Genomic DNA, 144179 nt, shown 5'->3' with positions numbered 1-144179 from the left:
ATGAATAAATGTTAGCGCTGTATCAGTGTAGCTGAATAATTGTTAGCGCTGTATCAGTGTAGCTGAATAAATGTAAGCGCTGTATCAGTGTAGCTGAATAATTGTTAGCGCTGTATCAGTGTAGCTGAATAATTGTTAGCGCTGTATCAGTGTAGCTGAATAAATGTTAGCGCTGTATCAGTGTAGCTGAATAATTGTTAGCGCTGTATCAGTGTAGCTGAATAAATGTTAGCGCTGTATCAGTGTAGCTGAATAATTGTTAGCACTGTATCAGTGTAGCTGAATAAATGTAAACGCTGTATCAGCGTAGCTGAATAATTGTTAGCGCTGTATCAGTGTAGCTGAATAAATGGAAGCGCTGTATCAGTGTAGCTGAATAAATGTTAGCGCTGTATCAGTGTAGCTGAATAATTGTTACATTTGATCACTGTAGTAATTTGATCATTGTAGCTGAACTACTATGACATATGCAAATATAATTGTACAACCCAATTACAAAAAAGTTGGGACAGGGACAGTATGAAAAATGCTAATAAAAACAAAAAGAAGTGATTTGTAAATTAAATTCACCCTTTGCTATATTGAAAGCACCACATCTACACATAATATGGAGTTTTACCTTGTGAATTTTATAGTTTTTTTGAAAATGTACAGTAATTTCAAATCAGATGATAGCAACACGCTCCAAAAAAGTTGAGACGGGCAATTTAAGACTTATAACAATTTGACGAGTTGAAATAACAAGGCAAGTTGAAAAGGAGATGTTAAACAGGTGAGGCAATTGTGTCATAGTAATCTATACTGTATATGGTGCCTCCAAAAACAGCCTAGTGCTTCAAGAGCAAGGATCATTCAAGACTTGTCAATTTGTCAACAGATGCTTCAGCAAATAATCCAGCACTTTGAGAACAATGTTCCTCAAATACAAATTGGAAAGATTTTGGGCATTTCACCCTCTACAGTGCACAATATATTTAAAAGATTCAAGGAATCTGGTCAAATCTCTGTGTGAAAAGGGCAAGCCGAAAACCATTTCTGAATGCACATGATCTCTGATCCCTGAAATGTCACTGTCTTAAAAAAACGGTATTCATCTGTAATGGATATCATGAACATGGACTTGGGATTACTTTTGTAAACCTTTGTTAGTCAACACATTTGCCGCTGCATCCACAGATGCAAGTTAAGACTTTACTGTGCAAAGCAGAAGCCATACATCAACACTGTCCAGAAGCGCTGCCGACTTCTCTGGTTTCAGTCTCATCTTAGATGGAAAGTAGAACAGTGGAACTGTGTTTTTTGGCCCGAAGTGTCCACATTTTAAAATTTCTTTTGAAAATAACAGCCGTCGTGTTATCCAGGCTAAAGAGGAAAAGGGCCATCCAAGCTGTTATTAGCATCAGGTCACAAACCTGTCTGTATGGGCCAGGGGTGTGTCTGTGCCCATGGCATGGGTAACTCGCACATCTGTGAGAACACCATGAAAGCAAACAGATATTAATAACAGATAAACAGATAAAAATGTTGGAGCAACATATACTGCCATCCAGCACCATCTTTTCCAGGGACATCCCTGCATTTTCCAGCAGGACAACTTCAAACCACATACTGCCCGAATTTCAAGTGCATGGCTGTGTAAGCAGAGCGTGTGGGTGCAAGATTGTCCGGCCTGCAGTCCTGACCTGTCTCCAATTGAGAATGTGTGGCGCATTTTTAAGCACACCATACGGCAACGTATGAAACCCCGTACAATTGTGCAGCTAAAGACCTCCATAATAGATACATGGGGCAAATTCCACTTTCTAAACTTGACAAACTTGTGTCTTCAGTGCACAAATGCTTAATAAATGTTATCAGAATAAATTTGTGGTTTCACAGGTGGTAAACACTCAATTGTCCCAACTTTTTTGGAGCATGTTGCAATCATCTGATTTTAAATGACTGTACATTTTCAAAAAACTATGTAATGCACAAGGTAAAACATCATATTATGTGTAATTGTAGTGCTTTCATTATAGCAAAGGGTGAATATAATTTACAAATCACCTTTTTGTTTTTATTAGCATTTTTCAAGCCGTCCCAACTTTTTCGGAATTGGGGTTGTAATATTATTAGCACTGTATCATTGTAGCAGAATAATTGTTACATTGCATCGCTGTAGCGGAAAAACGGTTGCATTGTATTTTTGCATATGATATATTGTTACACTGTATTATTGCGCAAATATAGTAGTGATATTGTTAGTTCTGCATCAGTGTAGCGGAAACTGTTACTGTGTGTAGTGTATACACTTTTTCAGTGTATTATGGCAGAAGAAATACTTTCACACTTTTTTTTTTTTTGTAGCGGAAACATTGTTATAATGCATTATTCTAACAGGAAGTCGAGTGAGGGTGACTTTACAGTTATTTTGCGTTGTGAATCTGCGCTGGTTAGAGTCATCCCGTCACGCGCCCCGATGTTTATTCTTTAAAAAAAAAAAAAACACTTTATGACTTCGAACTTGGTGAGCCCTACAGATCAGATACTATGCCTGTGCAGCAGTATAAAACAGAGCTCCACAATTTAGGACCTCACATTTGTGGGAATCACACATCCATAACCCTGTTGATGGTTTGCATCGAAGTGCTGTCGATCTGTCTGTAAAATGTGCATGATCTTAAGTTTGAAATTGACAGTAGCCTAATTAAATGCAATCCTTTGAAATACAAAAAAGTTCCGGCGCTGTCACCGGTGACGCGCGTTATCAAGCCCCATATGAAAGAAAAGGCTTCCATATACTTACGTTTTCAGTATCTCTTTCATTGACAGTAGGTAGTGGTGTTCTAGTTGACATTTTAATGTCTTTATCTCCAAAGTGGATCTTGCAGTCCGAGTCTGTCTGATTGCAAGTCTTTATTTCGCAGAGAGGACAGCTGCCGTGCTCGAGCTGATGAAGATCATGGATTCGATCAACATCAACTGCGACCCGATGCCAAATTCCAGCAGAAATGTAGACACCTCGAATCCAGATTAATGCAAAAATTCATCCAGACCCATAACACAACAGGTAATCTGTGACACAAAGAAGCAACTTTCCACAAAGATCTGGCAACCAACAAGACATAACCAATGCACTGATACGGACCGCTTTAAAAACTTTAAAAAAAGTGAGTACTGTAAAACAACAACAAAAAACTCAAGCAGAAACGGTTCCCAGGCCCCTCAGAAAATGCACACAGCGCTCAGACTAGGAAAGGGGAGGGGGAGTCCGCTTAAAACCGGTTTTGGGTCTTGGTGCGGCTTTTTCCTTTTTTTTTTTTTTTCTTTCTTTTTTTTCTTTTTTTTAATGGTCAGTGTTCAAAGTCGCACATGTCAAGCGTCCCTAAGCTCCAGACAATATGCACTCAAACAATCCAGGTTCATTAAATTCCTCCCATCCCGAACGTGTTGGCTTTGCCAGCCCAGATATAGCCAACTCCAAGATGGCTGCGGACTGGCTGATAGTGCCAAACCCAGCTCAGCCGGAGGAAGTGAGGACAGAGGCGGCTGCACAAGCTCATTGGCCGGCGCGGCGCTGTTTGTTTGTTGCTGGGGTGATTACTTAGGAGAAAAATGTACCTGTCGCACAAAACCCGGCAAAATAACTCAATTAAATTGGTACCTGAATGGTTCATGTTCGGATGGCCCACCCAAATGACGTCTATAACCATAGGCATGTGGAAAAAATATTTTCGATTTATTTGTTTGTAAATGTGGAGACTTTAATTTCTTGCATATTATTTTAAATACAATATTCATAATAAAGGTGAACTCAGTAATTCTTTCCTCATTAAAAAAAAATTAACTCCTAAAGACATGAATTTATGTGGGAAATCATGGCCACTGACCCTAAAATGAAGACTCCAATCATATCAGTTACCTTATAAAAGTTGTTTTATTCTAGATGGAAAGGGTCCGCACATGGGGGCTGCCATGTTAGAATCACATGTGCAGCCTACTACTTGCTTAATCTCAGTAACAGTCCTGTTATTTGACACTTTCACTCATTGATTAAAATAATTGTATCAAGATTGAAAACATATATGTATTTTTATTGAATATTGATGGAGCAATTATAGCTCCATCACTTGGGGTAAAAGTCCCCCTGGAAAGTCCTCCTTTGCTGTCATTGGTCAAGACGAGCTAAACAAACTGATCAAAACATCAAAATCAACAACATGTATGTTAGATTCAACACCGACCAAGCTATTAAAATACGTTTTTCCTGTAATCTCAGAACCTCTTCTCAATATTATTAAGACCTCATTATCCTTAGGGCATGTCCCACGAAAATTTAAGATAGCAGTTATTAAACTGCTTATCAAGAAACCACAGACTGATTCTGGAGAGTTGGCTAATTATAGACCGATCTCAAATCTCCCATTTATGTCGAAAATACTAGAAAAGTTAGTGTCCTCCCAACTATTTTCATAAAAAAAAAAAATAGTATATATTAAGAATTTCAGTCAGGATTTAAGCACCATCATAATACGGAGACTGCACTTATCATAGTTATAAATGACTTGCTCTTATCATCTGATCGCAGGTGCATTTCTCTTCTAGTGCGTTTAGGGTGCTTTCACACTTGGTTCGATTGCTTGGACCAAACTTGACTTTGTTTCGACTTTGTCACCTTTTCAAGTGGACCCGGGTGCAGTTCGCAGGTGCCCAACTGAGTTCGGAATACAGCGTTCACATTATCCAAATGAACCGGACTTTGACATTATTCGACCCCAGGTGCGCACCAAATGTGCTAGTGTGAAAACACCCTTAGATCTTAGTGCTGCTTTTGATACCATAGATCACAAAATTCTCTTGGATAGGCTTGAGAATTATGTTGGCATTTGTGGACAGGCGTTAACTTGGTTTAGGTCCTATTTATCTGACCGCTACCACTTTGTGTAAATGAGGAATTGTCAGATCAAACTAAAGTTAAGTATGGAGTGCCACAGGGATCAGTTTTATGGCCAATCTTTTAACATGCTTCCCTTAGGAGACATTATCAGGAACCGTGGAATTAGTTTTCACTCTTATACTGATGATACTTTATATTTCCTCGAAACCCGATGAAATTTCACAATTCTCCAATTTAGCAGATGGATCAATGATATCAAAGATTAGATGGCTAGAAATTTCCTTCTACTCAATTCCAAGAAACAGAAGTACTAATTATTGGTCCAAAAACCTCTAAAAATAAGACACAAATATCATTTGACTCTCGATCGATGTACTGTCATGTCATCTTCTACTGCAAAGAACTTATATGTATTATTTGATAGCAATCTGTCCTTTGAAAAACAAATTTCCAGCGTTTGTAGAACAACACTCTTCCGTCTCATAAATATTGCTAAGATACGACACATGCTTTCTGTTTCTATTAATTAGAAAATCTAATTAATGTGTTCATGACCTCAAGACTAGATTATTGTAATGCATTACTGGGAGGATGTCCTGCAGGTTCCATATATAAACTTCAGTTAGTTCAAAATTCAGCAGCTAACATGCTAACTAGAACCAAGAAATATGATCATATCAGCCCAATCTTAGCGTCGCTACATTAGCTACCTGTTAAATTTCATGTGCATTTTAAAAAGCATTGAATGGTCTAGCTCCACAGTACTTATGTGACCTTCTATCATGCTATATTCCATCACATTCACTCATTTAAGTCTAAGTATAGACTAAAGACTCATCTTTTCAGCCAGTCATAAACCTCTAATGTATCTATCAACTCATAGTTATGCTGCATTAGTTAGGTCTGCCGGAAACGGAAACACATATTCTATAATCCTGTTTTAAAGTGAATGTCATCTACGATAATTATTATTCTATTTGTTTCCCTGTCTTAATATCAGGATACATATCTTAAGGTTATCAGAGCCTGCCAGATCCAGCTCTGGTCCTGCATGATGTCCAAATCTGGTCCTGCCTGATTTCTGACTCCGGTCCTGTTTGATGTCCGACTCCCTCTACTACTTGTTGCTGAGTGATGACGACTAACTGCAGCTTGTGCCAGCCAGATATCACTTCAGTCTACTATGATGTTTTTCACAGATGATGAACTGATGCCAGCATCAACAGTCAGACATGGGATACTTCAATAGACAGTGCCTGAAACTTGGACTTAAAATGGACTCCACCAGAAATGAATCTGCCACAAGCTTATTGTCGAACTGCAGTGCACTTTACTGACCTCTGCCTACATCACCTTGGTCAAAGGATGGACTACACTCTTAAAATGGAATACGCATATAAATTAATTTCAGCCTTCATCAGCCAAATAACAATAGACAATGCAAATGTCTGTTCTTCCACAGTTAATTGAGAATGTAAATTCTAAGATTTTAGTCATTAATTTTACAGTTAATACAATATATTTTTGTTTAAACATTGGCCCCTAACACTTACTTAGTTTACTAATTTTAAATCTTGTCTTGTAACTACTCATAAATAACTAATATTGGCATTATTTTCATGCTGTTTAGTCAGAGGGGAACTGGCTCCCACAGTGAGCCTGGTTTCCCCCATGGTTATTTTTCTCCATTAACCATCATCTTATGGAGTTTTGTGTTCCTTGCCTCAAGCTTTAAGCTGGCTCACAGGGGGTCTAAATATAAATATAATTATTGTCTATTATTTATTTTAAGGAACAATTTACAATTCTATCTTTTTTTTTTTTTAAATGCACTTTAAAAAAACAAAACATAATTCAAGTGTTTTATGTTTATCTTATTTTGACTGAGGTGGTCCCTTTTGTACAGGGTTGACAAATAACTTATCAATTAAGCATTCATGTATGCATAGAAATAGAATTGCCAGTTTAGGTGGGAAAAACACTCTCCACATTCATACCGTGCTGCATGGCAGATGGTGCCTGCACAAAAACACAAACACATACTTACACCCACAAAGGCTATTTGACTGTATTATGTGTTTCTGAAATGTTACAGAGGATGAGCCACACTTTACGCTTCCTGTTTGGACAGCTCATAGACAGACAGACAGTGAGAGGAATGAAATGCATTAAATATAATAATTGAGAGTTGATTTGCTGAGACAGAAAAAGATGATACATTTTGTGTTCAGCTAATTTTCTTTTAGCAAATTTAAACAGTTTAGGAAAATTACCACATTTTCACCTCTCTTAATGGACTCACTCACATGATCATAGAAAGTACACGAGTTCACACATAAACATCTTCCGGTACCAAATGAATGTGCAAACCTTCTCCAGCACAATTAATTTCATGCTACTGTCACTACTTAACATGACGGATATGATGATTAACTGGCAGAAGGATTCCCCCAAAAAGGACATGGGACTAATAAACCATGAGTGCTCACAAGCTTTGGTCTGAAATTCCCTATGAAGTATAATTTGAGGTAATATACATTGTCCAGGCCCTCAAAATTAAAAAGATAATGCTACACTTTCAAAAAACGATTTAAAAAAAAAAAATTACAATAATGAACCTGCTTTCAGAAAATAATAATATAATAAAGACATTCAACAAAATATTATAAGGACTTTAAAAAGTATCTTGATTGTTTTCCCAACATATTTAAAATGCAATAAATGTAATCTATCAATGGTGCAACTGTTAAAGTCTTGGGTTATTTACTAACCTTCCATTATTAGCCAATGCCCTCTAGTGGTCATATTTGGGCATTGCTTTTTGAGACTGTATTTTATGCAGAGGAAGAGTGTTAACAAAAAGAAGGAATGATAATGTAAATGTGTTTATATAGCACAGTTTGAAACAACAACATTTGACCAGTACAATCATTACAACAAAAAATAAAATAGATAAAAATAAGTGAAATATACTATACTATATAATACATAAAAGAGCAGTTAATGAAAAAGATGCTCTACAAGTCAAGATGTATATCTAAGATAGATTAAAAGTTATTGAAAATAAATAACTTTTTAATTAGTTTTAAAAGAATGTACTCTAGGGGCTGTTAATGAAAGCAGGTAATCAGTTCCACAACTTAGGAGCCACTACAGCAAAGTCACAATCACCTCTCAGTTTCAGTTTGGACCTTGGGACACTCAAGAGCCTCTGGTCAGAGGACCTCAGCAATCTTCCAGGTTAGTGATCAGACAATATATTAGACAAACAGGAAGGGGCTAAACCATTTAAGGACTTAAAAACAAAGAGTAATCATTTGAATTCAATTTTGTAGTGAATTGGCAGCCAGTGTTGGTTAAATAAAATAGGGTTGTATGTTCATGTTTGCATACAACTGTCAAAAACCTGGCAGCAGCATTCTGAACCATTTGTAACCGTGCAAGAGAATATTGGCTATGTGGATGATCCCAAATCTATTTACCTTTGGGAAAAAACAAAACCAAAAAAAAAAAACAATGATAAATGTGACTTGGAACCATTGATGGCCTGTCTATCAGATTTAAAATTTTGGTTGTAGTCAAATTACTTACATCTTAATGAGAGTAAGACTGTATATATATATACAGAATCAACGTTTAACCCCTACAACCACCCCTCCCCCTTGCAATCCCCAGCCCCACCCCAACCCTCAACAAACACCCCGTGGTCACACATGAACACATACACACACAAAAAACAACAAAAAACAAACAAACAAAAAATAATTAATAATAATCATACAATAACTACACCTCTCTCTCCACTGCCCCACCCTAGAGCCCTCCAAGAATGCCAGATATTTGCCCCATTTCCCAGCAAACAAATCCAAATTCCCCAATCTTCTAGATTACCCTTCTTTGAAAGCCTGTCCCCAGATTCTAAATTAGCAGGGAGAAATACACTGATGCATCATGACCTTTTCCAAAAGCAGTAATCACCACTTCCAGAGTAGTTTGGGGGGTGTATGCTACTCCCAAAAATAGTATACGGCAGGTGGCGCAGCTGTAAATACCTAAAGAACTGAGATCTGGGAATCCCAAAATGTTGAACCGAAATTTCAAAGGATCTCAACACTCCACTCTCATATATGTCGCAGAGCACATTACCTCCCTCACAATCCACTATGACCAGCAGAAAGGGGACTTATTAATACATCATTTTGGGTTCAGCCATATGCTGGAGGCAACATTTAAATAAATGTCCAGATTAAACACTCTGGACACTTTTGTCCATATCGAGAGCAAATACGAGATAAATATGTGTAACTTAATTCTCCGATTAGTTTGATAGAAAGGCTTTGATTTGGCGAAATAGGGGCAAGAACTTCCTGTTCAATACAAAACCAGGGAGGGACTCTCTCAGGTGGAAGTGACCAAAGAGCCAAATGTCTGAGACCTAAAGCATAATAATAAAATGAAAATCTTGGGTAGGCCTAGCCCACATTTGTCAGTCGGCCTTTGCCATTTACTGAAATGTAATCTGGGACATTTACCATTCCAATTGAAGGACTTTGCTATGCTATCAAATTGCTTGAAATAAGAGAGGGGGACATCTATAGGGAGAGACTGCAACAGGTAGTTGAATTTTGGAATACAATTTATTTTAATAACATTAACCTTCTCAGTCATAGATAAATGTAATGAAGCCCACCTGCCCACATCGTTCGAAAACCTTTTTTTAAGGGGTCAAAATAACTCTAACTATACCACAAAAATTTGCTGGGAATAAAATGCCCAAATACTTAATGCCCTGTTTGGGTCACTGGAAGGCCCCTGGCTGAAAAGCTGTTACTGGGCAGTACGCTGTCAGAGCCAGATGACAGATGTCAGATTTAGACCAAATGATACTGTATCCTGAGAACATAGAAAAGGAATGAATAATTCTGTGGAGGCAAATCATAGATCTAGTGGGGTCGGAGACAAATAATAATAATTTGCGTAAAGCAAAAGCTTATGCACCATACCTCCCACCACCACCCCTGGCAAATTATCTTCCTTTCTTATCACGGCTGCTAATGGTTCCAGGGCAAGACAGAACAATAATGGGGAAAGAGGGCATCCCTGCCAGGTGCCCCTATCCAGAGTAAAATAATCTGAACATTCGCCACTGACTACATGATATTGATGAAATGCCTAATGTTATCCGAAGAACTGCGGCCCCACATGAACTCCACCTGATCTATATGTGTAAGAGATGCCATAGCTTTACTTAATCGGGTAGCCAACATTTTTTGACAATATTTTTTACGTTTAGCTGGATCAGGGAAATTGGAAGGCAACTTGCTTGGATATTTGTCTTTTTTAAGAATCAGACTGATCCGGCTTGTGTCATGGTTGGCGGAGAATGGTTCCATTCTTTAATGATTCCAGTTCCAAAGAATTCAGCTGCAAAGCCATCTGGCCAAGGAAACCTGCCTGTAGGAAAGGCCTTAATGCTCCACCAAGTTTATCTCAGAATCAAGAGAATTTATTTGCTCAGTCATCAGTTTAGGGAGTTCTAATGGTTCCACAAAGTTTTTAATATCTTCATCAGTAGACGAAGATGAAGAACAAGATAGAATTTTAGATGCTTAATTACAGTGTAATGACTCCCCTGCTCTTACTTGAGCCAGCACTAAAGAAACCATGTCCACCCCATATCTTCCCAAATTGTTCAGCTTCCTGCGGGGAAAGATACGTTTCTTTAAGAAACACTATATCATATTTCTTACATTTAAGTAGAGAATTAACCTTCCTTGTTTTTATGTGGAGGATTTTGTGATGAGAAATCTTTGAAGTAGTTTAAGAAGTTTTTTTTTTCAAATTGTAATAATAATTTTTCACATTATTAATGTCCTGACTGTACATTGTGATCAGTTGAATGCAACTTTGGTGAATAAAAGTACAAATTTCTTTTCATAAGAGCAAAATCTGAACATTATTCCAAACTTTTGGCCACCAGTGTAATTATAGTGAATAATAAGATAGGGTCTAAACGAATTATAATGTAATTAAAGATGATCAGAGATACTCTTGAATAAGAGAGAATGCAGTTTTAAGTTTTAAGTTGAAAGATAAAATAATTATAAAAAGACAGTGGAAACATTGAGGCACGTAAATTATGGTCTACAACCCCTTACCCTTTTGACTTCCCAATGTGGCTTCTAGAGTTTGTCAATTGGAAAAATTTGATTTTAATTTTTGAAAAGGTCTATGTCTTCATATATTGGAGTTAGTATATGGTACAGTAGTGCAAAATGCCTCACAATATTTTTTCCCATTAAAGTCCTGCAGATTAAAATTCAAGGCTGAAAAGATTTTTGTACTCAAATCAAAAATAGTTTATTGTCTTTTTTTGTCTTGTTTTGCAGATGAAATTAATCGGACTCCTGTGTGAAGTGAAATCGTAATATTTAGAAAGGTTTGGCAATTATATACTTATACATTTCCAAACATTAAAAAAAGCCTAAGGGCTCATTATTATGTAGTTGTTTAGCAAATAAATAAAAACAGGAAGAATCTTAAACCAGTAGGACTGGCTTTGTGATTTAATCAAAACAGGACACATAGAATAAACACAACTGTGTTTAAACATAAGCTTATTCCCTGAACTTCGCTCAGAAGTGACTCATAACACCAATTACTTTTTGTCTGGCATTATGCTGACATATGCCTGTCAATGTGTGCTGAAGGATTTAAAAAAAAAGCAAAATCTTGGTAAAAAAATAAGAAGAAAAAAAGAAAGACGTGTAACACCATGAAATATCCCCTTGAGAATCTCGTGCGCTATTAATTTTTTTCTTCTGAAGTGGCAATATAGTGTCTTAATATTTGATAGCTTACATACCACAGTTTAAAATGTGTATAATTTTACCTGTGATATTTTCCTTTGGGGGTATGACCAACCTGACAATATTAATTACATTAATTAATTGATTAGTTTTTACATTATTATTAGAATTCCATGACAGAAATTTATGATATAAGGTAATGGCGAATTTTATAATAATGATATGTAACAATAATAATAATAATAATAGAATCCTTTATTTTGGTCACACATTATACACATAGTTCTTTGCATATATACAGTGAAGTTTATTAGTTTTCACATATCCCAGCTAAGCTGGGGTCAGAGTGCAGGGTCAGTCATGGTACGGCCAGGGGCGTGTCTAGAGCATTTTCAGTGGGGGGGCCATGCTGGGGCACTGCCTCCAAACGGGGTGGCCGCCAGACAGTGACCAAAAAAAAAAAGCTAAATTCTACAGTATATTACATAAATCCTATTGATTTTATTTTTTTTAACTTGAATAAAGTTACTTGTAAACAAATGTAGTAATACATAAACAAAAGATTAATTTAGTTTTTTGTCATCCCTGTATATATCCATTAAGTTAAATTTGAGAGCCAGTGTTTATTATTTTTAGTGTTTTCATAAAACTAACAAGTTTATAAAATAAAAGCAATTTTAATAATGAGCAATTTTAAAAACCCAGAAGCAGAAACGATGTCAACTATTTTCTTTTAATTAGATTGGCCATTACAACAGTAGTTTTATTCACAATCTCTTTCAAATAATAATAATAAAATAAAAAAAAATCCCCCCACTGTAATAATTCAAATGGTTTGGCCAAAACATCATAGTGTTTCATTCAACATTTCTTTCAGATTCATTTACAAAAAAGCTGAGTAACACGGAGTTAAAGTTTTAGCACTGTAACAGTTCAAATGAAAACACCACAGTTTCAAAATAAAATATGGAACCATTACATTGTGCTCTGCTAATATATTAAAGAACACTCTTTAGTTTAGAAACAATAAAAACAGTAGCAGAAAGAGAGGAAAACAGTCGAAAAAGAAAGAAGGCAGACCTCAACTAAAACAGCTGGATTCTTCTGTTTCGGTGGTGACTGGCAAGCTCACATTATTATTTATAATGGTTGCAGAGTTATTATCTATATTGATTAAAAATAATGGTTTTGAAGGTCTTTCAGTGTTGGATAGACATATACTTATAAGCCAGTTTGCTGACGATACAACATTGTTTCTAAAGAACGAATATCAAATTCCATGAGCTTTACATTCTATTAACCAGTTTTCTAAAGCTTCAGGCTACATTTAAACCTAAACAAATGTGTAATGTTAACACTGCAGGAGTTTCCTTTGCAGTCATTATCTAATATACAAATTAAAAGGGAAGTTAAATATTTGGGGATTATTATTTCTAAAGATAAAGATGTTATGGAGAATAACAATGTGTTGAATAACATAGATAAATGTAAGTCCATATTGAATAGATGGCTGCAGAGGGATCTTACAATTTTTGGAAGGGTTCTTTTATCTCAAATGGATAGTTTGTCCAGACTCATCTATCCAGCCTTCTCCTTGCCCATATCGACACACGAATGATTAAATTAATAAATAAGGTGCATTTTTAATTTATTTGGAGAAATAAGTGTCAGTACATTAGAAAGGAGGACATGATTAAAAAAATATGAAGACGGTGGGGTGAATGCTATCGACATTATGAATGGTGTTTTGAAATTGAAATGGTTAAAATCCTTCATTCAAAATAGCCACTCCTTTTGGTTTATTGTCCCCAATGCTATATTTAACAAACTGGGGGAATACACTTTCTGTTATGTTGTGACTTTGAGTGCACCTCGTTACCAGATAAACTTTCATCCTTCCATCAGCAAGTGCTGCTCTATTGGAAACTATTGTTCAAACATAACTTCACTCCTCACAACACTCAGTTTGGAATAGTAGATATATATAAAATTTGGCAGAAAATCTGTATATCTTGAGGAATGGATATCTAAAGGGATTTGGGCTATTGCCCATTTCTTGGATGATAATGGAAATTTGTTACTGTATAGAGGGTTTTGTGAGAAATTCCAAGTACAGAGTACCATTAATATGTTTAATAGAATGATTAGAGCTATACCATTTCCGTTAAGATTAATGGTTAAAGAAGACATGTTGTACTCCAAAATCTCCCCAGTACTGAGACAGCTCTCCTTAGAAGGTTAGGATTTTTGTGATAAAAATGTACAGAGTCATTAGAATTTTTTTTTACAGGCTTATTAGCCAAACCCAATTAGACGGGAATACGTGCTTAAAGATTTTGATAAGGTTGAAATAAAAAAAAATTGGAAAAATTATTTGTCTTTTCCTCTTCCTCCTAAAGCTAAGGAGGTGAACTTCAAATTTTTAAATGAGATTTATCCTACTAAAGAATTTTTAAGATTGAAATGTAATTTTGATGTGAATAATTGTGTTTTTTGTGAAACAAATATTGAAAATCTAGAGCACGTCTTCTTTGATTGTGATCTGGTGCAACCCTTTTGGAGTGAGGTGCAGAATTGGTTAAGGTCTAGGAGGGTTGAACTCCCACCTCTCACGTGGAAGTTAATTAGGTTTGGTGTTTGTCTGGAAAACAAAGATTGTGATTTTGTTATTCATTTCTTGTTATGTTTTGGAAGGTTTTTCATTCATAAATGCAGATGGTTTAAATCTAAACCCAACTTTAATCACTGGATGAATGAGGTTAAACTCTTGTGCAAATCTTTAAAATTTGTTAAAAATCAGAAAGCCCTTAAACTGATTTCTCTTTTGGATACGTTTAAATTAATTTAAAGTCCCTTTTTTATTTATTTTTCCATTTTATTTATTTTTGGGTTTTTTTCTATTTAATTATTGGTTTGTTCATAGTGTGTTTTCTGTTCTTTGTACTAGCTATGCTCAACCTATGGCTGAACAATTGAGGTTATATTCAGAGATTTGTTGATGTACCTTGTTTGTTTGTGTTGTTGAAGGATAACAGTAGTTATCTGAGAAAATTGTTATGTATATTTTGATAAGTCACTTGTGATTTGTATCCTTTTTTTTTGGCAATAAAGATGACTTTATTAAGCTTTAAAAAAAAAAAAAAAAAAAAAAACCTTTGAATCACGAACTGCAGTAGAGTCTATAAACTGATTGGCCGTAAAATGAACCAATCACAAGACATATTATGGGGCTTGAACCCCCAACCTTCTGGTCAGTAACCCAGAGCCTTAACCACAGAGCCACCACTGCAATTATTATTATCAATTTATTATCAATATAATAATAATACTTGATAATACTTGATTTATTTTGCCCTGGGAGATTACATTTGCGTTACATTTTAAGTCTCGTTTATATACTCATTTATATAGATTACTTTGTATAGTTTTGCTTTTATCTTGCGTTTTAATGAGTATATTTAGATTTTATGTTTTGTGAAGCATTTTGTGGTAAATTGCTAAAAGATGCTAAAAAAAAAAAAGTTATTATTATCATTAAGTCTTCATTGTGTTTCCTTTGGGGTGTGGCCAATTTGACTATTTATTACATTTATTAACTGTATTATTATTATTAGAATTTTAATACATTTTTTTTTATTAATAATAATATTTATAATAAATATGCATATAATATGGAAAATATTATAACATTAATATGCCATAATTATCATCACATAGTTATAGTATAATATTGATCATATTATAATATTATTTAAATACATTTCTTATGACTTCACTAATAGCCTTGTTCAATATGTACAAATCTGAATGCCAAAAACCTTTTTTTCTTTATTGGTCTCTGGATGGGAGGCACTTGTTATTTAGCTGCTCACTTTTTATGACACAATCATGGAGCAAAGTTCATTTATAAGTGATCTGTCATCTTCCGCTGCAACAGGTGAGGGCCGAGACGCTCCCATCTCCGACTTCCCCAGACGTCTTCACACTTCTCCACGGTCCTAAAAGCGCTTTATCATGGCCACAAACGTCCATGAAAACATATATGAACAAATAGATGAGGGAAACGTATATGAGCAGCAACCGTATATGAAGGCAAACAGCACGACAGAGCCCAAATATGAGAATCAAAAAGGGCCTCAAGAGAGTCCAGCGGAACCAATCTACAGCGTGGTCCAGCGGCCGTCTAAAAACTACAAGGACACGAAACGAGACACTCAAGAGCAGGAACGGCAATCTTCACCCTCAAGTGAACTAGAAGAGAAGACTGAAAGCCAGATGGAGGTGGTGGCGTTGGCTCAGCAGAATAGAGATAGAAACGGGTCCAGACGGTCTTCATGCGCTTCAGAGGGCTCCGGAGACCCTTGCAATGACCCTCCCTTATCGATTCACGACGACCTGCTCATGGCCTTCAGTCTAGCAGAAGATTCATCTCCAGAACCTGAGGAGATTGTTGACTACAGCCTGAAAAACGTGGAGAACAGTGATGTGGAGGAGACCACGACGGTTATCGACACAGATCAGCCTGACATTGCGCTTTTTGTCAAGGTAAGGGGTTGTTAATGTATTTGGGGGTTTATTTAGTGATCCGGAAAAAATAATCTGCACTTTTGTTTATTAAAGAAAGAGTACACGGAGAAATAAACTGGAATTATATTTTGAGGTATGAAGGTCTGGGTGTGGCTTGCATTAGCCCTCATATGCTTACCTTTGGACTTTGGAGAGAATTTGAGGACAGTCTGAGATTTCTCAAATCTTCGTTGACAAGCTCAGGGGTTCTCACAATTTGTTTTTATTCTAAACGCTGTTTTCTATATATTATATTATATAATCTTTATAATAAACATACTATACAATATATTTATATTTTAATGCATAAAGTCAAGTATGATAGGCTGAAAAAGAACATTATTTTATTTATAATTATTCTTATGATAAATATAATACATGTTTTATGTTTTATATTTAAATATTTGTATATTAATATACATTAAACTTTTTAAAATACTTATAATTATATTTATTTGCTATACAATGTATCAGAATGCAAAACAAATATAACTTTTTCTTTTATAAAATACAATTTATGCAAATTTAAGATAATTATTTTTAATTATGTAACAATTTATTTATTTAGCATTTTAATCAATCTAACAAACGCCTTTTAAAAAGAATCTCAGAGACTTTTGTGACAAATAAAAAAATGGATAGCTATGTTTGAAAATTAAATCCAATATTTATATATTAATATACATTTAACTTTTGAATTATATACTTAAATAATTGTATTTGTTTTCCAAATACAATACGCATACAAAACATATATCATTTTTTTATTTACCTAGAATATCAATTATATAAATACATTTATGTAAAATTAAAATTATAATTGTTCAGTATACAACATCTGATTTATTCAGCATTTTAATCAATCTTAAAAATGATATCCAAAATAAATATAGTATTTGTATATTTATATAAATGTAATTTTTTATATGATATACTTAAAATAATTGTATTTATAAGAAAAAAATAAAGAAAAAAAATACAATTATATTGTCAACTTGATTTATTCAGCATTTTAAACATTCTAACAAACACGTTTTGGAAACAATATCAGAGATTTATGAAAACTAAAATAAAAATGTATAATTTTAAAGTTAAATCAAATATTTATATATTAAGATAAATTTAATTATAAATATATAGGCCTACTTATAATTATAGTATTTAATTTGCCATTCAAATATTAATACAAATGCTATACAACAAATACAATTCTCTCTCTCTATATATATATTATGAATTCATATAATCTTATGAAAAACAGTCTCTCCATTGACTGAGATGAAAGCAAAGCATGCTGACTGATAGGAAATGTTGTTAAAATAAGTTTTAGAATTAAGATGGCAGATGTAAATGTTTAAGACAGGTTAGTGTAGCAGGTAGTTAATAATTTGATGTGTTGACACACTAGATTTTAAATCATTGTGAAAGAAAATGGTCTACAAATTTGAACAACTCATTATTAGAATAGTTTTCTCTTGATCATTAACTTCTCAATGGCTTCCAAAAATGTCTGTGCTTGCTCACAGATTGTACTGTATATATCAATAGTTAGACATCCTGAAGTGATTGCATCAGTGACTGCGATTCTCCATTCACTTCATGTGGAAGGATGAAAGTGATTGTCGGTTTTCAATAGGAGCTCCTTAAACTGAATAATCATTAACCTGGGGGTCAGTACAGTCATGGAAACCAGGGGTAACTCCAGAACAGAGTAAATGAACACAAGGCTGCTCTTTGCTTTATGATAGAGAAACACTTTAGTCTGTGTACAGGATGGGGTCACTCAGCTGATTGAGCTACTGTGATTGTATTGACCGTGATCTTGCTGGAGGCCCAAGTTCATATCACATTTTATTAAATGTCTAAATTAAAAGTCTCCTACATGGCAAGATTATGAACTGACATTTAAAAAAAGAAAAAGAAAAAAGCTAACAAAAGGCATTCCAGATTTATGGAAATACATTATGCTCTCCTAAACTTTTTTACACATTAATTTATCTGGACCCCCCCCCCAACATTAGAGTTACCTGCCCAAATCATCTCTTGTATTTATCTGAACTTAACATAGATGTTGGACTACATGCATTAGTGAACAGAGCATAATAAAAATTTCTATCTTAAGAAATAAGCAGCAATTAATCGAGCATAGGCCTGTTGTTTTAGAGCAACACAACACCAGGCTGCATTCATCCTGAAGCCATGAGAGAACTCACATGATTGCAAACAAATATGACATTTTTCCATATTATATAACATTTGTAAAATAAAAACTAATCTTGGTTATGCATGCAATCTTATTGTCAATCCGCTGTTTATGAATAATCACTTGCTTATGAGGTTATGATTAAAGTTTACCTCGCCATTCCTTGATGCTGCGAATCACAGGTGGTGCTTTCATTACATTCAATATTTTCATAATCAATATGTCCTGTATATTTACTTCCTTAATAAACAGTATGCGTACATTAGTCATCGTTATTACACTCTTTCAAGTCACTTTATAAAGAACATAAAAAGTTAGCAAAATAGACGAATACAGTTGTATAAATATCATATTGTATTTATATTGTATTGCGTCCAGAAAGTCTTGTTCAGCAATAATTTATATCAAATAAAAAATCTATATGAACAGAGTCCAGAGGTAATTCAGGAATATTAGTTGTCATAATCAGATTATCAATCCCTCTGACATAATTACTGATTTGAATAATCTGAACATGCTGTAAAAGATTCCTTTGATGTGACCTTAAAATCAAAAGCTTATTAATAAATAAACAACACAAAAACATGTTTGAGAATGTATTGCACATTCAAAGTCAATCATGGAATACCTCTCATGAACTTAACATAAAGGTTTTAACATTGTGCACTAATAATACACGATAATGTGAATGATTGGGCAAGACTTTTGGACTCTACACTATAGTATAGTAAAAAATAGTAATTCCTACCTAAAGGCTGTAGGTTCAAACACGGCAAGGTTTCGTCAGGGAACTGCCACCATATCGTCCTTGATCAAGACACTTCACCTCATGCTATTCCAGGGGACTTATAACTGTAATTATGTAATAATAATAGTATAATAATAGCGATTAGTAATCAGTGATTAGAAACTAAAGGAATGGTAGTCCCGCCTTTCAGTTTTATAAGGGATAATTGCCTTTTTGGATGGTTTTGGAGATTTCTTTCTTTCTCCATTCAAATAAATAGGAGCTATACTTGCTTGGTTATTGCTAAGATACAAAATAACTGCCCGTGGGTGTTACCAAGATGGTCTCGAGTAAACTGACGTGCCCTAAAGGGACTTTGGCTCAATAACCGATAATGTAACAATAACCTTTTAATTTCCAAAGAACCATTTCGCCAATTTAGTGAAAATGGTGCTGCAAAGAACAATTGAAGAAACTTGTGTATTAAAATGAAGACATAAACATGGTGCATTTCATTTGACAAATGAGCAAGATCGGCATCGGTTTCAAGAAATGAGTGTTTGAATAATTTTTTCTCTCTCTCTGTCTCTCTCTCTCTCTCTCTCTCTCTCTCTCTCTCTCTCTCACTTTCTACATCTTTCGTAATGTCAATAAGCAATTAATTCCATAATTCAATCTGTTGTAAACATATCTCTATAAACTCCATTGAACGTATTATAAAAACACCACAGTGGCTCTGCCAAAACACACCAAGATATGTATACAATGTGGAAGTTATTTATTGACAGCAGTGATTACATTTATCCTGTTGGGAACTGAACCATGAAGAAAAACGATTTGTCACTACTTTGCTATGGGAGTTTGAGACTTCAGTTATTGCATGAGTTACTGTAAGTGAGACCGCTCTCACAGAAAACACTATGAACTTCGCCTTCTAAAATGATTTAATTCATATTCCAATTAACCTAAAGGGAAAATCTCCCCTAAATGGATTTTAACTATAGAAGCATTAAAACCTTTTAATTACCAGAAGCTCTGTAGTTTTGCTAGCCTCTCTGATCTTAAAGCCCCTATTAATTGGCTTGACGAGTGCATTTTTTTCCCATGTTGACTTGTTAGATTTTGAAACATGAAATATGGGTTGGACATACATATATATCGAAGGGCCCGTATCTTTTTTAAATAGCCAATAGGCTTTAGTTTATGTCACAGCCATGAATGTGATTTTCTACTTGATATCACAAATCAGAGGCAGGTGGAATTGGGGGAGGGACATTCTCATTATAGAGAGCATTTAATAGGACAAAATGAGTGAGTGCAGTGTGAGTCATCAAATTTTTTTGGTCCATATTCCCCAAGAAGATAGAGATGTTAACATTCAAATGTGTATATCTACTAAAAGTAAATTCTGTCAACTTTTTGGAGTAGGGGAGAGTGGGGTTATTTGTAACATAATTAATTTGTAAACATTTCCACACACACTGGTAAGACAAAACTTAATCTGTTTACTTGTTGCCATATCAACACTGTGCAGAGAAAAAACAGTGGTAAAATTCAAAAACATTTGGAAGATATCGCCGAAAGTTCATTTTACCTTAGCAAAAGTAAAAACTCACAAGAAAGTAAATTTTCATCTCTGTTTTTAGTGCTTATTTAAAATGAGGCAAACTTGGTATCATTTTAATCTCCAATCTTTTAGCTAGCATCTTGCATAGTCTTTTAATTCTTAGCTAGCCAGGAGAAGTGACAAGCCAGGTTTAAATCCCTGTTGCGCTGATGTGGCACATTGTAATGCAGTGTTACAAATTAGAACAAACTATATGAGATTCCATGCAGAGATATGTAATTTACATAATTCCCTTTCATGTGCATGCATGCATGTGTGTCATCAATACATTCATTATTTCGGCCAATGCTGTGGCTTTGTTGTATATTCATTGTCAATTGCCAAAATTATCTCTTGTCAAAATTATTGTTATATTAACCCATATATGGTTAATAAGTTAATAAATAGATTTTTTATTGACATGATATTTTAGTTTATCTTCTATTTATTTGATTAGATCAGATACAGTTGTTAGAGGGAGATATTAAGCTGTCATATCGTCATGTTATAATGTGTCCCATAATGTGTACCTATTATGTTACGTTGTAACATGTCACTTTCCTTTTTACAGGTAGATGGCAACAATAAAGTATATGCTGTCTTCATGAAACCATGTATTTTAACCAGACAAGTGTCAAATTAATGTGAAAAAGAAAAAATACTTTGAACCTCAAGTGCATTAACACAAATTTAAGAAAACCAAAAAGTGTTTGTTTGTGCCCCACTACACTAGCAGATGACATCAAAGCTAACACACATGGACTAAAATCCATGAAATTAAATATTTTAATTTTATGGTGTCTTGCAATAACCCTGTAGCTTTATTAGTAGCGATGACTAATAATTCAAGCAAAGATTAAGCAGGGTATGGTTTTAGACATTGTGCATTTCTGAAGAGCTTCTTAAACAATTGAGGCTTTTTCCAATTGATCCTACAATGTTGGATGAATATTGTCATTTCTGCCAATAGTGGGCGTAGTTCAGCCTACTTTGACAACTCATATCTAAATGTAGGTGTATCATTTCATATATACAGTTCAGTAATAGTACTACTGTAAAGGGTTCCTGTAGCTCAACTGGTAGAGCATGGTGCTGGCGGCTGTGGCTCAGTTGGTAGAGTGGATTGGCTAATCGCAGGATTGGTGGTTCGAATCCTGGCCCACATGATTACACATGCCAAAGTGTCCTTGGGTAAGACACTGAACCCTAAGTTGCTCCCAATGGCAGGCTAGCACCTTGCATGACAGCTCTGCTGCCATTGGTGTATGAATGGGTGAATGTGTCACAATGTAAAGCGCTTTGAATACCGTTAAGGTTTAATAGGCGCTATACAAGTGCAGACCATTTACCATATACCTTGAATGCATTGTAAGTCACTTTGGAAAAAAGTGTCTGCCAAATGCATAAATGTAAACATACTCACACCTGCATTATGATAATGTTCATTACCTAATTCCATTCATCAACATCTTTATTTCTTGAAATGAGCACTTAATAAGATGTAAAGGCATAATATGATGAGATAACCCATTTAGGAATGGACTTTGATATATATATGTATATATACACAGTGCATCCAGAAAGTATTCACAGTGCATCACTTTTATAGCAAAACTGATTAAATTCATTATTTTCCTCAAAATTCTACAAACATTACCCCATAATGACAACGTGAAAGAAGTTTGTTTGAAATCTTTGCAAATTTATTACAAATAAAAAAATGAAAAAATCACACATACATAAGTATTCACAGCCATGACACTCAAAATTGAGCTCAGGTGCATCCTGTTTCATCCTTGAGATGGATCAAGGATCCTGATCATCCTTGAGATGTTTCTACAACTCGATTGGAGTCCACCTGTGGTAAATTCAGTTGATTGGACATGATTTGGAAAGGCACACACCTGTCTATATAAGGTCCAACAGTTAACAGTGCATGTCAGAGCACAAACCAAGCCATGAAGTCCAAGAAATTGTCTGTAGACCTCCGAGACAGGATTGTATCGAGGAACAGATCTGGGGAAGGGTAGAGAAAAATTTCTGCAGCATTGAAGGTCCCAATGAGCAAAGTGGCCTCAATCATCCATAAATGGAAGAAGTTTGGAACCACCAGGACTCTTCCTAGAGCTGGCTGCCTGGACAAACTGAGTGATCGGGGGAGAAGGGCCTTAGTCAGGGAGGTGACCAAGAACCTGATGATCACTCTAACCGAGCTCCAGCGTTTCTCTGTGGAGAGAGGAGAACCTTCCAGAAGAACAACCATCTCTGCAGCACTCCACCAATCATGCTTGTATGGTAGAGTGGCCAGACGGAAGCCACTCCTCAGTAAAAGGCACATGACAGCCCATATGGTGTTTGCCAAAAGGAACCTGAAGGACTCTGGTCTGATGAAACAAAGATTGAACTCTTTGGCCTGAATGGCAAGTGTCATTTCTGGAGGAAATCAGGCACCGCTCATCACCTGGCCAATATCATCCCTACAGCGAAGCATGGTGGTGGCAGCATCATGCTGTGGGGATGTTTTTCAGCATCAGCAACTGGGAGAATAGTCAGGATTGAGGGAAAGATGAATACAGCAATGTACAGAGACATCCTGAATGAAAACCTGCTCCAGAGCGCTCTGGACCTCAGCCTGGGGCGAAAGTTCATCTTCCAACAGGACAATGACCCTAAGCAAACAGCCAAGATAACAAAGGAGTGGCTATGAGACAATTCTGTGAATGTCTTTGAGTGGCCCAGCCAAAGCCCAGACTTGAACCCGATTGAACATCTCTGGAGAAATCTGAAAATGACTGTGCAACGACGCTCCCCATCCAACCTGATGGAGCTTGAGAGGTCCTGCAAAGAAGAATGGGAGAAACTGCCCAAACATAGGTGTGCCAAGCTTGTAGCATCATACACAAAAAGACTGGAGGCTGTAATTGGTGCCAAAGGTGCTTCAACAAAGCATAGAGCAAAGGCTGCAAATATTTATGTACATGTGATTTTTTTATTTTTATAAATTTGCAAAGATTTTAAAAAAATCACGTTGTCATTATGGGGTAATGTTTGTAGAATTTTATTACAAAATGTGGTAAAAGTGAAGCGCTGTGAATATTTTCAAGATGCACTCTATATATATATATATATATATATATATATACAGTGAGGAAAATAAGTATTTGAACACCCTGCTATTTTGCAAGTTCTCCCACTTGGAAATCATGGAGGGGTCTGAAACTGTCATCGTAGATGCATGTCCACTGTGAGAGACATAATCTAAAAAAAAAATCCAGAAATCACAATGTATGATTTTTTAACTATTTATTTGTATGATACAGCTGCAAATAAGTATTTGAACACCTGAGAAAATCAATGTTAATATTTGGTACAGTAGCCTTTGTTTGCAATTACAGACGTCAAACGTTTCCTGTAGTTTTTCACCAGGTTTGCACACACTGCAGGAGGGATTTTGGCCCACTCCTCCACACAGATCTTCTCTAGATCAGTCAGGTTTCTGGGCTGTCGCTGAGAAACACGGAGTTTGAGCTCCCTCCAAAGATTCTCTATTGGGTTTAGGTCTGGAGACTGGCTAGGTCACGCCAGAACCTTGATTTGCCTCTTACAGAGCCACTCCTTGGTTATCCTGGCTGTGTGCTTCGGGTCATTGTCATGTTGGAAGACCCAGCCTCGACCCATCTTCAATGCTCTAACTGAGGGAAGGAGGTTGTTCCCCAAAATCTCGCAATACATGGCCCCGGTCATCCTCTCCTTAATACAGTGCAGTCGCCCTGTCCCATGTGCAGAAAAACACCCCCAAAGCATGATGCTACCACCCCCATGCTTCACAGTAGGGATGGTGTTCTTGGGATGGTACTCCTCCTTCTTCCTCCAAACACGGTTAGTGGAATTATGACCAAAAAGTTATATTTTGGTCTCATCTGACCACATGACTTTCTCCCATGACTCCTCTGGATCATCCAAATGGTCATTGGCAAACTTAAGACGGGCCTTGACATGTGCTGGTTTAAGCAGGGGAACCTTCCGTGCCATGCATGATTTCAAACCATGACGTCTTAGTGTATTACCAACAGTAACCTTGGAAACGGTGGTCCCAGCTCTTTTCAGGTCATTGACCAGCTCCTCCCGCGTAGTTCTGGGCTGATTTCTCACCTTTCTTAGGATCATTGAGACCCCACGAGGTGAGATCTTGCATGGAGCCCCAGTCCGAGGGAGATTGACAGTCATGTATAGCTTCCATTTTCTAATGATTGCTCCAACAGTGGACCTTTTTTCACCAAGCTGCTTGGCAATTTCCCCGTAGCCCTTTCCAGCCTTGTGGAGGTGTACAATTTTGTCTCTAGTGTCTTTGGACAGCTCTTTGGTCTTGGCCATGTTAGTAGTTGGATTCTTACTGATTGTATGGGGTGGACAGGTGTCTTTATGCAGCTAACGACCTCAAACAGGTGCATCTAATTTAGGATAATAAATGGAGTGGAGGTGGACATTTTAAAGGCAGACTAACAGGTCTTTGAGGGTCAGAATTCTAGCTGATAGACAGGTGTTCAAATACTTATTTGCAGCTGTATCATACAAATAAATAGTTAAAAAATCATATGTTGTGATTTCTGGATTTTTTTTAGATTATGTCTCTCACAGTGGACATGCACCTACGATGACAATTTCAGACCCCTCCATGATTTCCAAGTGGGAGAACTTGCAAAATAGCAGGGTGTTCAAATACTTATTTTCCTCACTGTGTATATATATATATAATGTTTCCATGTTATGATGACCATTACCTTAATGGCAAATGTAGTATGCTGTTCACTAATTATCACAAATTATTTTGTCATTAAGTTGACTTAGAGTAAGGTACAAAGGGGCTAATGTTTATGGTGATCCAAACATTATATTTATTTTTATTAATTATTGATGAAGCAGCTAAATGTTTTGTGAAAAAATTTAAAAGTGTATTAAAAATTCTATTAGGATAAATGTCCTGATTAAGTATCACAACACATGGTGGATCAACCCTTGAAGAGTTTGGTTCAAACCTTACAACCTTTTGGTTACCCTAAGTAGGCCTACTTTAATTACAGTGCTTTTAAAGGCCCTCTTTATATGCAATATTAACAGTTTCATACCTTGCTGTAAATTGCAGACAACTAATACTGTAAATGTATTCCTCAGTTAAAGGTTTAAACATATTCTTAGTTGGCAAAGTGCTAATGTTCTGTCTGGATCTGAAAAATTGGGCCATGGTTACTTGTTTAATATTCATGTATCCTTCTCTTAAATATCTAGGATAGTCAGCTATATTTTTGGAGACCAAATGAGAGATCTTCACTTCACAGGTCCATATCAGTCATGTCCAATAACTTTGAACGTAAATTCACACTATAAACCAATGCCAGCTCATTAAATATTGAAGAGGGAATCTTATTCTCTTGGGCTCCTGAAGCTGATCTAATATAACCTGCCGCTGACTGCCAGCGTGTTGCCCGTGACTTGAAGCACATGAAAAATGCATGCAACTCATTCCTCTACTCTGAGTATTTGGGACATGAAGATGTAAGAGTTACAAAGATTGTGGCCAAGACTGTAAACAAGGAGCACATCATATCAATATATTCATAGGTCAGTATCTTTGATTATAACCTCAACAATGGTTGCTCAGTCTACTGATGTGTATTCAATTAGCACGCCTGCTTACAAACAGTAAAGTGTATATGGTCCAAATTCACAGAGTCTGGTGCCAAAAACCATTCAAAAACCAGAGATGGTTTCAAGGTCATCTCTCAAAATAACAGTTCCAATTTATTCTCATCTGTCACTGCTGTCAGATGGCAGGGGTGTGGCAAAAGGAAGCCCCACCCCTTCAATGCACCTATTCTCTCTATTTACATCCTCCCCTGTTTGGGAGAGTGCTAGATTCATCTTTTATCTGGACTGGAGCTGCCATCACAACAACTGGTGCCATTGGCTGCCCATTAAGAACCGAACAGAACAGACAGAAATTAAGAGAGCTAAACTTTCGTCATTCCAACCCAAAATGATCAGCAAAATATTGCTGGTTCTCATTGGGAGGATGTAGGTGACAGATCAACCAAGAGAGTTACCTGATTTAGAGAAAGCGTCTACAATGGGGGACGGCCAAGAACCTGATATTGAGTTGTTTGTCAAGGTAAGAATAAAAATTTCACATTAGACAGTGTAGAACTTTATAAAACTCCCATGAAGCTCTTGTAATGTGCCAACAAAGTCAGTGTAACCTAATAGTTGTTCTAGAGTGACTAGGGTCATGACCAGGTTGTTAGAAGAATGATGTTTGAATGCCATTAGTTACTGCACAATGGATTACAGATGATAGTTCATTTATCAGGAAAGTGAAGAGAATATAATATGAGCTGAACTGAATCTGAGTATGTAATCAAATAAGGGGTGTCATGCACATTTTATTTTGAAGGGAATGGGCACCGGTGATGATCTTAGTTGCTCAATTAGTGCCTTAGGCGAGATAAGACATGATCAAAGATAAAATAAACACTTTTCTAGTGGTACAGTTTTCATTTAGTGTATAATCACACCCAAGTTCAAATCCCAACCTGTTTTTAATATTATAAACTTGATAGGCAGCGATCACTATGTATTTGTATGGAAAAGCACTTTTGACAATTCGCTAATAATTCCTTTCATGCTCTATGAGTGTAGTGACATGAGGCTAAGTAGATTATGACAGGTTCTTCAGTTTAAAGCAAATGATCTGCGGTTGGTGCGATTCAATTGGACAGACCAAATTTAGACATGTGAATGGGTGATTTCTGGATGTTAAAGGTATGTTCCGGGTTCTTTACAAGTTGAGGTCAATGACAGCAGTTGTGGCATAATGTTGATAGCCACAAAAAATAATTTCACCTAGTCCCTTGTTTATTAAAAAAAACAAATATCACGTTTACAGTAAGGCCCTTAAAATGAAACTGAATGGGGCCAATCCACAAGCCTTAAAATACACACCATTTCACAAAATGGCAACAAAGTGCAAGCATTATACATGATAACATGATTTGAGTTCTAATTAAAATGTAATTCCGGTAAACCCTGTAAGCAGTTCATCACACAAAAAACATGTAGTGCAGAGATTTTATACAAAGAGACACTAAAATCATGTTACAATATAATGTTTACCTCTTGTGGCTATATTTGTTTTAAAATCAGTGTGTATTTTGCACAACTGGTCCCATTTAAATGCATTGCAAGTGTTTTTCTGTAACCACAATTGTATTTTTTTTTTTAATGAACGAGGGACGAGTCTAAATAATTTTCTGTGGTTATTAACATTATGCTACAAATTCTGCTGCTTTATCTTAACTTGAATTGGATCTGAAAAAATCCTTTAATAGGTGATTTTACTTAGAAAAAGCAGTGGTGATGCTCAGGGTTACTGACCAGAAGGTTGGGGGTTCAAGCCCCAGCACCACCAAGATGCCACTGTTGGGCCCTTGAGAAAGGCACTTAACTCCCAGGTTGCTCTGGGGGGGATTGTCCCTGTAATAAGTGCACTGTAAGTCACTTTTGATAAAAGTGTCTGCCAAATGCATAAATGTAAATGTAGAAAAAATCTGAGGTGGCACGTGCCAGTTTGAATGAGCACCTTACTTCTGGCTCGAATTAGGTACTTTGCTCCTGACAAGCTTCTAAGATCTGAATATTATGAGAAAAGGCAGCAATATATTATTTTGGTATGCAGAAAGGATTAAATGGGTTATTTGAAAGCAGCTGCTAAAAGAAAGTTAAATGTTCTCCCCAACAGATGTTAATGTTAATGCTCTGTTAATGAGTTAATGAGTTTTAAATCAACAAAAACCTAGCTCCCTATCCTAAACCTTAAACCTAAACCTAACTGATAGTGTCATAAAAAGCAAATATGACACGCTGAACCTACCACGTCATTTTGCGGTGCTTCTGTGACACTTTTAGCTCACGTGTGGAAACACTGTGCTCTTCAGGATTCGCAAGTGCAACAATCTATCAATTGAGCATGCTTAAACTTGTAAATGTTTTTTGTTGTGTAATGCAAATGACAATTTATCACTGTGCACTATAGTAAACATATTTAGATGTCATAAGATAGCATTGTTTTAGGAACAGGGTGAAAGGCAAGTTTTTTTTTAACTGATAATCTGCCGTTTTTCCTCACGTTTTGTGTGAAAGTAAATAAAAGTAATTGTTGCTCTAGCGCCTCTAGTGTTCATTTCACAAAGAAACGTTACGTATGCATTATGGACAGTGAGCCATGTAAATATGATTTTGCAAAAATGTAGGTATAGTAAAATGATTCTATGAGACCAGGTTGTGATTGTCAGCAGGTGGATAATTGATGGATGAAACCACTTTTAACCTATTCATAAAGAAACATAAATGCACACTGAGAATGCATTTGACTATGTTATTAAATTAAAGTGAAGCATGCATTTCATGCACCATGGTAGCCATATTGCAACAGCTTATTAATAGTTTTGAAAGAAAGAAAAATGGCTTTGAATATAACAAGACGAACGCTGTAAACGACATATCCACTCTGTCACACCCCAGTCTATTTACAGCCATGAACTGCTGCACTACAGAGCAACCGGACCAGTGCAAACTGGCCCATTGTCCTGCACTTTCGAGATTGTAACTGGCCATTGTTTTCTCATCCAGTGCTCTTTCTGTTTTGAATTTGCCAGAACGGACAAGTCAGTGGTACTGGAAGTGGCCTGACCTTTCACATACCGTCTGCCTCATTCATCTAAATGTGTTATCCAATGCATTTTCCTACCATGATTCCATTCAAACCTCTGAGCTGATGTCAATGTATCCATTGTCAGTGTTGTAATTTATAGTAGAGCGGTATCATGTTCCATATAGCAATAATATTAGTAAGACTGATGACTTCGTAATGAATATATGATGGCATTACAGTAAAACAGTGTATATTGTACTCTCTGTATAGAGTATATTAGAAAGTACTAATTGCTTAGGAACATACCCTTATGGTGATAGAATATTTGACCTCTTCATGTTCTGACTACTTCTAGTATTGAAGTTAATGAATGCAGTGTGCATAATTCATATTGTGAGGGGTATTATTTCAGTGTAAGCTATAGCTGATCTCATGCTAGTGGTGCTGCTGTTTTGGATACCTGATCTTCTTTACTGCAGAGACAGTATAAAGTGTATAATGTGAATGTGATTCCTGTCACAGTCACTCAAGGATAACACAAGTCTTTTAAACTGTCAGTAATGAGGAACTTAATGGAATGGCTTGTTGTTTATCCTACAAGCCAGTTTGGGTATTTGTTCTCAGTTATGAGTGAATGAAAAAAAATATAAAGTAAAATTAAAAATGAGCTTGCTTCTTTCAGCTATTTGCTTCAGTTACTGATGTGTCTTGTCCTCTTAGTCCACATCCACAGTTAAGCACACTCAAACGAACGTTAGAGCACCCTCAACTGAATATGTAAGCCTAATAAAACTGTATATTGGCAAAGCAGGTTTCCTTGTATCATGGCGAACACACACACACACACACACACACACACACACACACACACACACACACACACACACACACACACACACACACACACACACACACACACACACAGTATTCTGCTTCCAATGTACACATAAGCATTTGATTGGTTAAGACCTCTGCTTTTGCATACAAAATTCATAGCAGAATTATCTCATTGAATGGACCAGCTATTGCTTCTGATTTCTGCTCGTGATAAAGTAGTCCTTCACTTCTTGTCTAGGATCAGTTTCCCAAAACCAAATCCAAACCTTTACTTTTGGTGAATCTAGATCAGAGGTTGTGGATAACATCTTACAGAAACAAAGGCAGTGCAATTTGTGGATTAAATATTTCATTGTTTTGGTAGCAATAAAGATGATTTAGTCTAAAAAAAAATGTTTTTGTTACATTATGTCTACAATTTATACAGACCACCCCTACTATTTTCAGAAGTAATCTCAACGATTTTGATCTTTAACCAGGCCAGATACACAAAGATCCGTTATTGTTTTAAAACACATGGATTTGAATATGCTGCATGCCTCACATCCATACTAGAACAGTGTTGTCCCCCCCTGAAAACAAAGAACACTCTGCATAACCAAATTATGAAATAACTGAAAATAGAGGTTTGAAACAAAAACGGATTAGTATGGATTTGCCTTTAGAATGAGAGGTGTAAATGTGCTTGATATCAATCCGTTTCCAAACGTTAAAAATGACGTATTAGTCTGGGCGCTGCCTTAGATATTTTCAGATATTTGTTGAAATGTAGGTAGTGATCTTATCAATACAGAAACAGAATTTTTTGAACACTTGAAGGGGGTTATTTCTACTTTTCAAATGAATTTTTCATTTAACTGGCTAAAATGCTCGTAATGCAATACTAGTGTTTTTTACCTCACAATGATTCAAGTTTAAAGGGAAAGTTCACCCAAAAAAAGAAAGATGACTTTCTTTCTTCTGCTGAAAAAAAAGAAGATTTTTAGAAGAATATCTCAGCTCTGTAGGTCCATACAATGCAAGTGAATGGTAGCCAGCATTCTGAAGGTCCAAATGGCACATAAAGCCGGCATAAAATAATCCATAAGACTCCAGTGTTTAAATACAAATCTTTAGGAGTAATTTGATAGCTGTGGGTTTGAAATAGATCAATGTGTAACTTATGTTTTTACTAGTAATTCTCCTCCCTGCCCAGTAGGTGGCAATATGCACAAAGAATGTGAATCCTCAAAAGCAAAAGAAGAAGAATCAGAAAGTGAAACTGGAGATTTATAGTAAAACATTTCTTAAATATTGATCTGTTTCTCAGCCAAACCTATAATATTGCTTCTGAGAATATAGATTTAACCACTGGAGTCTTATGGATTAATTTTATACTGCCTTTATGTGATTTATGTTGCATTGTATGGACCTACAGAGCTGAAATATTCTTCTAAAAATCTTTGTTTGTGTTCTACTGAGAAAGAATGTCATAAACATCTGTGATCGCATGAGGGTGAGTAAATGTTGAGATCATTTTCATTTTTGGGTGAACTATCCTTTTAATAGTAGTGAATGGCATCCAGTTATGATTTTGGAACTACAAATGGTTATTTTGCATTTTAATCCATGTTTGTGTAAAAAAAGTGTTTACAATGTAATGTAACACAGTTAACTTCTTGTGTTAAGAAAGAAATAGGGATTCAAATAGTTTATGAATCTGATATTCTGTATTCCATGCAGTGTGCACTGTTGTATACAGCACATTTGGACAAAAAGTGATAGATTATCTGGGTATTCTATGGATATAGAAATGTGCATACTATTCACTGGATGCATATACTGTATACTATAGAAATAGAAAGATTAGTATGGGATTATATTCCAAACATAACCAGCAGAGGGCATTATAACACCTTCTCTGTCTTTCTTCCACTCTCTCTCCACCATCTATATTAAATTTGATGGTTTTTCTCCAACACTTTTTTTCTATCACTTACTTAAGCTTGAAGATTGAAATAAATGAATACTTACATGAATCCCTGGATGTGATATGTATAAAGAAAAAGTGTTTTATGTTTGTAGGCTGGTACTGATGGTGAGAGTATTGGAAACTGTCCGTTCTCTCAGCGACTTTTTATGATCCTTTGGCTCAAAGGTGTGGTCTTCAACGTCACCACTGTCGACCTGAAGAGGTGAGAATAATGAAATCAATTAAAACAAAAAGACTTTGTGGATCTTATAGATGTCTGTAACAAATATTTGATAATTGTTATTTGATATAAATTTAAAAACTAGCAGTCAGTAAAACTGTAGATCATTGATCATTGATATTGTTTAAATAGAAGCTACCTCTAGTAACTTCAAACCATATCCTGTGCAATTAGGACAAATAATTGAAGGTAATATAATTTAGAAATTAATTTAATTTCTTCATTTCCTCTGTAATACAATGGCTGACTGAGTAATACAATTAAGAATTTCATAAATGGTTTAATATTTGTTCAGGAAACCAGCTGATTTGCACAATCTGGCTCCAGGCACTCACCCTCCTTTCCTTACCTTCAACGGCGAGGTCAAGACCGACATTAACAAGATCGAGGAGTTCCTGGAGGAGGTTTTGGCACCACCGAAGTAAGCTCAACAAATACACTTACTGTAGACTACACTTCAAACATCACATTAAACCATTGTGAACAAGAGCTAGAAAGAATATTGACACATTTTTTTATGTTCCTTTCCTTGTTTCTAAGGTACCCCAAACTTGCAGCGAGACACAGGGAGTCCAACACAGCTGGGAATGACATATTTGCAAAGTTCTCAGCTTTCATTAAAAACACAAAGCCAGATGCCAATGAAGGTATGCATGTCAAACTGGATCAAACTGATTGATTGAATGAATGAATGGATATACTGTATTTTGGTCAGTATATTATAGCAGGGCACAGTTATACATAGTAAACTGTACAGGGAATCCATAGCGCTAAAAATGTAGTATATTTGGTAGTTTTGACCAGCGTTTCCATGATCTTCAGCACTGGCCGCAACCCAAATATGGGGCAAAGGTTCATAGGGTTGAGGACTTAAGGAAAAAAACGATGCTAAATAAAAATAATAAAAAGTAACTAACCATTAAATCATACATGGATAGTATAGCTAAATAAATAGGCTTATAAACTGAGAAAACGCTTCCCATATCTTTAACTTTTGACGTCAATGGCTGTGCATCCAATTCTTCTTTTCACATTATGTAATGTTTAAAAGTTTGCATATTGTTAGGACTATGCAGTTTATGGTAATATTGAATGTTAATTCTTAATTTTAAGGACATTTTGTATGCTTTTGTACAAGAAAAGTTTTTTTATACAATATATAATTTTAAAACGGACAGACAGACAGACAGACAGACAGATAGATAGATAGATAGATAGACAGACCAACAGATATATTGACAGAGAGAGAGAGAAAGACAGACAGACAGAGATAGATATATAGATAGATAAACAGACAGACAAACAGTCAGACAGATAGACAGACACAGACAGAAAATAGAGAAAGAGTAACAGACAGACAGACAGCCAGATAGATAGATAGATAGATAGATAGACAGACCAACAGATATATTGACTGAGAGAGAGAGAAAGACAGACAGACAGAGATAGATATATAGATAGATAAACAGACAGACAAACACAGACAGAAAATAGAGAAAGAGTAACAGACAGACAGACAGAATGACAGATAGATTGACAGATAGACATACAGAGTTCGATATATAGACAGACAGACAGACAGACATTACAGACAGACAGACAGACAGATAGATAGATAGATAGATAGATAGATAGATAGACAGATAGATAAATAGATAGATGGATATATAACACAAAAAGAGTAATAGACAGACATTACGGACGGACGGATGGACGGACGGACAGACAGACAGACAGACAGACAGACAGACAGATAGATAGATAGATAGATAGATAGATAATACAAAAAGAGTGATAAACAGACAGATAGATAGAAAATACAGAAAGATTAACAGACACACAGATAGACAGACAGAGATCGATAGATAGATAGACAGATAGACAGACAGACAGACAGACAGAACAGACAGAAAGGGTGATAGACAGACAGAGATCAATAGATAGATAGACAGATAAACTGACAGACAGACTGATAGATGGTTAAAAAATACAGAAAGAGTGATAGACAAACAGAAAGACAGACACAGACAGATTGATTGGCAGACAGGCAGACAGGCAGACAGACAGACAGACAGACAGATTGAAAAGACAAGAGTGATAGATAAATAGATAGATAGTTTACTTTTTAAAACCTAGCACAGAAAAGAGTATATTGTTTGAATTAGATTTTAAAGCATTCATATAGGCCAATACCAACAAGCTCATGATATTCTATTATACATCCCTAGTTTTCAATTTGCAAGTTGGCAGCACTGCATATACCATTCACATTAATTTACTGTGTGGGAACACACAGGCTATTAAAAGTGTATAATGTTTTGTTAGCTCTGGAGAAGGGTTTGACGAAGGCCCTCAAGAAGCTGGACGACTACATGAACAGTCCCTTGCCTGATGAGATAGATGCAGACAGCACAGAGGACGAGAGGGCCTCCGAACGCAAGTTCCTGGATGGGAATGAACTAACTCTGGCAGACTGCAACCTGCTGCCAAAACTTCACATAGTGAAGGTGAGCTGAACTGCTGAGGGTGACGGGGGTCACTCTTACTCGGCCTGAAGATACTTATTTAAAAAGATATTTAGTTGGAGCCACAGCTGAGCTGTTAGTCACCCTCATGTTGTTTCAAGCTCTTATGATATTCTTTCTTCTGTGTAACGAATATTGAGGATTTTTAAAGAATGTTTACACTGCTCTCACACAACGTAAGCAAACAGTGACCAGGGGTTCTAAAATGGTCAAAAAAGTTCACCCAAAAATGAGAATTGTCAACATTTACTCACCCTCATGTTGTTCCAATCCCATATGACGTTCTTTTTTTTCCATGGAACACAAAAGAATATGTTAGGGAGAATGTTAGCCTCAGTCACAATTCACAATCAGATTCTAATCAAAACAATAAATCAATACCTAATGGCCTAAACAAAAATTTGAGTTGAGCAAAGTATTAATGCGAGGTTTAGTTTGAGAGATCTGTTTTTCATCTGTTTTTTTTTTATTTTGCAGGTTGTTGCCAAGAAATATCGGAACTATGACATGCCCACCGAATTGACAGGAGTGTGGCGCTACCTGAACAGTGCGTACGCACAGGAAGAGTTCACAAACACCTGTGCCGCAGACAACGAGATTGAATTGGCATATCAGGATATGGCTAAGAGGCTAGACAAGTAAACAGATGAACAAATGTGACCAAACCAGACAACATGTTGCCTATGATTCAAAACTGTATTAAGGTTTTTTTTTCTTTTTCCAGGGCCTTTATAACCATTTAGCCATTATGTTAACACAATGGAGTCTTAAAACGCCACATCTTACATAAACTTTGGTCTGTAGAGTCTTGCCTGAGTACATGACTCAAATGCAAATGTAAAATATCAGCCCATCTTCACCAGCTCTCGCTTATATGTTGCTCATGTAAACATTTTTCCAAGTGACTTTCCAGTTGTGTCTCAATTTAAAGAGACACACTTAACATTAGTGTCTCCTGTTGTTCTCTCTCACTTTCGGAATGAAAAGTTCATCCTGTTTTATTCCCTTTCTCATATCACTGCATAATCTCAGAGAATATTTTCTATCAGTCATAAATTGCATGAATGCTTGACTGCTGAAACCACATGTTCAAGCCTTCAAATCATGAAAAATTTCAAAATTGTTCATTTTTGTTTTTCAATGCCCAATCTGACCATTTTTTTGCAATTTTTATTATTATTTGTGTTTAATGGTGAAAAAGATGTGCAGCAGGATGTTTAAAATAGAAAAGTGCCTTAGCTATGTACAGCCTTGTAACAAATCATCATATACTTTCCAGGGTTTTGTCTTTTATTTCAAGGTATTTTCTGTAGAACCACTAAAAACAATAATTTTTAAAGTATTTAATTACTTAATGAAGAGTTTTCAAACTAATTTAATATGTGCCTTAATTAGGAGAACGCAATGTGGCAAATACAACATTTTATTACTGATACTTTTAATTTATATATAAATACACTCAAATATAATTTTAGATGATTTTTAAGATTTATGCATTTTAATTGCATGACACATTTCCATCAAACTGAATTGAGTAATCTTTAAATAATAGACATTATTATAAATAAAGTAGGGATGAACTGATCCGATACCTGGATCAGTATTGGCTCTGATACTGTCGTTTTTTGATGGATCGGGTATCACTCTGACGATACTGTGTTAGACATGTTTGTTACTCTTAGTCGATTTTTGGAGGGTTTAAAGACTGAAGTGTGAAGCTTATAATTTTAGAAAAGCACTTACAGTAATTCTTCTGTTAAAACTCATGTATTATTTGAGCTGTAAAGTTGTTTATATCATAATTTTAGGGTTTGTTGACATTACATTGTCATGGCAATGAAGTTGTAAAATTGGCTATAACTTTACACAGAAAAGGTTAGTAAGGGATTTTTATCACATTAAAATCATGTTAACATGCATATTGATTATCTTGTGGCTGTAATTTCGCAATAGTGATTATTTAACATTTACGAATAGGCCAATTCACTTCCATTATGCCTCACTGGAAACCAGATTTGTGCTTTTATTTTTCTTCTATTTTTAAGAAAAATAGGGGCAAGTCAAAATCATTTTGTGTGGTAATTAGTATTATGCCACAAATGCTGTTGATTGATCTTAACTTTTATTGATTCTGGAATATTCCTTTTAGTTTAATGAAATATTTCACATTACGCTTTATTCAGATTACTCAATTCAGTTTTTATGGAAATGTGTCATATAATTGAAATCTGTTACTCTTTCAGCTAACCTGAAATATTTTTTCCTGAAAAAAAAACGTAGTTTCTGCAAACGTTTTCGAAAATGCTCATTTTAATTGCCTTATGTAACTTTGTTGTAAATCTGGCGCTAAGAGTTCAAGTTCAAACTCAGCTGACATTGAATATGTTCTTCAGACCTTCCTATGTCATCTCTCACAACTAATATAATTTTCAGTTCTTTTACAATTTATTTTAGGCTTATCTCAGTGTTTAACATCAATCAAAGATGGACATATGGTACTTAAGTATTTATTCACAGCCCAGTTTACGGGTAATCAATGACTTGAGGGGTGAAAGGACACGACACACAGTGGTTCATTGAAATGGAGAATAAGAAAATCTGATTGGGCAAAAATCCAGGTCTCCTCCTTTCCACTTAGTACTGCTGGAACATCAGAGGCCTGTGATGGGTCCTTGAGGAGCTCCTGCTCTTTTGTGGTTTGGACAAGCATTTGATATGAAATGAGAGTGTGGCGCCAGAGAGGCCTATTCCGAGTGAAGCTCTATGAATAAAATAATATTTTCACAGTTTGACATGCATTATTTCTTTCTCCCTTTGCACACGTTTTTGCTAATTGATAGAGTTTTATAGGGCAGTTTAAAAAAAAAATGGTTATTGATTGTAATTGAATGATGAGTGCTATTTGTGTGGTTACATTTCTGGAACATTCTGATTGTGATGATGCATGTCCTCACTCTAAAATCAATCAATCAATCGATTGGTCGTCTGTCTGTCTGTCTGTCTGCATACCTTTTTGGAGATAAATGTGTGAATGTATAAAAGGGTATCCATATATTTTCTAAGAGTGTTGAAAGGGTGAAAGGGCTTTTATATCAGCTGATAGTAAGTCACATTGAAAATCACCATCTAAACTGAGTTTCATTGCCCATTAAACACATAGAAACAGACTTTGATCTGGTCAGTTCATCCTTGGCAAAGATGAGTGATGTCTGCTAACAGATTTAAACATGTGCTTTCAGGCCATGGATCACAGCTCAATCTTTGCTTCCACTCGCTCATTATGGCCAAAAGCCACCCAAGCTTGTCTCTATTTTTTCCTTAAAATAGGTAGCCTCAAAGGTCTCCAAAGACCAGTGCCCGTCAGATTTACAATAGGGAATGGGACTATTTACCCGAAGCAGGAGCCATCCAGAAATAACAGTCCTGAAAAATAAATGGAGCCTGCTATATTTTTCCACACAAGAAAGAAAATATGCTTCAGGTCTTGTGCCTCGCTGCTTTCTAATTAGTTCTTAAACATTCTCTGCCTTGATTCTTGGCGTTCCCATTCAGCATTTCTGATAATATACAATGCGGCTTTAATGTCAAATATGTCTCACTGTGATCCAGGGCTGTAACTCTAATCTGTTTACACAGACGCAAGTGATTCACAAGTCCTCCGTTCCTACTTGAGGAGGAGACACCACAGAGACTATCCCTGCATCCGCAATAGCGTACTGTCAGAGTATGTACTGTAAACACTTCTTGGCCGATAAAACAGTACATTGTTTGGGTATGTATGCAAGTAGTATGAATTGATTACAGACATACATCTTCTGGGGATGTGGGTATTGTTCCATAACCCGAATATATAACATAATAACAACAACGAAAATAATCTACTCTGTTAAAAAAATTGTAATATCACAATTTATGCACAAGGAACAACTTTCTTGGTATATGTATAAAACTTAAGAGTTGAAAAGATTCAACGGTTCACCACCGTTGTTGTAAATCCAGCATTTTGAATGTGATGTCTCCTCCACTCCCGAGGGATTATGTAAGGAATATTTGATGACCGATTGTTGAATTATTGAAAAATAATGCAAACCCCAAGGTGGTAATGCGGCCACAATGCCAACTGGGTATGGAACCTGGAACTACTTCATAGCCGTGTGTTTACTGAAAAATACCAGCACACCATAGAATGTCCATCAGCCAATCAGAATCAAGCATTCAACAGCCCTGTGGGATAAGGGATCATAAAGTGTCTAGCCGATCCGCATTTCAGAACGAATATTGATGATTTGGACATACTACCAGAGACTATTTAGCACGTTATAGAGCACTTGTGTTAAAATGAATAGGAGACATTGTAACACCCATTAAAAAAGCCAAATCACCTTTAAGATACAGACATCGCCTGTCAGTCAACACAGGAACGCACGGTGAATTAGTTGGACCAGCGGGGGACAACATGTTTTTGTAGCATGATCATGTATTAGGCAACATGAACTAACTATAAACAATAATTTTTATAGCATTTATTACTTTTTCAAGGTAATTTAATAAAATGCTTTATTGTTCATTAGTTAGTTGATAATGCATTAACTAATACATATTACTGTAACATTAATTAAGATTAATAAATGTAAGTTCATGTTAACTAATGTTAACAAATGGAACCTTATTGTTAAGTGTTACTGAAGTGGATAGGAGCCATACTTCATGCTGCTTGTATCCATAGAAAAGGTGGTGCATTACCATAGGTGCATAGGTGCATAACCAAGATGGCCACCAAGTGGACGTGCTTGCCTTGAAAGGGAGTTTGATTCTACCTCTCTGGCATATTGTTTATGGGAGTATAGATATTTGTATGCTAAATATCCATACTCGCTGACTGTTGTTATTTTTCCATAGCTTTTTATGAAAGACAGCTTGCAGGCATATGGCTGTATGCTTAGATTGATGCTCAGTTCTTGTTTTTTTCCCCCTACAATTTTTAAGTATATTAGCAGGCAAATTACTACTGTAATAGGTTCAGACACAGTACAGGAGACTTGTAACACAGGGTGAGATATAACCATTTCTGCTGGTAAAACCTTATGGAATACCAACCTGAGACACATTTTTCCTGACAATCTTTTAACAATCATGTTGTGTTACTATTGGTCAAATAATGAGATTTTCTTGTCCATTGTGAAAATTCATCCAAAATTTGTGAAAGCTGAATTCCCATTGAGATGACTGCAATAGTAATTGTGAGTGACCGAGCTTTAAGTTGTACGCCTACATATGCTAAAAGTGAATTTTGTCAATGTTTAGGATTACATTTGCATATACCAAATATTTTGGTGGCCAAATGTTTGGAACAATGTACAGATTTTGCTCTTATGGAAAGAAATTGGCTACTTTTACTCACCAAAGAGGCATTCAACTGATCACAATGTATAGTCAGGAGTCAGGACATTAATAACTTGAAAATGTACTATTGCAATGTGAAAAAAACAAAAAACGAGTTCTCATAAAAAAAATCCTCCACATGCAGCAATGACAGTTTGTGTCATGACACACACAGACACAGATGACAGGTTAAACCCAATCGCGGGAGCTTTATTGAAGATAATACTTTTCAGGTAAGTCAGAAGTGATATAGGGATTGGTAACTTAGCTTAGAATGCCAGATTTCGTGTTCCCAGGGAGAATGCTGAAGGATCGCTACTCCAGGATGATGAAGGAAGAAGATGAAACCTTCTTTGCAGTTCTTCCCATAAGGCCTGCACCCCTGAGTCTTCTCTTTACTGTTGAACATGAAACTGATGTTGAGTGGGTAGAATTTAATGAAGCTATCAGCTGAGGACATGTGAGGCATCTATTTCTCAAACTAGAGACTCTGATGTACTTATCCTCTTGTTTAGTTGTACATCTGGCCTTCCACATCTCTTTCTGTCCTTGCTAGAGCCAGTTGTCCTTTGTCATTAAAGACTGTAGTGTACAACTTTGTATGAAATCTTCAGTTTTTTTGGCAATTTCAAGCATTGTATAGCCTTCATTCCTCAAAACAAAGATCAACAGACGAGATTCTATAGAAAGCTGTTTCTTTTTTGCTATTCTTGATCTAATATTGACCTTAAGACATGCCAGTCTATTGCAAACTGTGGCAACTCAAAAACAAAAACAATGTTGAGTTTCATTTAATGAACCAAATAGCTTTCAGCTGTGTTTGATATAATGGCAAGTGATTTTCTAGTATAAAATTAGCAATTTAGCATGATAAGGTGTTGGAGTGATGGCTGCTGGAAATGGGGCCTGTCTAGATTTGATAAAAAAATAATATTTTGCAAATATTGATGTGCTGATTTTTTTACATCAGTAATGTCCTGACTATACTTTATGATCAGTAGAATGCCACTTTGGTGAATTAAAGTACCAATTTCCTTCCGAAACAGCAAAATCTGTACATTACAAACATTTGGCCACCAGTGTAGATGACCTCAAAGCTAACACACATAGACTAAAAGTCATAAAAGTTAATTTTTTTTGTAATTATTTCATGGGTTCCATAATGCTTAAAATTACACCAGGCACCAGGATGTTTTTGTATAGGAATGTAGTTACAACTGCATTCAAACAAATGTTTGACACTCAACCAGATGAAAGTATTTTATTACCACAGTCAGTGACAGTTGAGAATGAATCAATGGATGAATGAGTGTCCAATCACTAGTTAGACACGATTGTATAAACACTAGTCAGTACAAAAGCTTGCAGCAGTAAAAAATAGATCTTTTCACATTGGAGTATACAAAACCATTCATAGTTGCTGACTGATGCAAAGTCACCCTATTTTGACTAACTTTGGTTGTATGTTTGAAGTTCCTCTCTGGATTTCAGGATTGTTTAGTTTAGTTTTTAGATCACATGAAAGTTTACTATTGACTTGTGGTCAAACTGGCTGAACTGGTCTCCAGAATTCTGACACAAATGCTTTATATCATTTTTATTAGGACAAAGTGGAAGAAACATAAATCCTGGCTTTGCCTGGGGAAACATCAGAATATCAGGTTTTTCCTTAAAAATGGGACAGAAGCAGCCATGTGACTGACATGTGGTGGGATTTGATGGAGATTGTTGATCTGACGGGCACACGCCTGTGGCTTCGGCAGAAAGTTGATGACCTAACCAGAGGGATTTCTTGCACTGCATTGCTCCAGTCTGGCAGATGTTCTGCACATCAAAGCAAAACAGTAGTCCTTAAGGAGGTTTAGTATGCACCCTGTCACACAGAACCACTCCAGATCCACGATGCAGAAATCGGAGACTTTTGTCAAAAATGCAACATCAATACAGAGAATGCACAGCTTTTTAATCTTAATTTCCAGATCAGAAATGTATTACGCTGACATATTTGGGTCATTCCTACAATTCAGTGCCTTTTCTGCTTTCAAACATTTGAAAAATACTTGTATAAGTATCTCTATGTTTCATCATTTAAGGGACATGTTAAACATTTTATAAGCCAAAGAAGAAGTTTGAAACAGCTGCGCAAAGGTATACTGCTTGTGAATATTCAGACACCGGCCATGCTGCTGTTGTAGATGTTTAGAGAAGCATTTAAATATGAGGACGAACAATACTACATGTAAAACGTTAACTGATGTGACATTAACATTTCTTATCAATGACTTCATGCATCATTCTATGAGTAGAATTCACAGAAGATCTGTTAAAGAAGGTGTTTTGACCACTCAATGATGATTTATATATGCAGTAGATAATGTGTCACTTGTCATGTTTACATTTTACATTCATGGCACTAATACACGGCTATAATATGTGCCGATTATACTCTGTAATTGTCATTTATGATGACACTGATACTACTGCAAAGACTGGTGTATAAAAGAGTGTTAATGGGCAGAAAAAAGAGACAAAAATAATTATGGGTAAATGAGTGTATGGAGACTTCCGGTTATGGCGCGGTGCTGAGTGGACGTGGGTCGGAGCTCCGCAACAAATACTGACTAAAACTTAACTCTTTAACCCAATAATCGCTGACAAACTGACTCCATTCTGAATTCGGATATATCTTAGTATGCCAAGATGCCACCAAAACCAATTAAAACAACACAAAAACAAGTTAAATCGGCCGCCGAGACAGATGCTAAATCTACCGAAGCTAATAGTGATGAGGGAGTGTCGAGTGGTAGCCAAGAGCCACTTTCTGCAATTCTCGAGGCTATCCATTCACTGAAGTCGGAATTCACTGTGCGATTTGATGGATTGCTCCAGGCGATTAATGGAGTGCAGTGCGACCTTAAAGCCCTTACAACAATGGTAACAGAAGCCGAGGATCGAATAAGCACACAAGAAGATAACGTCTCAGACTTGCAAACGCAAAACACAACTCTGAAAACTGCCATTGAATCACTCTCATTAAAAGTCGATGATCTGGAAAATCGCAGCCGTCGGTCGAATCTACGGTTAGTGGGACTTCCAGAAAAAAATGAGGGGAAAGATATGTGTGCTTTCTTAGAGAAATTACTACCTGAGATCCTCGGACCGGAGAACTTTCCTGGTCCCCTGGTAATTGAGAGAGCTCACCGAATCGGCAGATTCCCCGAAGATCGTCCTGACTCTCCGCCAAGAGCTCTGATCATGAAATTCCTAAACTACGCTGACAAAGTTCGTACCCTGAAAGCAGCACGAGCAAAAGGCACAGTGATGTTGGACAAAAGTAAGCTTATGTTCTTTGCTGACGTCTCGGCTGAACTGCACAAGAAGCGGAAACGATTTGATACGGTGAAGAAAGATCTTCGCGATCTTAACATCCCTGAACTGCGCTATGGCATCTTGCATCCAGCCACTCTGTGCGTGACACACAAGGGGAAGCGCCATTTGTTTAACAGCCCTCCAGACGCTCAGAGGTTTCTGCAGGATCTAAAAGATAATGCCTAGCAGGACTTATGGAAAAAAAAAATATCTTCTTGGGATCAGTTTCATGAACGTAAGCAATCTACTGATTTTATTATTTAGAAGCAAAATGCGAAAATAATTTCTTCGTGACGCGATGTTGGGTTTACATTTCTGACTGTTGCGGGACCCGCCCAGCGATCAGGCAAGCTGTTCCTCACTGTCGAAAATTTGCGGGTGGACCGGCAAAGTGCCACAACCAGGCTCTCTGAAGAAGTCCTTTGGAAGTGTTTAACTGGGGAGGGGAGGAGGGTTGATGGTATTTCATTTGGAGAAATACCTGTACGTTTGGCCGATTGTTCTGTTCGGCTATATATTGTTCAGTGTGTGTTTTTTTTTTAATTTTTCTCTACATACATTTCCTTCTTCACATTAATGATCTATATACTTACTTTAGCATTTTTTTGGAAGAACGGGTAATTACTTTATGCAATAATGGTTTCCCTATCTGATATTCAATTTACTTCCTGGAATGTAAGAGGCCTAAACAAAATTGTAAAGTTAAAACAAGTGATGAATAGAATTAGACAAATGAAAGCTAAAATAGTGTTCCTTCAGGTAACTCACTTAGTTCCAGAAGATGTCGTAAGGGTGAGGAAGAGATGGCCAGGGCAAGTGTTTTCGGCCTCCTTCAATTCACATTCTAGGGGGGTTCTCACACTTATACATAAATCTATACCTTTACAAATAATTAACACAATTACGGACAAACTGGGGAGATATATAATTGTCCAAGCAGAGATCCTATCTGTTAGACTGAATTTAGTGAATGTTTATGGGCCTAATGTGGAAAATCCTGCTTTTTACAGGAATCTATTTTTAACATTGGCTGGACTGCAGGGAGATTTTGTAATAGGAGGAGATTTTAATTGCACTCTATATCCAGAACTAGATAGATCAACTAAATCAGACATCTCTCATTTACAAACTAGAATAGAGTTAAAACAGTGTATGCAAGATTTCAATTTAATTGATATTTGGAGAAACAGAAACCCGGATAGTTTGACTTATTCATGCTACTCTAGTACTTATAAAACATTTTCCCGTATTGATTATTTTCTTTTATCTACTGATCTAATATCTAAAGTTAGGAACTGTTGGTATGATAGCATATTAATCTCAGATCATGCTGCAGTTTCATTCACGTTAAACTTTCCTAACTTCTCATGTAGACCCCCAAGATGGCGTTTGCATATAACTTGGCTGAGAGATGCAGAATTTTTGAAGTTCATAGATAAACAGATAGACTATTATTTTGAAATTAACACGAATCAAACATCTGCCTCAGTCAGGTGGGAAGCATTTAAAGCTTTTATGAGAGGACTCAAGCTATAAATATAAGAGCTGCCAAGCAAAAATGGTAAACCTCGAAAACAAAATAAAGAGAATTGAATCTGAAATATACCAGAAAATTACACCTGATCTTCTTTTGGAATTGCACGAATTGAAAATGAAATATAATGACCTTTCATTAGATCATGCCAAGAAAAGTTTGATGAGCCTTAAACAGACCTATTATGAAGGTGGGGAGAGAGCGGTTAAGTTATTAGCCTGGCGTATTAAGCAGTTACAAACTGAAAGAGCCATAAATTCTATTCAGATAAAGGAGGGTGAGATAACATTTGATCAAACTGAGATAAATGTGGTCTTTAGGAACTACTATCAGGCTCTTTACAGCTCTGAATATTTTGAGAGTGCAGCAGAGAGACAAAAACTTTTCCTGGATGCTTTGGACTTTGGGTCAACAGATTTGGGCTTCATGGTATCCCTTGAAGATGACCTAAGGTCTGAGGAGCTGTCTGAGGCCATTATCAGTATGAAAGGAGGGAAAACCCCAGGGCCAGATGGCATACCCGTAGAGTTATATAAAATTTTTCATCATAAATTAATTCATCCTCTATTGGAAATGTACCAGGAGTCACTGGAGCATGGGGCTTTACCTCCCTCTTTGAACACTGCGGTGATCACTCTGTTGTTAAAACCTGGCAAGTCACCAACTGATTGTGGTTCATATAGACCAATTTCTCTCCTGAACAATGACTTAAAGATTCTTTGCAAAGTGCTAGCAAAGAGACTAGAAATACATTTGCCCAAACTTGTACATATTGATCAAAATGGCTTTGTTTGGGGGAGGCAGGGTTTTCATAACATTCGTAGAGTACTTAATATATTACATGAGAAATGTAATACTCGCGATAATGCACTCCTGTCATTAGACGCTGAAAAAGCGTTTGACAGAATTGAGTGGCAGTACCTGTTCAGAACTATGGAAAGGATGGGGTTTGGGAACAAGTTTATGAAATGGGTCCGGATCCTATATGCTAACCCTTTAGCTGAGGTATTAACAAATGGAATAATATCTGCCCCTTTCAGACTCTACAGGGGTACACGCCAGGGCTGCCCGCTCTCTCCTCTGCTTTTCACTATAGCAATTGAACCACTGGCTATGGCAATTCGAAATCATACACAAATTTCTGGTATCACAATTGGATCCTCAGAACATGGTATTTCATTGTACGCAGATGATATAATTATATTCTCTTCTAATCCAAAACAGTCTATCCCAGCATTGTTAAACTTGATTGAAACATTTGGAGAATTCTCTGGGTATAAAATTAATAATTCTAAGTCTGTGTTGCTGTTCCTCCACAAAGCAGAAAGACTTCTCCCCCCCCAATTCAGTCAAACTTTACAATCTCACAAGAAGGCTTTACCTATCTTGGGATCAAAATTACACCAACTGTTAATGAAATTGTATCAGCCAATTATAAGCCCCTATCAGATTCAACAATTGACCTGTTGAATAGATGGACAAAACTTCCTATTTCATTGATTGGCCGTGTTAATATATTAAAAATGTCAATTTTACCCAAATTGTTATATCTCTTCCAATCCATTCCCCTCCCTCCACATTCTTCTTTTTTTGTTCGAATGAAAAAATCGTTTACAAACTTCATTTGGAACAACATGCACCCTCGTCTTAGGCTCTCCTTGCTATACTTGCCTTATGATAGAGGGGGGTTAAACCTACCAAACCTAAAATGGTACTACTGGGCAGCTCAAATTAGAGCAGCAATGTTTTATTTTGAGAGGGATAGTTCTCCGACCTGGGTATCTATAGAGGCTCACTCTATCCCAATTCCTTTGAATTTATATTTGCATTCAGCAGACGCTAAAAAGTTAAGTAAATGTACTAAAAACCCGTATACTAGAAATACTATAGCAGTTTGGTTTGAGGCTCTTGCCCACCTAGGGGAATTACCACATCTCTCACCCTTTTCACCAGTTTTTGGTAATGAAAATTTTCGCCCTGGCAGAACTGATCCAGGTTTTAAAATCTGGTCAATTCAAGGTATTAGTAAGGTGTCTGATCTTTATAACAAGGGAAGTTTTATGTCCTTTGAAGAAATTAGGACACGGTTTGGAATTCCACGAAAACACTTTTTTAAATATTTGCAATTACGTAGCTTCATTTTTTCAAGACAAGGCCAAAGTCTGGTTGAGCCAACTCTTTCTACTTTGGAGAATATCACACTTAACTGCTTGAAAGGTAGAGGTCAGATTTCTGTGTTATATAAACTGTTTGTAGCCAAATCCTTAGAATAATTTAATGATAGACTTCAAGCTTGGCGGTCTGACCTGCAGACTGATATAACAGAGGAAGAGTGGCAAATGGCATGCTTGAAAGCCCAGACTCAGACAATGAACACCCATTTGAGACTACTTCAGTATAAATGGTTGAGTAGACAATATATCACTCCAGTTAAGTTACATCACTTCAACCCGAATATTCCTGATATGTGCTACAAATGTAAACAAGAAAAGGGAACTTTATTCCACTGTATGTGGGAATGCACTAAAGTTAATTGCTTTTGGGTTAAAATACTGAATATTATAAGCCAAATCATTAGTAAAGCAATTCCTCTTGATCCAAAGCTGTGTATATTGCATGTTTGTCCTCTGAATTTTAAAATCACCAAACATGAAAGATTATTGTTAATTCTCTGTTTGCTAGAGGCTAAGCGTGTAATAGCGTATACTTGGAAAAAAGAAGAAAGTCCCGGCGTGTCTCAATGGATAAAGGGGATGACCTCACACCTTGCCTTAGAAAAGATTACCTACTTTTTGAAAAACAAGCCAGATACCTTTTGGTCCATTTGGAAAGTGTTTTATAACTTTTTGGAGAGTCTAGATGGTGACTCCTTCGTGGAATTGATGGACATTGAGAGTATATAGACAAGTAACCTATGTTATTGCTGTATGTTTTTTATTTATTTATTTATTTTAATTATTATTATTATTATTATTTTTTTATTTATTTATTTTTTTTTTATTTGTACATTTTTATTTTATTTTTATTCAGTTGTAATGGAAAATGGAAATGTTGTTTAAACTTGTGTGACAATTTTTGACAAATAAAATTGTTGTTTAAAAAAAAAAATAAAATGAGTGAATGGCTTTTGGCTGCAGATGGCAGATGACTTGCAGCAGCTTATCAAATAACAGAGTGAATAATGAGCATTATGAGTATTTGAATACATTCGATTCCTCTATCGATGTCTCTACGTGAACGATTGTACAGATGCATGTAAGTTTGCTCCAGTTTGCTAATAACTTGCTAATGCTGCTGTTGTGTTCATGTTGACTGATCTTAAGTGAACGAACAATGTAACTGAAATATCTATCGGCCTCAAAGTATATTATAAAGTATAATATTGGTATCGGCCATTAAAAACCCCATATCGTTCCACCACTATTTTTTTGTGCGTCCCCTGACTCATTGTCTAACTCATAAAAGGAAACATCAAGCAGGTATTCTTCAAATAACAAATAGTCCCCAGATCTCAGGAAGTGTTATATATTCTAAACACGACAATAGCTAATTAATTTATTAAGATTTCATATTTGTTATTTTCGTTTACAAGAAATGGTCCTGGTCCACCAAAGAAGACACCAAAACATCACACTTCCAGGTTAGAGCAAAAATAATGTATTTTTCATTCAAACTCAATGGATCTGTTTTTAGGGAGTTAATCCATTTCCTCTCTGCCCATATTCTTTGGACTCTAGATCATGTGTTATTTGTTTCTAAACCCAACATTTGAACGTTATCTATAGTGTGAGATTTAAAATGATCTTAAAGGAGTGTATTCAAATTTCCCTCTCTAGATGATATATGGGTTGCTTCTAGGCCTAAATTTGCATCAGTGTTAAAGTGAATTTATATCTATGGAGAATAAAAAAAAGAGGTTTCCGGTAATATTTAAGCTTTGACATAAGACTTATGTTTTTGTGACAGTGGATTAAGGTAATAATCAATGTATTCTGGTACACAATAAGATTCGGAACCGCAATCGCTAACTATAGGGCGACCGGATGGAACTTTAGATGGGACCGTCCATTTCTCAGGAGGTTTATGAATTTTAGGGAGAAGATAGAAGTGACCAGTATTGTTCAGCATTGTCTTGGAGAATCCGGACAACAGAGATAAGTAAACAGTTATTTGTTAGTGTATTTAGACTCATACAAATTAACCAGAATATCTCGAATCATATTTTGTGTTTCCCCTTTTATAGGATGTGGTAGTGAACCATAATGCAAAGTATTATTAAATTGCCTATGTGCCTCATATAAATATTGAAATTTGTCTTGTATAACAATTTGTGATCCTTTTTCTGCTGGATTTATAATAATATCTTGATTTCTACTGAGAGAGTTCAAAGTTTGTGATTGTTGATTTGTAAGATTTGATTTAGTCGATTATTTTAATAATAAAACATTTGGTTTTATATGTAGAATCATTTTAGACGCCTGTGGTATGTAGGTCCCTGTGAAGGTCCATCCGGACATGATAGTGTGGTGTAGGAATAAAAGTGATACTAATCATTCTAATACTTATATTTCAACCTGGTTCAGCCTATACGTAGAGAAAAGATTGGTTATATTGGACTGATGGGAGATTGTATGTAAACCCTTCTTTCCCCTCACATGTTTAAGATGTTGGCACCAGTTTCTGCAGTACAATGGACTGGATCATGAGGTTCAGTGCAAAAGACCAATCTATTCAAGCCACGTAAGTATTGACATCTCTCTTGTATAGTTTGATTTAGTTTATTAATTAATGCTTGTCCATTTTTGTCCAATCTATCTGAAAAATTATTCAAAGGAACATGTATTCTGGCATTTGGAAATAGTTTTTCACATGTTCTTAATAATTGTTGAAGTTGTATCCATGAGGTATTTGGTTCCTGTTTCCCAAAACAATTGTTCAGGCCTACCGATAAAACTACAGTTTGAGTCGCCAACTGAGGTGCTAGTTAATCTAGAATATGTTTGATATGATAAAAAGAACCACTGGTAAGCTATCTACTTGTATTTTAGAATCTATAAAATGAGGGATATATGCTAGGTTGGGGTCCCCCACTTTTACTGTGGGTTTATCAATTGTGACATGCCACTCTGCATTCTTTCTATTTGTCCTACTGTGTCTTGTAGGCTCATGATGAAAGGTAGGGCCCAGCTCGTCACCCGGAGCCACCACCGGGGGGGTTATGAAGGGACTCAGATTTGAGATCACTCAAATACATTTGTTCTTTTGATGTATCACCCATAATCATGTTTTTGTCCCCGGGGGACCGCTCCACCATCACATCGGAAGCCTGTTGATCAACAGCATGACAAAAAGATATCGTATTACTACACGTATGGACAACATTGCTGTAAGTAGAAATATTGTTGTTAAAACTCTATCAGTTATATTCTGGTCTACCTTCTCTACTTAATGTGGACCAATAACAGGCAGTTGAAGACTCAATGGTTACACTTGTACTTCCCTCACTTTATGAGGCTCAAGTAGATTATGTGGTGTTGTGTTTGGATCTGGAATTTCTCTGTTATTTTTTTTTCCTGTAAAAGAACATCAGATTTTTGCACATTACTCTTCTCTACTGGCTTAGACTCTACTGCATTACTGTCTCCACTTCCTACTAAGCTTATTTGGTCTGGAAGCGGAGAATTCAGTGCATTGATTAAATCGAACTAAAGATGGAAAATCTTGATCTGTCAAAATACCAGGAGTAATTTCAGATGTTGATGTATTAAATCTTCTAAGCATAACTTTCAGTGTTTCTGCTGAACTCTCTGTAAATTTACATTCGTATCTTGCTTTCCTCCAACTGACAGCTTTATTAAAAGCTTGTATATCAAACCTCTGAATCTCCTCTGAACCTCCAGCAATCACTACATCATAATACTCACTCAAAATGGTTAGATTATTGTTCATCCATTGAGCTATGTTTGTTTGACTCTATCCAGAATCTCTGGGTTTGGTGAGGAGGGCTTGATAAAGTTTTTGGGTTTGTCTTAACATGCCAGGGAGGCAAGAATTTTGCACGTTGTTGTCATCTATCGCCCTCCAGGTCAAAAGACAAAGTTGGATGTCCTGCTGTCCTCCTTCCAGAAGGACCGGAGGACTTGTGGTTCTTGGTGATTTCAACTTACACAAGGACAAGCCCCGGGCTACTGAACTGAATGCTCTTCTGGCCTCATTTACTTGGAAAGACCACAGCAACTCATAGATCGGGCAACCAGTCGGACCTCATTTTTACACGTAACTGTACCAACTCAAATATTCTTGTTACTCCTTTACATGTCTCTGATCACTACTTTGTTCAATTCAAAATGATTCTCCCATCTACATTAAAACTCCACCTTTTGTTTCTTTTCGCCGTAACCTACGTTCTCTTTCCCCCTCTCACCTTTCCACTGATGTCTCTGCCTCTCTTCCCACAATAAATGTATTTTCCACCCTTGATGTAAACACTGCCACAGACACACTAAGCTATACTTTAACAACCTGTCTAGACAACATCTGTCCTCTCTCCTCTAGGCCAGCATGCACTACACCACCCAGCCCTTGGCTCTCTGACATCCTTCGTGAATATTGATGAGAAGATGGCGGAAATCTAAAGATCCAGCAGATCAAGGTCTCTGCAACTTTTTCAGATAACATTATTTCTGCAAAAACGTCCTACTACCACAACAAGATCACGCTCCACAGACACTTTCAACTTGACACTTGACACTTAGAACATTCAACACACTTCTCTGCCCTTCCCCTCCACCACCTGACACATCACTGACAGCAGATGTATTCGCCGCAGATACATTTTTTACTAATAAGGTTACAACCATCAGCAATACATTCTCAGTACCTCAACCTGTCAACACCCATCTCCTGTATGCAACTCCTCTGTCTCTAAGTTCTCCCCTCTGACTGACACTGAGGTCTCTAAACTCCTCCTCTCCAACCACCCCACCACCTGTTCCTTTGGCCCCATTCCATCACACCTTCTCCAGGCCATCTCTCTGTCCATCCTATCTGCACTCACACATATAATTAACACATCTCTACTTACAGGCACTTTTCCCACTACATTTAAGCAGACTCAAGTAACCCCGCTGCTGATGAAACCCTGGTTTAATTCCTATCTCTCAGGTAGATCCTTCAAGGTAGCCTGGAGAGGTGAGGTACCGGTGCTTGGGCCACGTCTCTTCTCTATATACACAACATCACTGGGACCAATCATTCAGGCACATGGTTTCTCTTATCACTGCTACGCTGATGACAACCAACTCTACTTGTCTTTCTAGCCCAACGACACCACAGTGACTGCAACTCAACTCAACCAAGACCGAACACCTTGTCTTTCCAGCCAACCCTGCTGTAGAACACAACATCACCATGCAGCTGGGTGCAACTAAAGTAACGTCTTCCAAAACGGTCAGAAACCTAGGGGTAACCATCAACAACAAACTAAATTTCACAGACCACATCTCAAAGACTGCAAGATCATGTAGATTTACACTCTAATATATCAGGAAGATAAGACCCTTCCTCTCTGAACATGCCACACAACTTCATGTTCAGTCACTTATCATAACTAGTCTGGAATACTATAATGCTCTCATTGCAGGCCTCCCTGCATGTGCAATTAGACCTCTGCAAATGATCCAGAATGCAGCATCATGTATGGTCTTTAACCAACAAAAGAGTGCACATGTTACACCACTCCTTGTCTCTCTTCACTAGCTGCTGGTTGATGAACGTATCAAGTTCAAGGCTCTGATGCTGGCATACATAACAGTCACTGGGTCTGCTCCAGCATACCTAAAATCATTTCTGCAGAGCTACGTGCCCACTAGAAGCCTGCGGTCGGCTAAGGAACATCGCCTTGTTGTACCAACACAAAGAGGCTCCAAAACACTTTCCCGGACTTTCGGCTTCATCATACCACGTTGGTGGAATGATCTTCCCAACTCAATCCGTTAAGATGACTATCTTTCTGTCTTCAAAAAACAGCTAAAAACACATCTTTTCCATGAGCACTTAACCAGTCACTAAAAAAAATTGTAGTGAAACTTTGAAATATGGCACTTTTCATACCACTGTCTCCTTAAGATGATACACTTATGTTTTCCTCTTTTGTAAGTTGCTTTGGATGAAAGCATCTGCCAAATGAATAAATGTAAATGTAAATCAAGATTTATATTGAACTATTTTAAGGTCCCAGCCTCTAACCAGGATCTTACATTGGTTATTTAATGTGTACTGAAATGTTGTTATGCAAAATTCTTATAAGATTATAATTTTCTGCTACTGAGGTTGGGATACTGGTAGGTTTAGTAGTAGGGGTAGCATTAGGTAAGTGTTGGATTGGATTGGGATTAGGGGTTAAGGTTAACAGTGTAACTGCATATGTAATTTAATGCAGGTATGTACATAATAAGTTCATTGTATCAAATGCTTAAGTACATAGTAGTTAAACTAAAGACACAGTGGGTCCACTTCTTTGATACATTATTTACTCAATTTCACTTAAACTACCATCCATTCACAAATCTATTGGTAAATTTTGGAACCTCATCAAGGGAAAGTTTAAACTTACATTAATCGGCCAAGTAAACAGTTATCGGCCGATGCCGACTATCAAAATTGGCCAAATACGAGCCATTTAATCGGCCTGGCTGATAAAAAATAAAACTCCACTATTTACCACAAATGACTACACGCTAGTGAGAGAATGTAATTCTAAACACTTATTTGGTTGGCAAAAAATGTTACACTTATTGTTGTCTGAAATATTTGACGTGCAACTCTTTATATGAGTAAAAGAATACAGTGCAATAAATTATTATAATATATATTTTTTAATAAACCTATTATAATTAATCACTTGAAATTAAACATTATACAACATAACTTGACTTAAAAGGCACCGAATATTAGGAATGATCCATTTCAGTTTGAGTGATGGAGTCTGCTGTATCTCCATTATTTCCCACTAAACTGATTGATCAAAGCCAGAGCTGTAAAAGAGATTTTCTTCATTAGCTTTTAACATGGAATCATCATATGGTGACCAGAAAGCGTGATTATAGTCTCAGTAAAAGCAGATTGTCATTTTAGTTTTTCATTTAGTATGAAAATGTTACTCTTCCTGTATAGTGGCAGGATGTGGCTAGGAGACAGTTGCGCCTGAGAGGATTTTAATTAATTTAAGACATGACTTGGTGCCGGTGTAAGGATCCAGGACAGCTGAATTTCCTTTTCGGTGCTCCATCATACAATATATCTCTCCACATAAGAGCACAATGTGCTGTTTCAGAGCCCGGCTTTGCCCACAGAAGCTCTAGCAAGTCCTCTGCTGTCAAGACATTTTTTTTTTTATCATTCGGCCATATAAATCATCGCAAGCTCCATAGGAAATTGAGAAAGTTTGACTTTCCAGTCATAAACCATAAAATCTGTCATTAATATAATAACATGCATTGGGATATTTGGAGACAGCACTAAATGAGTACCAGACCTGAGCATCGATATACTGTAAAACAGCTTGGCTTGCAACACTGGGCAAGACTGCTTTGTCGTTTTCCAAAGTAATAGGCATAATTTCACCACGACTGTATGTCACTCATCAATAAAGATCTCTGGAAACATGATTTGACTGTTTTGTATTACCAGTTCATTAGTTCTCAATTAACACTCAGTCACCTCAGACGGTTTATAGGGCTGTTCCTATGATGAGAAATATGTCTTTGCTCCCACTGGCTCTGACTCAAGATGAAGTTTCTCTTTCTAAATAGTTCACATTTGAGTATTTGGCTCAATCCTATGGAAAAAGACTGTTTTGCATAAATATTTGGCATGCTGAAGGACTCTGTCCATCAACTGCAAGTCGATCTGTATTGAGTGGCCTTTGACAGGTTTGATGGAAGATAACTTGAGCCTCCTGGAAGATTTAACAATGTGATCATTGTTCGCATTGTAGCTGTCCATGGTACTGATATCAATGCTCTTTTGTCCACAACAACCTTGATTATGGACTGGTGGGGTTGAAATTGGTTTTGCTAAACCTGCTTGGGAATTTGTTACATTTTTGCATCTATATTTCAAAACCATACTTTAACATTTAAAGCGTTTGTGGACAACTTTAAGTTTGCCAAACAATTTCCCAAATACAACGAGATTGATGCTCAGTCAGTAATTACCCCCTGAACCACTTTAGTTTCTGCAATAACAATGATTAATGTCATAATGTTTATATGACACTACATATTTGTAATTGCTGGAACATTGAAGGGTTTGTGTTGAGCAACAGGTCAATTTCTCCAAAAGCTTTAGACTAGAGAAATATAAAATACAGCAGTACAATAAAGCACCAGATGGCGTAGTTGAGCTAATGTGACTGTGTCAGCCACTTCCTTAGGATGTTGAATATGATTATTAAAAACAACGCACAGATGCTTCAGCTTGTGTCACTTATGAGATTGCGTTGTGGTCATGTGAACTCAGTGAAGAACTACACTTATAAAAAGTCAAAAAACCAAAACATGTGCTTCATGTGGTAACACTTAATTTAATTAGTTTTATTCAAGTCATATTATTTCATATGACTGTATCAACAAGACTATTGTTTATTGGGTTACCAATGAAAGTAATTTTAAAGTTCACATCATGTAGAAATATCTTATATTAATAATTAAACATATAATGTATTTATAACATAATATTTAAATAATAAAAAATAAAAATACATTTATTACATTTTTAAATGTATATATATATATATATATATATATATATATATATATATATATATATATATATATATATATGTATAAACAGTGTGCAAAATTCTTAGGCACATAAGATGTTTCAAAAAAGCATTTGTCTTAAGATGGTAATTTTTCATCTTCAGCTTTAGTGTGTCAATTGGAAATATAAATGTTAGACTCACAAACATTACTTTTGCAAATAGAAAAGATTAGAACAGAAGAACAGGGAGCCCTGCAACAGATGTTATAGCTCCCACAAAGCCCCCCCACTGAACCCAGATTACATAAAGAGACAGAAGCAATTGAGACAGCCTAAATAGATAGAAGAACTGTGGCGAATTCTCCAAGAAGCTTGGAACATCCTATCTGCCAACAACCAAGAAAAACTTTGTCCATGTGTACCTAGGAGAATTGGTGCTGTTTTAAAGGCAAAGGTGGTCACACCGAATATTGATTTAGCTTTTTTATGTTTACTGGACTTTGTATGGCAGTAAGTGATAAATGAAAACTATTCATGTCATTATTTTTTGAAGACACCCTCACTATGCAACACTTTTCACAAGTGCCTAAAACGTTTGCACATTATATATAATATATATATATATTAGTTGAAGTCAGAAGTTTACATACATTTAGGTTGAAGTCGTTAAAACTAATTTTTTAACCACTCAACAGATTTCATATTAGCAAACTAAAGTTTTTGCAAGTCGTTTAGAACATCTATTTTGTGTAATTTTTTTCAACAATTGTTTAAAGACAGACGGTTTCACTTTTATTTGATTATATCAAAATTCCAGTGGGTCAGAAGTTTACATACACTAAGTTAACTGTGCCTTTAAGCAGCTTGGAAAATTCCAGAACATGATGTCAATCCTTTTGGCAATTAGACAATTAGATTCTGATAGGCTAATTGGAGTCAATTGGAGGTGTACCTGTGGATGCGTTTTAAGGCCTACCTTCAAACGCAGTGCCTCTTTACTTGACATCATGGGAAAATCAAAAGAATTGGTTCATCTGTGGGAGCAATTTCCAAATGCCCGAAAGTACCACGTTCATCTGTACAAACAATAGTATACAAGTGTAAACACACTAGAGATTAATGTATTGTGGTACGAAAAGTGTAAATCAATCCCAGAACATCAGCAAAGGACCCTGTGATGATGCTGGAGGAAACAGGTAGACAAGTATCTATATCCACAGTAAAACATGTCCTAGATTGACATAACCTGAAAGGCTGCTCGGCAAGGAAGGCACCACTGCTCTAAAACTGCCATAAAAAGCCAGACTACAGTTTGCAAGTGCACATGGGGACAAAGATCTTACTTTTTGGAGAAATGTCCTCTGGTCTGATGAAACAAAAAATTAACTGTTTGGCCATAATAACCATCGTTATATCTGGAGTAAAAAGGGTGAGGCTTGCAAGCTGAAGAACACCATCCCAACTATGATGCATGAGGGTGTCAGCATCCTGTTTTGGGGGTGCTTTGTTGCAGGAGGGACTGGTGCACTTCACAAAATATATGGCATCATGAGGAAGGAAAATTATGTGGGTATATTGAAGCAACATCTGAAGACATCAGCCATGAAGTTAAAGCTCGGTCTCAAATGGGTCTTCCAAATGGTCAATGACCCCCAAACATACCTCCAAAGTTGTGGCAAAATGGATTAAGGACAACAAAGTCAATCTAAAAATTTAAAAATTGTGTGCGAGCAAGGAGGCTTACAAACCTGACTCAGTTACACCCATTCTGTTTGGAGGAAGGGGCCAAAATTCCAGCAACTTATTGCAAGAAGCTTGTGGAAGGCTGCCCAAAAGGTTTGATGCAAATTAAACATATACTGTCCAGATACTCAGGTGACATTCACCCCACACTTCTTTTAGCACTTGCCATAGATGTGGCTGTCTTGTTGGGCTCTTCTCATGCACCTTACAGTCTAGCTGATCCCACAAAATCTCAATGGGGTTAAGATCCGTAACACTCTTTTCCAATTATCTGTTGTCCAATGTCTGTGTTTCTTTGCCCACTCTAACCTTTTCTTTATTTTTTCTGTTTCAAAAGTGTCTTTTTCTTTGCAATTCTGCACCCCTGAGTCTTCTCTTTACTGTTGAACATGAAACTGGTGTTGAGTGGGTAGAATTTAATGAAGCTGTCAGCTGAGGACATGTGAGGCGTCTATTTCTCAAACTAGAGACTCTGATGTTCTTATCCTCTTGTTTAGTTGTACATCTGGCCTTCCACATCTCTTTCTGTCCTTGCTAGAGCCAGTTGTCCTTTGTCATCGAAGACTGTAATATATACCTATGAAAGCTTCAGTGTTTTGGCAATTTCAAGCATTGTATAAATTTCATTCTTCAAAACAATGATTGGCTGATGAGTTTCTAGAGAAAGCTGTTTCTTTTTTGCCATTGTTGACCTAATATTAACCTTAAGACATGCCAATCTATTGCAAACTGTGGCAGCTAAAAAACAAACACAAAGTTAAGCTTCATTTAATGAACCAAATAGCTTTCAGCTGTGTTTGATATAATGGCAAGTGATTTTCTAGTACCAAATTGGTAATTTATTGTGATTACTCAATGATGGAGTTGGAATGATGGCTGCTAGAAATGGGGCCTGTCTAGATTTGATAAAAAATAACTTTTTTCAAATATTTATGGTGCTGCTTTTTACATCAATAACGTCCTGACTATACTTGATGATCATTTGAATGCCACTTTGGTGAATTAAAATACCAATCCCTTCCGAAACAGCAAAATCTGTACATTGTTCCAAACATTTAGCTGCCAGTTTATATTGTATATATGCTTTGCTTTCAATAGATTGTAGGTAAATATTCTACTTCATCCATTTCTCTGTGTTCTCTACGTTATCCGCTCACATTTCATGTTAGCAGTGAAACTGCTCCAAATGATTCAGTGCATGGTGTGAACTATCCGAATGATTCATACTGAACCGATTCAGAGCATTTTGCACAGCCATTTGACTGATTCATTCAAAAGAACTGTCTCAAAAGATTGATTTGTTCAGAAATGGGACATCACTAGTTTGATTCCAGACAGCCGATGGAAAATGCCGGACACACAGCTTGATTGTTGAAAGACAGTCAGGGAAAATGAGAGATTGTAGTGCGAGAGAAAAACCTGCTAAGATTGATTTTCACCTGTATTTGGTGGGAGTTCATTTCCAACATGGCCACCCTGCATCACCTCTACTTATTCTTTATTCTCCTCTTTATTTCATTTTTCAAATTCATATTCATTCATTGGTTTGAGCTGCCACAGTTTGCAATAGACTGGCATGTCTTAAGGTCAATATTAGGTGAAAAAATGGCAAAAAAAAAAACAGCTTTCTATAGAAACTCGTCAGTCAATCATTGTTTTGAAGAATGAAACCTATTCAATGCTTGAAATTGCCAAAAAACTGAAGCTTTCATAGGTATACAATACAGTCTTCAAAGACAAGTTGTGCAAAGGAAAATTATGCAACTACATTATGTCTCAAGGCCAATTGGTAGAATGCAGTGCCTTTAGTGACTTTCAAACTAAAACAGATCGTCTGCAGCCAGAGTCAAGTTTGTCTTGGGCTGTGTGACACAGAGGTGCCGACTGGTTTGTGGGTTGACTGTCTCTCTCTCTCTCTCTCTGTGTTTCTCACTTGGTAATACAGTAATTGAGAGATTGATGTCAAAGGGAAAATCTTGTGGAGCTTTTTCTCAACCAAGAACAATATGCTATCAGGTATAGCACCTTCTCAAATACTCAGCACACCCAATATTACTTTAGAATTCTCTCCACTGTACATAATAATATATCTTTGGAGATGTTTTTTCTTTGTTAGCCACACAGATTAAGGAATATCACATCCCTCATTCCTTGTAGTCTCTGGCTCATTATTCTAATTGCTAACTACAGATCGGAACGTCTAAATTGTGAACTCGAAACCCGCCCTGCTTTTCCCGCTCAGTTCATATTCAGGGAAGTCCCAAAAAGGTTCCAAGTTTAATTGGAGACGAAGGACTCGCTGATTATGCCTGTTATGTCTTGAAATAATGTGTAACAGCCCTTGATTTCCATAGTCCTGATTTAAGAGCGATCCATAAGAAAGAGACAAACACGAGACCAAAGACAGCCGCGCACACCCAGAACTATCCAAATCAAATGTTGATCCAGTATTTGATCCAAGTCGGTGCGTTCTACAGAAGTGCACAAGCCCTGAGCAGCTTTCCAAATGTAATCTCTGGCCAGGTATCTTCAAGGTTCATTGATAAGGCAATGAAACTGCATGTAAATGGAACAACCCGATGCATGGACTTTAAGCCATTAGTCTTTCCTAAAGTCCCATTGTGACTTTAAATCAATGTCAAAGAAAGAAAAAAGAGACAGGAGAAAGTTTAAAGACAAAGATGATATATTTAAAGAGGAATACTGTAATGCCAGGAAACTATGATAGAATACTATAAAAACACAAATTTCTGAGACAGACAAGATCATTGCAAAATCTCTTTTTATTTCCCTTACAAAGAAAAATGTTAACAACATAGAACAATTAAAAAAGCCAATTTCTTTCACTGTTGTCATGATAATTTCCCCTTGAACCCTCAATTTATCCAGAATTAAAGACCCCATGAAATCACAATTGGACTTTTGTGGCTTTTATTGCATGTCTATAGGTGTTGAGGTGATCTATACGCTATTGTACTCATAAACGTTGACAAAATTATGTTTTTGTATTTAAAATGTACAGTTTTTTCTCATTTAGCGAAATGGATGAAATATTTTTATTACTTATCCTGCACTCAGTGGTGTATCCACATATATTTCCATTAAAATGTTTTCTAGGGTGTTAAACTGACCACTCCACCTACAACACCAAACTTTGAACAGCCCCAATTTTTTGTTTCAATAGGAAATGCTTCAAGACCAGTCTGAAGTTACAGTGTATTCGGCAACAGTAGGTTGAACGTTTTGCTGCTGAAATTTGTCAGTGCTTACCGATATTCAAATCACTGCCCCCAGTGGCCGAAGCTGGAAGTGCTGTTAAACCTTTAAGCATGTGTGAGCTTTAGTTTCAGGGTGTCGCCAAAACAAAGTGTATATTAGTTGTAAATAATGTAATACAGTCAACAGAAATGCCTCTAACCCTCGAACTCAAACCCAACCCTAATTCTAACACAAAATAAATCGTGCTGACCATTGTTTTATGTGAACGTGATTACATGCTGATTTCCATGGAACCAGAACCCATGACTCTGAGGTTGCTCACGCAACATGCTATCAATATCGCTAGAAGGAAATGTGTCTACGATAAAATCAATGCAAATATGTCTGATAGGGTATGGCGATTATCAGTAATTCAGCTAAATGGGGTTGATTTCAGTGTACATGAACTTTCGGAAGCTACATGTCGATTTCCAGTGTGATCATGTTGTCAACACAGGAAAATAAACTTGTCAAGTGAGTTTGTGGGGTCTTTAAAGATAAAAAGGACTTGGGGAAGAAAAACAAATTGTGCAAAGGAAAGCATGCAAGAACCAGAGACAAATTTGCTACAAATTGCTCTTAGTTTACCTGTCCGTTTCATCAGATGAGATAAATACTAATTTACAAAGGAAAAATAGATAATAATTCAACAAAACAGGGGTGGTGTATTTGATTCCTATATACAACACACACTCAGAATGTTGTAAACATTTTGTACACACTCACAGCTATTCAAATTTGTAGGTAAACGCCCTGATCATATGAAGCAGTCAAAAGAAACCTTGACTAGTTCTACCAGCAAAGCAACACTGGACCAATGTTCAGGTAAATAAGGCTGTAGAGAATAAATTTTCAACATAAAAAACATTTAAGAGCTTTGGTTTTCTCATTTGATTGCGTAAATATAGGCTTTTTAAGCAGTATTTTGTTTAAAGCAGACTAAAACTTTCCATAGTTCCATGAGGTTTTGATAGTTTCAACTGTAAGGCACTAAAGAAATTTAACCCAAGTTACAGAATTCCAGATTCAATTTGTGGAAAACTGTTTAAATTCCAGACAATCATTTTCAACATGATGTTCATAAGCAAAATTGACAATGCACCACTATATCCTAGATTTACAGTGGAATAAAACGGAGCTAAATGTTTGAAAAATTTCAAACAGCATAAATAAGTCACATCCCAAATAAACTATTATTGGAACTTACTCTATTTTCATTGTTACGATACGTAATGTAGTGCCTTAATTTAGTGCACCACACTGTGTAGTGTCCTTTGGTCCGATAATTGCTCCAGTTCTCAGGTGAGAAAATCTGTGTACAGTAAATGCTGTGTACAGTACATTTTCCCAGAAATTTCTAATAATTACACAATGTAAATGCTAAATAAATTATCCCAGCACATGCATGCTACTCAAAGAAAGCTTGATCATACACACTGGCAAACACTTTAGAGCATCCATGTCCATTTCATTGGTTTAAAGCTTTAAAAACCATTTGTTACCATTTTATTATGTTGACATTTGTGAAACGTTTAGTACTCCGACAAAAAAAAAAGAAAAAAAGAAGCTTATTACATATCATTTTGAATGTGCTAAACCGACTAAAAAATACAACTGTGTGTGATCAGTATGCTAAAATTTAAGGCACAGAAATTTTCATTACACTAAATTACTTGCATTAAAAAATAGATGACATACAAAAAATATTCCATCTATAACTCAAGATCCAAATACATTAATTAATCTATGGCTTTATAAGTTACTTTAAATCCTTATTTTATTTTATAAAATATGTATATCTTACATGCTTGAGTAAAAAAAAAGAAGCAAAAAAGTGTCTTCTCACACTAAATTGTCTTGGACAGATGTTCAGTGCTTTAAACTATATATTAAAGACATGCCAAGTAAATAAAAACATGATGCTAATGAAATACTCAAACCATCTCTGTTCCTTCAATTTCCAAATATTGCCACCTAGGACAATGTTTCCTAGAGGTCAAAAGGTCCAGAATAATTTATTACAGCCATAGATTTAACAGTCGCAAAGATATCAATGTACAAAAAATACTTCCCTTTCAATTAGTTCATAAATACTAAAAATGAAATGAAAACATAGCGAAGGAAAGTAGTCCAGCAAAACAGGATGAAAATCCCAAGGTTTGTGCTTTAAAACCATGCCGTTTCTTTGGAGATTCCGTCAGACCGGGACAGATCTTTGTTGTTTACGTGCATCATTGTTCAATCAATATGGCCGCCATACACCTTCGTCCATTCTACCAGCAGGATTGAGCAGAGTGGGGGAGTTACTATGACTACCGTCCCCCTCAACCCCTCCACTTCCATCAGCCTGGACAGGGAGATTTGGGTTGACCAAGCTGGTCCCTGTGGAGGCGCTAGTACAAGGTGGCATCATCCGTGTGGGTGTGTGATCCCCCCCTGGAACCATAGAGAATTGGTACGAGCCAGAGGAGGGGCCATAGTAGAGATAGGGCGTGCTGCTGCTCTGGAAGGGTCCACTTTGGTTCTGGGTGGAGCCGGGGTAAGGTGGGGGTAGGTAGGTGTGGTAGTGGGCGCTGCCGAGAGACATTCCTGTGGTGACAGGGGTTGGCGTGTACGTGAAGGTAGCTGGGTAATGCATTCTGGGACTGGAAAACCGGCTCTCGGTGATTGAGGAAAACCCGGCGAATTGACGCTCAAACTGGCCAGGAAAAGGACTCAAATCTGTTGAACCTGTAGGAACATATACAGGAATTTTAGCAATATTGAATGATTCAGAGTCTATTGTTGAATATCCACGATTTTCACTTGTGGCGAAATTAACCATTATGTGCTTTCTCCAATGCGGATGCTACAGACTTCCCGTTCACAACTTATTCACATTACCAAGCATTGAAATAATCACTAACGACACACGCACGCATTTACATGGTTAAGTTACTACACTGGGCTTTCACTCTTTCTGCACTCTTTCTGTGTGTGTGTGTGTGTGTGTGTGTGTGTGTGTGTGTGTAGAGAGAGAGAGACACATAGACATTCAGAGTGCAGAGAGAGAATTCACATTTATGATGCGCTAGATTTCACCGGGTTTCTTGTTGCACAGACAATGTATGATGATGATGATATAATCTGAATCCTAACGAATGCTTTTTAAGGTCCAAAACATGTATGTGAAAAGAGGAAGTATGGTCTCCCTAGGTTTCATTTAAAATCTGCAGATTTGAGGGATGTGTTTATAATTATTAGGGCTGTCAATTGATTAAATTTTTTAATCAAATTAATTACATGGTGTCCCGATTAATTAATCGCTATTAATCGCATATACAAATATTTGCTGAGAAAGCCCCTCATATAACAATAATTCAATATATACAGATTATACATATTTATATCAATATATAATTATACATAGTTATCTTTAAATATAAAAAAATTATATATATATATATATATATATATGTGGCAGCAGGGGCGTGGTCAAGTGCCCGTCCAGGGGATAAAGCAGTAAGGGCGCTTGCACCTGAGCTAAATTATGTCTAAAACCTGTCTCTAATTTCAGTAAGCATGGGGAGAGTGGCATAAGAAGCAGCCATATGTAAGCTGTCCTCCTTCCCTCCTTGGATAATAATTTTCCCTGGTTTCGGCACCAGTGTGATACAACTCTCCAAGGAGGGAAGGAGGACACAGGGAACATGGCTTCAAGATCACAGGTAACGTTTAATTTAGAACTCAGCACTTCTATAGACATGTAATCCCTTAATCTTTAGCATACAAAGAACACAGCAGGCTTCTTTGTGTTAGATTCTCTCTCTCCTCTGGAGGTTCTGTGGCTGCTTCTTATGCCGCTCTCCCCATGCTTACTGATATTAGAGACAGGTGTTAGACATAATTTAGCTCAAGTGCAAACGACCTTACCGCTTTCTCCCCTGGACGGGCGTTTGACCATGCCCCCGTTGCCACATAATATAATACAAAATATTCAGATAATTAAATTGTATTAGATTCTTGTGGCACAAGAGTTAATCATTGATAAGACAATACAAAAAGCTGCTTTAGAATACAATGTATTGTTTACTACCATATTACTGATCATAAGTCAATCATTGGCATACAGTTCACAGCAATCCATTTCACAAGTGAATTTGTCAATCAGTTGGAGATTTATTATGAGGGCTTGTTTAAGAGCCCGTCAATGTACACCTGCGTCAGACATGCTTGTGTAGCGTCTCGGGTGTGTTGCATCATAAATATAAAATGTTTAGTTCACTGTTTCAAGTTAAATATAGTTTAATACTCAATCTTTAAACACATCTTGAGATCCCTTAGTTCGCATTTGCGCTCCTTCAAGTGTTTTTAACGAAAGAACTGTGTTGTGGGTTGTTTTGTTCACTGTATAAACTGCATGTTGCTCAAACAGCTGAAATTTCACTTACTGCCCTCTGGAGTAAACAGGTGGTATTACAAGCTTGCATTTCTCAGGAATCTTCCTTATTATGGTGTGATTAATTGCGTTAATTTTTTTAATGCGTTATTTTTTGTCAAATTAATCGCACTGAATTAACGCGTTAAATCGACAGCCCTAATAATTATCCATCGGTGTTTTAAAAAAAATGGCAAATGACGGAGAATAATATTTCTGCAACATCTTATTGCATCTAGTACATCTCAATGTTAAAACAGCATAGCTTAGTTAAACTTATTTTAATTTGATAAAGCTTGGTATATTAATGATTAATGCAATTCTTGACATGAAGTTGACAAGACCTGTGATATGATAGGTTATACTACATACAAGTGCTTTTATATAATTATAAGCTTCATATTTCTGTCTTTAAAGCATGCAAATATTGGCCCCATTCACTTTCATTTGAAGTGCTTCACTGTAATCTCGATATTTGCTTTTTTTTTTAAAGAGTAGGAACAAGTCGCACCATTATGCAACAACTGCTGTCAATTGAGCTTAATTTATATTGAACCCAGAATATTAATTTAAATATTCATGCACATTTTATCCTAAAATATTAATGCTAATAAAAAAAAATCACATGGACATGTTATGCGTCAACTAACCCAGCTATTATAATACATTATACATTAACTTTAAATCATGCAGAGGAGCATAATTTATCGATTAGTTGGCTTAACTTTTTTGTGGTTTTTCATATTTGTCAGAGACAAGTTCATGTGTATGTGTATTCATGTGTGCGGTTATACGTCTTTGTTCATTTAGGTCAGTAGGGCTATTTGTATGCCTCTGTAAGCTTGTCTGAATTTTTCAATTGTTTCTGAGCATACAAAACATTGTGTGCATGTGTGCATGTGTGTATTTGCATTCACTTGGGTGCAGCACATAACATTTTTTGAATGCATAATCGGTCACACATTTGGAAGCATTTTGAGGGGTGCAAAGCAGCATTGATGTGGGCTCCTGGTATCTCCATGACTATAAACCCAAGCAAAACTATCCATCTGCCCTTCTGTCCTTCTTAATTCGGCTCCAAAATTCAGAAACCACTAATGGTCTGTAGCTAACACTAGTGCCAAGGGTTAAAGGAACAAAACGAAACAGCCTCCCCTCCCTGGGGCAGAGCTGTTTACATAAATCACACGGCGTCTTTCTTGTCACCATGTCTGCGTTTGTGGGCCGCGTGGGTGGCATGGTTAAATGTGTGCGATTTGTGGAGGCACGGGTTGTCGTTTGCGCCCCTGTGGCCATCTCTCCTTTCCCTCTATGCCTAATTCTGTTGCTTTTATATTCAAAATCTTTGGTTTGAGCAGCTGACGATAATTGTTTTCTTACCTTGGGCTACAGGGAGTCTGTGCTCTGAATAAAAGGCTGAATGATAAAAGCAAAAGTTTTTTAAACTACTCACTGCACAAATTAAGGTTATGCAAAACTATTTAAACATTCACTGGTGCTAAACACCACAAATCCAGAGACGAGACAGTATTAGTCTTGAAAACAGATGCTGTGTTTATGTAAAACTAATGATTTATGAAATAGAATGATTCATTTCAGGTGAACCAAACAATTATGGGTTATTTACAAGTTTAAGTGAAGTCTACATACAAGGTATGATGACATCAGGCAACATAGTGCAGAACTTTTACTGTCTTAACCAAAATCCATAGTAATCTGTTTTTGTTTGGAAAGTTCATTTTCAGTTTCCTATGCGGTAATGGAGAACGTTTTCGAAACGCTTCCTTTTCAGGGGAGGAAAACGTCTAGGTTACGTATGTAACCTCCGTTCCCCGATGGAGGGAACGAGACGTTGTGTCAGAGAAGCGACACTAGGGGTCTCTCTTGAGCACCGATATTCACCTCTGGACTATGAAAAAGGCCAATGAGAGTTGGCGACCAGTATTTGCATGTCCCGCCCCCGGACATACGGGTATTTAAGCGGCGCAAATACGGGAGTTCATTCAGGATTTTTCTGAGGAGCCGGAAATGGTCCGGCCACAACAGTGGCTTGGCTCAGCGACGTGGCAGGGGAGACACAACATCTCGTTCCCTCCATCAGGGAACGGAGGTTACATACGTAACCTAGACGTTCCCCTTCTGTCGCTCTCTCCACGTTGTGTCAGAGAAGCGACATTAGGGGTCCACTTATAAAAGCGCCACGCGCTGAGCCGTGTACGTGAACTGCTGATACAGGAGCGAGCAGGTATTCTTACGTGCAGGACGACCAACTGTATCAGGCTGCACGTACCCTTCCCCAATGCCCCATTTAAGCCATCAGGATTCCTTATCGTTACCCTGGAAGGGGGAACAAGGTGCTGGCTGCCAACCTGGGAACGGGCCAAGCCTGGCCGGGCCTCTTTTCTCTCTATGTTTCTCGCATAGAGCAACTTAGGCCGGGGCCCTTACACGCATTGAGGGAAGGGGGTCTTAGCCCTTATTCAGGGCGGAGAAGACCCTGCGGAGGCCACGCCTACCCGAGAGGGGAGGCAAGTTTAAGTGGCAAAACCATCAGAGGCCTGACTTAGGGCCTATGTGGAAAAGTCGGTGCGGTGGTGGATCCAGCCTATAGAGGGGGGAACATACAGCACGGCATCCGAGGCAGCCGTGACTGCCTAAGGGAAGCACGGGAGTCCGCTCGCCAGAGGGGACAGAACCGTGGCGTTACACACAGGGGGAGTCCGAAGGAGGCCTTACCTGTGGAGCACCTACACCAGTGCAGGGTAGCTTGCGGTACCCGCAGTGGCTTGGGTCGGCAAGGTTCCTCCGCTGAACTGCGACCCACGAGGGCTAGGGAGGAATCAACCAGTGTCCCAAACCTGAGATCTCCTGGGAATGAAGGCGCATTGTTTCCCCTGGTTAGGGGGAAGGGTGCTAGGTGCAAGCGATTCACCTGGTCAGAGCGTGGGCGTGCCACTGAGTTCTACGGGCTCGGTACCTGAGAGAACACGGGACGATACTGACCGAACTCGGAGATTGTAGAATCTCACGAAAGTGTTAGGTGTTGCCCAGCCCGCTGCTCTACAAATGTCTGCTAGGGCAGTGCCCCTAGCCAGTGCCCATGAGGATGCAACACTCCTGGTGGAGTGGGCTCGGACCCACAAAGGGGGGGGCACGGCCTGGGTGTGATAAGCCAGGGAAATGGCGTCGACAACCCAGTGGGCGAGTCTCTGCTTGGAGACAGCATTCCTTTTCTGCTGTCCCCCAAAGCAGATGAAGAGATGCTCAGAGTGTCTAGTGCTCTGTGTGCGGTCCAGGTAGACACGTTAGGCACGTACTGGACACAGCAGTGAAAGGGCTGTATCTGCCTCCTCCCGGGGCAGCGCTTGCAGGTTCACTACCTGATCCCTGAAGGATGTGGTAGGAACCTTGGGCACATAGCCCGGTCGCGGTCTTAGGATCACGAAAGTGTCTGCCGGACCGAACTCCAGGCAAGCGTCGCTAACAGAGAACGCATGCAGGTCCCCGACCCTCTTGATGGAAGCGAGCGCGATCAGCAGGGCGGTCTTGAGAGAGAGGGCCCTGAGTCCAACTGAGTCAATCGGCTCGAAGGGGGGTCTCTGGAGTCCCGTAAGGACGACCGAGAGATCCCAGGAGGGGAACAGTTTAGGCCGGGAGGGAGCTATCCTCCGGGCACCTTTTAGGAACCTCACGATTAAGTCGTGCTTACCAAGAGACTTTCCGTCTACCGTGTCATGGATGGCCGCGATAGCGGCGACATACACCTTGAGGGTGGAGGGGGACAGCCTCCTCTCCAGCCTCTCCTGAAGAAACACGAGCACTGACCTAACTGCGCACTTCTGCGGGTCTTCGGCTCGGGAAGAACACCAGTCCGCGAACAGACGCCACTTTAGGGCATAAAGATGCCTGGTAGAGGGGGCTCTGGTTTGGCTGATTGTATCTACGACGGTAGATGGTAGACCGGCTAGATCTTCCGCATCCCGTCCAGGGGCCAGACGTGGAGGTTCCAGAGGTCTGGGTGCGGGTGCCAGAGCGTGCCCCGTCCCTGAGAAAGAAGGTCCTTCCTCAGGGGAATTCGCCAGGGAGGGGCTGTCGTGAGGAGCGTGAGGTCCGAAAACAAGTCCGGGTAGGCCAATAGGGGGCTACCAGCATGAATTGCTCCTCGTCCTCCCTGACCTTGCATAGCACCTGTGCAAGAAGGCTCACTGGGGGAAATGCGTACTTGCGCAGCCCCGCGGGCCAGCTGTGTGCCAGCGCATCTGCCCCGAGGGGAACCTCTGTCCGGGCATACCAGAGCGGGCAGTGGGAGGTTTCTTGGGAGGCAAACAGGTCTACCTGAGCCTTGCCGAACCGGTCCCAAATCAGCTGGACCGACTGGGGGTGGAGCCTCCACTCCCCGCCAGGCAAGCTTTGTCTTGACAGCGCGTCCGCTATCACATTGAGGTTGCCGGGGATGTGAATGGCGCGCAGTGACTCCAGTCGCTGCTGACTCCAAAGGAGGAGACGACGTGCGAGCTGTGACATGTTGGGGGAGCGTACTCCGCCTTGGCGGTTTATGTAGGCTACGACCGTGGTGCTGTCTGTACTGACTAGGACGTGTTTGTTCCGAGTTAACGGGAGAAACTTCTGCAGGGCCAGAAAAACAGCCAGCAGCTCTAGGCAGTTGATGTGCCAGCGCAGCGGGCCTCGGTTCCACCGGCCTGCGGCTGCGCGCCCGTTGCACACGCCGCCCCAACCCAATTTGGAAGCGTTGGTTATGACCAGAACGCATCGGGACACCTGCTGCAAGGGTACACCTGCCCTTAGAAAGCAGAGGTCTGTCCAGGGTTTGAAGGTTTAGCGGCAGGCAGAAGTAACTTTTACGTTGTGCGTGCCAAGGCGCCATGCTCGTCTCGGGACTCGAGTCCGGAGCCAGTGCTGAAGTGGTCTCATATGCATCAACCCCAGCGGCATGGCCGCCGCGGAGGATGCCATATGCCCCAGGAGCTGTTGGAAACGTTTTAGCGGGACCACGGCGCCTGGCTTGAAGGAAGCGAGGCATTTCAGCACTGACTGAGCACGCTCGTTGGAGAGGCGTGCTGTCATTGAGACTGAGTCTAACTCCAGACCGAGAAAAGTGATGCTCTGGACCGGGGGGAGCTTGCTCTTTTCCCAGTTGACCTGAAGCCCCAAATGGCTGAGGTGCCTGAGCACCTGGTCTCTGTGTGCACATAGTAACTCTCGAGAGTGAGCCAGTATGAGCCAGTCGTCGAGGTAATTGAGTATGCGTATGCCGGCTACTCGGAGCGGGGCAAGAGCTGCCTCTGCGACTTTCGTGAAGACGCGAGGGGACAGAGACAGGCCGAAGGGGAGGACTTTGTACTGATACGCCTGGCCGTCGAACGCGAACCGTAGGAAGGGTCGATGTCAAGGGCAAATTGAGACGTGGAAGTACGCGTCCTTCAGGTCTACCGCTGCGAACCAATCTAGATGCCGGACGCCAGATAGAATTTGTTTCTGGGTGAGCATTTTGAACGGGAGTTTGGACAAGGTCCGATTGAAAACTCGCAGGTCCAAGATCAGTCGTAAGCCGCCGCCTTTCTTGGGTACAACAAAGTAAGGGCTGTAGACACCCTTCTTCATTTTGGTTGGAGGGACAGGCTCTATCGCGTCCTTTAATAGAAGGGAGGCGATTTCTTCGCACAGGGAATGGGCATGTTGGCCGTGTACTGTGGAAAAATGTACGCCCACGAAGGGGGGCGGAGACCTGGCAAACTGAATTGCGTAACCGAGTCGAATGGTCCGGTGCAGCCAGCATGACGGGTTGGGCAGTGAAAGCCACGCCTCTAAGCTCCGTGCTAGGGGCACCAAGGGGACGAGTTTTTTGGACGTACCTGGCGGGGCTTCGCAGCGGTGTGGAACAGGTAACGCGGCGTCGGGAGGCAACGTGGCATCCCGAGGCTCCGGTGCTGAGAATAAACTCAAAACACTTACCTTGCTCCGCGCACCCGGCAGGGGCGGGTTCATGACTGAGGAGGAGGTCTGATGCTGGTGTCCTCTGGACTCGTCTGAACCGGCCGGCCGGGGAACAGTCGTGAGGCTGAAGGCGGGGACACCGCGTCCATGGAGCCGGGACTGTTGAGGCCTGAAAGCAGAGTGCCGTGAGAACGGCATTTGCGGGCCAGGTGACCCCAGAGACAACAAGGGAATAGCTCTATAGAGTGTAACGAATTTAACAAAAAATTCTCCTCCCGGCCCTCCACCGGGGAACGGAGTGGTCTTACCAGCTCCGGAGCTAACGTCTCGGTCTATGGGTCTGTCATCTCAGGAGTGCCTGGGAGCCTTCTGGGTCCTCAAGGGGGTCCGTGAGACGATGGGCGTCCAACTTCTGCGGGGGGCTCAACGCTGGGGCTGAGAGCTGGGCCCACTCACTTGTTAGTTGAGGCGGAGCACCACTTTCTTTCTTGAAAGCCGCAGGAGGACGCCCTCGGCGAGCAGACAGGGCATGGCCCCTGGCGGCAGGTTTGCGGCAGGGCAGGATGCTTTTTTTGCTTGAAAATAGCCTTCGTCTGTTTCTTCACCACTGAGGACTGCTGGGCGAAGTCGTCAAGTGGTGTCGCCGAATGGACGGAGCTGGGAGACGGGGGCATTTGAGAAAGCGTGCTTTGTCTGCCTCCCGTACTGCCTGTCCATCGTTGCATTTCTGGACCACGGAGTGGCCATCGCCTGTTCGAATGCAGTTCCTGCAGCACGTCAAGAACAGGACTACCCAAGTGCAGATTTTGAAGTGCCCTGGCCCGGTGGACTTGCAGGAGGGGGCCATGGCGTGCAGGGGGGAGCGGTCTGGGACCATTCTACCACCGAGGGTAGCGAGAGCGGAGGAGCGAGGAAGCTGGGCTTGCTCAGCTCGTCATGCACGTCCAGGAAGGAATCCGGGGGGGCACGGCTGTGAGCGGCGCACATGCCCGCGGAACCAATTAAGCCCGGGGAAGCATAGCGGACCTTCTTGCGTCAGGCTCAGACTGGGCGGAGACCCGAAGGTGGCGACCCAGGCGAGTTATCCGCATCCGACGCCGCTGTTACGCTCTCCGATGCAGCGGTGATGTCATCATCCAATGCCGGGGAGCTCGAGGGACCGGACGGTAGGCCGTTAAGCGGACCGCACTAATCCCGAGCTCGAGGGAAACAGGCAAGCGTGCCGGGGAGGCGGGAGGTTTTCGGGGGGATTTACCCGGCGAAAGCGTCCCGTTATTCTCCCCAGATCGTTCTCCATCGCCCGCGGTGCCTGCCTCAATCCCGTAGGAAGGAGGCGAGGCGCGGGGGGTGGCTGAGATGGCTCTCTCTCACTACAAGAGAAAGCAGAGATCGCAACGCTGCCGCGGCTTTGTTCTCACACTGAAAACATAACCCATTGGAGAGAATGCTCATCCCAAGCTCGGACAGAACAAGCAAGCGTGCCGGGGAGGCGGGGGGTTTCGAGGGGGTTCACCCGGCGAAACGGAGCCCGTCATTGTCCCCAGATCGTTTTCATCGCCCGCGGCGCCTGCCTCAATCCCGTGGGAAGGAGGCGAGGCGCGGGGGGCGGCTGAAGCGGCTTTCTCTCACTACAAGAGAAAGCCTACGACCGCAATGCTGTCATGGCTATGTTCTCGCACTGAAAACATAGACCATTCATAAAAACGCTGCCTGCGTGTGATCGCAACCCAGGAATGCAAGGCAGTTTTTATGACCGTCAGAGGTGGGGAGACATCAACCACATCCAGAAACTACACAGGGGCGGAAATATCGTCTTTAAAAAGACGCGTCCTGAGAAGGATGTTCAACGCCGCTGTGTTTTGCTCTTTAGAGCGAAATTACTCTTTTAGAATAACTCTTTCGAGTTGTCTGCGCTGTCGAAGCGCCCAGGGGCAAGAATGCACAGCCGTGCAAGAAGGAGAAAGCCGCTGTTATGCGCCGTCAGATCCAACAGCATGCAGAGCGTCAGAGGATTAACCAGGAACTTGGTGTGTAACTCGCAGCAGAGTTCATGCACGACCATCGGCTCCGAAGAAATTTTCTGAATGAACTCCCGGATTTGCGCTGCTTAAATACCAGTATGTCCGAGGGCGGGACATGCAAATACTGGTTGCCAACTCTCATTGGCCTTTTTTCATAGTCCAGAGGTGAATATCGGCGCTCAAGAGAGACCCCTAGTGTCGCTTCTCTGACACAACGTGGAGAGAGCGACAGAAGGGGAACTCTAGAGTGGATGGGAGGTGAAAATGTAGCGATATTAATACGTTTTCAAACATTAGCGTATCCGTGTACATTTTTGTTTAAAAAAATGAAATATTCAGTTTCCTAACATCATAGTTTTCAAAAGTATGCATTAATGGAGAATGTGTTTTTTAACAAAAGTGAATGTATAGGTGTACGCTTTCATCGTTTTCCAAAAAACACAATAATGGACAGTGTTTTCGAAACTACCTGTTTAGGTGTAAACATAGCTTTATTTTTCAAATGAAAGCATATTATTGGACATGGCCTCAAAATGATAAAATGCTGAAGTTGAGCCTTTAAAACTACCTATATAAAAAATCTTGAATGCAAACACTTCAACATATGGAAACTCAATTTAATGCATCATTGCAAGACCCAGATGGAATCTGCTGAATTTTGATGTATTTTCAGCTCTGATTTTGGGGGGAAATTGAGTTAACTATGGTAAAATATGTTAAATAATACTGAGAGTACTACTCTTATTGGTCGCCGAGAGCATAATCAAATTATCCAACTTTTTGAACAATCAAACACGCATTGGAACACCAACCATTTGAAAAGAATCTTGCTGATAGTTAGTTGAAGTCAACATGTTCATAGCAAACTACCTGAATAATGACATATGTGGTCAAATGGCAAACATCTATCCAAATATCAGTAGTAGCACTGCATCTAACAAAAGAGAAGGCTTACATAGAAAACCAAGAAAAAAATCAATGTGAATGACCCCAATACTCTCGGAATATATGCATAGTTCATTAATCTATAATACACATCAACAATGCATATTTTCACTGTTACTCTTTGTGTGTCTTACCTTACAGCTAACCTGTTATTAAAACTCAATCCAAAAGCTCAAAGTGTGACAGCATCACACAAAAGGATGATATACCCAAATTAATTAAACATGACACGGTGAGTGGCAGGCATCCAAAACCTGCCAACCAGTGCTCAGATGAGGGAGATTCTTGTTTAATCACTTTAAGTCTCTCGAAGTTCTCAAGAATGGATGAGGGTGTAGTATCCCAGTGAGTGAGAGAAAACACTTACCTGGAACTGAATCAAACAGGTGCTTGCAAATGGAAACATGTCTGTCTACATTTATTCTTTACAGAGTATGTTTGTGGGTGTGTGCAGGGCACATAAGGACATATTAGCTTATGGGCTGCAACTCGGGCACCAAGAAGGTTCTTTTGGAACTGTATCACTATAAAGCGGCTTTATTTGCCTGCCACTGGCCTGTTATTATGTCTTGGTCTGTTATTAACAATATACTGCACAGGATCAAAGGCATGGAAAGAGGAGAAAAGGAAATTATCTTTTTTTCTTTCCCACCGAGTTTTAAAAATACGCTCTTGGCGTAGTCTACAGCACTATTAACCAATCAAAACCGAGCAAATGTGAGATTGTGTTTCTAATGAATTATGACATGACGGTTTAAGGCTATGATTTGTTTAATATAATTGACAAACCATTACAGAACCATGATCATTTCAGAAAATACTAGGTTAACCACTCCCAAAATGACTCCTTACTTGCATTTGTTTTAGGTTTATGTATGTTTCTGATTAATCCACTGATAAAAGTTGATAACTACACTAGTCAAAAGTTTGGACACACTTGACTGAATTTATGTGCAAAATCGTATCAATTTAGAATGAGTAGATATGTAAAAACTTTAAATCTACATGTACAAAATCTACAAAACATTTAGCATAAAATTCTAATTTCTAACAAAAAGTGCATTACAAACATATCATGCATTTGAGCTGCAAACCCCCACCCTAAAATATGTGCAAATCATAATCAAACATGTGCCCACACCCATGCCCACTGCAGTGTCGAACACGAGGGGTAGGGGGCGCACCTGCTGGAGTTCTGAGGTTGGAGGTTACCTGGGAGGCGTCTGGGGACATCGCTGATGGAGGGCAGGCCTGTGGCTCGGCTGGAGGAAAGGGGGGTGGTGGAGTGCACAGACGGGGATGCCATGGGACTCAGATATGATGGGTACGCCTGGTCATATGACCACTGTGGGGAAGACTGAGCCTGACGTGGATCTAAAGGTACAAACAGAGAGATGGTTATATTAGAGAAAGAAACCACAAGAGGCTGTACATCAAAGTATTTTTCCCAGGGCTAAAAGGTGTCAAAGTACAAAAGTAGATAATTGCTTTTGTAAAAAAAAATAGATTTTTAGTGGCGCATGCCTGTGCAAAGCCATCTAGATTCTAGGGTGTTGTTGGTGGCTGCCAGGGTGTTGCTAAGGTTTTTAAGGGGTTTTTAGTGTGCTGATTTGTTTTGTTTTAAGGGGTTTTTAGTGTGCTGCTTTGCTTTGTTTTCAATATAGTGATCTGGGTGGTTGCCATGGTTTTGCTAGGTGGATACTGGGGTGTTTCTTAGGTGTTCTTAGTGTTTTTAAATGCACTGCTATGTGGTCTGTAGAGTGTTCTGGCTGGTTGCTAGTGTGTTGCTAGGTGGTTGCTGGGGCTTTGCTAAGGTGCTCTGAGTGGTTTTTACTGCAATGTGTTTTCTCGAGTGTTCTGGGTGGTTGCTGTGACATTGCAACTGTAGGTAGTTGCTAGGGTGTTCTGGGTGGTTGCGGTGATATTGGTACTGTAGGTAGTTGGTCAATTGTTCTGGGTGGTTGCTATGGTGTTGCTAGGTGGATGCTGGAATGTTGTGTTCTGAGTGGTGTTTAGTTTACTGCTATCTATCTATCTATCTATCTATCTATCTATCTATCTATCTATCTATCTATCTATCTATCTATCTATCTATCTGTCTGTCTGTCTGTCTGTCTGTCTGTCTGTCTGTCTGTCTGTCTGTCTGTCTGTCTGTCTGTCTGTCTGTAATTCCATCCATCCATCCATTCATCCATCCATCCCTGTCTGTCTGTCTATTTATCTAATTTAATATAGAAGTAATGTGTGATTGGCAAATACAATAGGTGCACTTTTATAGGCAAAACATTAAAATTAATGCATTCAGAGATCAAATATTTGTCTAAGGTTACATATTTCATGGTTCATAATTCAAGCTATCTGTCAAGCCAAGAATCAGTTTAAAAAGCAGGCAAATAATTGCAAAAGTCAACAAGGTATAAAATAGGAATTCTCAGATTCAGTCTTTTGGCACACAGAGACACACAGAGTTTGGCGCAGTACAGAAACAATACCCTATGCGCCGGACATGCGCTCTCAGAGCAGTAATTAAGGACAGGTGATATCCTGTTCTCGCACTGTGACAGAGCACGCGGCCCTAGGCTGTCTGCACTCTGTTTCCACTTGTCCATCATGTTGCAGTGTGTGATTTCAGTGTAGATAAACCACTCTGTGCTGAGACGACTAGACACTAACTTTCAAAGTGCCGGCAAAATATATACTGAAATGCTTGGGTAGATGTGAAAATATAATCGCTTTAAATGATAACTTCACTTTCAAGTGGTTTTGCATGCAGATATACTGCAATGATTATTTGTATAACAAATCTTTTTGTATAACAAATCTTTAAAGCAAAAGTGAGCAAATTTATCGATGTTAAAATATGTTCTCCTATTCCAGCTTAATGCAGTATCATCTATAAGTAAGCCATTTGTAGGTTGATTCCCCTGAAAAATTTAAACAGTGTGTCTCTTTACACTAAGCTAAAATTTTACATGCACATTTACCAGACACGATCATATTTCTTTATCAAGAAAATTCACGTTGGATCATAATTTTTTTTTCTAGTAAGACCTTTGATATTAGGGCAAAAATCATATTCTTGATAATTATTTTGTTTTGTTTACCTGTAAAAATATCTAAAAATCCTTAAAACAAGATCAATTTGATTTATCTTGTTTTAGAAACAACACTGCATGAGATATTTATGTTTTTCAGAGAATTTATTTTTAACATGTGTATTTGTAACATGTGAGTTTTTATAGTCAAAACAAGTGAAAAAAATCTACCAGTGCTGAAGAAGTAATCCAAAGTATTTAGAATATGTTACTGACCTTGAGTAATTTAATGAAATACGTTACAAATAAAATTTTACAGCATGTATTCTGTAATCTATAGTGGAATACATTTCAAAAGTAACCCTCCCAACCCTGCATAGCAAGACAGGCTCAACCAATGGCGTGAGTCAGTCTGGTGCGGGACTATCTGGTTGTCCAGATAGGTTGATATATAACCTCAATTCTCGAATAAAAGCTTACAGAAAAACACACTCAATAGTTATTGTTAGATGCAGTGGTGCTCTACCTCATACCTGTTATCTGTGTTTGCCCCTGGTGCGTGAAGGAGTTTGGGCTGTTAAGGGAAGGCCGCGGTGTTTGCGTTGGCACGGTAACCCTCATAGTGGTCTGCCGGATACGCTCTAGTTCGCTCAGCCGGTCGGAGAAGAGTCCGGCTTTCGGTGAGTCGTCCAACTTCGGCCTGTGCCCTGTAATAAAGAGACTACCATAAATAAAGCTGACGACTAACCTGATGTCACTGAGAAACACCAACATCACTTTGACTTCTATCACATGGGCTGCATAATTACATAGTAATCTTTATCCAGATAAATTATATTGCATGAGAGCAATGATGAGTTATAATTTGAAACCTCTCAGTCCAATAAATCAATTGTCTAAATGTTTGTTTTTGGGTACTTTTTTTTTAAGTTCATCAAATGGTATACTGGTACAAAATAAATACTATCTATGGCATACAAACTGTTATTACAAAATAAATAATAAATAAATAGACAAATAAATAAAAAAATATTTTATTGTAAACAACATGGTTGATAGAAAAATATTTTCCAAATATTTTCTTAAAACTTACACAAAATATACCAAGGGGGCAAGAAAATATATTTCCAATATAAAAATAAATTTTATACTGTACATAAATGCAAATCTTTGTGGACTAGAATTTAATAAATACATTTTTACAGCAACAGCAACAACAAAATGGCAATAATTTATCTAAATATAAGATATATATATATATATATATATATATATATATATATATATATATATATATATATATATATATATATATATTTAAAACATATAAAAATTTTGTTTGGGTGTTTGTGCAATTATCTGATTTGCATGAGGCTTTTAGTAAGTGCATAAACAATGCAAACAGCATGCGCTAATAAACAACACTATCAGTGTGCACAAATTATTCTTAGCGAATTTCCCACCCTAAATGTCTTGCTTAAAAACACAAATCGTGGATCGCCCTTTGCATGCCTAGAACAGCCAACTTTTCACTTACCAACCAGGCTAAATCAAGTCTATGTATATGTATGGAATAGGTTTGACTATGAGACAGGTGTTCCATTTCCCTTCATAAAAGCTTTCATTATGCCCCGTGGCATTTAAATCTTTTAAGCCACAATCTACCGTGACTTTGGCATGTGGAATCAAACCACATCTAATTTCATTTCCACCAAAAAAGATTCATATATTACGTTTTCTTTGTCCCACAAATATGATCTATTAATCTATCCCATCAGGATGGGGGTTTGGTTTTGAAAATTACACAACCAGTCAAAAGTTTGGACATACCAACTGATTCTTTATTATTACTATTTTCCACATTTTAGAATAATAGTATAGTCATCAAAACTATAAAATAACACAAATTGAAGTATAGGAATTATGAAGTGACCAAAAATGTTAAACAAATCACAACTATCTTACGTTCATCATAGTAGCCTCCCTTTTCCTAGATTAGCATCAATTCAGTCAAATACAAGCTTTAAACTGGTTTAAACTTTAACCATGCTTAGCACAAGTTGGCATTCACATTGAACACTTAGCATTTCCATACAAAACAAAACTTATATACTTCAAGACCACATGCACTTCCCCTCCGTGGGATGTCTTGACAGTGGCCAGCACCTTTCTGGAAAGCTATAACAAGAGTGTTTAAGAGTCTATAGCCTCAAGTCTATTCTCGGCAAATTAGAAGAGGGATAAGACAGCGGAGTGGCCCGATACACAACTAGCCCCTTTTTCCACATTAAAATGGCCCTGTGTCTCCCTCAGCCTGCACCAGTTTTCCTGAGCAGGCAGTAAAGTAAATATCAAACAGGAGAAAGAGTAAAACTCCTGCTGGAATTGGCAGCGATCCAGTTGGCACTGAAAGAATGAGCTACCTCTGGATCTCAACTAACCGGACTGTGCTTAAAACAAAGAGAGGCAGCGTACACACGCCAAAAAAAGGGGAGAGATTTTTAATGATCATATTGTTTTAAAGAGGTTACATCCGTGCAATGCAGTCAAAGTTTGGACATGTAAACTCATTGCTTATTATGTATGTATATAATAGACTTATTACTATTTTCGAAAAATGCCAAAGTCAGGAAAACAAAGTAGCAGAATTATGTCTTATATTAAACGGTCTTATACTTTCTCATTCATTTTTCAATGTATGGGTGATTCTCATGAAACCTGTCAAGAAAATGTACCCTATTTTAAAATCAAAAGAAAGAACTAAGAAATCATATTTTGCATATAGAAAAATAAGCCTATTTTATGGCCTTTCAGTATATTTTAATTTTCAAATACATTTCTCATTTCCGCAATGCAAAAAAAGATGGCCATTATGATATTCTTATTACGACAACGTGTTTTATTATTTACATTTTAAGTATTTCTACATCATAGTAGTACTGCCTTTAATTTTTACTGATTTTAATAATAATAATAATAAAAATCATTGTAAAACAACAACTGTTTTTATTGAAATACCGTAAAAAAAAAAGATTGTGTTGTGATAATGAGAATCATCGTTAAAAACAATGGCAATAGTAAAAGCAAAAAGTCCAAAAAGACATGTTAAAGAAAAAAGAATAGTTTGAACTTAAGTGTCAATGATGATACAATTAAAAAAATCTTAATGGTCCTAAATGTGGGCCTCATTTTCTTTGTGCAAATATTTAAGACAGACAGATGGACAGACAGATAGATAAACAGATAGATAGATAGATATGCAGGCACAATTTATATTTGTCTACAACACTATTTTTAAGCATTTAAGCATAAGCCTTCAGATCAAAAGTATTGTAAATTCATTCAAGTGTGTCTTTTGATTGAAAGTGGATGTCGAGAATCCATGCATATCTTCTGTAGAAGCATGGAAAAATATATGTACATAAAATAATAAAGAATGTCATTACAATGAAAACATTGTAGCTAATGGAAAGATCATTAGCTTGACTGTGAGTCTAACCTCAAGACATGTTGTATTGCACTCTTTCTTTGAACACACAAGTAAAGGCAACAGGCAATGGGACACATGTATAAGCTAAAAGCTATCGTAACTCAACCTCTTGGAAGTGCAGCACTTAAGCAAACTATACATTTTCACACAACCCTCATTTTTCTGGCTATAACGTTTTGTGATAAACTGTATCCAGACAGTGATACTGACATAAATTCTGTTGAGGAAACAAAACAGACAAAGATGTGCTTTGTGTAGGATTATTTCATTGAGATTTATATTAAACATGATGTTTTGTGCTTGGAGAAACAGTGGATTCTGAGCACCAGAAAATTAAAAGCATAGTTCAAACAGAAATTAAAATTCTGTGGAACACAAAAGGAGATGTTAATCATTATGACAGTCTCAGTCACCATTAATTTTCATTGCAACTCCTATTCTGTTCCGTGGAATAAAGAAAGTCAAACGGGTTTACAATAACACGTGGGTGTGTCGTCTGAGTTTGAGACTCTAGAAAATACTAGAGGTGAATTTGCAAAATAAAGGGAATTTCAAAAAGAATTGTTATGTTAAGTGGCTCGTCTATGATTCTGAAAAGTTTAATGTCCGTGGTGAATAATCTTTGTTTGGAATACGTATCTGGTTACATTTGCTCTCCCAAGAAGAATATCTTGGGGCAGGTTGAAGCAGCCAAGTGGTTAACAATGTGGGCTGCTAAAACAAAGGTGTAAATTCAATCCCAAAGGTGTGGATCAAATACAAACTCAGGAACGAGTGTTACTGAGATTACAATTTTGCTGAAGCACCTTTGAACTGTTGAGCAAAGCACAAAAGCCAAGGTTGCTTCTGCGAGACTGTTCTTAGAAGTACTACTGTTTTCTTTGGATGAAGGACTTGCAATAAAATGGTGAATAATAAAACATGTAATGGGTCTCTCCCTTACAATTATTTGATGCTTCTGGAGTGGTGGTGGCGTAGCGGGCTAAAGCACATAATGGGTAATCAGAAGGTTGTTGGTTCAATCCCCACAGCCACCACCATTGTGTCCTTGAGCAAGGACTTAACTCCAGGGTGCTTCAGGGAGGATTGTCCCTGTAATAAGTGAACTGTAAATCGCTTTGGATCACAAGTTTAAAGGGATAGTTCACCCAAATATGAAAGTTCTCACATCAATTACTTACCCTCATGCCATCACAGATACATCACTAACTTTCTTCAGCAGAACACAAAAGATTTTTAGAAGAATATCTCAGCTGTGTAGGTCCATACAATGTAAGTGCATGGTGATCAGGCCTTTGAATCTCCAATAAGCAGATAGAGTCAGCATAAAAGTAATCCATTAGACTCCATTGGTTTAATCAAAGTCTTAAAACAAAGTTTAAACAGTGGTCTCCTTGCCGATTATGATTTCAAGCTCGATCACACCTATTATAGCCCCATCTAGCGCTCTGCGCATGTGTCAAACACTAGGATGTGCAATCGAGTTTGAAGTTATGATTGTGCCTAGAGACTGCAATGACAAGATAAAGAGTGAAAAATGATTTTCTCACCCAAAACCAACTGGATCTCTTCAGAAGACTTTGATTAAACTACTTGAGTCTTATGAATTACTTTTGTAACTACAGAGTTGAGGTATTCTTCTAAAAATCTTAATTTGTGTTCTGCAGAAGAAAGAAAGTATGCATCTGGGATGGCATGATGGTGAGTAAATGATGAGAGAAATTCCATCGCTTTAAGTCTGGCTTGTGACATATCTCAATTCTGTCCCCTACACTGTAAATACAAATGGAAAAAACCCAAAACTTTTTTGATGGACATATTAAATATCTTCAGCTTAACACCTTGGCTATATACACACAGCAGCTAAATAAAGTTGTTGTTCTATTTAGTCCATATTTAGAGTGCTAAATATGGTTATGTTCAATCACAGTTTGATTATAAATGAGACTGACAACAGCATTCTTACCAAAATAATTTCTGTAATGGAATAGTTCCTTACTTACATTATTACACAGAGCCCAAATCAAATATTAGTTTTTGATCATCTGTTGCGCAAAAACTGTAATTCCATTCAGTTACAAAAGTCATGGCAACCCCAGTCAGAACAGTATCTATGCTGAGCTGGGTAGATGCAGCTTGAAAGGTTTAGCCTGTCTGTCTATCTATCGTTTGTCTTCAGAAGAGTTGGAATATGTTGCACAAGTCACATAGACTACCATTGGGAGCTATCTTAATCTTTAAAGTTAGTCACTATCAACTGCTATTGTATGGAAATCAGAGATCGCAAAATTATTTTATCTGCTAAAGAAAGTCACACGGGCTGGTAATGACATGCGAGAGAGAGAGTAAATAATCACAGAATTTTTTTTTTTTTGTGAACTATAACTGTGAAGGCATGAGGGACATCATCTATGAGGAGAGGTATTTAAGAGGGCCAGGAAACCAGATGATATCACTGCTGGAGGGAAAGTCCCCAAAATTTCTATCATCCCAAAGCCAGCAGAGTGAGATTTTCGATAGCTAGCACTTCCCTGTCCAATCACAAAGCGGAAGTGCGAACACATTCTTTCCAGATGTTTTAAATGGCCTGGTGGGATGTGGCGCAGTCTTCAGCTGACGAGATCTTATCTCAGGTTGAGAAGATCAGACTATGTATAACTAGAATGGGGTAGTTCCTGCTTCCTTTGATGACAAAGGATTCTGTGTAGCCAGATTAATTGATCCTAGAACAATAATAAAATTAAATAAAACGAGTGTTAAAGAAATTATCTGGGATTTCTTGGAGTATTAATAGATCAGCGTGAGGGTCTGTTTGGATAGGCACGTCTAAACAAGCACTGATGATCCGATCCTAGGAATTAGGAAAGCAGCTGGATGCTTCAGATGGATGATTAATGGACACAGGATCTGATTAATAAAAAAATTAAAAAATTAAAATAATATTTTTTTTGAAAAAATTGTAATAAAATAATCACATTTTTAACACCCTGTTGTTAACCACCCACAACATCTTAGCAACTACATAGTACTGCTCTAAGAACAACTTTTAACATCTTAGGAAATGTATACAGCAGTAACACCCTGGCAACCACCTAAAACACCCTAGCACCCACATAGTAATGCCCGTAAAACCACTCAGAACATCTTAGCAATTGAAGTCACCTTATGCGCCAGAGAAACTAGCATGCAGACATTTTGAAAATGTTGTCTTTGAACTTCCGGTTTAGCAGTTGCTTTATAAAAATCTATGGTGCTTATGTCAAATGAAGTGGACTTACAAGTTATAGAGTTGCCAAAAGTCATCATGAGTATTTTAAAGAAGTCAGGGGATGTCATAGCAACTGAAAGCAGAGTGGGTGATTTTAAAACAAGAGTACTTCATTCATAAATACAAAAGATCCTACCTTTATGTTTTGAACATACTGATACGCTACTGTGCTCACGAAACTCCCAAGAGACAACAAACCCATTACAAATATCTCTGCATGACAGCTCAAACCATCTTCTCATGTCATACAACCATTGCGTTATAGTTAAGGTGAGCAGATTTTTTAAGTGTTAAACCATCATAGCTTTCCGAATGTGATCTGCCCGGTCCAATTTACCTTTGTGAGTGTCGGAAAAAAAATTACATTTACAGCGACAGAAAAATCACCTCATGAGCATTTTCACATAGTAAAGGGGTGGTGTAGACTCACACCATCAACTCTTGAAGAAAAATACTATCAACAGTATAACAATACCCAGGAAACCATCAACAACACCCCAGACACAGCATAGTGACATATTTAAAAACATTTAGAACACCTTAGCAACTGTATACAGTAGCGACACCCTGACAACCATCCACAACCCCTTAGCATCTCTAATAATGCACAGAAAACACCTTAGCAACTGTAAAAAGTATCAACACTCTGGCAACCACCTACAGCACCCTAACCCAGGCAAACACCAATCACATTTTCTCCAGCAAATGTACAAATCTAGTTATTGTGTACAAGCATCTAAAAAACATCTTGAAAAGAGCCAATTACTATACATTCTTAATCATACACAGTTCGGAAACATCTGCAGAATGCCAATGTAACATCTGACAGAGAGTATTTTAGAGACATAATACAGATCAAGTTTTCATCTATCAGATAAAACCGCACACATTGAAAAGACATCCGGGCGACACACGTGTGCTATCAGGGTCAAGTCGGAAATTATGGAAATTCATCACACCCGTCATCAACAGAGTTTTTGAGGAAGTCAGAGGAAGAAGGAATGTTGGAATAAACTGGCAAGAGAGAGAGAGAGAGAGAGAGAGAGAGAGAGAGAGAGAGAGAGAGAGAGAAAGAAAAGAGCAAAAAACAGCCAGGCTGTTGTGGAGTGCTGTCAGATGCCTGTGTGGTCTGTACATTTCAGCATTTAGGAGGCAAGCCAAGATTGGAAGGGGTACACACACATACACACACACAAACACACACACACGAAAACACAGACACACACAGACACACCAAAGGCCCTCAGCCCTTTTCAAACCGCAGGCACACGTCTTCATCACCTCCATGCGGATATAAAAGCAGTGTGACTCTGAACAGAACGGTATCAGTATTTCTCGGCTTCTAATGATGCGGCACTGATGTACGCACCAACTATACAAACCAGACACAAACACACACACACTATTCAAGCCCGCGACCTTGCGGTTGGCACCATCACACGCAGGCTTGTAGTGTTCTCTCTCTGCTCCAATTGGATCGAGAATACGGCTCTGTTTTTTTGGACTTCTTCTCTCTTGTTTGTCTTGGTTTTATGTGAGCAGTTCCCATTGTAAACTCAACTTGCCCCAAAGTGACGCCTTCCCTAGGCAAAACCGACTTTTGTTTCATTTATTGTTAGGTTACAAAACGTCTATCGATCTTGTGTGGTCTGCTATGAAAGGAATACCGCATAAATCTGGCATTTTTTACTGTAATATCAGCCACTGTTATTGTAGGGACTAAATTATTAGCCCCTTTCAACTTGTTGATGTGTGAGATTGTCAAAATAGTGGGACTTGTGCATTGGATTTGGGATTTTAGCTTCAAGCAAATCCGCTCGGAAGGGGATTTTCAGCAGATTTACTTGCGGTCTTGGTGCCGTTTGACTGGTGTGATTGAGCTACAGAGACAAAAATGCATAGAGCATTTCCTAAAGGTGTTACAAAGAGTGACAGTCTAGCATGGAATCTATAATTATACAGGGCCCCCAGTGCAGGTTTGTTAGTTTAACCATCCCCACCCAAACCATTAGATCAAATGATGGTTAATGAGAGCTATTAGGAGTTAGTGTGTACACAAAGACTCAGACATGCACACACAAAGACATACTTGATGGAAACAGCAAACCACTTGGCATTTTAAAGCAGTTGTCTCCTGTTAGCATAGTGGAAATTGGACAGGCATATGATAAAACTCAAATATGTATTTACACATTTTCCTGCAGCTCAAGCGTATTGGTGTTAGAGACAAAAAAGTTCAGGGGAATGATTTCCAGGGAACACACACATACTGACCTATTGTTTACCTGGAATGAACTGTAAGTTTGGTTAAAAAATGTTTAACAAAATGATCCAATTTAGAATTAGCCACCCTATACTGTATATTCATGTTTTATGTATGGTTAGCAAGGCAATAAGCTACAAGAAGCCATGTGTAACAATGATTTTTCCAGTGTGGCTTTTATAAAATGGCAGCAACAAAATGCTACAAGACATCAATATTCAATAAACAGTCATATTTAATTTGTTAGCTTGCTACCGACTTGGTTTAGGGTTTTTTCAACATCGCTAAACCAAGACCAAATGTTCTGACTGGAACATCCTAGAGCTTTCAAACTACATTTACCAAACTTCAGCCTGTTCTGACTGGGGTTGCCATGTTCTAACTTTTGAACTAATAATGCTTAATGTGACACCGTCAGATATAAATAAAAAAACTGTCATCTTTTGCCCTTGCTACAGTAAATTGATCACCCAGGCAGTATTCTGATTTCCTTGGTGAAATTACTAATTGTTTATCAGATCATGTATTTACTGTAGATAGAGCTCTAATGGTTGGTGACTTCAACATTCACATAGATAATGAAAATTACACATTGGGATTAGATTTATCTATATTCTCAATTCTCTTGGTCCTATCACACAAAATGTGATAGGACCAACTCATCGCTATAATAGTACAATAGATTTAATTCTGTCATATGGAGTTGATGCTGATACTTTAGAAATTCTGCCACAGAGCAATGACATCTCAGATCATTCCCTTGTCTCTTGTATGCTGCGATCAGCTAATGTTACTCAATCTACACCACGCTATTGTTCAAGTAGAACTATTCGTTCGACCACTAAAGATAGCTTCACTAAAAATCAATACAAAAATACAAAATTAGAGGTATAGACAGGCACTAAAAGCTGTCAGGTCAGTATATTTTGGAAACTCATAGAAAAAAACCACAACAATCCTAGGTGTTTATTCAGTACTGTAGCTAAATTGGTTAGGAATAAAGCCTCAACGGAACCAGATATTCAGTCGCAGCACAATAGTAATGACTTTATGGATTTCTTGACTGATAAAATTGAAATAATCAAAAATAAAATGGAATTATGCAATCATCTGACACAGTACCTCAAAAAACAGTGTATCATAATTTTCCTCACGTGTAAATTCAATCCTTCGCTGTCATAGATAATGAAGAGCTAATAAAACTTATCGAAACATCAAAAGCCACAACATGTATGTTAGATGCAATACCAAATAAGCTCTTAAAAGAGGTATTCTCTGTAATATCAGAACCTCTTTTAAATATTATTAACTCCTCGCTATCCTTAGGACAGATATCAAACAGCTTATTAAGAATTATTAACTTGATCCTGGAGATCTGGCTGATTATAGACCGATTTCAAATCTCCCATTTATGTCGAAAATGCTAGAAAAGGTAGTGTCCTCCCAACTATGTTCATTTCTACAGAGAAATAGTATATATGAACAATTTCAGTCAGGGGTTAGGCCTCAACACAGTACAAAGACTGCACTTATCAGAGTTACAAATTACTTGCTTATCATCTGATCATGGCTGCATTTCTCTTCTAGTGCTTTTTGATCTGCATCATCACTCAGTTTAAGTCTATACTAAAGACTTGTCTACTTAGCCAGGCATACACCTAATTTATCCTTCAACTCAAAATTAGGCTGCTTTAGTTTGCTCTGACAGAACCAGAAACCAGGAGCATTGATCATGATCTATAACGCTGCAATAAATTGAATGGCATCTATGCTAATATTATTACATTTGTATCCCAGTCAACCTCGGCACTCCTATCCTGAGGTCACCAGAACCAGCTGGATCCAGCTCCATTCCTGCTTCATGTTGGACTCCACTGTTACATGTCTCTGAGTGATGATGACTAAATGCAGCTGATGCCAGCCAAATATCACTTCAGTATATTATGATGGACTTCAGAAGATGAACTGATGCCAACTCCAACCATAAGACATGGGATACATCATATGCCATTGCCTGAACCTTGGACTTATGATATCACCTTGATCTAATGATGGACTACACACATAATGGAATACACAGTCTATCAATTAATTGCCAACAAAACCCTTCATCAGCCAACTAACAAAGGACAATGTACCAGTTAATCCAGGATGAACTTCAAAGACATTAGTCATTAATCTTACAGTTCTTACACAATCTTTGTTTAAACAATGACCCTTAACATTTACTTAAATCATTTTAAACCGTGACTTACACTATACATAATTAAAAAATACTGGCATTATATTCATGATGTTAGCCAGAGGCAGGGCTGGACTGGTAATCTGGCTTCCTGGGCATTTTCCTGGTGGGCCGACACACTTTGGTGCCATTCAGGGGCAGACTGGCCATCGGGAGAAATGAGCGGGCTGGTGGATCAGCTGCGATAAGCTAAATGAGCTGCCGTGTTATGCAGAATGGACCACAAAAGGGCGCTGCGATATGCAGAAAAGGATGTGTGTTGTGAAAGGCTCTATACAAATAAAAATGACTTGACTTATGGTTGTCCCATTGCGGATGATCAAAAATCCCCAAAATCAAAGGGCCAAGACTATACAAACCCAAACGAGGCCTTTAGGGCCACATTTAAGTTCGAAAACTCGGTTTTCATTTTCCTAACATCAATATTTTCCAAAGTATGTGTTTATAGTTTCGAAAATCTCCATTTCCAGTGCCATTCCAGTGTGGATGCCGACGTAACATAACGAAATTAATGCGTTTTTAAATTAAAACCTATTAGTGTTTACTTGGCCATATTTGAAAAAGCATTGATTTAGCCAAGTTTATCTAATAAACATCCACTAAAATTGGCACATTCCTTCAGCCTGTTTTGACTCGAGTTGCTATATCTTTTCTAACTGATCGAACTAACGGTTATCCTATAGTGGACCATAAAATGAAAAAAAAAAAAAAACAGAATCAAAGAGCAAAGACTATTAAAACTCCAAGTGTCAAAACATTCAAATGTAAACAAACCCAAACAAGGCATTTAGGGCCACGTTTAAGTTCGAAAACTATTTTTTTCAGTTCCTTAAAGTCATAATTTTCCAAAGTATGCGGTTACGCTTTAGAAAGTCTCCATTTTCAGTGCCAATCCATTGTGGATGAGAGCTGTAAATGTTTATGCGTTTTTAAACAAATACGTATACTATTAGTATGGACAAGGCCATGTTTTCTTCTGCCACCAAAAACTGAGCGTTTTCAAAAATGCTCTCCATTTCCATATACTTTTGAAAACTATAACTTTAGGAAACTGAGTTCTCTTACGAGAGGTTCTCTCGTATTGCGTAAGCTAGCTTACGCTACGGGAAAGATTCATCTTTTCTGAGATATTGAAGCCAAAAAATTATCCTTAATTTTGTATCCATTGTCAACGCAGTGCAGCAGCTGCATACCATGAGCGGGCTAGCTAGCGAGCTCATTGGTTGCTCTGCGGCAACTGCTGCAGCCTGTAGACGAACTTGAGTGAACTTGCGTCCAATGACAGGCGCCCGCGCCGTCACTGTATCAAAGCCCGCCAGAATGGGCGTGGCTAGAGTGCATATAAGCGTAAGTTCGTAGGCTGGAACCCTGATTTTCATCTATTCAGCGAAGCTCTTCGCATCTCTGAACTGCAGAAGCCGCGTTGCTGTTCGAGGGGCATCTAGCAAGCTTGGACAGTGCTCGAAGAAGCCGGCCGTCTTCGCCACCTTCAGCCATCCTGCGAGCTACGCCATCCGGCGACGTATCCTTTTTAGAGCAAGCTAGTTCCTCAGCGAACTTCACAAAAAGAGCAACGAGCGTCTTTTTAAAGATGCCTCGCACCACCTGCGCCTCATGCCGCGCCCCTCTCAGCGCCGGAGACCGCAACCTCATCTGCGCTCTCTGCCTGGGACTGGAACATGCAGAGCTCGCCCTCGCTGACGGCGGATGCGACCTCTGCGAGGAGCTTCCGATGTCGACCCTGCGGGCTTGTCTCGAAGCACTCAAAACCGAAGCCGCCGCGCCGCCTTTCGTTTCGCCGCGCAGAAAGAAGCGCCGCTCCCAAAGGCTGCCGGAACCGGTGTTAGAAGCGACTACCTCGCCGGAGCCTCTCCCTCGAGCCTCGCTTTCACCCTCCTCGCCCCCCCGGGACGCGCAGTTGCCGCCGAGCGGCCGCACTGTTGCTATCTCGGATGACGAGGCGGGGGATAAGGGCTGCTGTTCCATCATGGCTTCGGACAGCGAGGAGTGGTCAGGCTCCCAAGCCTCCTCCTCGGCCCAGGAATCCAGCAGGACCCACGCCGGAGTCGAGGAAGAGCTAACGCGCCTCCTCACACAGGCCGTCGACCGCCTCGGGCTCGAGTGGTCACCGCCCTCTGAGCAGGCTCCCAACAGACTCGACGGCTGCTTTCTTCAGAGCCTTCGCCGCGCGGTGCCCGCGGCCCGGGCCGCTCCCTTCCTGCCGGAACTCCACGCCGAGCTCTCTAAATCGTGGAACGCGCCTCTCTCGGCCAGGAACCGATCCCATGTCTCCACCTCTCTCGCTTCGGTGGACGGCGCCACCGAGAGGGGCTACACTTCCATCCCCCCGGTCGAGGATTCGGTAGCAGCACACCTTTGCCCGCCCTCCGCGAGATGGCGGTCTAAGCCAGTGCTCCCGTCTAAGGCCTGCAGAACTACTTCCGCCTGTGTTGGCCGCGCCTATGCCACCGCCGGCCAAGCCGCATCTGCTCTGCATTCCATGGCCGTTTTACAGATCCTCCAAGCGGACCTTCTTCGAGAGTGGGATGAGAAAGGCAGGCACCCAGAGGCTGTTTCAGATCTAAGGAGCGCGACGGATCTCGCCCTTCGCGCCACTAAAGCTGCAGCTCAAGCCCTAGGGAAGTGCATGGCCGCGCTGACTGTGACCGAGAGACACCTATGGCTAACGCTAGCCGACATGAGAAGCTGAACGCTCCACGTTCCTCAACGCGCCGCTCTCTCCGTCGGGAACTCTTCGGTTCCGCGGTGAGTGGCATTGTTGACCGTTTCTCGGAAGTCCAGAAAGCCACCCAAGCCATGAATCTCTTCCTGCCTCGTCACGCTAGCTCCTCTGCAGGCCGCCCACGTGACCAGCCTCCTGCACGAGCCTCTTCACAGCGCCCAGCTCAGCAAAGCCAGACTTCTCAGCGTCGACAGGGCGGCCGCCCTAGAACGCGCTCAGACAGCCGCTGCAGACCGCCGCCCCCCCGCGGTCCTTGGCCTAAGATTGCGCTAAAACCTGAGCAACCGAAGTCCTCCTAGCTTTGTTGAGGAAACGACGGCTCAGTCCCGCCGCGGCCGGACCACCGTCAAAGCTTCGCCCCCTGTCAGTCCCCTTCTCTCAGGCTACTGCAGTGGTGGATTCAGCAGCCAACAAGCCGGTGATACTGCCCGCATGCCTGCACTCAAATGCCGTTTTCACGGCGACCCAGAGAAATCTTGTAAAAAGCAAACATGCCTTATGTGTAGAAAATGTGCCCACAATCCAGTGTTCACCCCTACACACAAGCAGTACACTTCCTGTGTCCATATCAGAGCCCACTCACATAAAGCAGGCACAGCCAGCTCGAGTGTTAGAGTCAATAAACGCGCCCACGAATCCGTGCGCGTGCCCCTTCTCTGCCCGCTCTGTCACACGGCCAGCAAACACCTCTCTGTATGTAAGTCCCATGCCCGTGACTATGCTCGCGCATCACTTCACAGATGTGACTCTTTCCCCATTCACCTCAATCGGGAAGTCACTCACAGAACAGCCTGTCCCTGCTGTCTGTGAGCAGTCATGCATAAGCACAATAAGCGCGCTCACACATTCTGTTCAGCTCGCTGTGTGCGGCAATCAGGGCGACTTGGCCATTCACCCTCTAGCGTTACGCTTCAAAGCGTGGAAAGCTATCCCAGGGATATCCAAATGGGTGTTAAGCACATTAAAACAGGGCTATTTGCTACAGTTCGATCGCCGCCCTCCCTGCTTCAGAGCGCGGCTCGAAACTACTGTGAACACGGAAGCAGCCTGCATGCTTCGTTCAGAAATAGCAAACCTTCTGTGCAAAAGGGCCATAGAGAGAGTGCCACCTTCTCTGAGCGAGTCGGGGTTTTACAGCCGTTATTTTCTTGTCCCCAAGAAAGATGGCGGCCTCAGACCAATATTAGATCTCAGGGTTTTGAACAAGGTGCTCGCAAAAAGACTGTTCAAAATGCTTACAATCAGGAAACTCCTCGCGCATGTGCGCCAGGGGGACTGGTTTATTTCTCTCGATCTGAAAGATGCCTACTTTCAGATTCAGATAAATCCCCGTCACAGGCCATTCTTGAGATTCGCCTTCGACGACCAGGTTTATCAATACACCGTCCTTCCGTTCGGCCTGTCTTTAGCACCCCGTACTTTCACAAAGTGCATGGATGCGGCGCTCGCACCCCTGCGGAGTCAGGGCTTGCGAATTCTGAACTATTTGGACGATTGGCTGATTTTGGCACAGTCACATACGGAGCTTCTGTCTCACAGGACAGTTCTCCTCAGTCATCTGAACAGTTTGGGTCTTGCAGTCAATTGGACCAAGAGCTCACTACAGCCCAGTCAGGCAATTTCCTTCCTTGGAATAGAACTAGACTCCATGGCGATGACGGCTCGCTTATCTACACAGCGCGCGTGCCGTGTTCAGCGACTAGCCACGTCCTTTCAGATGAACAGCCTCACGCCTCTGAAAAAATTTCAGAGAATGCTAGGTTACATGGCCTCAGCCGCAGCAGTACTTCAGCAGGGTTTACTGTGCATGCGCCCGCTTCAGCATTGGCTAAACACCCGCGCGTCTCGCCGGGCTTGGGCCACGGGCCGCCAGCCGATCAGAGTGACTCAGACCTGTATCTCAGCTCTGCAGCCCTGGGCAGTGGCCGAATGGTATCAGCGGGGAATGACGATGGGAGCTCTGTCTCGCCGAAAAGTAATCTCGACAGACGCGTCCAACACGGGTTGGGGTCTGCGAGGGCTCTCCGGTTTTTGGCCTATGGTCAGTTCAGGAAAAGCTCCTTCACATAAATTGTCTGGAAATGATAGCGGTCGAGTACGCGCTCGTGCGCTTCCTCCCGGTCATTCAGGGTCACCACGTCCTGGTCCGTTCGGACAACAGATCTGTGGTATCCTATCTAAACCATCAGGGTGGTGTCAGATCCAGGAACCTCTTCCATCTGACAAAACGCATACTGAGTTGGTCCCAGTGCCACCTGTGCTCGCTGAAGGCGACGCACGTGCCAGGCCACCTGAACGACGGCCCAGACAGACTGTCCAGAGACAATATTTCCCCAGGCGAATGGTCCCTGCACACTCAAACAGTCCAGAAGTTATGGAGCATATTCGGCAGAGCAGAGATAGACCTCTTTGCGTCAGAAGAGAACTCTCACTGCCCAGTATTTTTCTCGAAAAGCGAGGACGCGCTGGCCCAGGACTGGCCCAACCGCCCGCTTTACGCCTTCCCTCCCGTCTCGCTATTGCCACAGGTAATGCAGAGGATCAGGGAAACGCGTCACTCGGTGCTCCTCATAGCCCCGTGCTGGGAGAATCAAACATGGTTCCCGGAGCTTACGCAGCTGTCACTGACAGCCCTGTGGCCCATTCCAGTGAGAGCAGATCTCCTCTCTCAAGCTCGCGGCACGATCTGGCATCTCCACCCAGAGCGCTGGGCGCTGCACACGTGGGTGATCAACGACTACCCGTCGCTTTGCCAGAAGGAGTAATAAACACTATCATACACGCTAGAGCCCCTTCCACGAGAAGACTCTATGCGTCCAAATGGTCTGTGTTTTCAAAATGGTGCACCGACAGAGACCTGGACCCACGGACATGTGGGGTGTCGTTGCTGCTGGATAAGGGCAGATCCCCATCTACGCTCAAAGTGTATGTGGCAGCCGTCGCGGTGTTCGCTGAACCCCTGCACGGCCAGTCACTGGGAAAAAACGAGCTGGTCATCCGCTTCCTCAGGGGAGCTAGAAGGATGAACCCCCCGCGCCCCCCATCGGTTCCTATCTGGGATCTTTCCGTAGTTCTCGAGCTATGAAAGCCCCCTTTCGAACCGCTTCAATCCGTGGATTTGAAATACCTTTCACTCAAAACCGTTTTTCTAACTGCCCTGTCATCAGTTAAACGTGTGGGAGACCTTCACGCGCTGTCTGTCAGCGCTGTGTGTCTTGAGTTTGGACCAAGTGACTCCAAGGTCATTTTAAAGCCTAGACACGGCTATGTCCCCAAGGTGATCGGTACTCCTTTCAGAGCACAAATCATTTCCCTATCGGCGCTGCCAGCATCCGATAGCGAACCCGACGCCAATCTCCTTTGCCCAGTCAGAGCACTGAGATTGTATACTGCGCGCTCCGCCTCTTTCAGATGCTCTGAGCAGCTTTTTGTTTCGTTCGGAGGGTGCACCAAAGGTTTCGCCGCCTCGAAACAGACACTGTCTAGATGGATAGTGGACGCTATTGCTGCCGCGTACGCGTCAGAGACCTACCATGCCCGTTAGGCATTAGGGCTCACTCCACTAGAGGCATGGCCTCCTCGTGGGCATGGTCCAGCGGGATTTCCATTCACGACATATGTGTGGCAGCGTTGACGGCGTTGACAATGGGTTCCCGTAGCGTAAGCTAGCTTACGCAATACGAGAGAACCTCTCGTAAGAGAACGAATCGGTTACCTAACGTAACCTCGGTTCTCTCTAGATGAGGGAACGAGTATTGCGTAGCCGGCCGTGCTTGCGCCACGAGCGATTTTCGCTTCATTCAATGAAAACCAGGGTTCCAGCCTACGAACTTACGCTTATATGCACTCTAGCCACGGCCATTCTGGCAGGCTTTGATACAGTGACGGCGCGGGCGCCTGTCATTGGACGCAAGTTCACTCAAGTTCGTCTATAGGCTGCAGCAGTTGCCGCAGAGCAACCAATGAGCTCGCTAGCTAGCCCACTCATGGTATGCAACTGCTGCACTGCTTTGACAATGGATACAAAATTAAGGATAATTTTTTGGCTTCAATATCTCAGAAAAGATTAATCTTTCCCGTAGCGTAAGCTAGCTTACGCAATACTCGTTCCCTCATCTAGAGATAACCGAGGTTACGTTAGGTAACCGATTCGTTTTCAAGCAAAAATGGATTAGTGTGTATGTGGCCTTAATCTGCTTTAATCTACATTATAACTTTCAGCCAAACTCAGTTTATCTTGACAAGCTTTCCCTATCTAGTTATTAATAATTATCGGTGTAAACACTTCTCCCACCAAGTAATATAGTTATTTAACTTAGTTGTAGGCTGTTTGTCTAGCAACTTGGCATGGCCTGCATATTAATATAGAATGGGCAGTCACAGGTATTCGTTTTATCATTTGAATTTTGGTTGTGGTTATTGACAGTTAATCTTAAATACTATAATTAAAGCTCTCTGTGTTTGTATATAACAAAACAAATATGAAAAAAACTTAACTGAACAGTAGCCAAAAACTGTAGCCTATCAGCAACAAGTGACTTGTTTAAATGATGTGCACAATTTACTTTTTAAATATACATTTTAAAGTGTTGTGACAGCAGGATTACCCTGTTATGATACAATTACAATAAAATACAGGTGCGCAGACTTGCTTAGGATTTCTGTCTGTGAGAGTAACCCACATGCCAGCCAATCAAGAAGCAAACTCATTAACTGAACTGAGGGACGCCTGTCACAGCAAAACACTCAACACTCTCGTTGTCTTGTGCACTTTCGTGCCTCTATTGATTCACAGCTCTGAGGTTCCTCTTCAGGCAGAATTCATATGGTACCCATCAAGATCTATTAAATACACAAACACTTTAATATACTTCCTGGAAATTAGAATGAGGCCAGTGTGGCAGACAAGAAAAACACATGACCCAAATGAACCACCTGTATGGGGCATAATGAGAGCAGGATATTTTGACTGAAATAATTATTATTTTATGTAAGAAAACATGTTCTAGTTTTTTTATGATTCTTAAAACTATTACATATTAGACAGAGGAGACACTCTATCAGGTGTTTGGCCTGAGGAAAACCTGTCGGCTCATTCTGACAGTACACTGTAGGCATTGTCTGAACGTGCACACTGGGCCCCTTCACTAATTACCTGCTCATTAACACCAATTCAAGGTTTAATGAGGCAGAATTGTAAATGAGGCATTTTCCGATAAAATCTGTACAGAGTAAGATATGTAAAATTATTAAGAGAGCATGCATGATTTACACTATAATGATTTGTGTCAGTGAACGCATGGACATCGTCTCATGCTTAGAGCACTGGTGAATTTTGACCAGAACAGCATATTCGATGTCCACACGAGCCTTAAAATGGAAGCCGAACCCGACTGTGTGACCTGACCTGACCTGACCCTACCCAACTCGAACGGTACCGTCAGATTTCATCGAAATCACTCACTCGCTTTATAATTTCTTCTCCAAACAAGAATTGTTGCATTAGGCATAAAAGACAACATTCCTAACAGTTTTGCAACAGTAAACATACACACAAACATAAACACACACCTCCCCAACACTCCAGAGCAGAAGGAAAAAACATTGGCTCACCATTTATTAAGCGCCGAAACTGTGCTTGGTGCCTCTAACTCACCCGTTTGCGCATGTGAGTGAGAGCATGTGCGAGAAACTCCTGTGTAATTTTCATTATTTACAAACCCATACTTAAAAAAATAAAATAAAAAAAAATATATATATATATTTTGACATAAAAAAAACAAATGTGAAAAATAGTTCCAAAAACCAAAGCATGGTTTCAAACAAGGGGTGTTTAGTTTGTAAACAAATCAGTGGTTTTGAACAAATCTTTTCAGTGAACAAATCGTTTTTGTTCACTTCGATTGTTTCAGTTATGAACGACTCATTACACAAAAAAGGCACTCATTTGTCACCAACTTCTGGAGTTATTATGCTACCTCCATAAATGGTCACTAAAAGAATCAGTGAATAAAATCAAAGTGAACAATGAATCAAAATCTCCACCAATATTTGAAAAGTCACAAACATATAGAAGCATAGTAATACAAATAGTGAAGTGCCCCAGTGCTGTTGGACTGTATATCAGTACTCTTGGAATGCCATTCGTTTAATCAGATTTGAGGACTGGAACTAATGTTCTATAATTACTTATTTAATATTTTATCTCTTGTAAGTCACTTCAACACATCTAAAAGCTTTGTAATCTTCAGGTCGATCAGAGATGTGGCATTCTTAATTGTAATCTGACAGTGTAATGCAACCACAGAAGAGACACAGCCGAGGCAAAAGCTTTACAATATCACATCAGCACTAAACGAAAAGCACCTTGTAAATGACTTCCGGTATTCTGAACCTTTCATCGGTTACTACTCACAATAACACGGCCTGCAAACCTTTCAAAAATTCACTTATAGATAAGGCAGAAGTAGAGGAAGTCTTCAACATCAAAGACAAGGCCTGCAGTTGCTAGAGGCCATTGAAATACAACGAAGAATCAAGACCATATACTGTACAGCCGTTATGTCTAAGTGCCTTTAAATACTAGTACCATATGTGTTCATTGAGAATAGTCTGAAAGTAAAAAAAACCTGAGGAGAGAGAGAGAGAGAGAGAGAGAGAGAGAGAGAGAGAGAGAGGGAGGGAGAAATGTTGTTAGGGATGTGATAGGCTTGAATTCCATGCCAAGACGAAAGTATATATTTTTTTCATAATAAAGTGAAACAGCTGCTTGCCAGACCAGTTGGCACTGACATGTAGTAGATGTTTTTTTCAAGATGTTTTATAAGGGCCATTAAAACAAGCTGATGCAGCACAATGGTACTATGGCGGAACCTCTGTGCAGACTAACATAACGACCAGACAGACAGCTTGTTAAGATAATAATGAAAAACCAGCCAGCTACCAATAGCAACTTGGAAATGGATAAATTCTTTAACATGAAAATCAAAACAAAATGTATTGTTCTAAATGCACATTCCTGGTCTTATCGAGAACCAACCTTGTGTTTTATTAAAATACAATTTAGATCAACTAAACTCTTAAACTCTGTTGCAGATTATGACCGGGCTAGTTGTAAAAGTTTTTACTCCAGTGAATATTTCTCAGGTTAGGTTTATTTTTGAAAGTCAACTGCTGTATAGCAACATACCTTAAAGTCTTGGCTACAAAAAAGATATTAAACATTTTCACTGTAATTGCCCAGGAAAAAATATACAGTTTGTTGAACAGACATTGACCTTTTGTGACAACATGCTCCATTAGTGGGGCATATTGTCACACTTTATGGGGCAAGTTGTCATAATTGAACTTGCCACTAAACCAGTAGTATAATTTAATGTGAACATTGTTGGATAATGGGGAACGTGGAACATAGGGGAATTTACACCTCTCTTTAAATCGAAACCGGCATTAAACAGCGTTTTATAGGCTTTTAGTAAAAGTAAAACAATTATGAAGCACAAAACAATTAAATAAACAACAAAATAAATAGAAAGAGTTTATATAAATAGAAAGTGTAATGTACAAAAATATCAAAACATTGCTTTGGTAAACAAATATTGGAATTTATCAATTGCATGACATTATTTATGACATTTAAAATACAAGTGACATTGACAACCTGCCTCAATAAAAATGTGATAACATGCCTCAAACTGACTTAAATTTATCCTACGAACACATTTAAACCTTCTGGGTAAAAATCATAATATAGATGACCCTTTACTTAATATATATATATATATATATATATATATATATATATATATATATATATATATATATATAGGACTGTCAATCAATTAAAATTTGTAATCGAATTATTGACATGGTGTGCCGATTAATTAATAAAATGAATCGCAATTAATCACTTAATCATTAAAATTATAATAATTCAATATATAATGATAAATAATTATAAAGTTATAATTAAATAATTACAAATAATATATATACATATATTACCGGTCACTGTCATGTCAGTGTCAAGGTCAGATGGGTGCTTTTGGAGTGTTTCACTTTGGTTGCTTCGCATCATAAACACACTTTTTTAAGGTCACTGTGTCAAGTTGTAGTTAAGTACTTAGAAAAACACGTCTTGAGTTTTCTAAATTTGTGAAACTTTGTAATATGGCACTTTTTGTACCACTGTCTCCCTAAGATGATTCGCTGATGGAACTACTTTCTTACGCCATGGATCAGAATCTGACGTTTCTTGTTCAAAACAAATGATGCGTCCAAGCCTTTCAAAAACATCACTTTAGAAGTAGTATCACGGCTTGGGCTTTTTCTAACATGCTATTGGAGAAATAAGGATATATGTGTGTGTGTATGTGTGTGTGTGTGAGTGAGTGAGAGAGAGAGAGAGAGAGAGAGAGAGAGAGTGATGGAGCATGTGCGATCACTTATTAATGATGCTGTAGTCTGTTAGTCAGCTTTCTGAAGTTTAATGCAATTTTGGTGAAATTCATCCTATTTTCTCAGTGGAAAAATAGCCGTTCATGTGGGGGTATTCTTTCCTGTTTCGCGGTAGCTGGTGCACAAGAGTATTTCACTATAGAAACCGCAATCTCCTTTGTTATTTTGAACAGTATATCCTCCCTAATACAGAAACTCCAGTAAGAGGTAAGCGCCTTGAGTTCTGTAATTAATCAGTCTGTTGTGTTTCTCAGCTGTGATGAGCCTTAATGCTGAAGTTGTTAGTTTAAAGCTATTTCCTAGCTTTAGTAGTGTAGTATTAATACAAGCAATCACAGAGTGCTGTTGAATGCAAACACTGAGTGATGCTGACTTCACGTCACCAACAAGCTCATATTACACACAAAAATTGACTTTTGTCTCCACCTGCTGGCTAAAATATCTAATGTCACAATTTTAAATGTAAAGAGACACGTCCCCGTGCTGATGGTGTGAGACCATCAGTACTCAATTGTCTCTCGTCCAATCAGATTCGAGGACCGGAACTAACTGTTGTATATACTGTATATATATATATATATATATATATATATATATTGAAAAAATCATTGCAATTATATACAGTAATGCGGATGACATATGGAGTATAGTACCAAGTCTTGGCATAGTGTAAGGCATAATTTTGCACAAACAAAATGTTAAAAGTCATAAAAAAAGAAAAAGAAGACCCCATTAAGTCAACATTAGTTATATACAGTAAGTAATTGTGGTAATGAACACTAGAAAAGTTGAAAAATCATTGAATGACAAAGTCCCACTAATTGGACAATCGTCTGTTCAAAGCAAAATAAAGTCATAAATATTTTTTTATAAAACAAATATTATAATAAAGCGAATTTCTTCTGCAATGATTTCATGAAATAAGATTTAGCAAGAAAACAAAAATAAATTAATCAATCAACAGCACATGCATTGAGCAATGGCAAACTTTGATTAGGAGTGATTTTGGCCCGACAGAGAGGTGAATGTGATGACATGACTCATGGATGTGGTTAGTCACAGCAGTATGTAATATAAGGTGTACTCACTCCTGGGTTCTCGCGGTCCGTCCACCGTGACCTTAATGGCTCTGTGGTAAGTGGCCACTTGCGGTGGGTTTGTGAATACTGTAATGGTCAGGGTGAAGCTCTTCCCTGTGCAAACACACAAACGTTTAAGGGTTTTAAACACTGTCAAAGCAATTGCCATACTCAGACAAGATTCCATGTGCTCATTATTTGAGGGGTATTTCTGGATTTAATCAGTTAGGAATCAGCAGTAGACACATGAATACTGCATACTCTTTCTGAAATCTTTATGTTTTTTGTTTATGGGCTAAGACTGGACATCAGAGTAGTTAACATAAAATACTTGGAATGGAATTTTACATGTCCTGCAATGTGACGTGCTCAGGGTTGGGGAGTAACGGAATGCGTGTAACGAGATTATGTATTTAAAATACAAAATATAAGTAACTGTTTTCCACTACAGTTACAATTGAAATCATTAGTAATTAGAATACAGTTCAATTCAAAAGTATTTTGATTACTGAAGAGATTACTTTGCATTTCATTGTCATTAGTTTCATTTAATATTTAGTCCTTTCAGATGGAAAACATTTAAACATATAAATGATGTGATCCAAAGTGCATTTGAACAGCGGTGAAACACTTTCTTGTGATGTGTTACATTCATACGAGCAGACAGAGAAGTAAGTTTGAAGTAAGTTTGGAGAAGAAGAAATAGAAATAAACCTTGTGTTAAATTGTTAGCTTTATGCTAAGCTAAAACGCTATTTCTAGCCATTTTACATGCACATGTTAACAGAAACGATCATATTTTTTTTTTATCAAGAAAATTCAAATTGGATCATAATTTCTTTTTTCTAGTAAGACCTTTGATATTAGGGCAAAAATCATATTCTTGATAATAATTTTTGTATTGTTTTCCTGTAAAAATATTTAAAAGAAATCTTAAAACAAGATCAGTTTGATTAATCTTGTTTTAGAAACAACACTGCATAAGATATTTAGGTTGTTCAGAGAATGTATTTTTAACATGTATTTTGTCTTACTGTACTGGCAGAGTTTTTATAGTCAAAACAAGTGGAAAAAAATCTACCAGTGCTGAAAAAGTAATCCAAAGTATTTAGAATATGTTACTGACCTTGAGTAATCTAACGAAATATGTTACAAATAATATTTTACAGCATGTATTCTGTAATCTATAGTGGAATACATTTCAAAAGTAACTCTCCCAACCCTGGACATTCTATACTCCATCTAAAACTATTTTAATTTGCAATAATTCCTTTAAAATCTTTTATATGCAGATTTTATGATCTCATATAAATTTAGAGGCTGTATGGAATATTTATAATTTAATATATTTATTTGTAACATAGTAGAACCTTTTAAAATATCTAGTGAACAAAATTGTGAAAAACTTGTGAAGTGTGTCATTTCTGCACCTCTAGTGGCACCAAGTGGAATTGCACAAACAATGACTATTTTTAAACAGGTTTATAAAGGTATCAATAATGTCATGTGTTAAAGTAAAAGTGTTTTGATGTCGTAACATAGTATTGTGTAAGGAACAGGGCAAAAAGTATGTTTTTATGAACTGATAATCTGCCGTTTTGTGATTTGTGTGAAAGGAAATAAAATTCCTTATAAAATAATTCGAAAAAATTGTTAAAGTGCCTCTAGCATTCATTTCAATTCAATAAATATAACGTGCCTCATAAAAATCATTTGACAAAAATTAAGGCAAAGTAACATGATTCCATGAGACCAGGTTGGTTTATGGATATGTTATGTGTCAACTAACTATAAAGAGGACAGAGGGCTGAGTGCTTGACTAGGAACTGTGCCATGCTACAGTGTGGCATCGGCAAACTTGGCCTTCGCCAGACAAATCACTTCCCTAAACAAAAATTCCAGACAGTTTGTGCTCTCTGGTGGTTTAACACAGAGGAACAAGGGATTAACATGACGCTCCACTGGTTCTTACTCATGAATGCCCCTGGTTTGCTGTGGAGACAGGAAGTAGTGGGCGGAATGCTTTGGCAACGCTGGGAAACAGCTGGCAAGATGCATGGAACCTCAGTACCACAAATCTGCTGACACTGATTTCATAAAACTCTCAATCATAAAATATTGAAATACAACCAAAAGGGCTCTTATAATTTAAAAATAATTTAAACATATTGGTAATACAATATATGGCATGTCATCGTTCCCTTAGAATCTTTGGAAAATCAAATAAACCTCAAGTGTCAAAAATCATCAAGTTTTAAGTATCAAATATTTGGAAGAACCAAAAGAATCATATTGCTTGATGTGTACGAGCTATTAAAAAAAATACAAGATTTTTCTAAGTACTTCATTTATGTTGTGTATAATTTCTTTTTTTAAATGTTAAAATACTTTCTCCTTTCTAAGTTTAATATTCAAAGAAAACAATAAATTATTCATAGGTTGATTCCCCTGAAAAATGTAATCATTTTGGCTTTGGGTCACTATCAAAACATTTCTCTTCGTTTGAGCATTCCGACCAGCCCACCACACCAACATTGTCTCGACCATGGTGTGAGATCGGGACGTGGTCAACCTGGTCTCGTAGAATCATGTTACTATACCTAAATTTTTTACATGGCTTGTTGTACATATCGCGGCAGATTATCTATTCAGAAACACTGTTTCTCACACAATGCTATCTTATAACATCAAAACACTTTTACTATAGCGCATGACTTGTATACATTTTAATGTTTGCATTACATTACCAAATAACCAACATTACAAGCTTTCTCAAGCACGATTAAATTGTGTGAATGCTCAAATCATTGCAATGTAAAGGACTGGGGTACTAGTCCTGAAGAGCACGCGAGTCAACACATGAATCGAGTGTCAAAAAGCACCACAAAATGATGAGGTTCCTTCAGTTATTGCGTTTTTCATCTCACATTTACTCTATGACACTATCGGTTACGTTTAGGTTTAAGGTTTAGGGTAGGGACGCCGGTTTTATTGATTTAAAACTCGATAGAGAATGAACTTTTAACACCTCATCTGTTTGGGAGAACATTTAACTCACATTTAGCGTCCCATAGTGGACATTTCCCCTTGGAACTGCAGCAATACGTGTTGCAAAAATGTCACCACAGTCAGGTAATTTCAGGAGATCCAGCTGTACATGGTAATCTGTTTGGCCAAGCAATTGAAAACAGTCATTATTTTTGCAATTCCGAATAACGGATTCCTGATGGTGCAGAAATTACACACTTCACCTTTGATAAAAATATCTGGGCAACAGGCAAAATTCATTACATCAAAGTGTTTCAAACAACCTTCATAAGTAAACCAAATGATATATCACACTAAGTTCATGTGAGAAACCTTAGTACAGCACACACACAGACCTGTAATTTAATGAGTGCATTCTTACCGGCAGTGTGGTGATGTGGTTTCACAGTGGTGTTGGCTCGTAACTGATAGCTGAGTACACAGACTGACTATAATTATTCTAAGAATGTCATGTGTCCCTATGTGACCGCGTGCCTGTATTACCAAATCTCCCTGGAGGATTTCTCCACATCACGTTGTGCAAGTGTAGATAAACATTAAATGATTAAGCCTAACAGAACAAAATCATTGGGTAAAAATACAATCTCTCCCAATGACTTAAGAAGGTAAGGACTTAAGATGTTTCTCATGATCTTACAAACATCTTGATCAGATGTTTAAATGCTTGAAATTAGTTTAGAAGATAAATATATATTGTGACTATGTATGCATTTCTTTAAAAAACTAGTTTACTCAGAATGGTACTAAAAACAAAAAACATCCAGTAAGCGGCAGTTCTGCGGATGGAAATGCCTTGTTGATGAGAGGGGTCAGCGGAGAATGGCCAGAATGGTTCGAAAGGTTACGGTAACTCAGATAACCACTCTGTACAATTGTAGAGAGCAGAATAGCATCTCAGAATGCACAACATGTCGAACCATGAGGCGGATTATTCTACAACAGCAGAAGGCCATGTTGTGCTCAGTGAGTGTATATTGAAGGAAATTCAGCTAACAAGTATCCAGCCAGGGGCGTAGCAGTCATTTTAAAAGTGGGGGGGACACAGCTGTCAGTAGGTGGCTCGCACAGACCCAACACTTACAGTACAGTATTAATATATTACTGTATATATTAATATACAAGTATGATATAAGGATTATATTAATATATACATATTATTTACTTTTAATATTTGTTGTATTTTAAATATTTAAGTATTGCAAAATAATTAGTCCAAAAATAAAGGGCATCTTGTGGACCTCTTGCTTCTGTTTCACACATGACAATAAATGACCACGCTCAAGCTGGTCCTAAATAAATTATTAAAAAAATTACAATACTGACAATTGTGCATGCGCGCTATTACATTTTTACTCTGTGCTTGTGCATTGTAGGATTTAAATGTATCCAAGTGGCTCGAGTGTTTTGACTACGTTCACCAAAATTCGTTCAGATCCATGTAATGATTCAGTGACTATTTCTGGTAATGCCAGAAGTTGATGACAAATGAGTGTCTTGTGTGAAATTAGTTAGTCACTGAATCAACGATCAAAAGAAAATCTGAATCCTTTAAAATGTGTGTTTACAGACCTACAAAGAGGTCTACAGACCTTTGGTAGAGGTTTTAATCATCATAAGAACTAAGCAAATCTGTCATTTCCCTACAGTTTGTGAGTTGCTGAGCATAACTTGTATCAAAAGTCAACAATAATCGTTTTATAATAACGTCCGTACGTTTTCATGCATAAAATAACTTGTCGACATATCAAGTATTCCAAGAACAAAGCAGACCTATCTTTTTTCCTACAGTTTGATGACTGCACACCAACATAGAGTTAAAAAACATATTTAACACAGATCTATAATCTGCTTAAATTGGCAAAAAGAACCGATCAAACTATTACATAATGTAAAAAACTTAATGAAGACTCAGGTGCCGATATATACTCCACTTACAATGTGTTCTTAAAAGAAGGATTGTCCTTTGTTTTTGTTTTTCTGCAGTGCATTTCACCTAATGCTGTCAATTAAGAATGATGTGCCGATAAATAACTCGCTTATGTGTTCCTCATTTACATTAATGCATTTGGCAGACGCTTTTATCCAAAGCGACTTACAGTGCAATTATTACAGGGACAATCCCCCTGGAACAACCTGGAGTTAAGTGCCTTGCTCAAGGGCACAATGGTGGTGGCCGTGGGGTTAGAACCTGCAACCTTCTGATTAATAGCCCTGTGCTTTAGCCACTACTCCACCACCACCACTCCTCATCTCTTGATTATTCATTTAGTTCAGCATCAATGCTGAAAAAAACCAAAACATGGATAAATGAGCATTGTTGAAAGCAACGTTGTTGAAATGAACGGAGCCACATTAATTAGACTGTCTGACTGATGGCCAATTACATAAGGGTTCTTTCGGCTCATGAAACTCACCTGTGATTGGCTGGATTGTCACTCAATCAGCCCAAAGTAACAAAATGCAAAGAATACTGTATGCAAATCCATTATTTGGACTCAGTATGGGTGTAGCTTGGAAAAGTGCAGAGGATGAGCAGGGGATGAGTCCCCCACATCCCCCGCAGCTGCTAAGCCCTTGTATCAGCATATGGGAACTCCTTCAATACTGTTTAAAAAACATTATAGGATGCACCTCATATATTTGGTTGACATTTTTGGTCACTACAAAATGTCCAAACTTCCATTTGTGTTATTTTATAGTTTTGATGACATTGCTATGATTTTAAAATGTGGAAAATAGTAATAATATTGAATGAGTAGGTGTACTGTATTCATTCTTTTCATTGTTAGTGTGCAGTCATGTGCAAACATGCAATGGGTGACAGTTGAGCAAATGACAAATATTTGATTCTCAGCCAGTCAGCACAAATGCCATATCGATAAATGAGTAATGACCAAAAACTTTCTTAACAATTCTTGTTCTGTATGCACTTCCTTGTGAAATGTGCATGATACGGGTTTAGAAAATTCTAACAATCACGAAATTAACTTATTCTGCAAATATTTCACAAAAGGTGGACTTACCTCTTCCACTTCGGCCCACAAAGCGCAGATCGTTGAAGCGGGCCACCTGGTTCTTCATGACACCTGAGGCATTCCTGAGCTCAGCTGAATAATTCTCATCATTCCCAGCCATCACTGTGACCACCGTCCCATCAGAAACCTCCCCAAGGGCCACCACCTGCATAAAATACAATGGCCACAGAAAAGAAAAATGAGGTCTGAAATAAATCTACCAAAAAGAAAACATAAAATTGACAATTCATGCATATTTTCCAGAGCTCTATTAGTGTTCATGATATTTTTGTTCTATAGGCTATGCTTATGCTGCGTGTTTGGTTGTCATCATCATTAAATTTATCTTACATTTGTAAAACCTGGCTTACATCAAATTCAATAAATTACAGTCAAAATATCAGACACCGTGTGTTGCACTAAAGGGCAGATATGCATATGATCTTGCAATTTTTGCTATTTCATCATTACCAGCTAATATGCCAATTACCTAGTTAAACACACCTGCACAGGCATGACCAAAAACATAAGAGCCAAGAGCAACGATTCTACTGCAGGCCAGTTACACATCAAACACTGAATATGTCAGAACAACTTAATATTTTATTTTATGAAAAAGAACATTAATGTTGTTCAGGTGTAATATTACGAGGAAAAGGGGCTGTTCACATACTCAATACAGTTTGTTTTGGGCACGATTCATTTAAATCGACTCAGGAAAGCACGATAACTAAAAGCATAACTATATGCATCACAAAGTTAGCTTAATTGACTGAAATTTATAAAATGATGTCAATTTCTGATTAAAAATGCAATTAAAGCTGAATTGTTCCTATATGGATAGAGAGAAAAAATGAATAATAAAATAATATATTTTTTAATTAATTAATTTAAAATAATTGTTCCATAGCAAATACAACATTTTACACTTAAACAACGCTCTGTTAAAATGTTTTGGTGAATTATATAATTATTATTGTAGTTTAAATATAGCAGTTTTTATTAATTAGCCTTTTGAATGATTTTTTTTATTGTTTTCTTATTTATCAAGTGCAGCCTTCATTAGTGTTAAAGCTGACTGTATAAGCATCATATTTTTCACTTCATGAGTTGACACAAAATCTAACATATAACTATAATCCAAACACTTTATATTGTAGTTGTTGGATAATATTATATATTCTAGTATATTGTAGAGTCCATGTTACACATATAACATATCATTCTAATAAATTAAGCTACTGATAAAAATAGCTACCTGTAACTATGAAAGTGACATAACTATACATAAGCAGACTATTAGGCCTACTCGATAATTACTAATTTAACCAAAATGTAACATTAAAATTTATGTAAAGTTTGACCAGTGCGTATTTGCGCGCATGCATATAGTCATGTGTTTACCAAACAACCCATCTCCAAAATGAAGCATAAAAACAAGTTCGTACCTTAAAAGCAACTGGTAGGGTTTTATTACATCTCCAATGAGAAGGCAGAACCGAGCAGAGAAAGTTTGGACTGTCGGTTCGGACCAGTTCGGCGGGGTGGTCGGCGATGATCTCGGCCATGGAGCGGTTCTCTTGCGCACGGAGTCTTGGCACCACAGCGCTATCCTGCTGCTGCTGCTGCTGCTGTCCCGCGCTGGAGTTCACATCGTTCATTTTCACCGATACCGGCGGACTGAACCTCCGTCCGGCGCTGGGATCTACGGGAATGCGCATCACAACAGTCTAATTTAGCCAAAGGGAGGTAAGACGAGCCAGACAGCCCTAAAGACCAAAGAGTCTCTCCTTTGCTGTGAGTCCCTCTCCGTACGCGCAACGCTGCCAGTCTGCGATGTGATTCGGAAGTGCTGCGGATTACAAGCACGCAACCAGACTTCAATTGGCGCTTTGTGCGCAGTCGTCATTAACTACGCTTTCAGTATTAAAAGGCGCTTAATTCACCGTCGCGAGTAGAATTTGAATGGTTTGTTTAGCTTTCCAAAAATGTTTTCAGATTGCGTCGATCTAATCATAACAGATTAGACAGATGTCGGAAATAATTCGGAAAACCTTTAAGTGCCACAATTCGGACTGAAGCGCACTGGTGTGCAGTCGCTTTCAGTGAATAAAAAGTGGAATTTTAGAACATATAAACAGTCTCTATTATATTAACATTGATAATAATAAATAAAACGTCATGTTTGTTTGATATTTTGTCTCTGGTACGCATCAGTGCAGTCCTTTGAAATTGTGCTACTCCTTGGAGAGCGCATGCATCACAAGATGAAAGGAGCTCAGGAGGCGAAATGTTTGTTGCTTCCAATGTGGTTGGACTTTGAAGATATAGGGATTTCTTTTTTGTGGTTCAGATAGTTCCAGAATCATGCTATCATTACACCGATGCCACTGGGACACGTGCTGTCCCAGTCAAATCATAAAAATCATAAATCATAAAAAGTCATTCTGAGCATTTATCTCCATATAACTTGTAAAACTGCACGGTTATTATGGAGTATCAGGTATGATAGAAAACAGGACACATTGCCTCTGCGAGTTTCAGACCACTTGGATTTTCCAATTGCTGAATAGATTAAAGGACTGAAAATGTAATATCATTTACATGTTTTCCCTCAAATATGTCACGATACTTTTTTTCTGTGCACAATGGCAATGGAATATGCACACAAAGAAATGAAAGCCACATATGGTGATTTTAAGGAGAACTTCACAGTGCTGAACTGCAATGAACATGTTGAGTTTTTAAGAGACTGGAGAAAAGATACCTGCATGATTTGAAATTTAAAGAGGACTTTTTTTCCACTCTATGGTGTAGTTGTCTCACTTTTTACTCCAGTTAATATTTTTCAAAAGCAGGTTTATTTTTGAAATGTAGTTTCTGCATAGGTACAAAAGAAGCTTTTGATCATTTTTACCATTATTGCCCTTGAAAAAAAAGATACAGTTCACTGAACACATGTTGTGCCAATAGCGAGGCATATTGTTACACTTCATGGGGTAAGTTGTCACAGTGGAACCTGCCAGTAAACCAGTGGCATTGGTTTCGTGTGATCATTGTGGGGTGACAGGGGAACATGTCCCCACCATCACAACCATCTAAAATAAATCTACGCCTGCATTAAACAGCCTATTGACTTTTCAAAAAACTTTAAAAAGTAAAAGAATTATGAGGCACAAAATGATTCATGAAAAAAAGGAAAAAGTAACATACAATATACAAAATCTAAAAACTTTGTGTAGTGTTAAATGTTGTTATTGATAAACTGTATAATTTATGACATTTAAAACATGTTACAACCTGCCCTGATACAAATCTGACAACATACCCCGACCTGATATCTATCTATATATATATATATATAATACACACATTTTATTAATATACCGCATAAAGTTCAGAATGAATAGGTGACAATTTTAACACCCTTTGTGTAAAGTTTCTTTTGACTGAACAGTGCATCCATTTACTTATGATCTAATGAGTATGAAAAGACAATGGATTACTGTAAAAGTACAGTACATGGACTCTCTCACTAATACTGTAGATGGCAATCTCTTCCACTGACTCGACCATCTAGGGATTAATCCAAGTCATAAGTGTTTCAGAATGTTTCACACATTAAAAAAATATATCCAAATAATGAGACCATCATTTTGACTGGAATGCATGAATAACCAATAAACAAAATAGGATATAAACAAGGCATCTAATTATTCTTGGCAGAACTGTTTGATAACAAGCATAAACCAGTAGGCTAGAAGTCAAACAAGTGACAGCTGTCAATCAAAATTCTTTCACGTTTGTTTTTTTCTTCTTTCGGTTTTTTAATTTTATTGTAGTAGTTCAGAGGAAGAGAAATGAAAAGATGCTTAGAACTTGTTTCTGAAGAACAAAGAAGAAAGAAGTTGTAATTTGAAGCCAATGCAAGAAATTTAAAATATGAGGTAGTATGTATAAATTTATATCTCAAGTAAAGATCTTTAGATAAGTATACTGCCAGTGAAAAATTTAGACACTCCTACACATTCTTTAATATTAATATTCTTTTAATATTTTTAATACTTCTTATAGAATTTTTTTTTTTTTTTTCAACTCATACACTGGCATATTATGCAACAAAGAGTGCTGAATTAAGCTGATTTTAGTAACAGATCTACATATACCTGTGTAAAAATAGAACCATGATGCTGCCATCATTCTAAGGTTATTTGTTTGACCTGTAGTTTGCTCCAAAATCATTGGAGAAATTTCACATTTGAACCCCCTCTGCAAAATAATGGATTACTCTGTAAATATTGGTTTGATCATCATTTATGTATTTCTTTCACCAATAAAATTATATTATAATAATAATAATTGAGCTGGGGACCCATCTGGGAACCCATAATAATTGAGCTGTAGACCCATCTATTTAAAATAAAAAATTAAATGTGGCTTTGTAAAGAAATTAAAAGGCATTCACAAGTTATATCTAAAACTCATAAGATTTAAGCAATAATGAGGTACAAATTCATTCAAGAGTTACCAAACTTTTGATTGGTAGTGTAAGTAGGCCTGCTTCTCATACAAGATGTTATCAGTTAGTTAGCATGAAAACAGTCAAACAAAAGCAACAGCAAAAATCCAAAAGTGATGATTATGGACTGAGAGCTTGTTTAAAAACACAGATTCATAATTAAATTTTTTGAAACCCACAATGAAAGCTTGAAAATGGTGCAAACATCTTTGTACAGCTGAATGGGCCTGATATTTAATGTATAAAAGTTTTGCAGGGTGGCATGAGTGGATGGTAGTGGTCTCTTGGGCACAATGTGTGTGTGTGTCTTGTATGTGGGAGGATTAGAAAAAGTTTCAAGAAGCACTGACATGCATCTGGCACATCGTTAAGGCAAAAAGGAAAAAAAAATTAGCTTGAGTTATACAAGTCTCAACTGAATTACACTCCCTCTCCGTTTGCCCCGTGCAGCAAAAATATGTTCAAGATTGGCTGCCATTAATAAAGATCAATTTCCAATTTATAAAAAAGATAAATCAGAGTAGCTGCAATGAAAGTCACAGAGGTATTTAACACATCCAGGCAAAAATTACCCTGTGTATTATTCAAACAGTCATGGATTTCAGTTTTGTCTGATTATTGCCCACTCAATCACTGATTTGTTTGGGAAATAAAATAAATCTTGTTGGAAAAGGAGATGATTAATATTTTTCTTTCGGAGACAGTCATGGTATTAATGCCTTGCAGATGGACACCAAACATTCCGCTCTCGTGTGTGATCAATCAGTGAGAATCGTGGCAATCAATAAAACAATGGTGCAAATAAAACTTAATAAGAGAAACAAAGCGACTGTCGACATGTCCAAACAGAGAGGCATGTTAAATCATATACACACAGAAAGATATCAAAGAGCATTAGTCACATCTGAATTCAATTTGCCGTATAGTATGGCCGCCATCTGCCAGCAATATCGGTGTGCAGAAAATGCACGTAATAATTTCACGTCCCTCACTTTGAGTCCTCGAGAGCAGCACCCTACCCACTTATATTTGGGCATCTCGTTTGATCTCCTAATGAGCCAAGAGGAGCCCACACAGCTGGCCATGATGTGCTACAAAGATGAGGGGTTAGAAGCCATCCACCGAGCAAGAACCTGGGATTACCCCGTGCTATTCTGAGTTTTTTGTCACCAAACACTCAAGCTAGATCAAATTCAGCTCAAACACTGATGATGTGATAAGCTGAATGTAACCGAACCCTTATCTGCTGATGGCATGACACGCTGAGCTTGTAACGGAGTTGACAGCGTAATCCAGTGCAGCTAGCTCATCAAACGGGCATTTGGATGAAGTGTATTGAAAGAGGTCCTGTCATGCCAGTTTCAACACAACCAGACAAGTATTCATGCAAACATCATCCAGCAACACTTTTCCCCCTTGATGGTGATCCATGTTGTATTGTAAGTGATGATAAAGGACAAAGAAACCATTGTTGACTGGTAATGTAAATATAAAGAGACACTGAGCTCCAGGGTTTTAATGACATCCAAATGACTCCAATTCAGATTCATAAAGCCCCGGGATTATGTAACTTGCTACATGAATGTTTTTCAATGCATTTTTTTTTCTCGTCCCGCATTCTTTCGTCAGTTGAGAGGAAAAGTACAGCCACTTAAGTCCCTGGATCAGGGCTCCATTTCACAGTGGTGCATTTTTGAGACACTTAATTATGGCTTTATATGTGGGGAGCAATTTGATGGGGTTATGGAGGCTTCCAATTTTAAATAGTTACTTTCCATCCTTGGCAGGCTTCAGGGAGAGAGAGCAAGAGGGATGGTGATGATTTGTACACCGAATCAGAATTCATACCCCTTACCTCATCAGGAAGACCTCCTTTCAAACCCTAGATTTAATCTGGAGACCATAATTGCTGTTTTGTCATTGACTGGTTGGTGACATCATTACTGCAGACCTTGAGGACTTTAAGGCCAGAGTTGCCAGAAAGGCAAAATATCTGCTTTACCAGAGCAAATTGTCCCTATGTTATGGTCATATTGTGTGTGGCAAAATGTGAGAAATTGGTAAAGGGTGGTGTGATTACCATATGGAGGTAAATATCCAGCATGCAGTTACATGGAGGCTACTTTGAAATTTTCACTTCATAAGCTACAAGCTAAAAACATGGAAGAAAGCTATTTGAAGAAGAAAATAGTTATATATTTATAGCAGGATTTGAAACGGGGTCTCCAGGATGGGAAACGGGCACACTAACGAGGAGGCTAAAGGCTACAGCCCCTAGTGTCAGTCGCTAGTGCACCTCTTGAGGCCGGGGGAGTGAGGTTTACACACTGCACAGCTACCTACAAGCTGGCTACAATTACACTTATATATATATATCCTTCTCGTGCCGCCAAAACAGCGCCAACCCACATTTCAGAATAGCATTCTGAGATGATATTCTTCTCACCACAATTGTACAGAGTGCTTATCTTGGTCTTGTGTTACCAGAGACTTTATCATTTCGAACCAGTCTGGCCATTCTCTGTTGACCTCTCTCATTAACAAGGTGTTTCCATCTGCATAACTGCCCTTCACTAAATGTTATTTGTTTTTTGCACCATTCTGAGTAAATTCAGACTGTTGGGTGTGAAAATCCCAGGAGATCAGCAATTACAGAAATACTCAAACCAACCCGTCTGGACCCAACATTCATCCATGCAATTATCTAATCAGCCAATCGTGTGGCAGCAGTTCAGTGCATTAAATCATTCAGACATGGGTCAGGAGCTTCAGTTAATGTTCACATCAACTATCAGAATGGGGAAAATGTGGTTTGGACTGTAGTGTGATTGTTGGTGCCAGACAGGCTGGTTTGAGTATTTCTGTAACTGCTGATCTCCTGGGATTTTCACGCACAACAGACTCTAGAATTACTCAGAATGGTGCAAAAAACAAAAAACATCCAGTGAGCGGCAATTATGCAGATGGAACCGCCTTGTTGATGAGAGAGGTCAACAAAGCATTGACAGGCTGGTTCAAACTGACGAAGTCTACGGTAACTCAGATAACCAATCTGTACAATTGTGGTGAGAAGAATGCGGGTTGTCGCTGTTTTGGCAGCACGAGAGGGACCTAAACAATATTATGTAGGTATTTTTAATGTTGTGGCTGATCAGTGTATATACATATTGATGATAAAAGTCAAAATATTAAATGCCATGAATCAATATTTCCTGAGTAATCAAATATTTTGTAGAGAGTTGTCAAAATGTAAATTTTCACCTATGCTATTGGAGCAAAGCTACAAGTAAAAAAAAAAACCTTAGATAGGTGGCATCATTACTTTATTTTTACTAAGAGATTACTATTATTTAAATAAATCATAATATCCTACTATATAATTAAATCCCAGTGATATGGGGCTCTCAATGTGGCTCAAAACCAAAAAGTGTTACATTTAACCCATTTTCAATGGTCGAAAACCAAATATGGGTTACAAGGTACAACGAAAACAAAGTCTGAAACAAGAAATGTACCTTTATTTTTTCACATAAAAAAATATTTTTGAGAGTCTGAAAATATTCCTAGATATATTTGTGTAAAAATAAAACAATGATGCTGCCACCTTTCTAAGAATTAATTTTTACCTGTAGTTTTGCCCCAAAGCACAAACATAGGGGTGGGGGTGATCGCCTTATAAGTGTTGAGGTGGTGTGTGTTCCCTCTATACTTTCCCCGCTATGCTGCTGGACCTGCGAGGATGCCAGTGTGTGCACACATGGAGATAATTGTGTACCACCTCTCTACTGCCCATTCCCATTGTGAGCCTGCTCTGAAGGATGGCCCTCAGAGGTAAGGTGACAATGACAAGTGCGAGGTGCATGCAAAAGCATTTACATTGTTGATGCAGTCAATTTGTTGATGTTATATGTTTCAGTGTCTATCCAAATTTACAAAAATGTATGTTTAAACGTTACGTACAAATAACTATGCATACTAAGAGATCAACCTGAAATATCAGGAAAGCAATGGTTTTGTATGTCAATGGAGTGGTTTTGGATGAGTGCTGTGTTCATTTTGGCAGTTGGGTCTGGAAAGTGTGTGTGTGTGTGTGTGTGTGTGTGGGGGGGTGGTCATGTGATGGTGGTGAAGGAGAAGTGGGGGGGCATATTTTTTGGTGGCTGCTACAAAGAAAATTTCCTTTTTGCTCTCATTGGCATGACTGTCTGCCGCCTCTAGCCTTCATGGAGGTCCTTAATTGAGATCACTTGTACATAAAAATAGGAACAGAATGGGAACTTCTGCGGCTTGTGAAGGGGTAAAGGGGGGAAATGGCTGGTAATATGTGACGAGGGCTCCCATTAAATATCCATTTAACAGTGAAGTCAAGTTTAAAGATGGAGGGCACTTGGAACTCTTTTGCCATGGCGTGGGCTATAAGTTTTATATTCCTCTCTGACTTCAAGTGATGTGTGTCTGTTGATTGTAGTATAAAATCAATGGCATCGTCAGTTGTGTACATGTGATTGTCTTTGGGTGGCGTAAAGTTAAACAATAAAATATTCTGATAAGCTTACTTAACTAAACTAGTCGGAACCTTTACCCAACACCAGGTGTAAACGGTTTGTGAAAGAACTGCTGTGACCACAGTAGACCAAGTGCATTACTCAGACACAATCCCATTGTGGGAAAGAATTTTTAATAGCAAATTTTATTTTGTTAATAAATTTGTGAGGGGGTTAGGGTGGAGGTTTTTTGCTATGTATGAAATTATTTGTACTAAAAAAAGAAGAAGTAAAAATAAAATGTATTAAAAATAAATAAATGAAATCCATATGGGTCTAATTAAAGTCATTGCATTCTTAATATGGCAGAATTTAAAGAAATATTCTGGGTTCAATATAAGTTAAGCTCAATCGACAGCATTTGTGGCATAATGTTAATCATAAACATTATTTTGACTTGTCTCTTCTTTTCTTTAAAAAAAGCAAAAATACGAGGTTACGTTTGAGTGTTTAAGGGGGTTTACAGCATTATGTCATTGTGGCAATGAAGTTGTAAAATTATAACTTCACACAAAAAGGTTAGTAAGCGATTTTATAACACAAAAATCAAGTTAATATGCATATTGTGTATGCTATGTAGCTATATCTTTGAAACAGTGAGCACTTTAATGTTTACGAATTGGCCCCATTCACTTCCATTTTAAGTGCCTCACTGTAACTAAGATTTTTTTTTTTTTATAGAAGGAGGTACAAGTCAAAATAATTTTTTGTGATAATCAACAGTATGCCAGAAATGTAAGCGCAGCGTAGTTCTAGCGGGAAGACTAGCTGCTGTACATCATTGCACCATTAGCTGGGTAATTCCCAGCCAATCACATGTAAGCCGTTGTTTTATAAGTCTGCTCACAATCTATCACATTGCTGTTTCAGTGTGCTAACACAGCAACCTCCTCCACTCCACCACCACCAGTTGAGTCCCGTCCTGCACGGGGGTAGGCTCCTCGCCCCTGCCTCCTATCTCCGGCAGGATATGACAGAGTACGATTTCTTCGGACCGCCAGACGGGGCCTACGCCAAAGAGAGACGTTACTTTTCTGTTTTATATTAATCAAATAAATGTCATCTTAAATTTCACTCAAGTCTGCAAGTCATGCTGTCAATTGAGCTTAACTGTATTGAACCTGGAATATTCCTTTAATGATCATCAATGCTCAACAATTATAGAAGTGAATCATCATCGTACCAAAACGTATAAAGTTTCACACTGAAAAATGACAAAAAGCACAAAAGCTAAACAGTTTGACTTTGTCTCAACATTTCAGTAACCATAAAAGTTATGCCACAGCCACACAAATATGTTTTTGTTTAAATACGCATTCATTTTGCTACGTTAATGCCTCTCATGCACATTATAACGCTGTTTTAGAACGTTTTTAATATAGTTGATGCTTGTCTGTGCTAGAGTATTAAAAGATGATCTGGGTTGCGTAAGACGCTCCTCAACAGATTGCAACCTGAAAACTACCTATTGAAATTCACAGATTTTAATGTGGGTATTTTAAAGACATTCGGTGGTCAGGGGCCTTCCTTCTAAATGTACAAGTTAAAGTGCATGTCCAATTGATATCTATTGTGAAATTGAACAATTGGGGATTAGTGATTTGAGTCGAGACTCAGAATAATCAAGGGATCAGTCTAACCCAGACCCACACAGAAGGCAAAGGGTCGGGTATCACCTCTTCACAAGAGTGTGCTTTTTTTGGACCTGATTAACCTTCAGAATTCCATCTCACACTTTTCCCTTCCGCTGTGGATCGCATTGGTATACTTCCTCTCTGAAACGGCCTGGTTAGTTGAAAAATATTTATAGTTATTACGCCGTTCTCATGTATCCACCGCCTGTTGGTTCTATTTTGTGTGCAAGCTAAAACTAACAGCAGATTTATGTGGGGGGATTTCACCTTGTCCCGCAGTAGATTGAGGATGATTTATTGGCTGTATAATGTGAACTACTGATGGACTGAGTAACCAGAGGACAACCCAAACAGGCAGGTATCCAAAAAGTGACTCGCAGGGGAGCTATCACCTAATACCTTCCTGCTTTACATAGCCCTGGCTTTATATCCCTGTTTGGATGCATGAGGGCTCATGCTCAGGTGTTTAAAAAAGTGTAGATGAAAAGAAAAGGAAAAAGTGGTAATATGACCAGTGTTGGGGAAGCTACTTTGAAACTGCAGTGATCCAAGCTACAAGCTACTCATAATTTAATGCAAATAAACTACAATCAAGCTACTCTTAAAAAGTATGCACAAATGTTACTAATAAAAACTATATAGAAGCAATTGGCAGGTGGGGCAAAATACTTTTAAAATACCTAATTTTTACATGATATAAATATAATTAATTTTTGCAATCCAGTATTTATCTGCCATAAAAATAAGAATAAAATAAAATAATTAACAGCAAGAACAGATACAATTACACAAAATTGACTGATCCCATTATTTATAAACAATGGTAGAAAGCCGGCAAACTGCTGTGTTAGATTTGACTGCTTAGACAACTAGCGCTAGGTAGCTTCTCTAAATATTGCTAAAAGATAATATAGAATAAAAATTAGCCTTCAGGTTCAAAGCTAGCTAGGTTTGGGTACACTTACCATTCAAATCGAGAGTTAATGGCAAATTGTCCATTGTTGCCAAATGTTTGCTGCAGGTTTACCACTACCGGTAAAAAACTGCATACTTCTGGCAAACATTTGTGTCGAATCACAAGCTCATTTGCATGTGAAAATAATGAGTGGCAAATTCATGGAACATTCGCGGCTAATTGCAAGAACTCTAAATATTTTTGTAAGGGTATTGCTAAGAACATAGCTAGTTATAATCCTTGAATAATCCAAAATATGACACAAAGCCATCATGAATACAGAAATATTCTTATAGACACTATATTTATAATGATATGAGTTAATTACACCTGTTATAAAATGCTTGCTGCAAACATTGAGTTGGAAATGATCCAGTCAGCTTTGTTGACGGAATCAGATGAAAGTGAAGCTCTCGGTTTTTGCCACTGTGATTTTGACAGCCAACAGCACAGCACATTTTATTTAGCTTAACCAGACAATTTAATGGTAACAGCTAACTTTTTGGTGACTGTTGGGTCAGCTAACTACAGGTTTGGTTTACGGTCTACGGTCTTTTTGCCACCACTTCCATCTGTGAGGCAAGCAGTGATGTCAATAATGAAAAACGGCATTGTTTACCTAAAAAATGCACTATAGTAAAAACGTAAAAAGGAAAATACAGTATAGGGACTTAATGAATCAGTGAAATTAATCTGTGAATCACATTTAATGAACAGATTTTGGGGAAGAAAACTGTTCACTGCTTCAGTTAACTCATTCTCAATGAATTGATTCATTTTAACAAAATATTGTCCAAACGAATCGATTCACAGTAATGAATCTGACTTTCCAATGCTATTGCTTTGGATCATTTGCTTGTAAATCACTGTGGAGGCGAGGGCGTGGTCGAGCATCCATCTGGTAAGAGAGTAAGCGGTAAGTGTTCACACCAATTGCTGGTAATTGCTTGTTTCTGTGTTCGCAGTGAGAGACTGTGGAAATAAAAAGGGGCCAGATCTCAGTGTATGGAGAGAGAGAGTGAGACAGACACCCGAAGCTGTTTGTGTGTTACCTGCTGTCGTGGGAGCTACATATTTGCGCTTAATGCGAACATGTTTTTGTTTTGTGTTTAATAAACAGTGACAAAAGAGTTGGAAACGCCGTCTCCCGCTTAATTCCACTGAACCCGTTACAATCATGTGCAAAATACAATGTGTCGAAAAAACTGGCTCGCATTTCTTGCAATATGATCTACATTTTGGAAAGATGTGCATCACTGAAAAAGTTATGATAACTTGAAAACAACTGAGATGCTGTCAGGCTGCTGAAAATGTTGACTCCTTCATAGCGTCACTACTTTTAGTGTCTTGAGGCAGTGGTGGCTCAGTGGTTGAGGCTCAGGGTTACTGACCAGAAGGTTGGGGGTTCAAGCCCCAGCACCACCAAGATGCCACTGTTGGGCCCTTGAGCAAGGCACTTAACTCCAGGTTGCTTCGGGTTGATTGTCCCTGTAATAAGTGCACTGTAAGTTGCTTTGGATAAAAGCGTCTGCCAAATGCATAAATGAAAATGTAAATCACTGGAGTTGCTTTCTTTTGAACGTAAACCTTAGGAAAGGGTAAAGATATAACCTGGCCATATGTGCACAACAGATATAAATGAATTATTCCAGCATGTCAAAATCTGTGGAACCAGGTGGTTTGCTTGGCTTCTGGTCTGATATTTTCTTGAATAAAAATAAGGCTGACATTGTTTGCGCAAAAGTTAATCATTCTCATAATTAAATGATCCTATTCTTTCTAGACATTTCAAATAGAGGTGCTCATTCCCAAAGCTTAGGTGAAAGTGGTAATACAACCCCAAAACTTTACAAATAAGTTTAGTCTTCACAGTCTCCGACAATGTTAATAGGCTGAATCCAATAGGTGGAGGGGGTAATTGAGAGAAAATGCTACTGTGAGAATGGGGTAATGATACTGCCACAATGTCTTTAGGGTTTGTTTGAGAATATTTCCTTTCTAAACAGACTCCAGTCTGCACGTAGTCCTTGTGGAATATATCCAACCTTTTTGAACTCTCTCACCCTTTTACAGCATCTACTTCACTTTAGCATGCAGATTGTATGAATATAAACGATCCTCAGTAGTTCCAAGGGTCAGAATTGCGCAGAAACGGCACAAACAACAGGTCATTCTAGTAAGTTAATCACACTTCTACACCAATTTAAAATGCTTAATGAAAACTTCAAATTGTACATCTTGAAACCAGCTAACATTTTCTGCATGTTGGTTTATATTCAGCTTCATCAACTGCATCTACAGTTTTAGCGTTCAGTTAGTGTTTGAGACCACATGAATAAATACATACATCAATATCATGTGAAACATACATTTCGGTCTCTGTAATGAGTATCACTGGTGTGGTTGCCACTTGCCTTAAACGACATTGAGGTTGTCAATGACAATAATTAATATTCTGTATGTGGCGCTTACACCATACTTTTCTCATGGGAAAATACTGTGCTTTCTCATTGTCGGGCAGTAGCGGAGAATTCCCGTGGATTTTTCACCGGAGAGACAGTTAATCTTCAACTGCTGCACAGGCGTCACTCTCGCGCAGAAACTCAGCAGGCAACAGGTAACTAAAATTGCTTTTCTACATGTTTCAATGCAAATTGAACCCCTTCATCTTAAGGGGAAACCAGCTTACATTAGCTGAATGTTGGTTTATGTTCACTTTTCCGCTTCATCAAATGATTTTAGTAGTTCACCCAAAAATGCTATTTTTCTTGTCATTTGGCCTTCTCACCACTCATGCCTTCTCAGACTTCTATGACTTCTGTGGAACACAAACCAAAATTTCCACTCAAGTCATATGGATTACATTGATGTTGCCTTTATGGATCTTGAAAGTTTTTTAACTTCACTGACTTCCATTATATGAACAAAAACACATCATATATATATATATATATATATATATGAAAAATCTTTGTTTGTGTACTATATTATAAATATTATAGTCCTGGCAGATCTACAACTATAACTGAAAGAATAGTCAACAGAGGTTTTCAAGGTAATAATAAAAAAAAAGAGGTAGGAAACACATTTGGATGACATTATTCATATTTTTATAGCACCATTTTAACATGGTTCAACAACAGTGGTTGAATAGCTGTGTGCTTCAAATGAAAATGATCTCATCATTTACTCACCCTCATGCTATCCCAGATGTGTATGACATTCTTTTTCTGCTGTACATTTTTTAAGAATATCTCAGCTCTGAAGGTCCATACAATGCAAGTGAATGGTGACCAGAACATTGAAAGTACAAAAAGCACATAAAGGCAGCATAAAATATGTGTAGGTCCTACATATCTGGGATGGCATGGTGATGAGTAAATGAGAGAATGTTTATTTTTGGGTGAACTATCCCTTTAAGAATCACTTTTCTTTTTACTCTGTAATTATTGATTTTGAGGATATTTAATTGCACAAATAAATACAATGGAAACTGTTAATATACATTTTGACAAAGATTATTTCTATGCGTTTTGGAATAGGAGCTTGACCCAGCACAGAAAGAAGCAGATGCCATCAATGTTTTGGAGCAGGAAGACAGAAAGTTGCCTTTCAACCCACTGGATTGTCCTTGAAAATGTGTTGGGGACATTTGTTAAAACTTGGGTCAGTGCACTGACTTTTTGGGCTACTTTGTGCCCTACACATCAGCTACCCAAAGAACACTTTTTCTCTCTTTTTTGAGGTCATACAGTAAATGGGGTTGCATCTTTATGATGGCAAGGTCTGGCCAAATTTAAAAGATCTTTTGAATGAATGGTTTAATTTATAAATACAAACTGTTTCTGGTGGTTTTGTTACCGAATTAGTTCAGAGAGTTTTCTCCTACCTGCATATAATTCTGCAGCCCACTTGTTTTTTGTTTATCATCTTCATATTTTCCTGGTATTAATAATAATAATAATAATAATAATAATAATAGTCAACACTGCTGTAATGGTGTTTTCATTCCAGCTGCTGAGGGTGTAACAGTAAATTTGTCATCTTTCTCTCTTCTGACTGTTGTATCCATCTCTCTGGTTTTTTCTCTTTTGGAAAGCCTTGGAAATGTAATAGCAGATTTTTTTTTATTTTACACATAATACTTGTATGTGTAAAAGGCGATACTCTTTGGATACTTTGTTGGTTTTGTATTATTTCTGTTAAGAGAATAAGAAAATATGTGCAATGCTCTGAGTTTCAGGCTGGCAGCTGCAAGTTTGTTTACTCATGGTGGCTGCTGACTCTTCACGAGTCACATTACTTTATGCATCATACATGTTTGAGCAATCACAGATTGCAGCACCTCCCACAGTCCCTCTTTTCCCAAAAAGTACTTAGCCAAGAGTAGGAAATAAAAAGTTCTCTCTAGACGGCTAAGAGGAGCTATAGATCCGCATGTGTGAAAAAACGAGTAAAAGTAGCTAAAACAGGCTAGTTTTAGGTTAGTTCCAGTAATATCTACAGATATATTTCATGTATGACCAGGGGGCAGATTATGACTAGCAAGGGCCCTGGGGTCAATTTTGTTTTTCTTTCATTCTCTTTCTTTCTTTCTTTCTTTCTTTCTGTTCAACCTGTAAAAATGTCTAACTTTAAGCATTTAAACCTATTTTAAACTTTCAGACCATATTTTGTCAGACCAACATTATAGTTTGTCTCAACAAACTTTACATATCTAGTTTAATCAGAACTTTTGAACCACACAAAGTAAAATATCAATATTTTTTCCCCAACCACCTAAGCCAAGTTATTTTTTGTAATGCAGGGCAAAAATGCAGCTGTAGCAATTAATAATATAATAAACATTTTAGTTTGACACCTCTTTTATATAAAGAATAAAGCTTGACGATATAAACATATGAAATAATGGTAAAAATACTATTTTTCAAACCTGTTTAAATCTATTTTTCTATAACATAATTAAATTTAAAACACGTTGCTTGAATTCAATAAATACTAATTTTGAAAAATCAGTAACAATATGAATGTTATTGTTAATTTCACTTTATCAAAATCAGAAAAGATTTCAAATAAAAAAGATGAGTGCATCAAAATATTAATAATTTTACAAGATCTTCTACTTCCAGAAGAGCATTTCTATCAGGAAGACTTGCAGACTTGAGTGAAATTTAAGATTACATTTATTTGATGAATATAAAACAGAAAAGTAATGTTTTTCTTTGGCGTAGGCCCTGCCTGGCAGTCCTAAGAAGTTGTACTCGGAACCGTCATATCCTGCCGGAGATAGGAGGCAGGTGCGAGGAGCCTACCCCCGCGCAGGACGGGACTCAACTGGTGCTGGTGGGGTGGTGGAGGTTGCCATTTTAGCACATCGAAACAGCAATGTGATAGATTGTGAGCAGACTTATAAAGCAACTGCTTACATGTGATTGGCTGGGAATTACCCAGCTAATGGTGCGATGATGTACAGCTGCTAGTCTTCCCACTAGAACTACAGTATGCTGCGCTTACATGGAAACTTTCACTAGGCGGCATTACAAGATTAAAGAGTGGCTCCATCCATCCATCCATCGTCAACCGCTTATCCTGTGTACAGGGTCGCGGGGGGCTGGAGCCTATCCCAGCTAACATTGGGCGAAAGGCAGGGGACACCCTGGACAGGTCGCCAGTCCTAAAGAGTGGCTCATAAAATGTAATTAGAAGCAAGCAAGGCAAAAGGGTCCTATAAGAGGGCTGGGGACCCTCATAGTCACAGGGCCCTGTTGAGGGGGCCTTGTATAAGCTGTGGAGCCCACATATTTAAGCATATACAAAACATTTTTTCAAAGATGATGGGTCATGAGAGCTTACAGCCCAGGGCCCCTGGTTACTGGCCCCATTGGCCCAGTCCGTAATTGACCTATGTATATGACACATTGCAGATGTAACATTTATTATAAAGTGTATCATAGTCCAGTATTTTATCAAAAGGTGGCCAAATATGTATTCATAAAAGTCTGACCAAGCCTTGAATATCCACTTACCATAGAACCGCCTCTGCTGAGGATGCTTCCACCGCACTGAACCAGCTTTTGGCTGCCCATTCTCAGTCCACACAAGAGTGACACCCAGATTAAAATAGGACGGTATATAAAAATGTTACGGGTTCCAAAAGATTGAAATGATTAATGACTTTAGAACCAGTTTTCTCACAGCTGTAGTCTAGTACCTTGAGTATTTGCATCATGCAAAAGTAGGAGCAATTTTTCTTTAGCAGCTTGTTTGCGCCACATTTCGAAATCCAAATTATATCTAATTTAGGGTGTTAAAGAAAACTCAAAAGAATTTTAGCTCACAAAAGGAACATTTGACTGACTTCCCAAGTCCCAATGGGAGAATTTATATTATTGGTAATCGCAGCACTTTAGGGGCGATCCGCCTGCGGTTTGCCTGTGACATACCAATGCAATCTAGACATTTTCACAATTGAACAAAATTACTCTTTGGCATTTAACTGCAGAGATCTCAGATGTCTCAAAATCACTGCATTGTGTTCCACATTTTATTTAACCCTTAAACTGGAAGGGGTTAGACATTGATAAAGGTCTTACAGTGTAGTTCATTTAAAATGTTGCCTTTCAAGATATAATCTCCATTTTCCACACATCATGATAATTTGATGAACAATTTTTATTAAAGCAGAATTAATTTGTGCACCACTAGCTTCACCATCACAGATAGCACCCCAGAGCCACATCATTGCAACTGTTAGTTGAAATCAACATACAAATGGCTTACTTGTAGTTGACTCTGCTTATTAAGCTAGGATACGCAACAGAATTAAAAATAAATAAATCAAATAAAAATCACACATCAGCTTTAGTATCAAAGAAGGATGCGTTTATGACATTTTCCAATGAGAGATGTAGTGATTGGAAAAAAAACTATTTAATCTTAATTATACTCATTATGATAACAACACATTAAAGTTTAATTAAATCAACCTATTTTGCTTTGCTGATTAAAGTCCCTGGAGGCAGTTTAATTAACACTAATTACATATGTTTTTATGTATCTAGCCCCAGGTCTAGGGTGCCTGATCTTTATAAAACACAATTTTTACCCATCAAATGAAAATCTTGCACAGTAAAATGCAATACTGTGAAAACTTGCTCGCTCCATTTAATACAGTAGTCTTTTATTAATTCCCCTCAAGGAACTATAAATCAGTGGCTTTTAACTAGTGGGGTGGATAGCAGGCACAAAGAAAAAAACCCAATGCTAAATCCAAATAATTAAATGCAACTAACCATATAATTTTGCATAGTTAGGATAGCAGCATAAATAGGCTTAAGGTTTAAAAAGGAGGAGAAAATGCTTCCAATCTTTTCTTGTTGATGTCAAAGGCTGTCTATCCAATCAAACTCTACAGTATTTTGTGCACATTTTCCAATAGTCTAATCTATTGTAAAATGTGTCCATCGAAGCAAAAACTAGTTGAGAATCACTGCTATAAAGAATGTCTATCTGCGGTCATACAAAGAGCCTAATTAAAATAACAGTTCGCCCAAAAAATTCTCTCATCATATACGCAGCCTCATGCCATCACAGATGTGTATGACTTTCTTTGGAAGATTTCGAACGAAGATTTTTATAAAAATATCTCAGATCTGTTGGTCCATACAATGCAAGTGAATGGTGGCCAGGACTTTGAAGGTCCAAAAAGCACATAAATGCAGCATAAAAGTAATCCATACAACTCAATTGGTTAAATCCATGTCTTCAGAAGTGATATGATAGGTGTGGGTGAAAACAGATCAGTATTTAAGTCTGCTTTCACAAGCCCTCTTATGAGCGTTCACGAGAGGTCTTCTTTGATATTTTGGCGATTTGCATTCTTCATGCATATCTTCACCTACTGGGCAGGGAGGGGAGAGAAAGGAAGGGACAAAAGAAAAGAAAAACAAGAAATAAGTCATATTAGCCCAATCGCCCAGTAGGTGGCGATACGCACAAAGAATACCTCTCATGAACGCGCATAGGAAGGCTGGTGAAAGTGATGATTTATAGTAAAAAGGACATGTAAATGTATATGTTTCTCACCCACACCTATCATATCACTTCTGAAGACATGGATTTAACCACTGGCTTCATGTGGATTAGTTTTATGCTGCTTTTATGTGCTTTTTGGAAAGTTCTGGCCACTATTAATTTGCATTGTATGGACCAACATAGCTGAGATATTCTTCTAAAAATCTTTGTGTTCTGCTGAAGAAAGAAAGCCATACACATCTGGGATGGAATGAGGGTGAGTAAATGATAAGAGAATTTTCATTTTTGGGTGCACTATCCATTTAATTGATCAATAACAAATAGCTATGCGTAGACCCCAACCCACCAAGGGCAGCATACATGGCCACACGGTTTTGGTTTTGATACCTTTAGGTCAAGACGGACCGATTTGAAGGCAAACAGCAGTACAGTTCTTGCTCCGTTAGACTTGGGTTAACCGTACTATAATTTTGAGGCCTTGAGGAGTATCTCATCAGCTATTTGGTTGTTGTTTACCAGAGAGATAAATTCCACTGTCCCTGAAGTTGAAGGCCGCGGGCAGTGCGTAGGCTGAATGTGTTTATCAGTGGTAAAGTGTAGGTTTGGCATGAACTTGTGGCTAGTGTGTGATCACATATACAGTATGCAGGATTATTTTAAGGACAGTTTGAATTCAGATGAGAAAGGGAACCTGTTTGTTGATTAAGTTTATTTACTGTCCAACCAAATTTTGAATATTAGATTTTTACACTCCTGTTCCCTTTCTGAGAGAAACCTGAAACTGAATCTAAATAATATTAATAAAATAAAAGTGTAGTTATACTGCATTTTTTCTTTGCTCGGCAGAGTGCATTGAATCTATTAATTTTATTAGTATGTGCATTCCCTGTGGATCAAACCTTTCTGTTGTAAACACCATGCTTAAACAGCTGCAGGAACCTTATACATGGTTATAATAAATTTTTGATCTTGTGAAATTGCAGTCTAGTTATGATGTCAGTCAAACATATACAGTATGAGCATATTAAGGACATTCATATATTAGTGAAATTTGACATATTCATGCCTAATAACACTCTTTGGCATGCATGAATCCACTGAGAGAATGATTTTGTTAGTTTTTTGTACAAACAAGAATAACCATGTATAATGTTTCCCACCGTCTTTTGTGGACCATAATGAATGAGAGAACAGTAACACAAAAAGCGACATGGAAATTTCATTGGAGAAAACTGGTGGTCACAAATTATGAGATAATGTTCCAAAACCTAAAATTCTACCTATATAGAGTGATCCAAATCAGTAATTTATTAGGTTTCATTAAGGCTTAAGAGGCATTCATGCTGATAGCAATTCAAACTTTGATTCATCAACATCATAAAAGGAATGTTCCGGGTTTAATACAAGTTAAGCACAACTGACAGCATCATTTGTGGCATATTGTTAATTACCAAAAAATGTATTTCCAATTGTCCCTCCTTTTCTTTAAAAAAGCAAAAATTTGGCTTACAGTAAGGCACTTACAATGGAAGTTATTGAGGCTGTAAACCTTAAAATACTCACCGTCTCAAAAGTATAGTCACAAAACACAAGCAATATTGGTGTTAACATGATTTATGTGGGATAAAATCTTTTCTGTGTAAAGTTATATCCAATTTTACAACTTGACTACATAATGCTGTAAGCCTTAAACCACCGTAAAAATTACAATTTAATCAACTTTCCAGCTCAAATATTACACAAGTTTTAACTGAAGTATTTATGTAAGTGCTTTTATAAAATTATATGCATTTCTGCCTATAAATAGGCTCTATTTGCTTCCATTGAACGTGCTTTTTTTTAACTTCCTGAGACCCGAGCGTGACTGCTGTGTGAATATTCCATTTCCTTTTTTGATTTGTAACTAGTAGCAATAGTAGTAACTTGTGAAATTGTAAATAATACCAAGCTATAGAAAACTATTTTTTTAATCAAATTGTTTATATTTCCAGGAGTGTTGGTATTTCATGTTTTTGAGACGTTACAGGCCTTACATCAGAAATGAGCATAATTTGAATTAATTTAAATTATGCGTTGTGTATAACAAAGTCACAAGTTCAAAGAAAAAGGAGGGACGAGTTAAGAATCATTTTTTGTGGTAATAAACAGTATGCCATAAATGTATCCCTTTTTTCTATATTGCGGTATCCAACCATTTTAGGTGATGAATCACTGTCTATAATTCTATTGGTAGTCACCACATTACGTCACTGCTAATTTGTAATTTGCAACTTTGTTGCACCGCCAATTACCGCTCATGTCGCTGGAAGCCGACAACTCTCATTGAAAATGGAGTGGTGGTGGCGTAGTGGACTAAAGCACATCACTGGTAATCAGAAGGTTTCTGGTTCGATCCCCACCACCATTGTGTCCTTGAGCAAGACACTTAATCCAAGTTGCTCCGGGGGGATTGTCCCTGTAATAAGTGCACTGTAAGTCGCTTTGTATAAAAGCGTCTGCCAAATGCATAAATGTAAATGTAAATGAAAATGTAAAAGGAATGACTTCAAGTTGCTTTGACACTGCAAATCGCCATCAGTTTGAAGACCCTATCAGAAGGTAGCTGCCTATGTATACAGTAACAAGGCAGCTCTTTACCTTTTGGAGAGTCCATGTGAAAACATCTCACAATATGCTTTAAGATCCTCTGGGAAGTTTCTTGTTAAATCAGTGTTTTGATGTTCTCTGCCATTTTACTGCCTGAGAGAACAGACATTCTATTTCCCACATACACATCAAAACAACATGGAGACATGTACGCCACCAACAAATCAACTAATGTGCTGTAATTATATGTTAGCACTTTGAATTGTTTAGTATTTGTTGCTCATGCATATTCGTCCGTGCTATTCAAAGAACATTAAATAACATTTATAATTAAACTCAGGAGGAACTGCATTGCATTTGTTGAAGTGTAAAATATCAATTCAGTCAAACATAAACCTTATTCCAATTCCAATAACCCAGGCAGAAGCCATTGTCTGAAGTTCAATGATTTGTTATTGTAGACTTTATAGGGATTTCACTTTGAATACCCTCTGAATGTGTGTTCAGTAAAAGTGAATTGGAAGCTGAAATAAAGGGCTATGCTCAGAAAAGCATACTAACATTCACAAACCACTCGAGTAAGCAAATTAAGCTTTTCCAGTGTGATGAACAAACTGGAATCATAACCACAATTTTGAACATCTCTTCTTTTGACTCATCATTTGATTGGACTGCCAAAAGTTACAACATTACAACAAACACAAAATGTAATATAAATTGCAAAATTTCCAACATGAGCACTCGCGAAGGCTGTGTGTTAATTCTGAATGTTTTGCCATCGATATTTGGACCCAATGTGCAGAAAATTGCATGCACCATGCCTTTGACGTCACATTCCAGATACTACATTTGCAAAGAAGTACGTGAAAGAAAGCTGTTTTGGTCTCAGCGCTGTTGTGGTTAGCCTTAGGGAATATTCATGTAATTTATACTCAAATGATTCTGAAAATCAGATGTGCTATGACCTTTATGTTCTTGTTCCTGCGCAATGTGTTGCAACTGCATTCCCAGCTTCAGTCGCAGAAAGGAGCAGTTCCAGCAGAAAGCATACACTGATTTAGTCATTCGACTTTCTGTCGTTGATGTTTTTTGTGAGATCAGTCTAAAAATTCCAAGGTGATAACTGGACGCCACTTACACTCATGTCATGACAACAATTAAGCAACAATTTAGCACTTTTTCTAATGTTTATCATGGAATTAAATTTGCCTGGGCGATATGACAATATACAGTAAATCGTGGTGACAAATGATATAAAGTGTCAGTTATGGAGGACAAAACATGCAAAAATAATAAATAAATACATAAATAAATAAATGTAATAATAAGAAAATAAATAAAAGAATACATGTCTTGATAAAACAAATATAATTAATTTTTAATGAAAGATATTCCTGAATTTATTTTTGTATGACTTTTTTTCCTTTATTTATTTTCTCTTATTTATTATTTTTATTCTTTAAAACATTTTTTATTCTTTCATTTGTTTTTGTTTTTTTATTATTTATTTATGCATTCATTTATTTTTATATTTATTTATTCCCACATGTATTTATTTCTATATTTAAATATTCCCACATTTATTTATTTTTGTATTTATTCTTACATTTCTGTCTCTTGTATGATAATGATGTGGGCGTGTCCTGCATACCATTGGCTTATTGTAGATTGAAGCGTGTGCTCGATTACTCTTGACATGTTTTGATGTGACGTTAGGTCATAGCCATATTGTGTGTAAACTATAGCTATTTGTGGGGCTAAAAACATAAGAGCTTAAGACAATCCAAGATTTATTGGTTATACTACAATCACAAAATAAACGGAGAGCTGTTTCTTCAACAAAACCACAAAATTAGCAAGTTTCATAAATGATATTTGCTTGTGTATATAACTTCATATTTTGATGTCTGCAAATCCATAATAATGTTTTCTGTTGTTATGATTGTTCATTGTAAAAGATACAACCACGCTTCATTTCCCTGATCGTTTATGTATGAATACATCTGCAATAAAAAAATCTATAGCTAACGCTTCACCTATATCTAGAGAGTTCAGCAACTTGCGAATGAAGTCGGTAACCACGCATCAAATAACTATGTTTCATTTAGAGTAGTGGTGCTTATTGATGTTTTAGGAGAGCTGTATGCCGGTATGAATGTCGTAGCACATCCTGGATTGTTAAACTCTCTGCAAAACGTTTCCCTGCATATTCAAAATCTGTGCGAGTCAGAGGGTGCTAAGGTGGGACGTCCATCTGCTCCCGATAAGTACTATTGAGCTCTCATCCAATGATGCACTGGAGCTCCGCAAAGACCGCCTCCCTCATTTCCATGTTGCACACAGAAAAGTAAAAATAAATACATGTATAAATTAATAAATATATATGGGAATATATAAATATGGAAATAATTATATGTGGGAATAAATAAATATAAAAAATAAATTAACACATAAATAAAAAAATATGCAAAATAAATGAATACATAATTAAAAGTAAAAAATAATAAAAATAAAGTTAAAAATAAATATAGAAAATAATAAAGGAATAAAGTCATACAATAATAATAGGAATAAATTTAATTAAAAATGAATTATATTTGTTTTATCAAGACATTTATACCTTTATTTTTTATTTTTTATTACATTTATTAATTTATTATTTATGCAGGTTTGGGCCTCCATAGTCAGTCAATATACTGTAGATTTTGCTATATTGTGTACTATATATCTTGATACGTAAATATCCACGTGCGCATAAATGGGCAGGGTTTCACGCGGGACTGATAGAATAGAAGGAACATGGACAGGGTTTTTCTGGCATTGAAAATTCCGGCAAATTCAATGACATTCATCTTGTGTTTGGTGCTTCTTAGGCACAAAATTTGCTCCTAATCTTCTGATGTGCATCTGTGTTTCACTTGAATGTCCTGCGCTCTATCTCTGCACATGAGTCCAGCAGGCTTCCTGATATTTGTGCTCCAGAGGAGCGCAGAGCAGAATAAATCACGATACTCAATCCGGCTTCTCTCGATATCGTGTCGCAGACCACAAAACGTTACCCATTTGAATTATACTGAGTTCTTTTACTTAAAAGCACTATTGAGGAAGTCATACTTTTGTTTGTCACATTACCTATGAACATATTCCACTACCAAATGTATTTCTTAAAATGTGTTCTTGTCCTTTCTTTCTTGAAATATTTAAAATTTCATTATTTAAAATTAATAAATCTTTCTCTGAACTTTCGTATCTTATGCAATTACATTCATACATTTTTAGTGTGGCTTCAGTGCCCATATACTTTTTGGGGCCACTAAATGTGATTAGACTACATGGTGTCTACCAACAGTGAGCTCACTACCATATAAATAAGAAATTAGTTAATTTTGCTACGTACAGATAAATCATTCTGTAAGTTATTCAACACTTTGAGTGGGAAGTGCCATAGTGTCCAATACATTTAATCCAACCTTTGATCTTTCCGGGGAAGCTGGTAGAAACTGAGGAATGAGAAAAAGAGGAAGCAATTTGATTAATGCAATTAATACCCCGCAAGAACATGAAACTGATCCCTTTTGTCACGGTCAGAGTATATGCACAATCTATAGCACTGAAACCCGGAAATGAAAGGGCCAAAAAAGGATGGACTTAGGGTCTCAATCCTAAAAGAACCTTCTCCTAATATAGTTCAATTACCAGCCCACGCACCCCCTTAAGGGAAAAGGTGTTAAATGGTTGGGTTGGATCAATTGCACACCTGAAGATTAGTTTGTTGGCAGGTCTGGCCAAGGACACCTACACAAGCCCGGCGCTGTAATCTGAGTTGACCAAAGACAAGAACAGGAAGAGAAAGGGATCATCTTGCTGCTCAGAGCTGCTGTAGTAGTATGTCACAAGAGACAATTCAGTAATTCAGACACCACCCATCTGCTTTGGTGGAGGTGGGCGCAAGAAACATTTGTCCCGTCTTCATCGCCCTGGTCTTCTTTCCTCCCACATGTTTAAATGCGATAGCTCAATCACACGCTGGACAAAAGGCCCCTATCTGTTGTAAAAAGCAACTCAAATCACTGACATGCCACCTGCGCTGCACCCTGAACCAGGCACAAAAGATTCTGGGAGGCATTCATGCCCACCGCAGCATGCAGCACACACATGCACACACACACACACACACACACACACACATCCACTTTCTCAAAGACCAAAATGAAATATGCATACAAGGCGAGGGAGAGCACACTCCTTTGCAGTGTGTTTGGTAATTGTCTTTGATGTCATAGTAACAGTGTTTGAAGTGTCATGAAGGATACTGGAAAAACATGGGGCAGGGACTTGAGCTATGCTCAGAATGGAGTACTAACTGAAAACGGTGCAGTATACAATGTATAAAAAACAACAACAACAAAAAACACTACAAAGTAAAATCAAAGTTGTGCAAAAGGGACAACCTGAAGTGAAAAGTTCATTGCACATTTTTCAACAATTTGCATTTAATTACAGATGAATAAAATAAAATAAAAAAAACTTGAAACTTAAAAGTGAAAACTCAAGAAATGTTCAATGATATGATACTCTTTTTGTCCAGATCTATTAAGCTTTTCAAAATACATTAAAATTGTAATATGCTCAAACAATGACTTGAATTAACCATGTTTTTCAGTTACTAAGTTCAAAGTCATTCTGATATTTTTTTCTGGGGCTTAAATAAAAAAAATGTCAGGTGGTTTAACCTTCTAGAGACAGTAAAAATAAAATCTCATTAACAGCTGAAATTCTTGAAAAATAAAAAATAAAAATGTTTTGGCATGAGTAGTACAGAATAATGTTTTATAATTATTTCATTAAAAAATAAGAAGCAGAACCATAAAAACAATTTAAGACCGTGAGGACCCCTTTAGACCCTCATGACTATGTCTAAAGTTGTATTTGAAAAAAATTATATTTGAAATGTTATGAATAAATTAATTTTAAAGAAATATTACAAGAAAGATAGGACAGGCACACATTTTAAGAACAACATTTGTTGTCAAAGTGGAACATGTTCATAGTCAGGGTCGGAGGGTTACTTTTAAAATGTATTCCACTACAGATTACAGATTACATGCTGTAAAATGTAATTTGTAACTATTTCGTCAGGGTCGGTTACATATGCTAAATACTTTGGATTACTTCTTCAGCACTGGTAGATTTTTTCACTTGTTTTGACTATAAAAACGCTGCCAGTACAGTAAGACAAAATACAAATGTAAAAAATGTATTCTCTGAAAAACCTAAATATCTTATACAGTGATAAAGATAAATCAAATTGATCTTGTTTTAAGGATTTGTAGATATTTTTACAGGAAAACAATACAAAATTATTATCAAGAATATGATTTTTGCCCTAATATCAAAGGTATCACTACTTCCCTGTCTGGATTTTATTTTTATCCATTAATGTGATTGGCTATGAGAGTCTCGTGACTCCCGTCAAATCAAATCACACAACTTGAACAGCAGCTGTAGATCTGGCACCAACTGTGAAGGATGTCTCAAGCACAGTTCAACACCTGAACATCACGGCAGCACCTAAAAGGGCTTTTCGCAGTGAAAAACGCCAATTGCATGACTGTGTCATGTCAGTTTAGCTTGCTCAAGCCAGATGTCGTCATTAATCCTGCCTCTAATTTGAAGAAAAATATCAAGGTAAATTTTATATTTCAGATTTTACTAGATTCTGTGTCTATAACATAGCTAGTAATTTAACTATCTATCACTGAGATTATTGGGTTGATGTGAGAGATTAATGCAATGTTATCAATAGGGCTTGGAGATAAAATTATCTAGATGTTGATCGAAAAAAGAGAGATGTCCTCGATCAAACTTTTGAGTAGTTTTCTATATTTGGCCTGTGTTCTACATCTAGAACAGGGGAGTTCATTACAACGATCGCGACAACAAGCGTATCACTGGTTGGTTGATCTAGATGAAATATTAAAGATTGACTTTTATTGATATAAAGGCTATTAATCAATCATCAGTAACAAGAAACGGGAAACCACTCACCACTCACTACTTTTGGCTGAATAACTTGAGTAGCGTTAAAAGTTTTAATGTGATAGAATAAATTAGTGACATTTTTAATAATAATATATATTTTAAATATTGTTCTTTTTTAATAATACTGACCCCTGATGAAGAGTGTGTTAATTGGTACAATAAATTACCAGATAATTCAGCAGAATATTCCACCAGTCACAAACTTCAGAAAATGATACATAATGCATGAAAATGAGAACACAACTATTCCTGTGCTTAACAGATACAAGAACTGAATAAATGTGAAATATTGTATCTCAAAAGGACGACAATGTGGCCCCCCATGTGCTTCTTCAAGAAATAATTCACACAAAAATGAAAAGTCTCATCATTTACTCACCCTCATGCCATCCCAGATGTGTATGACTTACTTTCTTCAGAACACAAATAAATATTTTTAGAAGAATATTTCAGATCTGTAGGGCCATTCAATGTAAGTGAAGGGGTGCCAAAATTGTGATGCTCCAAAAAGCAGCATAAAAGTAATACATACAACTCCAGTGGTTTAATCCATAACTTCAGAAATGATATGGCAGGTGTGGGTGAGAAAGAGATCAACATTTAAATACATTTTTGCATCTTCTCCCTACCCAGTAGGTGGCGATATGCATGAAGAATAAGAATCACAAGAAGAACAATGTGAAATTTAAAGTGCTGATTGACTGAGCAGGGAGGAGAAGTAATAGTAAAAAGGAATTAAATATTGATCTGTTTCTCACCACATCTATCATATCGCTTCTGAAGACATGGATTAAACCACTGGAGGTACATGGATTTGACTACTTTTATGCTGGTTATGTGATTTGTGGAGCTTCAATATTTTAGCATCGACCCACTTTCATTGTATGGACCAAAAGAGTGTTTGTGTTCTGCAGAAGAAAGAAAGTCATACACATCCAGGATGGCATGAGGGTGAGTAAATTATGAGAGAATTTTCATTTTTGCGTGATGTAGCCCTTGTACCAAACAACTTTTCCCATGCCTGCTCTACCTCCTCTATTGTGAAGGACATCACGTGCCAAGTGATCCTGCTTATTTAGCATTTTTTTGCATTCCTTGCATTGTTTGAACATGTTTATGCACAACAATAATGCCCTGTCAATAATTAATGGAAATTTAGACCCTACACATAAACTGATTTTAATGTAAATGATTTAAAATGGTGATCAGTGTATTGAAAATAACTTTTTCATATTTTCATTTCTGTTATTATGTGTGTCCCTTTTATTTTTTGGAATCAGATTCATGTAGTGTTTATCATAGATAAGTGATGTATTTTAAAAGTTGGTATACAGTGTTCATTATAATGGGACATAGGTTTGGCAACTCAGTAATAAATACTCATTACTCATGAGTACTTTTAAGTAGTAGTTTTTAGGACAGGTACTTTTACTCTACTCGCACTACATTTTTTGGGAAGTAACAGTACTTCTACTTGAGTACGATTTTTCAGTACTCTTTCCACCCATGAATAAACATACCATTTGTATATTAATTATGTGACAATGACCCGTTTTTCAAAAATGACGACTGTTGCAGTTGTGGCATCATGTCCACCCCAGTAAACAATTTTTCCCCAAATATTTTTTTTTTCATAAGTTAGTTTACATTTTTACAGGTTTTTGAAGAGTGTGGAAAATAGCCTGGATAACTAACGTCATAGGATGGAGCCATACATCACATAACGATCGGGGGAATTTCGTTGCTATGGAGAAAGCCGCTTACTGACCGAGCTACATGTATACTGGAGTAAGAATGAACATAGTGCATGTAAACGGGAACGCCACTTTCCAGCCTTAAGGCGTGGTCACATTTACCTTTGGATGGCGTAATTCCACAGGTAAGTAAGGGTGGGGGATGTTGCTCTCATGTGAAACCAGCAAAAAAATGAATTAACAAGAGGTCGCTTTTTAATGCTGCTCTTTATACTTTGTCAGAGTAAAGTTAAAAAGAAACTCACCGCTTAAAATATATCCTTGGCCATTGAGAATATTCAGTTTAGCTGTACTACCCTATTGGTCAATGTGGCAAATTCACCAAATACAAACTCCACATGAAATCCGCAAGAGGAAATTCTTTGCCACCGGAAGTTCATTGTGCGAAATTCGCGATAGTGTGGATTCTCATTGAGATGACTGGAATTTCACTGTTCAAAGGTATATGTGACAGTTAAGCACTTAAGCAGCTTTTTCGCAATAAACGGCTTTCTGGTGTCCATGTGAACAAGCTCAGTGCCAATTTCACTGTAGTTTTCTGTTAAACACAGTACAGAATTTGAGACGTGGTGGAAATGATACTGTGGCCGGAAATGTCATGACTAACTAATAAAACACAAGAGACAAAAATTACATAAATCTCTGTGAGTCATGCCTGTTGGACATTGTTAAATTTAAAACATTAGTTAGAGTGTGAAAAAAACGTTTAATGAGTGCTAAAAGTGTAAAAAGTTGAAAGTTAAATTTGCATTTAAATTTGTTGTTAGTTGTTATAATATCTTAAATAGATGGGAATTGGTTTCATGTTTTAGTCATTTAAAGTATATATGTTAATGATAATCATTTATATAATTGGGCAAAAAAACCACTCAGAGACAAATCAGTGAACACAAAATCTAAACTCAAATGAATACGTTCCAAGGACCAATTATTATCTAAAAATTTCCATTAAAATGACTTGGCTCGCCAGTTACAATTAAATTGCGGTAAATAAAAATGTCTTTGATTATATTTTTGGATGGTCCTCCCCTTCGCAGAAGCTGCAACTCAAAGTTTGAGATTTTCCCCTCACTTCAATTAACTATTGATTAGAGGGCTTCCCTGCTCTGACCCTGCTTTGGAAAAACGGTGTCTGACTTGCTTTTAAAATGTTTTTATTTTTTTTATTATTTTTAATTTTTTTTTAGAAATGATTGTCGGTGGAAGGATCTAAGCAGGCAATGCATGCAACAGAAGCTGACTTTTAATACTCGTCTGATGTTATTTCGCAAATTATTTGGGATTCTTAGAGTCTTTGGAATGCTTCTGGACTTTGAGTTTTTTAAGTAACCAAACAATCTTCCTTTCTTTCATCAGGTTTTAGTATTATGGGTTTTTGCTCTTTCTATCTGTCTCACATTCTCACTGAATGATAATTGCTACCATGGGATAATTGACAATACTGTAGCTCGGTTTTCATAATGAGCAACGAAATATGCCCTGGAGAAACCTATAGCGAGTCTGTCTTGTGCCACACATGTAGAAAATTACTCCACACCCATCTGCTATTAGGCAGAGTTACAGAGAATGTTTTCTACTTAATTAAATCCAAATCTCTCAGTAGTGCAGCCTGAATAAAATATAATGTGTCTGTTTGGTCTGTGTTTTTTTGGTGTTGGGAGTTATCTATCTGTTCAAAACTAGTATGTAGTTTAGAACTGTCTGTCAAGACAATCTCATTTTAAATTAAGATTTAGTTAAATGTGGAAAAACCTGCAATGCATTAATTCAAAATTGATCCAAATTCAGCTTCCTAGTCCACAGCACCATGTGCTTTTAAACAAACGCTCATGTTCTGTTGTTATTGACTTTAATTTATTTGTGTTTGCAGTGCATTCAGTTTGGACCTTCGATCTGCATTTACAACGGAGATACAACATCTGCATTTACAATGGAGCTCAAATTTTTGTGTTATCGTCAAAACTATTTGAGTAAAAACTTTAAATGAGAGTTTAAATGAATTTTATAGTAATTCCTATGTCCCCCTTTTGCTTTAATGAAAATAATTGACAATGTTTTGAGATCATCTTCTGTGGTTTTAAGCAAGGAAATCTAACCATTTTATACAAAATGTTTTAACATGGTCAATGCCACAAATTTGTTTAGATTTGATTAGTGACCTAGAAGTAGTGCAGAATCTTAATTATTTCAAATTCATTTAACATAGTAACATTTAATATTTAACAAAGAAGAAGAAAAATAAATCCCAGATTTTTAATGTGGGCTCAGACTTTTGGACACCACTGTGCGAGAGCTATAAAGCCAGCCCACCAAATATAAAACAGCTACTTTAATACAAAATGTAACTGTTGTGCAAAACACTTTAAGCATAGAATGTGCCAAAAAATGTGCAAAGAAAAGAATGAATTAAAAACAAGGACATACGGTGTCTCTCGAGTGAGTTTGGGGTCTCAGATTTTCACTGTCAAACTCAGAGAACATATCTATACTAACCACAATAAAGCCATATCCTACTTCAGCAGGCTCTAGGCTTTACTCCAGTCTCTTGTCATCCTGGTCTAGTCTTACCCCAGAGAGCAGACAGAGGGTTAGAGGTTAACATGCTAATAGAGGGTGCTGATTGCTGAGAGTGGCTCTCTGCTTTGCATAGCTGAGAGCCGCACGCGTGCTGCTGAGGGGGAAGGCCTCGCACAGCTGTGTTTGGAAAGCAGACATTCAGACTTGAAAACTGCTTTACAACATTTCTCTTGGAGGAATCGGCAAAACCCATAGATCAGTCGGAATGAATGGGCTCTCTTACTACTGTTTGACATGGAAAAGTCATATTTCTTTATGGACAGTGTGGATTTGTGCTTTGGGTTGTCTGTTAGGTTAATATATATATATATATATATATATATATATATATATATATATATATATATATATAGCTAGCATATATAATAATTGTGAGATTTGAAACCTTACTTTAAAGACATTTTTAGTTATATTTGGGACCCAAAAGAATTTAGTCACTCTAGCCAAACTTAAAATGAATTAATATTATTGCATTAGATAATAAAATATCAAACCAAGTGGCAATAATATCAAAGAAATATATGCACAAATACTTTTCAAGCAAAACATTTTTCACAAAGAGTTTGTTCATGAAAAAATAGATATAGCGTTCAAAATTGAGACAAAAGTATTGTGACACTTTCTGGTTGTCAAATGCAAGTAGAAAATGTCCACAATTAATTAGATTAATATTTTTTCTGCTACAATACCGGTGTAAAATTGAGGAGAATTGACATAATACATCTTTTAAAAATCACCTTGACACCATTTGGATAAAAGTCATTGCAAAATTGGCTCAAAAAAGTGAAATTAGTTCTGCGAAATGCACGAGCATCATTTGTTTGCAGATGAAACTGTTTGATATTTTGCTATTTAATAAAAAATACATTTGTGTAATTCTTTGTGTCACTTAAATGTCCAAAAGTGTTCAAATACTTTTTGAGGCCACTGTAAATAAAAATGAGTTGATTTTTGAAGCAGAAGTAGCTGTAATTTGTTCTGACCCAAATCGGGACACCACAGTGTCATTGCATGCTTCTAAAATTCAGTTCCTGCAAATACATTTTGCAATGAATATTTAGTACATTTCTCAACTTTTGCATCTCTATGAATTTCTTTAGTGTGACCTTTTGTGAGGACCGCTAGCCCCCACAAATGGGCTTTCAGCATGTATACTCGCACTTACCCAAGAGACCATGTGAAACATTCCCTAATTTGCCTTTATATTGGATTTTATACCCTTGCCTTTTGATGCAAATCTAAAATTATGTGAAGTTTGCTGAATATTGAAAAATTACATTGGTTGGAGATCTCTCTCAAGTACCCAAGCTTTGCTACAATGCTTCATACACCCAGTTAATCTTTACAATGGTTGGCCTCTTGGAGAATGTTTGTAAACATCAACACACAATTGCTGTTTCTCAGAATGAACATTCTTATTATAAAGTCTACCACATGGCATGCTCCAAAACAAGGTCAACAAGCACTTACCCCAGAAGAAGTTCTGCTGACATGAGGTCACAGAACTGAAGAGGCTGTTAGATGCCATGTTGGTCGCCAGCTTTGGTCACTTGGCATAAAAATGTTGGTCCTCTGCGGTTGTCGTTGACCCTTGATGAGTTTTAAGTTAGGAGAATGCACGGTGCCAGGGTAAGATGTACGAAAAAACATCCACAAGAATATTGCTTTGGTATCAGCTATGTTCTTAACCACAAGTAATGACCAGTTCTGGTTTAGGAAAAAAATGTCACCTTTTTGGATATGATGGAGCCAAGCACGCTGCACTAGACAGTGTGGTTGAAGCGTACTTACTGGTCCTCAAATCTGAAGTTGAGCATCGACAATTAACCATTGACGCACTGCCGGTAGCCCCATACAAAAAAAAAGTCCCGAGCCGAACTTCTGCGGTTCTGTGGTTGCTCGGGCTGAGCAAAGCCTTCACACAAACCCAAAAAGGCACGAGCCTTTAAAAATCTCTATTTTCCTTCTCTCACAACACTGCCACTGGAGAAGCAGGGTCACATGCTTGTGACATCACTGAAGCTGCAAAGTTGTGTGGGCCAACTAGCTTCTGTGGCTTTTCTGTTCTTTTTTTCCCCTTCCTCTGCTGCCTTCCTCTGTTTTCCTTCTTTCTGGAGACGCGTGGTTCGCCGGCTCTTCCTGGCAATTCAGGAGAGGCTGCTGGGACGAAAGGGGTGTGTGTGAACCGTGTGATGCTGCTACTCAGCCCTTTGTGAGTCATAAGGCTTTGGATGGGGGCATGAATACTCAGCAGCCTCCGTTTCCCTTGGCATATGGGTGGCTTCTTCCCTTTCTGCCTCCTTTCTAACTCTCCATCCTTCTGTGTCTCTCTTTTTCGCACTCTTTCTCTCACCACGAGCTTGCTGTGTGGCATGCCACAGCCTGTCTTTGCCGTTATGCCAAAGACCGACCCTGAGGTGATGTGAGGATAGCTGGTTTTGATGTGGAGGTGTGCATCTTGAATGTACAGCCTCTACGATGGTTACAAGGGGGGCTGTACACATTTCCATGACTGATGTCTTGTCTTTTTTCTGTTTTTGCAGTCCTACACAACATGTACTATGGCACCAAAAGGTTTGTTTTTGAGTAAACCTTCCCTTTAACCCTAAGAGACCCAACATAGCAGAATTGCAAAGCTTGCTTTAAGCATTTAAATAATAAATAACATTAATTATATATAGTTAAAAACTAGACATTAAAATTTCGGGACACTTAATTATTTTGATCATGCCAGCATCTATATCATCAATATCAACAGTCATTATTAGTTTTACATTTTGTTTCAAATTTTTTAACCATTCATGAATGTACCTTTACTGCTTGTAATAAATAATTTTTCATATACTTTTGTGTGTTTAATTTTATTTCTGCTATTGCAGTTCCCTCCTCACGCTTGTTTGGGGAATGTGCGAGGACCTAGGGACAAGCAGAAGGGCAGGACTTTGAACTGGTATACAGTTCACTCAAAGGCGAATCTCAAGAATGGCCTGTAAGAAGGGACTATCTGAACAGTAAAGTATGCACCTTTCCGGCCGATCGACACAAACCAGTCCAGAGGACGGACACAAGACCAAATCTGTCTTTGAGTAACCATCTTAAATGGAGACTTCAGGAGTGTCTGGTTCAAGCGTCTCAATTCTAGAATGGGCTGCTGCTCACCGTCCTTTTTGTCAACCAGAAAATAGAGGCTGTTGAAGCCTTTCTGCGTGTCGCACGCTGGCACTGTCTCTATTACGTCTTTGGCGAGGAGACTTTGTAACTCTGAGCGCAAGACTGACGTGAACGCAAGAACGCAGTTGAAGCGAGGGGCCCACCTCGCAAACTGAAGCACGTAGCTATGTTTAGCCATGTGCAGTACACAGCTAGAGAAGACTACGTCACTTGACACATAACGGGCCAGAGGACACCGAGGCTTGTCTGCCTAAACACTGCCCACCCTTGTGGAGCGGTCGTGAGTTCACATGAAGAATTGGAAATTAACCTCGAGCATTAGCTCTGGTCCCCGTTTCATAGTACTCAAGCCAACAGGAAAGCTTGCCTTTTCCAGAAGGAGGTTTTCTGCAAGGACGGAGAGCACAATTTTATACTAAGGCTACAGCCACTGGGGTCTAACAGTAATTAACATTAACTAATTTTCTTGGGAGCTGAAGTTGTGGGGGCACTGAGCTTTGCAGGGCAGAGCGTGGAAAAGTGTGAGTGAGTTGGTTGCGCCACGGGGTCACCTCGCCTCGGCAAGATGTTCTTTGTTCACTTGCGATTGCCTCTTAGCTGCTTGAAACTGCTCGTTGAAGGCACTCTAACCGTCAATGAAAAGACATTGCTGCAACAGGCATCGAACGACAAAGCTTTGTCCTTATCACGTATAACTATATATAGACCTATAGATTTGCTGATGGCTTGGGAAGTGATCTTAGTAGCCCAGAGCACCAGATCAGCAACCTGGCTACTGGCCAGGGTCTAACCCATTCTTATCCATGTCCTAGAAAAAGTCAGCCTGGTAGGCCTGCAAGACAGACATGGTGTGCAGGGCCGAACCAGCCTGACCTGCCTTGCCTAGGCCTTGTCTACGAGCGAGGACGTCAGCTGACATGGCATTGATAGATGTGCTGGCCTAGCTTTCCATCTCAGTACAGAGGAGTGGAGTGTTCTCGGAACCTGGTCCTTTGCATTGCAAGTGCAACAATCTTCAGTTGAGCTACCATACAATTTGATCACACTCAAACAAGCTTGTAAATGTAGTTGGTTATGTAATGCAAAAGTTACAATACATCATGTTACAAGTCATGCACTGTAGTAAAAGTCTTTAGAAACCATTAGATATCATTCTGTGAGGAACAGGGCAAAAAAGTGTTGATGACCTGATATTCTGTCGTTTTAATGTGATTTGTGTGAAAGAGAAAAGTCATTGCTGTTGCAGCTCCTCTAGTGTTAAATTCATCAGAAAAGCGCTGCAATACATACG

At 38.2% G+C, this 144179-nt stretch overlaps 3 protein-coding genes and 2 long non-coding RNA genes across 12 annotated transcripts in view; 3 read left to right on the top strand and 2 right to left on the bottom strand.

Annotated features, from left to right (window-relative positions):
• Nucleotides 1–3465, bottom strand: part of LOC127621838 (MAP/microtubule affinity-regulating kinase 3-like) — a 76707-nt gene extending 73242 nt beyond the window's left edge. For all 7 annotated transcript variants that reach the window (XR_007967911.1, XM_052095583.1, XM_052095584.1 and 4 more), the window contains exon 1: nt 2786–3465. Coding sequence is in view for 6 of the 7 variants with exons in the window: in XM_052095583.1 (XP_051951543.1) it covers nt 2786–2836 (51 nt within the window). In the remaining variant the exon portion in view is untranslated. The remainder of the gene's footprint in view (nt 1–2785) is intronic.
• Nucleotides 3466–15589: 12124 nt separating this feature from the next.
• Nucleotides 15590–37834, top strand: LOC127622397 (chloride intracellular channel protein 5-like). 2 transcript variants are annotated; one of them, XM_052096498.1, is made up of 6 exons: nt 15590–16230; nt 32393–32502; nt 32816–32941; nt 33061–33167; nt 34846–35027; nt 35523–37834. In XM_052096498.1, the coding sequence occupies exons 1-6, from the start codon at nt 15700–15702 to the stop codon at nt 35685–35687; spliced, it is 1221 nt and encodes a 406-aa protein (XP_051952458.1). In that variant the 5' UTR covers nt 15590–15699; the 3' UTR covers nt 35688–37834. The 2 variants fall into 2 exon arrangements, with proteins under 2 accessions (XP_051952458.1, XP_051952459.1); XM_052096499.1 differs by lacking the exon at nt 15590–16230 and adding an exon at nt 26714–26953.
• Nucleotides 37835–60609: 22775 nt separating this feature from the next.
• On the bottom strand, nt 60610–141709 carry LOC127622315 (runt-related transcription factor 2-like). Its single transcript, XM_052096385.1, has 7 exons — nt 141188–141709; nt 108521–108777; nt 107082–107238; nt 101020–101124; nt 78002–78175; nt 75646–75807; nt 60610–63825 (listed from the first exon to the last, which is right to left on the bottom strand). The coding sequence occupies exons 1-7, from the start codon at nt 141243–141245 to the stop codon at nt 63338–63340; spliced, it is 1401 nt and encodes a 466-aa protein (XP_051952345.1). The 5' UTR covers nt 141246–141709; the 3' UTR covers nt 60610–63337.
• LOC127622317 (uncharacterized) lies at nt 120766–123661 on the top strand. Its single transcript, XR_007967962.1, has 3 exons — nt 120766–120900; nt 121246–121341; nt 122267–123661. It is a non-coding gene; the product is annotated as an uncharacterized LOC127622317 (long non-coding RNA).
• A 135-nt stretch (nt 141710–141844) lies between the features above and the next one.
• LOC127621680 (uncharacterized) lies at nt 141845–142748 on the top strand. Its single transcript, XR_007967888.1, has 3 exons — nt 141845–141929; nt 142261–142291; nt 142597–142748. It is a non-coding gene; the product is annotated as an uncharacterized LOC127621680 (long non-coding RNA).
• Nucleotides 142749–144179: the final 1431 nt, after the last annotated feature.

The sequence above is a fragment of the Xyrauchen texanus genome, chromosome 28 (genome assembly GCF_025860055.1).
Source record: "Xyrauchen texanus isolate HMW12.3.18 chromosome 28, RBS_HiC_50CHRs, whole genome shotgun sequence".
Taxonomy (NCBI): domain Eukaryota; kingdom Metazoa; phylum Chordata; class Actinopteri; order Cypriniformes; family Catostomidae; genus Xyrauchen; species Xyrauchen texanus.
This window is presented reverse-complemented; position numbering and strand designations above follow the sequence as displayed.

Excerpts from the sequence above, each read along its gene's own strand:
- LOC127622397 (XM_052096498.1), top strand. The coding sequence starts at position 15,700 with ATGGCCACAAACGTCCATGAAAACATATATGAACAAATAGATGAGGGA. Across the intron at positions 16,231-32,392 it reads ACATTGCGCTTTTTGTCAAG|GCTGGTACTGATGGTGAGAG; the intron begins GTAAGGGGTTGT and ends TTATGTTTGTAG. Across the intron at positions 35,028-35,522 it reads CAAAACTTCACATAGTGAAG|GTTGTTGCCAAGAAATATCG; the intron begins GTGAGCTGAACT and ends TTTATTTTGCAG.
- LOC127622315 (XM_052096385.1), bottom strand. The coding sequence starts at position 141,245 with ATGGCATCTAACAGCCTCTTCAGTTCTGTGACCTCATGTCAGCAGAAC. Across the intron at positions 108,778-141,187 it reads TCAGCAGAACTTCTTCTGGG|ATCCCAGCGCCGGACGGAGG; the intron begins GTAAGTGCTTGT and ends GCATTCCCGTAG. Across the intron at positions 78,176-101,019 it reads CGGACCGCGAGAACCCAGGA|GGCACAGGCCGAAGTTGGAC; the intron begins GTGAGTACACCT and ends TCTTTATTACAG.